Source organism: Meleagris gallopavo, chromosome 6, assembly GCF_905368555.1.
Source record: "Meleagris gallopavo chromosome 6, MGAL_WU_HG_1.1, whole genome shotgun sequence".
NCBI classification, from domain to species: domain Eukaryota; kingdom Metazoa; phylum Chordata; class Aves; order Galliformes; family Phasianidae; genus Meleagris; species Meleagris gallopavo.
This window is the reverse complement of record NC_139409.1, coordinates 17,385,116-17,529,294: the sequence shown is the minus strand read 5'-3', so window position 1 is coordinate 17,529,294 and position 144,179 is coordinate 17,385,116. Positions and strand designations below refer to the sequence as shown.

At 40.4% G+C, this 144,179-nt stretch overlaps 1 protein-coding gene and 1 long non-coding RNA gene across 2 annotated transcripts; one reads left to right on the top strand and one right to left on the bottom strand.

The window, feature by feature from the left end:
* Positions 1-23,831: 23,831 nt before the first annotated feature.
* LOC109368209 (uncharacterized) lies at positions 23,832-29,107 on the top strand. The gene is made up of 2 exons (XR_014884214.1): positions 23,832-25,745; positions 26,991-29,107. It is a non-coding gene; the product is annotated as an uncharacterized LOC109368209 (long non-coding RNA).
* On the bottom strand, positions 27,238-127,487 carry PIP4K2A (phosphatidylinositol-5-phosphate 4-kinase type 2 alpha). Its single transcript, XM_085227278.1, has 10 exons — positions 127,135-127,487; positions 77,049-77,146; positions 75,910-76,006; positions 59,809-59,961; positions 47,082-47,228; positions 44,308-44,346; positions 35,373-35,486; positions 32,016-32,259; positions 31,213-31,316; positions 27,238-29,511 (listed from the first exon to the last, which is right to left on the bottom strand). The coding sequence occupies exons 1-10, from the start codon at positions 127,273-127,275 to the stop codon at positions 29,431-29,433; spliced, it is 1,218 nt and encodes a 405-aa protein (XP_085083404.1). The 5' UTR covers positions 127,276-127,487; the 3' UTR covers positions 27,238-29,430.
* Positions 127,488-144,179: the final 16,692 nt, after the last annotated feature.

The window sequence follows — 144,179 nt, the reverse complement described above, 5'->3', positions numbered from 1 at the left end:
ATTCTGTCACTGATTAATTTGATCAAACATTGTGAACAAATAATTTGTATTAAAAATCATGCAAGTTCCACCCTTCGTGTAGTTCGCTCCGGGCAGGTATTTATTGGATAATATAGTCTCAGACTAGTGAATGTTGACATTTAATTAATACAGAAGCTTAGCACTGTGAATATGAAGAATAGAAAAGGGCCCAAGAAAATCCTGTGATAATGAAAGGAGATGACAACCAGGTTCTGCCAGTCAGATAGTTCTGTTGACATTGAAGGGTCAAATGTAGATATCTGGTGCAGGGCTGCAAATAACACACTGCAGGTTAGGGTTTGCATGTACAAATAGCTTCGCGTGATGCCTGACTTATACCTGCTTGAGCTGCTTGCACTTTCGCTGGCAGTGCTGTCCTGGATATTTTTGTTGTGCCTGCACAAGGAAGATGCTACTAAAACAGGGAGGTGGTCTAACGTACTGAGACAAGTGCTGTGGTTATGAATGTGCGCAGCACAGCCATGGAACTGCTTTCCAGAAACTATGGCAAAGAAAGGAAAATTAGGTGAGTAAAACAGCATCTGTTTGAGGGGATTAGCCATTGTGACCTACATACCCATGCCAGCAGAACTCTGTAGTAGATCATAAGCACTGTGTGCTGTCTAAAGTGTGACGGGTAACATCCACGCCCACAAAAAGCAAACAAACACAAAGAACTTGATTGCAATAAAAGGAAAGCATTTCATCATAGAAATCAGGAACTGCTTCTCTTGTCATTCATAAATCACAAGCACGAGGATGTCTGAATTTTCCATTCCATTAACCCTGCAGTTCTTGAGTTTAGATGAAAACAATTTTGGAGAAAGGAAACAGAATGAGCTATTCTGTGCTACATAGTGATGATGCAGTGAGACATGCTAAATTGCCTAGCCATGTTGATGGGTATAAACCTGCCACTAAGTTCTATTCATTCTGTAGCTTACCTTAAAACAGGAATTGTATTCAGGATGCAGTTTATGGTGTGTCCAGGAAGGATGCTATTCTTTCCTTAGATTACTGGGCTTTATACTGGGCTTTATTACTTTATACTGGGCTTTATAACTGCACCCCTGTACTTTCATCTGTTCCATGCTGAAATTTGGCACACACACACACACACAAAAAGAACAAAATAATAACAACAACAACAACAAAAATAAGTCTGTCTTCTCTGTCACACTGAGATTGGACAGAGAAGTTTCCACTGAGTGGAAACAGATATTCCATTAAAAGTCCACTGCTGCTGTGTAATTTAAATGCTTTTTCAGCACCGCAAACTACCTCAAGCCAAACAGCTGGTGTTGACTAAGAACAGTGTTTCAGACTGTTACATGCTGTGATTATTACTTCCCAAACAAGAGTTTATACTTCATTTTCAGTGAAGATTAAATTAATTAGGGTGGCAATGTGAGATGGGAATAAGGAGGTGAGTGAAATTAACAGTTTTCACCTACTCTGAGGTTTGTTTAATTAACTATTTCCAATTGGAAGTCCCAGTCTTCTGGGACTGTCTTTTAGCAGTCATACTTCTTTTTGAGCAAATATTAGACTTTGCAGGTCATACACAAAACCCAAAAGCTCAGCAGGAAGTTACTTCTGTTTTGACTATATGTGACATACTGAAAAAAAAAATCACGATCAGACAGCAACAATGTCTTTTCATGGCATGTATTGAAAAGCAGTAGTAATCTCCTGATAAATAAGAGGAATGGGAATTTGTGAAGAAAGTGTATTCTGCTTCTTTATTACATTTGAGGAAATTCTTTCCTCGTGCTGCGGGGAAATTGTCACACTGCAGAACTATTGATTCCTCTTTTCCTGATTAAAATATAGTGAACATTATCCTAAGCCATCAATATTGTTTAGAATGCTTCTCCTCGTGCAGACCAAGGATTGTTCCCCCACCACAGTAATAGAATGTAATGTTGAAAAGCTTAGCTCTGCATTCACAATGCACTGTTGAGATAAAAAAAACCTTCACTATTCCTACAGTTGCCTCAGTATTCCAGCAATCATTTAAAAATGATATAAAAATGAAAAACATCATCTTTAGAGACCAACCCCTCAGAATGTGAATGAACACAAGCGCTGGTTGCCCTCACATGCCCTTAATGACCACTTATTGGCAGTAACATAACTTAAGGTTTAAATGGAAGCTTAACTAGGCTTTTGACTACACAATAGCATGTGTAAAAAAATCTAATTATCACGATGCAGTAGAAATTAGAAAGCAATTTGTAAATCTTTAGATCAGTGTGATAAATACAGTAAAACCACAGCAGCCCAAACATGTATGTAGCTCTACAGATGGGAGCAGCCTGCATCTAAGGGAACTGCCTACAAATAATTGCAGGTTCAAGTCACAAAAGGTAAAGCAGCATTTGTTTGACCATGTTTTCATTGCCACAGAGATGTGGTACACAGCATAGCCAATGCTCCTCCAGCTCCATAAGAACAGTTTATATTCCACCCATTATGTGAACAATCTATTTTCTGATTTGAGTGTCAACTGTGAATACATGTTGAGATTTGAATGTATCTGTTATTTAAAATCATATGAATAGTACAGAACAAGTACATCTTAGTTTACAGTTTCTACACAAGAAATTCCAGATGAGCATTTAGCCACCAGGGCAGGATCCCAAGGAATGCTTCTTTCCCCCAAACACAGCCTGGAACCAGAGTTTCCACCATCCATGGCAGTAAAATCCAGATTCGTTTTTTTTTAAATAGATATATTTTTGGTTAAAAAATGACCATATTAGTAACAGTCTCACAGAGACTGGACAATATTTTGTCCCTCCGAAGTACATTTGAAAACAGTGGCTACAAAAGGAAATAAACAGAGTGAAAACAACTTAATTAAACAGCAGAAACAATTTGTCTCATCACTCTAACGTAGCGGCCCTCCATATTCCCAGTGCTCTGCTTCAATACTTACCATTTTAAAAAAGAGCAATTTAGATGACACATCTGCTATTCCAAACAAGTTACATACATACAGTTCCTTAACAAATTGCCCCTTAGCATTCGCTGACCAGGGGTATTGTTGCTCATCTGCCAAACTGCACTCTGCCTATGCAAAAGTCATCCATGAGCAATACTTGGCTGCATAGGATCAATGTTCAGAGCTGTGCTTTTTGACAGAAACCTTCTAAAAATGTGTTTCCTTTTGTAATTTGGATACAGCCGGAGCCACCCATATTTCATAGCGACAGAGAGGACAGAAGCATTTTGTTTCTGTGCAGTGCAGAGTACCTGTTTTGAGTTAGCTCTGGCTCGTCTGCCTCCCCTGAATGATTCTATTGATTTCGAGGGGTCTCCTCGCATGAGAACAGTGAGCACAGAGACTGGATGCTAGTTTTATTGTTTCATCCAACACAGATTCATTTTCTAGGATCAGTTATTCTGCGTGATGAATGGGAAGTGCAACTAAAAAATAGAACCTAGAAACCTAATGTTAGCGGAGAGCCTACGAAAGTCTGCCTGTGAAATATGATCCAGAGTGCATTTCCTAACAGACAAAACTTGAGAATCATTTCTCACACGGGCAAGACTGTTAAAGTCAGTAATACTTTGCTTTTCCACTGCAGCCAACAGGACTCCTGCTGCACAAAGGCTGAGTAAAGCACAGACAGACAGATCTGCTAATCGGAGCAGCATTACTTTCATTTACTGACACCTCGTGTGTATAGAAGATAGAATTAATTTAATTGCAAATAAAAGTCAAGAAATAAATTAATGGAACAGTACTAAATTTTGCAACAAAAATATGTTATGCATAAGACATTCTTTGGTATCTGTCATCTTATTGAGAGCGAGACAAAGGAAACAGGGCAGGGGAAAAAAGGCTGTGCTGAAAGCACATGCAGAAATCAAACACAGGAAAACTGTTGGGGACTTAATAGTGCTAGAGGTAAATTGGCCACTATTCTTTCTATCAGAAAGAGACCAGAGTATTTGATTAAGTTAAACAGGAGCCATTTCTTTGTTCCCGAGAAGAGAGAAAGGAGCATTTCAACCAGACAGCCAAGCCAGGGAACCCAGGAAAAAAAATCTATTAAAGAGATGACAAAAGAGAAAAACACTTAGACTAATTCTGTCAAAATTTATAAAGAATCCTGAGGGGTTTATAAAGGCAGTGTTTGTCTCAGACACATACAGACTACACCATAGCAGAGTATTCCAGATGGGTCCAAAGGACTGGAGATTTCTCAGCATTTTTAAAAGTTCAAGGCCCAGTTAAGCCTCTAAAATAAGCCAAACAACTAAATCCACGAGAACCAATCAAATAGCATAGCTGCGTGGGTCTGAAATTAAATGTAACAAAGACAAAAGCATTCCACCTCCAGAAACACTGAGTTTTTTCAAGGGGCACTGTAGATAGACAGGGCGGCAGATCTGATGAACATTTGATCTATTTCACCTAGAACAGCTGGCTCTCAAACTGCAACAAAGGGGCCAGCATTGGCAGAGCTGTAAATAAGAGGGTAAAAATCTGAGATCTCATCAGATCAGTCAGATCACATCAGTACCCTTTTGCCTCCACAACAATTTATAATATTTACCAATCAGATTGTAAAATAAGGGAAAACCCCTGCCTACACCAATATTCACCCTAATCGCTGTTCACCCTAAAGCAAAAACAATTCTAACCATCCACTCTCATTTATTCTTTACAACTTTATATATGATGAAATAATCAGCTATATTTTAAAAAACCCTAATTCTTCTATTTCTGATGAATTCATGTGGAAGATATTTTACAGCCATCTGTATACTGGACATGTTTTGTGCAAACACCTCGCTCTTACTGGGACAAAACCGGAGTAGGTAGTGATTTGAGAGCAAAATATAGCCCACTAGCTTCCATATTTAGGTTAAATGCAAAGATTTATTAGTCCTCTAGGTAAACATTGACCTTGGCTTCACCTTGGTCAATATTTACTTCTCAGGTTAATAAATCTTTATATTAACTGCAATTGAAGTCACTCTCTGCTTAAGAGATAAAGACCAAACAGGACCTCATATGAAGACAGCATTCATCAGATAAACTCTGCAGCTTGATTTATCTTCTTGCCCACTTGTCTTAAAAAATGCTAATCCACAGATACTGCAAGATGTTTCTCTCTGAACGGCTAGGGATTTTTAACCAGTCGTTCTGTGCACTTCACCTGCATTTTAAAGTCACGGCACATGTTTGCATCTCTTGTACTTAGGAATGGCGAATGTTTCCAGGGTATTACTTGAAAATTTATCTTCATGTAGTCTATTTATCAATGGGCAAAACAAGCAGACTGTTTTACCAGTGACCACCCCTCTCAATCACAGAGCTGGTCAGTACTCAGTTGTTTGGAACACACTGTTATTTTGGAAAAAAAGGTGCTCGATGGGGATGGTGAGAATGACCCTGCAATCAAACAGCAATAATAAATGAACCAACTAACAGGTGATGACCTCGAAAACCAGGAAGCATTGAACTTATCAGAAAAGAAGAGACATCAAAGACTTCACCCATCTACCAGAAATGGGGATCTCCATTCCTGCACAGGAAAGTGTCACGAGAAGCAGCTGGAGAAGTAAAAGATGAAGTTAGAGATTTCCTTGAAATTAACACTGAAAAGGAAAACCAGAAAAGAACAGCTCTGTACATCTCTTTATGCAATTTCAAACTTCACTGCACTGATTAAAATCCCACTGTGCTTTTTCCTCCACATTTAAGATGTATTTAAAAAACAGCCAACCAACACACGTTTTGTCCACGGGTCTATCTGGCTGAATCCAGACTAGATGGTACCTCATTTCACTTTCAAATGGATTCTGTGCAGTATGAAGGTTTTCTGCTTAACTGTTGTCCAAAAACAGAGGACTTGTAGAGAGATAATTGCTCAGATTACAGAGAAATTAAAAATGGAGCTTTCTGAGGAACAGAATCAAAGCAGCATTAACCTCAGAACCTAAATAGCCAAGCTGTTCCATAAAAAAACCCAAAAAACAAAAAACAAAAAACCAAACACGTTTAAGATCTCAAATAAACATCAACCGCTTTACTCATACGGGATTCCCTTTGAAGTCAATGGGATTAGCCATGGATAAAATTCAGCCTAAATTCTGTGCGGAAAGACAGGTACAAAGTCAGTGAATCATTTAAATCCCACAGATTCTCAGCATTAGGCTTAAAAGCTGCAGAAGTCTCTTGTTAGTCCTCAGCACCGCAGTGTTTCATCAGCTGCAGATCCGGGGGGCAGGATCCGTCCTGGGACACACGCAGGGACGCGTCCTGCGTTCCTCTCCTGCTCCGAGCTGTGCGTTCCGGATCCTATTGGCTTCTCCACGCGGTGCTGATGAGTTTACGATCAAGTCTCGACGCCTTTCTGCAGGCAGCGCAGTGAAATGTCACGCAAACTCTATTAATAAATCATTCTACAGGCATAAACTACTGGAACGGCACAGCCAGCTCTTCTCGCAAGGCGGTATATTTTCACGGTTATGCGTGCGAGAACGGGCGGGCAAAATCTATACAAATACAGAGAATCATCTTCCAAATCCCAAACCGACCGATCCGCATACCTTTTTTTTTTTTCTTTTTTCTTTTTTTTTTCCCCTTCACTGAAAGGAGCAGCTTACCCGGCGTGCGCACGGCTGCGCGCTGCACAGAGCCGCTGCTGGCTGCTGAGCGCTACCCCTGCCTCGCTGTGCGAGTGGCGGAGCTGCGAGCGCTCGCTGCCGCCTTCTCTTTGCGCTTCCTCATTGCTAGTTCATGGAAATAAAACACAGGTAGGGCTCCAACACGATTTAAAACACCAGCCAAGGTTTTAAGAGAATTCTTTAAAGGATACACGTATTTTTTTTTTTTTCTTTTAATTTAGTGGCACGTGAATCCCGGGGTGAGAATTAATTCTTCTCTGTTTGAAGCCCATATAGAGGGTAAACGGGAGTCTGAGACAGCGAACAGCGAACAAATCGCGGTGCTGACTGCCGATATTCTGCTGCAGTTGGCGGCGGTTGCCTGAGAGAGACGGGAGCAGCGGTGGCGGTGCGCAAACAGAGCGCTGCCGCACCTGCACTGTGCCCCGCTCAGCCGCCGTGCTACAAAGCGCAGCGCTACGGAGCGAGCGCTGAAGGGCGGCGCGGGGAGCGGTGCCGGCCCGGGAGGAGCTCCGCTGCCGCCCCAACGCGGAGCAGCGCGATGCGGGACGGGGGCAGCGGCGTCCGCGGGGTGCGGGCGAGTTTTTTCCTTCAGTAACGGCAGTACCGCCGCGCCGCGGCTCTCGCCTTTGTTTCGTGCGGCCCGGCGGCGAAGGCGTCGCTAAGTGGGAACACGGCGGCCCCGGGAGCGGTGGAGAGGCGCTGCCCCGCCCGCACCGTCCCCTCCCGGCCCCGGCCCACCCCGAGGGGACGCATCCGCCCCGGAGCCGGGCACGGGGCGCGCGGGTGTCAGTAATAAAGCGAATTAAAGGGATTTAAAAATTAATTCTCCTTATTTAGCCACCAATCTGTTAATGAGGCGCGGAAACCCCCGGGGATCAACAGTTACGGGTGAAAACGAAGCAGGTGAAGGAGGTGCCTGCTGAATGGTAGGTTTATAGAGGGATATCCGCATTTCGGACGATGTAAGCATACAGGAAGGACCCGTAAGAATCCTCCCCTGCTCCCGGGCTGTGTTTCCCATCAGCGGCCGCGGCGTTCCGCCCCGCGCAGCGCTGTGCAGTGCGGCATGGCCGCGCCATCCACCTGGACAGCGTTATCCTCCCTGAATTGCCAGCGCAACCCGAAATGGAGCCCGCCGCCGAGTGCCGTGCCACGCGGGCACCTCTGCGTTCCCGCCATTGCGTTTTTCTGTTTTTAATGCCGGGCGAATCCCTGGGCCGACTCCACGCACCCAGCGGCGCAGTACCGAGCCGCGCTGCCTCCGAACCCCAGCGCCGGCCGCAGCCCCCGCGGCGATCCGATCTCCCCACCGCGACATGGCGGGCACCGAGCGGCCGGGAAGCGGCGGCGAGGCGAAGCTCCGCCCGCTCCTCTCGGAGCTCCGCGGGAGGCCGCGCCCAGCGGCGAACAGAAGCGCGCAGCCCCTCGGGGGCGATCGGGCAGCACCGCGTGCGGCTGGAGCGCCGGCGGCGTGAGCGGGGCGCTGGGGCCGCATCCCGCCCTCGCGCCCTTTGTCTGGCGCGGCGGGGCGCCGCAGGGGCGGCCGCTGGCGGCGCGGGTTGTGCGGAGCCCAGGGGCCGCCTCGGGGATGAGGGGTGAGGTGTGAAAACGCGGTCCTGCTTCAGCGTGGGAGTGGGCGAGGCGGGACAGCTTGGAGAGGCGCCAGCTCGCGCCTTAGGTGTTGAATTGCGGCGGACGGTTCTAGCACCGAACCCGCTAGCGGTCTCCGTGCCGGGTGCCAAAGCCTGCCCAGCTGTCCCCGTGCTTGCTGAGGCCGCTGCCTGCGAGGTCTGAACTCCGGCTGGCAGCAGTGCCCAGTGTCGGAGCCCTGCGAGGGCGGTGCTGCTCACTGTGCAGCCCGCTGTGCTGGCGGCGGGCTGTGCAGGGCCCCGTGTCTCCCACCTACGCATTGCTGCCATCACACTGCCAGCTGTGCTGCTCTCGTAGCTCTGTGGCTGTGAGTGCTGCAGACTTGTTATGGCTATTTTCTTTTTTTTTTTTTTTTTTTTCCTAGAGGGCTTTTGGTACGTTCTGAGATTTTAGATCACTGTTGCTGGAAAACTCTTTAATGCAGGAGATAGACCATATGCTTCATGTAGAGGAGGCTATGCTTAGCTCAGCAGTCTCCTGGGCAGAGGCCTGCATGGACCTGGGCAGCCCCTCCACCTCCTTCAGGCGTTCTGCTGTGTTGTGGTGTTCTGTAGGTGGGACTTCAGTCCCAGCCGCCCTCCTGGCACAACTGGCCACAGTCTAACAGCTCAGCTGCAAATGGTGTGTTTTGAGATATGCTGCGGGGAAAGGTTGAGGGAACTGGGCTTGTTTACCTTGGAGAAGAGAAGGCTCTAAGGACACCTCATTGTGGCCTTCCAGTACTTGAAGGGAGCATATAAACAGGATGGGGAACGGCTGTTTATGAGGGTGCATAGTAATAAGACAAGGGGAAATGGTTTTAAACTGAGACGGGAGGCTTAGGCTGAATATTAGGAGGAAGTTTTTCACACAGAGGGTGGTGATGCACTGGAACAGGTTACCCAAGGAGATTGTGGATGCTCCATCCCTGGAGGCATTCAAGGCCAGGCTGGATGTGGCTCTGGGCAGCCTGGTCTGCTGGTTGGTGACCCTGCACATAGCAGGGGGTTGAAACTAGATGATCATTGTGGTCCTTTTCAGCCCAGGCCATTCTGTGATTCTGCGTACAACTATGAGAATAATGCCATCTTTCCTTGCCGTGGTGCAGTGCAAATAGTTCAGCATTTCTAACAAAATGAGCTGGTGAGGTGGGGAGGCCAGAGATAAACCACCAGAGCAGCGACTGTACAGCTGGCACTGGAGGGCCCCAACAGAACTCATTTCAGGGCAGCCATGTAGGAATGAAGAGCTGCATGTTTCACTGCTGTTGCTGTGACCAGATAAACTGTTCAGAAAGAGGTTCTTTAAAAGCCACTGTGACTGTTGGCTGTTCTGTAAATTGCTGTAGTAGATTAAATCTCAGCCTATGAGCAGCAAGTATATTCACAGTTACTGGCTCTTGGTCCTTCTGCAGTGATACCAGTTGCTTTGTATTTTACTTGCCTAGTATGTTATTCACAGTAGTGTTAATAGCATTGTTTGCAATATTAATAATTCAGGATTGCTATAAATGTGGGCTTAACTGTGTGTGGGGAAAATATATGGAATGGTCCTCACACAGCCAGTAGCATTCCACCTCTGAATGATCTTTACAGTGCAGCCCATTTACCGGCATGCAGAGTGTGATGAGGGAGCCCGGTCGGACGGGTCCTGCTGCCATGCCCACAAGAGGGGCACTGGCCCAGCAACAGTGCAGAGGAGGCATCCTGAGGTGCACGGCTGTCTGCAGTGCCTGGAGCTGCTCTAATGACATGTAAATGGCATGCAGGTGTCTCTGGCCTGGTAATGGAGGAGGGAGTGAGGGTGAGCTTTGAGAGAAATAAGGACCCTTTCCTGAAAATATATTTTTGTGCTGATAATGGCTTTCCCCCGAGTACCTCTGCAAGAGATGAAAAACAGTTAATGAGATGATGCTGAGATGCTTTTTGCCTAAGCTCTCGTGTTGTGCTGGTTGCCAGCTGATGAGCGTTGTCATGTCTCAACCCAGACTTCCTTTGGACTGGAAAAAAAGCTCTGAGCAGGAAGGTGAGAGGGAAGGTATCCCCTGGAAACTGCAGGGGACACAGTGTCATTGCCGGAGGTACACAGGGCCTGGATAATGAGATGCTAACTTAGCTTCCCTAACGAGAAACCGACTTGGAGTGCTGAATGCTGGAAAATGAAGTCCTGGATTTGATAACTCACACCAGTGCTGGGGTTGGAGGCTGGCTTGGTGCTTTTGCCCACTGCCAGTTGAAAAAGCGATACCTGCTGGAGTACCTTTTTCACTTTTGGGGGCAGTTGGTCATTGAAGGAGCTCTGCTGCCCAGGCATTCCTTTGGCCTCACCTTGTGTAGCACAGGGCAATGTGGCTGCAGGTGTATGAGCAGCTACAGCATCATAGCGGTGAAGCGTGGGTGGCTGGTGCAGACCGTCAGTGTTACTAAATCAGCATTGTGCATTTCCTTCAGCTGCTGAACCTGGTGCTGAGCCAAGAGGCAGCTCCATGGGTAACAGTGCGAGCTGACAGTGAGGCCTGTCAAGAAGCCCCATGTCACATCACAGAAAGGGCTGCTGTCACCCTGTAATACAGCATTTGTTCTGTGCTCATCAAAAGGAAAATGCGATGCAGGGGGATTTGCTGAATTCCAGCGTGAAGGATTTGAGGGGAGAGGCTCACTTCACCTTATCAAAATGCTCAAAAGCACTTCGCATGGACTACAAATTTTAAAAAAAAGTGTTTATTGGAATACGTACTGCTAATAAATAATATTTTGAAATATGTTATTTTGGAAGCTGAATATATTCCATGTCACTTTGGGTGTCTATTCTTACGTGCATCTGTGAGAAGCATTTCCTTCTCACCTGTTTTGGTGCAGCAGTATGAGGAATTCAAGCATGCTTTCAGTGCGCAAGTATAGGTACAGTCATTCCAATCGTATCCAGTTGTTATTTTTTTTCCCTGTAGAAATACCTCATACAGCTGACATCACCAGCTCAGCAATCTTACAGCGCTGAATAATCGTAAACATGTTTGTCCTACTTATTCCCCTGGAGGATTTTTCTGCTTACAATATTTAAAGGAATATGTCCTTGCTGTGACATGGGTGTATTTCAGAAATACTTGAAGACCATACTAATTACAAAGTTCATAGCCTCAACAATGTTTTTCCCACAGTTAAAACTGAAAATGTTTTGCTTGTCGATAAAGAACACCGTCAGTTGAAAATGTTAGAATTGTCCAAGCAAAAATATTTGTTTTATTTATGGAAGGCATCGTCTGATCTTCAATACGTAGGAGTTAAGGGAATGTTTTGTCTTCAAACTGATGAATTAACTCTAGAAACGCTGGTTTCTTGGCATCTCTGTGAAGTTATTCTGCCAGCAGAATAACAAGTTCGACACTGCTCAAGAGCTGCTTTGCTGTGCATCTGGGGTAGTGTTGGGTTATGTAAACCTTTCACCTTTAACTAATATCTGTCTGAAGGACTGAAAATGCAGATTTTTTAATAAAAATGATGTATATGAAAAGGGAAGTTAATGAGAGAAGGGTCACTCCAAATTGTTAGTGACACTACAAGGATCACTTACTGGTTGTGTGGGGTTAATGTTTCGCCTTGGTACTGGTGTTGTTTGCAGCTTACCAGTCAAACGAATGTCCCAGCGTGCCATGCTTTATTCAGACACCTTCCTACAAAGCTGGTTCATTGAGGAAGTTTATTAAATGATACCTGGAAGATACCAGTTGTGTCAGTACAGTCATTTTGATCACATATCCCCCTAGTACAATAAATGAGATTCTTCCATTTATCTTAGCCCTTCCAATAGAGAAGAATCCACCAAGTGCTTTCCAGAGGTGGAGTTAATTGAGCCTGGTTTTAAACTTGAAAGGCTCCCTTGTGACAAGGGAGTGGTTAGAAAAAATACGCAACACTGACTTGTGCAGGTGAGCTGTGGCTTAGGGCTTGGTGGCAGGTCAGCCCTCGCCAAGATCTGTGCCCTGTGACGTGAAGAAGTGCCTTACCTGCTCTGGCAGCAGCGTAGCCGTAAGAGTTGGAGCAGCTGCGCCAGGCAGAGACCTGAGGGGATTCTTTGTTCCACCTCCTCTCTGCTGTCAGCACCTTTCTGCAGCTGTGGCCAATCTCTGGTATTTCTGAGGAAAACCAAAGCAAATAATTCTGTTAATCTGGCTTCTCCAGCACTTTCTACAGATTTGTGTTTCAACATTGATTATGAGCTCAACGTGAAGCTCTTCTGTGATTACTGTATTCTCATTGTGTCTTCGTCAGTGCCTGTTACCTCAAAGGATGGTACAACCTTATTCTTTGCTGGGTTGCTTACGAAGTCCCCTTTTCTACCTGAACATCTGTTTCAAGGAAAATGTGTAGGAACTCTGTAACTGAAAGTAATCGGTGCTCCTCAGTCAAGTTTGGTTAAAGCTGGCAGGAAGGTCACTGGGCTGGACCTCTGCAGACACATGGTGACTGTGTATCTCTGCTTCCTTAGGAAGCAAAGTTGCAAATGACATCCGTATCTTCCTCTAAGATTAGAAGCCAAATTATTACATCTGCGTGCGGGGGGAAATCCTTCCTTTATGACTCCTGTACTTAGCAGGAGAAAGCTTAAAAACAGCACTTGGAAAAACAATTGCTGTATTAATGGAAGACTGCAAAACTGATGAGCCTGGCCAGTAACCATGGAGGAGCAGTGTTGGGAGCATGTTCCGGGTCGGCCAGGGCAGAGGCTCTGCAGCCCAGCCTGGCTTTGTGGTGGTTCCTTGGCTCAGACTTTTACAACTTGTTTCCCAAATCTTTATCGCTTTTGTAGAGCTGTCTGTAAGGAAGATGAGAGGTTTTTGAGAAGTGGACATCAAGACTGAACATAGTAGTGTTCTCAGGAATGCATTGTATTGCAGCAAAATGAATTCCTTTCACTCAACATTTCCATTCGCGTCCTGTGCCACAAGCTTGCTTTCTGGAGCTCATTTGAACTGACCCTTCTGTTCTGAAAGAATGATTTCCTGAGAAACTGATTTTCAAAGTAGTCTTCTCTCCTTCCAGCATTATCTGTATTTCTGATTACTGTGTGAGCGTTCCAAAACATCCTGTAGGACTGTGACCACTTAGCACAGCTTGTAGGAATAACCCCACCTTTATCACTTTCTGCAGCTCTTAATACCATGTGCAAGCTGTGCTGATCAAAATCCTTGTGCAGATCATTGCCAAGTGTGTTAAATGAGAAATAGTCCCAGAAGTTTCACCCAGGAGAGTCTCTTTCAGATCCTTGCTTGTACTACTACATCTTACATTTTGGTGTTTTTCAGTAAGGTGGGTTTGATCTGTTTAATGTATGCCTTGTTAACTGTGATAGATTTTTTTTTTTCTAATGTAAGAAACTTCAAGCATAAAGAATGTACGAAAAAAAAAAAAAGTATTACTAAAAATGCAAGGTTGAGCAATGAAAAAACTTGGTACCTCAGAAATGAGGATAACTGTTGCAGGACATTAACTGAGCACCTGTAGGTCATACCGTGTGCATGGATTTGATTCCATGTCCATACATGTTTTCCACGAGTGTTGTTGAGCAAGGTGCCTATGCTAGGGAATAAACAATGAGGCGTGGTGAAAGAGGAGAAGGACTGCATTCTGATTTCATCATTTGTTGTAGAAGTAGTGTAGTGCAAATGCTGAGTCATGGTTTGAACCAGTGACTGAGCAGCTGGTGGGAAGGCAGGGCCAACCCAAGGGAGCTCAGGTGCATGCAGCCTCATTTAAGGGTTGGCAGTGGAGGCAAGGCTGTCGTGCTGCAGATCCCCGCCTAAAAGCCTTCTACAGGTAAGCAGGTTTTCTTCCTTTGTTCTGTGTCTGTGGCTACTGAATTTGGGTTTGTTCTCATTTGCTGTAGTCTAGGATTGTGCTATTCCACTATTGCTGCTGTACTTCCCATAGCATTACAGGTGTTAAAAGCATTGTGTAATGTTTACAGTAGTTGAATGATGTTCTGTAGAACTGGAGTCTACCTGGGCATTGCTAGAGGTCTCTTCATTTTTCCGGTCAGATTATTTAATAAAAAAGATCTTCTGTAGGCTATCACTGTTTTCATATTTGTAAAATAAGTCTTGTGGGAATGCTAGGTGCTCAAAGGTGATGGTGACCTAATGGGAACTGTGCTTTGAATCTGTGAAGTCCTCTATACCACAGAATCCTTTGGAGAGCAGGCTGCTGGCATCTTTAAGTGTTACTTTTTCTCTAATCTGTCTGTGTTCAGTCTATGGTCTGTAAAATGGGAGTAATAATAATACCAGCTCCCATCTTCCATCCTGTGACAAATTAGTGAAGTGTTCTGATATAGCAATAAATGCTCAGAAAGAAAAGAGGGATTCCTTTTTTGATAGAAGAATTTAAACAGCACATAAAAGGAATGTCTTGGATTATACCTTGAGAACAGGAAGAAAACAAAGTGCTAAGCTGCTCATTAAATTAGCACTGTTTTCTCTGCACTGAATAATGTAGAGATCTTGTGGAAGAATGGTGTGTGACTGTGTAATGAGAGATCATATATGGAAATCTAATGAATATTTATGCTTCTAGAGGCAAATAAAAGTTGCACAGATACTTAGTTCTATTCTTTTCCCAAATTAAATGTTGTTAATCCACTAATGTGAAATATTTTGTTTCAGGAAATTGCATGAAGGATTGTTTATCAGGAAAACATTATAAAGAGTGTCATGTGCTGTTGTCTGTCCATTTCCACATACTGCCCTCCCTGCCTGTTGCCACATCCATATCGTAAATCCTCTACATTGTTGCTCTCTAAGGAACTGTGCAACTGGTTCATTGTTCGTATGTCAGTTTGCATATGCAAATGACATGATGCCATACATTTCAGCTGCAGAAAAAGCTGTTTCTATAATCAGGAAAACTAGCAATTAATGAGCTGGGAGTAGGAGCAGATACTGCTGTGGGCAGGAACAGCAGGCTTTTGTGCCCTCTATGACTTTCTCTGTATCCGCTTGGTTTTTAAAGCTGCCACGTTGCTGAGACAGCCCCTGGTTGTCTGCCTGGTTGATTCTGCCTTCCAAGGGCTCAGTGCTGTGTAAACGTGCAGTTGAAAGCTCATTGGCTTCAAAAATGAGCTTAAAGGTGGGGAGGCTTGATCTGAAAAAAATATGTATGAGACCAGCAAGCTTTTAGAGGTCTCGTTTCTTCAAGCAGTTGTATTGCTCTCCAGGTTGTCTTACAGCTGAAGGAGGGAAAATAGAGCAGCAACAACTGAGGCAAACTTTCATCAGAGGTAAGCATGTGTATGAGCTGGGAGATGCTGTGTAGAGGAACACGAAGAGGAGGTGTTGCCTGCTGAAGGCTTGCTTTGCCATTCTTTCTGCATGTGCTTCTGTGTAGCCCTTGCGTTCTGCCACCTTTATCTAATAGCAGCCTATTCTGGTACAAAGTAACACACTGTGCAAGTGCTTTTGGATTGTAGCATGGTATTTAAAAGGAAACACAGATGTTAGTGAACAATTCAGAGAGGAAATGAAAAGAGGAAGAGCATCTGGAGCCTTGAGTCTGGGCTGGAGCTTTGTTTGTGGTTGATTTAGTACTGCTGGGCCATTGCAATCAGGTCTGGACTCTGTGCTTTTGAGTAGGTGCCCCAAGTATTCCCCAGCATAGCTGAGTGTGCTCTGCTCTGGGCACAGTGCTGTGTAAATCCTGATTTTTTTTTTTTTTTTTTTTTTTTTTTTGAGGGTTTGGGGAAAGGACAGCTGGATTTCTTTGACACCAACACCAATTGCAGCAGCCACAGCCATGAGTTTTACATCCCTTTCAGTTCTTCCCAGCCTTTTGGCAATGTTGATGCCCAGAGCAGCTGTGTGCATTTACCCAAATTTAGCAAAGGGCTGTCACCCAGAGGGAGGGAGGCTAGGGACTCCTGCCTCCCCAAGGGTTTTGTGGCTCAATCACTTTTCTGAGCTCCGGTAAAGGTGGTAAATCTGCTCCTTTTATAGATTTAATGGAAAGGTTTGTGAGTGTCTGTAAAACAAACTGTTACACCACCTGTGGTGATAATAAATATTTTACGCTCTGCAGAAGTGAATTTGTCTTAACAAAGCTCTTGGTTACAGTAACCTGCGTGTTTCTGTTTAGCTGGTGCATGTTTGCTGTATCTGCACGTCTGAACAGACCTGCCAGAGCATTCCTGCCTTCATTCAGCTCCTCTCGCTATTTCCTGTGAGTGCGTTTGCTCAGCACCCCAGTACTGCTGTATGCGCTGCCCTCAGCATCTCGGTGTCCTTGGCGAAACAGATTCAATGAGCTCTGCAGCTTGCATATGTGCCAAGTCTCTCTTTGGATCTCTGTTTTACTATTTAAAGAAACAGTTTTTTATTTTGCAGCCTTCCATTGATTTAATGAATGAAATAAAAGTGAGTTGTCTTTTGCTGTCAGGGACGTAGTTCATGTCTCCTAATAAGTAATATAGGCGTTATCTGTGTTTAATGTAGAGACGCCCGCCCTTCCTTGAGCCTTGGTGCTGTATTGCCTGCTGTCTAGATCTAGGCAAACTTAAAAGCAGCCCAAAAGACATTTGATGGGATCAGCCTGAAGGTCAGTTCTTTGTTGTCTTTGGAGCTTGACATGAATAGTTCCATGGAAAGGGTAGAACCAGAGACATGGGAAGAGACATGGATTGTTTTCTTCAGTCTTTTTTTCCCAATATATATTCAAAATGATAAAATGCTTCAGGAATGTAAACTGTAAAGACAGAAGTCGTCTCCCCTTCCCCCTTTTTTCTTTTAATTATTTTTTATTTTTGGGATGTAGCAATTTCCTCTTTTTTTTTCTGCATTTAGAAGGACATTTTATTCTGCTCTGGGGTATTGACCATTCTAATCCTCAAAACATGCTGTTCAAACCTCCTGGAGGTTTCTGCCAATACAGCTCATTCAGGCTTCCAGGAGTGCAGGGAGAGGAAGGTATTAGAATACATGCAACACTTGTGGAGGGCAAAGGTATTGGAGGTTGAGGGAGGGAGGGGTAGGTCCACTGAGGGCCATTAAACATAATGGTCCAGATGCAATTGTGTTAGCGGAGATGTGGGCTCTAAATGCAGACTGCTTGGTGGAAGCAGGAGATTTTGAAGTGTTGCATATTTGTGTTTGAAGATGCTTTTATTTAGTGTATGGCTGGTTTCTAAATACAAGTCATATATAAATACTGCAAATGTATTGGTTGTTCTCCTTTCTCAACAGACAGAAAAGAAATCGTGCCCAGCTGTTCCTCCCCTATATGAAGCTTTGTCTGAATAATATGTAGTGGAGTATGAGAGCTTCACTTTTAGGCCTTCTAGACAATGCTCTTCATGAGTGACTGCTTCTGTTCCTTCTGGAAGTCCAGTACAGTTCTATAGTGATGAGTAGACCAAGCCTCTAATGCACAATACATGAAATTTAGATGGGCACAACTTCTGTACAGTAACATTGCTGAACTGAGTATTGCTGGCAGAACAAGTAAAGGAGTGTACATATGGGTTATGTGAGCTCCAGTGTTTAGAGGAAAAATGATGAAAAGAAAGAAGAAAAGCAAGCTGCTTATGGAAATCATTTTCCTGCTATCCTGGGACATAAATAATTTGTGCCAAAACATGAAGAACTGAAAGTATTTCTTCAATGCTTTTCCATTATTGGACCAGACTGCTAAGTTTGAACTGAGTGCACTGGTTATGTATATATGTATACATATGTATATATGTATACAATAATTAAAGCAGAAACAATATGTATATATATGTGTGTATATATATACACTTATTTATATATAACCTGTAACAATTAACTACACCATCCCCTGAGGTCTAATAGAATATCTGTCAACTCAGCTACAGACACAATCTGATCAGCCTTTAACATTTTACAAATGAATGAAGAAATTGCACTCATATGCAAAGATTTAATTCCTTTATAAAACCCAATGACACCACTGACTCTATGCGAACATGTGTTTTCTTATTTTAACCCATATTCATTGTCTTTTAAAAACGCTGCAGGTTTTGATGGTGCCTTTGTACCATCATTCTCTTCATAATGTGAAAAATGCTTTCATGTTTCTGATAGGGAAATGATAATTTGCAGTCTTGAAGAGATTGTCACATAAAGGAGACTGCGTGTGCTAAGCTGCATGTGCTGCACAGATGAGGTAATGTCTGTGGTGCACACCAGATTAACCTGGTTGGAGCACGGAATACCATTTTAATGATGAATTAAAAAAGGGGGGTGCGTGTGTGAGCATATCGCTTTGGGCAGAAGGGTGAACTCCTCCTCAGAGCAGGTTAAACGTGAGAGAAAGGGGCTGTGCTGCAGAAATGTACCGCAGAATTAATGCATTGTCAGAGGGAGTTCGGAGAAAAAGAGGATTGTCCCAAGTTGACGTATGGCTTAATGAGGGGCTGGAGAAATGGAGTGGAGGTGTAGAGGGGAAACAGATAAAAATAATTCTAGTTTCCTCTTCCCATCCGAAAGCCAGGTGTTACGTATTTTCTTTGCCTCTGGAGTCTAATAAAAGACCTGTGGGAGTCGATGAAAATATTTTTGTCTCTGTGTTCTATTTTTCCCCAATAATAAAAATTTTGAGGGAAAAAATGAAACACCGTGGTAGTCCTTAAGGTATTTCTTTAGATGATGTAGATTGGAAATCATTTCCTTACAGGACCAATGGTATAATCCCAGATCAGAGTTCAGCTTTTAAGCCAGTTTTGATCTATTTTCACAAAACTAAGACTTAAGAAATTTAATTGCCAGATGGTTTGAGAATCTACTTCCTATTACACGTGCTAAGCTGGGCTGGAACGTACCCTTTTGAGAATAACTGAGGTGCAGTCAGTGGATATTCTACCTGCAATGACGTGCTTTGTGTACGGAGCAGGGGAAGAGCACGTTTCGTAGATTACTGCTCTGAAGCTTCAGAAATGTGGCACAGTATTGAGTATCTATATCATTTTTAGCAAATGCTGAGACTTTGTAGCTTAATGATTGGAAGTATTTACATTTTCCAGATGGGAGGAATTTCGGTCTCTGTTGTGCAGCAAAACTTTCTGCTTTAATTATATGTATGTCTTTTAAACTGGAATCAGAAGCTGCTTCACCGACGTGCTCCATTTATCATAGGAGTCCACCTTCAGAAATAGATTTTTCATAACTGCAGAAATAGAAAGAGAAGTGGAGAGGTCAGTCCTTGTTAATTGAAGGCAGCCAGTAGCTGATGTGGACAATCATAGATCTGAGCAAAACCTCACTTGTCTGCTGATGTACCATTACTGTGATTAATGGTGCAGTACACTTATACTAACAGTCGAATGAGTATATTAACATTATAAAAGTCTTTAAATGAAGGTTTATATTTGACTATCATTTTTGATAGCCAAGTGGCTGTTAAAGAACTGTATTCACTGTCAGTAGTTTTATGCCAGTCGATGCCAATCCTTTCCTCTAGGGTGACAGCTTGTAGACTCCAACCCAAGGGTCGTTGTTGACATCAAGCTGCAAGTACCATTGAGAAGTGATTTGCATTAACGTCCCTTCCTGCACAACAACCACAGAAGGGAGTGCGAGGAAGTATGTATGACTCCTTGCTTTGCTTCATGTTACACTTCAGAATAGGAGCGATCCTCCTGTATCTCCCAGCCCGACGCTGTCAGCAAGGCAGCTGCCATCACATGTTTCATTTCAGCTGCTGACCTCAGGCTGCCACTGCGCCTTTTGTGTGCAGGGGTTTCCCAGGCACCAAGCTCTACAGCAGTGCTGTACAGGGTGTGTGTGATGGGCCTGAGGCTGCTGGGAAGTGCTGGTGTTACTGTAAATGTGCAGCCAATTCAGCTCAGGGAGGATTGGGTGTTTCCATTCAGTCTCTGCTTTACAGTCAAACATACTGATGGAGAAAGGAAGCTTGAAAAGAAATGTTGAAGTTCCCTTTATGGAGTTGAAGGTGTGTTCACTTCTCTGCAGGTGGTTTTTGTTTGTTTGTTTTTTCTTTTTTTTTTTTTTTCAATTTTGAACACTGCCCTACAAATTGTATGCAAAAGAAATGCTTTCATCTCACACTGTCCTCCACACCAGAGCGATTTCTCAACGGATTATATGGGGCTTCAGAATCTTATTATATGTGGAGAAATACACATCTTGCCTGAAGGACATCTCGGAGAAAACTCTTAGGAACAGCTGCCTGGCAGATGACAGTAGGGGTCTCAGGGTGGATTCCTAACAAATTGCTGAAGAAGGTTGGCATGAATTACAAGACTGAAGCACAAACCATAGCAGGAGAGCAGAAGGAATGTCCCAATGTTTGGAATCAGCCTGCGCCATGACCAGTAGCTGCAGCAGCACCACAAATGGGTGCTGCCAGGTGGGCAGTGGGACTGCCACCCTACAGCCACGTCTGCCTGCTGCCACCCTGCTCCTTTCCCGTTAGTGTTTCCCTGCAGAATGACTGTGACTTCCAGGGGCACCTTTAGGAATGTTTCTTTGGTACCAAAGGTACCGCTGATTTTTTTGTTTTCGTTTTGTTTTTTTTTCTTTCAAGATAAGTTGTTTGTTTGCAGCCCCTGCCCCAAAGCCACACTCACAGGCTGTCAGCTTCTGGAGCTGAGGATCTGACCCTTCACCACCATGGAAAGCAGCACCCCAGCCTAGGTGAACTTCGGCATATTTTCCTAATTGATGTGAATGAGATGAAAGGGAAAACTGACTCCTGTGACCTCTGTAGCATAATTGTGTACCATGTGTTGCATGAATAAAGGGGTGTGCCATAGCTGCATAAATGTGAACTGACGTCGTTCTACTCTTAACAGCTTTGCTCTGTGTTGTCCAGGTAAACTAACAGCTGTTACCCTTTGCTCCTCTTCTGTCGCCTCCCACATACCCGGTTTGTTTGCATGGTGCAGCTTGGTGCGTCTCACAGTTTGGTGCTCAGCATTGCTGGGATTTTCAGTCCATCCGTGCAATTGTCCAAGACAGAGCAGGCAGAGTGCTGGGGCAGGTCCTTACGTGCATTGCTGTGCTGTAATTTGCAGGAGGAACATGTGGATGTGGGTCTGCATTGCAGCTCAGACACTCATCAGAGGGATGGGTGAGGCAGTGTGTGTAACATGCAGAACAGGTGCAAACCACCACTGCTGTGGGACAGATTCATTCGAGCTGATTTTGTGGATTTCTTTTTCACTTAAAAATGAGTGATACTGCAAAGGCTTTGAGCATAATTGGTTTTATGTTATATGTTTGTGAAAGAACTAGACCCTGTATTTTGATTTAATTAAGGCTTTTGTGCCTGGCTCAAAACTGAGCTCCTGCCATATCTTGCCTTTCACTGAAGGGGCTGGAGCAATCCGCGCTGAAGTGCATCACTGTACTGCATTGCTTCAGCCAGTTCAAAGTTGAATGCTCATGCTTGTGTTTTAAGTTATGTACTTAAAGCTCTTTCTTCTAGAATTGGGAAGAGGTCAGCAGGAGCTGAGCCCCCTTTCCTTGCCCTCGGTTAGGATAAAGTTTCCCCACTGCATGGAGAAGCAGAATGGTACTAATTATGCTCTTGGAACACTGGCATGTATTGTATGTGTGTGCTGGAGCCCCATTTGTCCTACCCTCATCTGCTCTTTGGGGATGTATGTGACAGTCAAAGGGATGTTTGACCTGTGGGAGCATCAGACAAATGGGCTGGAGATACTGCTCAGGAGAAAGGCTGTCCGAAGGGCTGTCTTATCACTGATGGTACTTAATATAGTCAGGATATATTACTTCTCATCAAGTGAACCTTTGATGAGAGGTCTGATTCACTTCTTGTGGCTGCTGTTGTGCTGTAGAGCTTTTAGTACAGATGTACATACAGTGCGAATCAGGATATACTTCTGGAAGCATCCTAAATGCTGAAATATATAATAATGCATATATAAATGCACGTATTATGTATGTGAGTATATGTGTATTTATATAAGGACTTCCACCACAGTATGTCCAGATCCATAATCAGAGAAACTGGAAATATGAGTCTGTGCCTGCATTGTTAGAACAGCAGCACCTTGTAGTTTCAGCAGCATTACTGCCGATGTGAATGTTATGCTTGAAGAGTTGGGTTCAATACCTATTGTGTTCAGAGAGAGCCTTTCCTGTGCCTTGCGTCAAACTTTAATTTCTAACTGAAGGTAGCTGTAGCTAGAAGCCAGTTCAAGTGCCTTGGGACTTCTTTGATATGTGGAGTGTGTTATAAAATAAGTAATGGTGAGGAGGAAGGGCTCATGCTTGGCGGAATGGCCTTCCTGCTTTAGAAACAGTATCACCTATATCTTAGCACTGTAAATCCTAGCTATAGAAGAGTCACAGTTAAGGCAAGATCTGTCTGTGGCCAATGCGAGGTGGGAACTGCTGCAGAGATTGAAACACCAGAGCGGGGCGTTCCGGGCAGGGAATTGGCTTGGGAAGGTGAGGGCACGCGTTGTGCAAGGAGGGGCTGAAGCGCTCCCTGTGAGCAGCTGGCTCAGGCACATCAAGCTGCATGGGAGGTCTGTTTAAAACCACTTTGTTTAGCAGAAAAGCAACAATTAGGATTAAAAGCAGTTTGTCTGTTAACATCTAGGATTAATTTCCTGGCTCTGACTTCATGTTGGCATCTGCATTGTGAAAGAATTAAAGCCAAACTTTGGTCAAACATCTGCAGAGTATCTAGAAAGTACAGAAGTGTCTCTGTATGTGATCTCTGGCTGGGGTCTATGAGCTCACTGAACTTCTCCCGTTGTCAGGGTGGGCTGTGACATGTGCCTCTGGTTACGCCTGGCTATGGAACTACATTTCCTAATAGCTGGGAAGCCCTGTAATAGTGCAGCACTCTTCTTCAGTTGCTTCATGTATTGAGAGAATTCTAGAAGCAATTCTAGAAACATGGTGTTGGGTTATGTCCATTGGCTTCCCCTGCGGCCTCTCCCTTCTCCAGACAGCTCAGCTCAGGTGCTTTCTTCCAAAGCACAGCCCCTGGTGTTATTTGCACTGTGGCCCTGCAGAGCTGCACATGCCGTGGTGCTCTGCTGTCCTCTTCCATCTGCATTCCTTACATTGGCTGCCTACAAAGCATGGACTAGTTTAAATCGGTAGTTCTGATTTTTAAAGCACTTAATAGCAATAAAGATCAGCTATATTTGAAGATCATCTTCAACCTTCCCTTTCTGGGCATCCATGGTTGGTTCATTGCTTACTGTTTCTTGCTGGCCTGCTGTAAATTTGGAGGTGTGCAACTTTCCTGGGGTGCAGCTTGCTTTGTCCCTCACCCTGCTGAAACAGCTTGTTACTTTTAGTGTGTGATGGGATTTGATTATTAACAGCTTGATGGCTTTTTTCTCTCCTTTTTTCAAGCTGTCTGACAGGAATGGACCAAATGCTGTCAGTATTCTCGTTAATAAATTTGCAGCTGCTCAGTGATGGAGTGCTGCCCCTTTGGAGGGACTTTGGGCAATGAGCCCTGCTTACTGCACAGGAACATGAGGAAGAGCAGCTCCTCTCTGGAAGTCTGTAAGTACAGAAACTCTCATTTAGGAGTGCAGTTCGTGTTTAGTATGTTTGTGTTCTGATCTTCCAGTGTCTCCACATGCCCAAGGCCGTACCCTGCAGCTGGGTATGTGCTTGGCAGATGGGTGACTCAGGGCCGTCAGCCTCCCCCTGCTCTGCCATGGCACGGCCATTGTGTCCTGTGGAGGGGTGGGTAAGTGGGTCTGCTGCCCCTTCCCCATGAGGGCTATGAGTCCTAACTGGAGCTCCATCGCCTGGGGAAGATGGGGCCACATCACTGTGGGCATTAGGGGATTGACAGAGCTTTCATGTCTGTCTTCTAATCGCAAAACCTCGTTCCTTATGGATGGGCCAAGTGGATGCATCGTGTCGCAGTGAAATGGGAGCTGTGTGCCGAGGAGGGCGTGTGGGCTTTGGTGCTGTCAGCCAGTACCTGTGTGGAGTTCTGTATGCCAGGCAGGATGCGGGCAGAATGCATGGCTGAGATTTTCTTAAAATGAAAAGCTTTTTTATGGGGCAAAGAAAAGTACATAGAAAGGAAGTGAAGCACTCCAGTCTTGGGCTTCTGATGCAGTCAAGAAGAAATAGTGGAAATATTGGAAATGGAGAACGGCAACAAGTTAAATCACATTCTAGTCTTGTGTGGAAGTGTGAAACTGCTGCAAAACACCCAGCTCTCACAGCTCTGTTGATTCCAATGAGATGCACACAGCTAAGTGAGTTGGTATGAACTCATCAGGTGGACGGGGAGCAGAGCAGATCTTTATGAACGTAAGCACATTGGGCAATAACTGAAATGCCTGAAAATCATCACGACACTGATAGGTGTGAATTTATGCCAGCTTGCAAAGAAGTACATTTTCTATCTTAATTATTGAGGAGCAGATGATTATGTTATGTCCTATCACTTGGGGGGGGGAGGGGATGAGATTAGAAGCCTGGGGAATGAGAATGTTATTAGAAAAGTAAAGATGATGGTATTTGCTTTGGGAAAAAAATCCGTAAGAGGTTGGCATTGTACTGCAGTTACAGCAACAACTGCAGCCAGCAGCTGAGTGCCTGCTTCCACACCGCGCTCTGTTCAAACAATGATCATTGTGCATTTCTGGGATTAGGTGCTAAATGGATTACTGGGAAATTCTCAAAATAAGAATGGGTAATCCCTTTACAAAATGTAGCTGGCAATTGAGAAGCACCACTTTAATAGGTGATTTTTATGTATTTTTTTTAGATTTTGGCATTAAAAATAGAATATAGGTCATTCTGCCTGGCTCAACTATGTTGATTATTTTATTAGATAAAGAAAGGGGATATTCACATTATAATATGTGCCAAAGCTAATATTTACCTTGTATAGCACATAAAGGCAGAATTGCACTGAGTGAAACTGAGGGCGGAAGAGAACAAACTCTTCTCAGAGTCCACTGTAGACAGAACAAATATTAATGGATTTAAATCATTCTAATGCAGTCAGGAAAGATACCAGGAAAAAAAAATCTGTCAGTGATAGAGAAGTGAGGCATGGGAGGGGTAGCAGAGGGATCCCTCGGAACTGCTCTTGCTGGTAAGCATTAACCCACTTCTTGGCAGGGTTCACCTGCAGCAGAACTGCTCTGGGACAGATGTAACTCTCTCTTCAAGTCCTCTCCACTTCCATTTTCTAATGCCTTTTAATAAGGCTGTTGTTTGAGATTAAACTGTGAGTTTAATCTCCCACACATCATCTTTGCCACTTGAAGATGCTGCTCCCCAGTTCAGCCGCTCGCTTGTGCGTGTAGCTGTGCAGCAGCTCACGTTGCTGTAGAGTGAAGACAGCACTGCTGGCACTGCACAGCTGCTGCTCCCTGCTCTGCATGGTGAGGAGATGGAACACGCTGAGTTCCAGCACCAGCAGCTGCCGCAGAGGAATCAAGATGGTAAGGAAGAGGTGAGGCTGAATTCTCCTCTATGTTAGCCACTTTATTTCGTTTCCCATTACGTGAGAAATACGGAAGTTTGAAAGACACCAAGAAGCAGGGATAGCAAAGAGAGGACAGACACTGCACAACACTGGGGTGAGAAGATCAGAATGTAATAAGCCTGTGATGTGGGGACTTGCTGACCACTACCACAGTGGGAAAGGAGGGGTGAGCACAAGGGGTAAGCTGGAAATTCAGATTGGACATTTACAGTACACGGTATATGTAGAAAAATATGGTTCTCAAGAAGTTTTCACTTCTTTTTCTGCACTTCTAGCATTAATGAGCCCATTGGCTTGTATACCCTGATGACCATCACTGCTTTCTTTGGGTCAGAGGGAGAGAAAATGTCATCAGAAAAGATATTCTCTTCCTATGCTGGAGCATACACATGCACCTCCTCAAGCCAAGGCGCTTTGACTGCCGGTGGAGCCAGTGGTGTGTCACTCAGTGTGCCCAGCAGCAACCACAGGGAGAGATTCAGTATCCATCACCCCCACCTGTGTGGACAGGCAGGGGACAGCACCAGGATGGGCAGAGAGAAGCTGGAGTGGGGGCAGTGGGTATCAGCTGGGGGCTGCTGCCACACAGGGCTGCAGAAGCAGCGCAAATGGTGAACTGAAGAGGCAGCCCGCTACCCTGCAAGCAGCAGTCATGGAGCAGCATGGCCATGCTACAGCATGAGCAGCTGGAGCAGCCGTGTGACATGCAGGCTTGGGCTAACGCTGGAGATATCATGAAATGAGTAATTAAGAAGCGGGTTCTCTCCCCTTCCCCATCACTTCATCTGCTCTTAATAGAACAGCTTCTCAACAGCCTTCCCTGTGGGGAATGTCTATGTTATTGTTAAGGTCTGTCGGGTGTATTTTAGAGGTAAAAATATTTCTGAAAACATTGCCTTGCTATGTCTGTGTAGTAAAACAAAAGGAAGTGAAAAGTGACAAATGCATTAAGAAAATTAAGTCAGTCAGAATAAAGAACAAAACTTCCTTTTCTGCCACTTCGGGCTGTACAGGTTGCTTCATGTGCAGGGAGGCCTGATGAGCAAAGCTTTGGAATTCCAGGCCAGAAAGCCCCCTCTCCTCCTAGGAATTATCTCGGCTTATTCCCAAGTATTTTTATGTGACTCTTAGCTCAAGCCCTTACATGTGTTGACAAATTCTGCCAGTCTTTCCATCCTTTGATAACTGTAGGACATTTTCCTTTTTTTGTAGTAAGACCAGGACTTCACCCACTGAGCCGTCGCTACCAAACCTCTGTTCTGGAGCACAGCCCAAACACAGAACGCAAAGGTGAAACATTTCAAGCCATTTACATACATGTGGAAGAAGCAGGGTAAAATCAAATGAAAAGATTCCTGATTGTGCCTTATGGTATTGACTACACATTCATTTTAACATCCAAAATTAGTCTGTAAGTGAGCAGAAGCGGCTGAAACACGAGACCAAAGGAATTACCTAGTGAGTCATCAAAGTGCTTTATTTTATAAAGCCTTGCTCATGGTTGGAGTGTAGTCTAAGCACTAACATATACAATAATGCGACTTCCGTGCCCTGTCCAAATAAACAGTTTATCAACAATAATGAGTGACAAAACTGCTACACAGACAAAAAGGGTACATTTCTAAAATGGTCTAAAAATGTACAGTGATTGGCCGCAATGGAACATTTACTCCACGTATGTGTACCTCATTTTGACTTCAGGGTCTTGCTGCGGCCTCGCGCTTCAGGAAGCCACAGGAAATGAAACTCTGGTGATAAATGCAGACAACGGGAGAATAGGGGAAAGGACAACAAAATCAAGCCACAGTACCAACTTATTTAAATACATACAATACAAAAGTATACACATACATTACAGTGCTGCAGACATCACTAAGTCAAACGTAACAAAAAATCCTGTAGGGAAGGCAGGGGAAAGGAGAAAAGAATTAGTACACAGCAACAGGGATAGCATTGCCTTTGGCCACCAAAGAGTGTGATGGGCTGCTATCTATAGGCTCCTCAGAAGTAAAATGTACGTTATGCACAGGTGCAGGCTGAGTAGCACTGATGTTAGTAATGGAGAAGGCATGCTGGCACTCCTGATCTCTGTTAGAAATGATGATGGGGAGGGCTTGACTTCCTTTAGATTGCCTACAAAATCTAACAATTTCAATAAAGAAATTTCAAAGGCACAGCTTTAGCACAGTGTATAAGTAGATAAACTTTAAGCATATGTAAATTTGTCTTTCAAGCATGGAATCTTCCAGGGAAAAATACAAGAAGAGCAGAAATACAATGTCATTGTTTAAAAATTTTAAACAAGTTAAACATGATCAGCACAGTTTTAGGCAACGCACTGTACAATCAGATTTGAGTACACGGCAGGACAGGTCGTTTTGGTGATAAAAGACGTCCTTGGGAAAAATCCCTCTGCAATATCCTTCCTCATTTTATTGTAACAGTCTGCCAGGGACGTGAGTGAGACATTCACCGTAGTACATGGCTGCACGTTACGCTTGGAGGGTGACAAACATACTTCATCTGTACTGCAAAATAACTTTACATGTAAACTTAAAAGTCATATATTGTACACAGCTCTAAAATTCAGAAATATCCCTGCTTTCCTAATCATGTAAACAGTAAAATCTGGGGTTAATTTTTAGAGGGATAATCTATAATAAAATACTGCCGTTTAAGCAGTACAATGTAAGCATCCGAACTTCAAATTCCCATGAAATTACAAGAGAATGGAGTTTCTATCTGTGCGCACGTCTCGTGGGTGAGAGACTCTGCTACTATTGCCCAGAACTCTGCACTTCTTCAGATAAGCTTCTTTCCACTTGTAACGTTATTAGTTCCTATATGGCAAGAATATAAAACAAATAAAAACTTCGGGTAACAAAGTGAAATAAGCAAGGTTTTCCCTTAATGTAAGTTCACGGTAGCAAAAATGTACGCACAGCATGAGTTACACGTTAGCTCTTTGTAAGGTAGGAGACATCAGCTCCTGGTGCCTGAGAGCACGGACTGTCCGATGCGATGTGCGGAGGAAAAGGAAGAAATGGGAGAAAGGGGAAAAAAAACCAACAAAAAACCCCCCAACTGCAAAAACCTGATGGGAAGAGTTCCGGCACCACGGGTCCACTGCTGCAGTGCTGTTTGTAAGGAGTGCCAGTGTGCACGGTGTGAGTGTAACATTCGCAGTAAGGTTTTTATTATTATCATCACCGTCATGAATACTGTCACGTATCTTTTAGTTCAAAAAATAAACTGATCCACAGTTTACAATTTGCTATCAATATTGTAGATTTAACATGCATTTACTTTCCCCACCCCCACCCCACGCCTCTTTGCTCAGTTGCTCCGTTTCGGCTGGTAGCGTCAGAGTGGGACTGTCACAGTGCACTCTGAGTAAGCTGTTCTATTTATTTAATTTAATGTTTGTTTTTTTGCACACACAAAAGAGTCAGAAATAGCTAGAACTATGCTGGGAATATCAGGCAGCTGTTAAAGCGAGTATTCCACCCCACTTCAGTCATCTTTGCCAGCAGATGTAAACAAAGGGGTTGCTTTCTGCAAGATGAGCGCTTCTCTGAGTTCCTTTTTCCCTACCCTTGTAGTCTCTGCTGCTGTCCCCAGGTCTCGTGTCTGTCCGCTGTGACATGAGGGGTTACGTCAAGATGTTGGCAATAAAGTCCAAGAAGCGCTTTGAATACTGTTCAGGATTAACAGTTGAAATTTCTGCACCGGCCTAAATAGAGGATGGAGAGGGAAGAGGAAAGAAGGAAGAAGCAGTGTTCAGTGGATGCTCTGTCACCAGCAGCACCGTGATGGATTAATTTGTGGTCTCAAACCAGACACACACACAGTCATCAACCCTCTGGCAGAACACGAAGGGCACCTTTTTAGGCTTCACACCAGTATAGGTATGTTGGGCATCCACAGTATCTGCCTCCCGGTTCTGAATGGCATTCTTTACTTTCCTTATTCCTCTTTACTTTCGTTGTGTTTCATTCTCCTATACAATTTCCACTGCTCACACCTAAGCACACTACTCACAGATTCCTATCTCTTGAACAGCAGCATCTTCCTGTAGAGAAGACTGAACTACTGCATTTGGACCTGATGTGTCCCCACTTGGCTGATGCACACGGCTATCTGAATGCTAACTCATCTGCTTTGGAATACGTGGGAACAGTGAGACACATTTTTTCCAACATTTAAACCCAGACTCCCCAAATCAGCTGCACAACTACTATTTCAGAGAGGTCACAGTTTCATTCAGACTGTTACTGGACATTTTCAGAGCCTTAACCACAGTTACATCTTCCTCATTTCATGAAAGGAAAAGAATGCATGCCATTACAGAACCACCTTCAGTGTCAGGTGGCTGGGGATGCAAGCAGTGAAAGAAAACAAAATGGTCGCACGAATGTCATGTTCCCTAGTAAGGTTTAGTAATCATAGTTGTTATTCACAACATAGATTTGTCCATAATTTAAGCCAGAAGTATGTTTTTTTGGTGTTTTTTTTTTTTAAAGTTCATTAATAATTGCCAGCTAATGGCTGCATATGGCCTGCATCGACTTTCAAGTGCTTTTAGAATGGAGAAAGTAATGAGCACGTTGTACTGCAAGCCTGTCCAGGGCTCTCACTGCTAGGCATTCTAAGTCACCTTCTATTGGAAACTCAAAAAACCCAAACTCTTTGATTAAAACCATCCACAGTGCTCTGATTCTCAGAGGAGGGACCCCAGCTTCAGAAATCATTATGGTCTTTTTAATGAGCTTAGTAAATTCTGACCTCAAATCACCATACAGTGATAATGGAAAATACAAATCTTTATTTTGGAAGACTGGGCTGCTTTGCCATAACTCTTTGGTGTCTGCTGCTCAGCAGCAGTTTCAGTCAAAAATAAAGAAATTCATGGCAGTCAAATACAAGCCTTCACTGAATGGTATCCAAGTATCTAACATGTACATTTTATACTTAATCTTGCAAATTGAACTTTTTTTTTTTTTTTCCCAAGAAATCTTTTAAAGTGAGACACATTATATGCTGAGGAATTAACTTTCAGCAGGTTGTACCCAACAATGAAACCATCACCAGGGTCCCATATCAGAAGTAAGATTCACAGCAGCTTCCATTGAGCTGTAAGCTAATACAAGTGCCTGGTGAACAGCTTGTCTGCAAGTATAAAACACATCCCACTCATGTAGGACAAAGCCCTAAAGGGGCAGTGCCTCATTGATCTTCTTCATAGATAACAAAAATGTGTGTAGCTGAAGAGGAAGCTTTAGTATGCAAGGTATATAAGTTACTCTGTGCTGTCTTATCACATATGAAACTAGGAAAAAAACAATCTCTCTCCTTTGCACAGATTTCTTGAACTGTGTTCTATCAGTACACAAGAAAAATGCAGAAGTATAAATCAGAGGAAGAAAACACTTACCCCATGCTTTACTGTTTTTGCAGCATGGGCAGCTTTCTTTTTTGCATCATAATGAGTAAGAATGTCAATAATGGCCATAAAATATACTTCCTTCCTAGGTGCACCTGCAAAGGACAAGTACATGAAAGTGAGAATGACAGTTCAATCATGCCTTCTCCTTCCAGCAAAGGAACCTTCTTTAGGATCACTCAACAGCTCAGGGAGGGTAATGTCAGTCAGAGTTCTGTAGAGACCGCAGGCTCAAGATATTCCTAAGTGAAAGTTTAAATGCACTTATATGTAATGTGAAACCCCAGCATACAGAAATAGGAATTATTGCTCACTTAATGTGGAATTCAAGTTCCTTCATAGTTATACAAACAAACAAGGAAAAAGTAAATTTTATATGAGAGGCAGTGCTTCTGAGTCAGCAAAAGAGTATTTTATTTATGAATGAAGCTACATATTTATTAATGTAAATGCTGATGAAAAAAAACAACAACAAACACTCCTGTCTTGAACAGCCACTGAGAACTGTGATGTCTGAAGAGCTAATTCAGAACCTGAGCTGACTGTGCAGTAGGTATGCAAGCTGACTGCACCCATCCCCACACATCACTATATCTGAGAAATATGTTCAGTAACAAAGCTGTGCATCACAGATGCCTTTTGCTTTTTGCTTCACCAAAGAACAACTGATTTCCTCTTCCACACAGCAAATTTATATTGTGAATGTAACTTTCCCTTAATATTGTTGTGAAGATGTTTGGGTTCCAGTGTAAGAATCAAAACATCTTAGCATGCAAATGTTTATTACTACTTACTTTCATGAGATTTTATTCCATAAACATCAATAGCTGGATCAAATTCCCCAGGAGCCAAAGGCAGCGAGCTGTTCAGTGTATTGCCTGGACTGTCTGGAGGAGTTCCAACAGGGTGTGTCCCATCACTTTCACCTTCATCTTCTCCATCATTCTCTTCACACTCTACTTCTTCCTGTTCAGCTCTTTCAACATCATGAATTCCAACTAGCAAGCTGTAGTCCATGAGTTTTAGCTGAGCAAGGAACTAGAAAGTGATAATAAGCAATTTATCAGTATCACAGAAAAATGTAAGCTCCACTTTCAAATAAGAGAAGTTACAAAGATGCCATCAGTTGAGAAAAAACGGGCACTTCTAAGAAAGCGGAGGACTAAGTGATAAAGCTAGCAAAGAAAGACTTTTAATTATTAAGATGTAGTGATAGCTGCAGGTCACTTGCAACTTATACTAAAAAGCCCTAGGACACTGTAGCAGTGTTCCAGTTAGAGTTATTCTGGTAACTACACCAGCACATGGGAAGCCATGGTCTGCAGCCACGTCTGCCCCTTCACTTCCTTCTCAGCCTTATTACAGAATCATGCAAAAGTGCTTAAATATCCTTGCAAGGGAAATGCTGTGAAGTTTTACATCATGAAGAAATGAAACGATGCCACACTCTCTTCAGAATTCAAGTCACATAAGCAAAACATAAATGTGAATGAAAGGACATCTTTGAATCAAGGCTAAAGATGGGAGTTTGAAGAAAGCTGGGAAATGAATGTACTTGCTGTGTAGACAAACTGTTATTTCAATTGATAGGAACAGTGTAAGGAAGGGAGAAAAGAGGAAGATGAAAATAAGAAATGTTACAAAATCAAGAACAAGGGATTAACGGTTCAAGGAGTGAAGCTGCCATAGCAGGAACCTCTGGAACCTCTGCTTATGATACACACGGAGAGAACCTGAAAATACAAATCATTTAAGCTTTTAGAAAAACTAACGGGCTATAAAATGCAAATTAGAGCAGACCAGAGAAGGGATTTTGGTCAGACTTTGGAATAGTGGTAGGGAGTAATGAGATGAGTGTGAAAACATCAAGGAATAAGAAAACAAGTTTGTAAAATCCTGATTCTGAGAAGAGAGAGCAAATCATAGCTAACATGACTCTGAATTGAAGAGCTAGAAATATATTATGAAAAGTGAGATTGAGAAGACGCTTAAGAAGAAAGAAGAAGTTGGTTTCTAACCATTTCAGTATAATAAAGCAAAAGATCGTTCACAAGACTGGAAGAGAAGATATACAATAATATACAAGAAGAACAGATGAAATTGACCAAAGGAAATGGAGTGGAAAGTGGAGAAGTGGAAGCCATTAAGGTGTTTGATAAATATCAAGAGAGAGGAGAAAAATCTACCAATAATGGTAAAAAATTACAAGAAAGAGGACAGACCCTTGGGAAGAAGAGCGAACTGGTAATTAGAAGAACAAGGGTTTTGTGAAAGCACAAGTAAAGATCATCTGATTTAAAGCGGAAAAAATATCCTTATGTGATTGTTCTCAGGACAGTTTCAGTGGAATGAGGTGGCAGGAAAATGCGGCAGGAATGAACTGAGAAAAGTCATGGACAAGAGGCCATCAGAACAGCAGCAACAGATATTACTACAAGAGCAGTAGGTATTATAATGCGCTTGTTTGAATAAAGGAAAGGGATGTGAGACAATTATAAGAGAAACACAGTGCAACAACAACAAAAAACATTTAATGACAAAAAGAATGGATATAAAGTCATATTCTTCAGAATTCTGTTCCACAGTTTGACTATAAATACTTCTCATGAGACAATTTTATGCAAAGTGCCATGCATTTCTCTTCACTGCGTAAAATCTGCATCCAAGACCAGGTAAAAAATGTAGACTATTAGTTAGCTAGCAAGGGCAGAAGAACCAGTAAAAGCAAAACAGGCTGAAGAACAGCTTGATTTTATTAAAATGAGGTGTCAGACCACTTCACGCTAGTGGTCTTCGTATATTTAACAATACTCTGTATACATTTCAAAATCATAAAACATGGCCTCTCAAGATATTTTCTGGATTCTGCCCTTGTATTTACAATCCAGTAAATGATGTAAAAGATAGCACACAATCCACCTTCTGCAGCAATAAAGTATCTTCTATATTCATTGCACATGTTTAAGATCTTGTCTGCAACCTACTTAAAGTAAAAGCTTTAGTCAGCAACTGCACTACATTAAAGAGCACTAAAATTTAGTTCAAATAAACCTATCTCTAGAGCTGTGACATCAACAGAGCAATTTTTTAGCACAATGTTCCAAATATAAAAGAAGCATATACTGATATTTCACAAAGTACTGTTGTTTTCATAATTACCATCATCATAAATTTCTCATCATTATGACAATGGGAAATTACATTTCTTCAAAAGCAAATCATTGCAAGTTCTAAGTCTTCAGTATTTTGTACAACTACTGAGCTTCTGAACAACACTCAGATACAGATCTGAAAAACTAGTCAAGTCAGTTCACATAGCCATCCTGATAGAAGTAGCTGAAAGTCTCATTAAGTCCCAGGGGCAATCTGCTATCAGGTCTCCTCCAACAAGCAGAAACAGATTTTAGGTTTTAAGTACAGGGATTGCAAAATATTGCATTTATTGATAATATTCTGAATTATAGAAACTGAAGTCAAGTTATATGAATTAGCCCCAAATTTAGTTTTCTTTATTTGCTGACTGGCTAAGTCAATCATAGTAAGTATGACATTAAATTTGTATATTAATGTTTTTCTAGTAGGTATAGACTATACTCAGCCAATTACAACTTCGTAAGACCTATGCTAATGAGTCCACCTGGTACATAGAGATTTCTGTATGTATCACTATTGTGATACTAAGCATAATCTAAAACTGGATTACTAAAATGAAACAAATAGAGCATGCACAGCTGTGAGTAAGGGAAGTTTACATTATCTGTTACAGACTACAGTCCACACATGGCTCCAGCTAACATCAGGCAGTCCTAGTGTACCTCCACCTGTAAAACAACCAGCAATACTCACCTCTCTCTTGGAGGCATTTGGAAGGACTATGCTTGTAAAGCGCTTATGCACTAAGTAGTACCATCATTTTTACATCACATCATCAAGGCAGGGATAAAGCATGGCAACCAACTATGGCATCAAGCCATTTATCACATCAGCAAAAGCAGTGATCAACTCCTGAAAGTTTAAATTATGTTTCATTTAAAACAGACAGTGCTTACAGATCAAGAGTTTTCATCTATGAATTACACGTATGCTTTCCTGAGCTATTTCCAATTTGCCACACATTTTAACAACAAAGAACTGAACAGGTGCACTCTTACCTCAACGTCCTTTTTGAGTTTCTCAAGGAACATCTTTTTGTTATTTTCATCAATATGAATCTTTTGGCCATCGTTAATAAAATCGTTGTCTTTGAATGTTGGCAGCTCTTTGGCCTAAAATAAACAAAAATTGCTGTAAGAGTCAGAACACAAACAGAAGTGCAGTGCAGTTGATGGTTCAGAATGGGTCCAGAGCAAAAGCTTCTCCAGCCCCACCAGGAGCTGAACCCTCAAACCTCCCAAAATGTGGAAGGCTCTCGAAGGCCCAAAAGAGGGCATTAGTGAGCTGTCACAGCTGAAAGCCCCACCACTTCTCAGTGAGAGCAACTACGCTTCCGCTGCATGCAGCTGCTCACAACTGCAAGCAGAAATTCTCTTCCCTTGCTTACCCACGCTGTGAGTAGCCTAGAAGGTACACATTCTCTGGGAATGCAGTAAATTTAACTAAGACAAAATATCAAACTCAATACTTCATTTGCATCTAACCTTCAAGTCCATACTTCTTCCAAGATATCATTTGTCAAAGTGACAGTAAGTGAAGCTGAGACACAATCTATACCTCATAATGAAGTGCTATTGCATCAGAGCTTATAGATCAAGCCAAACTGGATTACGCTTTACATAGCTACTGTAAATGTTTCTAAGTGCCCAATACCAAATAATTGTTTATAAAATATCAAGTGAACATGAATTATGCAATGCTGCTTAGAAGTGGTGAATGCCAGAGAAGAATGCTGCCTTTTAAATACATAATTAAATATTCTTGATATTGGAGCATTAGTTGATTATCTTCACCTTTAACTCTCCTATGAAGTGATTTGCAACAGCACTAAGGAAAGCCAGAAACTCTCACATGAGCACTGCAGTAACCATTAGTTTTAGTACTAAGACCCTCAAATGGGCTGTTTTCAGAGGGCAATGACTGAAAACTTGCTTTAAAGAAACACCCAACCAAGAAAACAGATGACAAAATAGTTCCTCCAGGGTATTTGGTCAAGTGACCCAGAAGTAATCATAGCTTCTACAAACAGAGCCTTGAAAAATTCTGCCCATTCAGCCTTTCTCCCTGCCCTCATCTCTAATAAACATTAGGGAAGAAAAGGCTTTGTTTACAAAGAAATGTCGCAGAACACCTGAGTGTTAATCCTCATTTGCAAGTCCTCCCACTAGGAATGAAAAGCAGCTAACACCAGCCCACTGGAATATCCTCCACCAGCATAAGCAGTAAGCAGTAATTTTACCAAAGACAGTACTTTTTATAAGTTTATTTTCTTTCTACAACACAGTAAGGAGAAGATCTCTGAATCTTCTGTTTCTTCTCTGAAACACACATATTGGAAGGCACAACATTAAAATACAAGTGTCACAGCAGACCCTGCAGTGCCTTCATGCATCTTCCCAAGGGGCAGAAGCTTTTCCTGCTGTTGGGCTGTGCACAGAAGTGGCCAAAATGCCCAGCTCTCCAGTTCTTTAAATTTATTTTCTTGGACTTGGAAATTAGGAATTGCTCCGTTTGTTTAGAGAAGTAACTGTTATCACCTAGTTACTGCCCCCAACATTTCGTTATGAATCTGTTAAATTCATTGCATCCCAATACTTACGAACCTTGGAAAAAACTAAAGTCCAAGCCTTTTTGCTCTGAACCACTACCAACGTTGTACCTAGAACACTGTGATGTATTAAGATACCGTCTAGTGCTGCTCCAGAGGCTTTCTAATTTTAAGTTCACATGAAAGGAAAGCCCCTGCTTAGGGCACTGCTTCCTCGGGTGAGCAGTCCTGAAGTGCTTCCCTTACAGGTGCCACAGATGCTTCCTAAAGCCAGCAGTGATTTGGTTACTGCTGTATGACACCATCGATTTTCTTTCTGGCCTACTGAACAAGAAGTTTAGGACGAGAAGGAGCAGGGGGAATTTCAGATAAGCATTCCTGTCACACACAAACAACCCCACAAAGGAGGGCTGGTTCTGCAGGGGCGGGCTGGGATGTAGGGATGCTGCCAAGGCCAGCGATGGAATCTGATGTGTGGGAGGTTCAAGAATGGAAGGATTTGGATGAATTCAGTGAGGCTGAGATACTAATGAAAAGAATGCAGAAACCATGCTCCTCCACAGCTAGCACCAAAGTCACTAAAAAGTCCTCATCTTGAGTTAGGTTTGCGCCCAGATGTCCCAGTAGAAGATGACACCAGGCAGTGGTTAAAGCGAAACAAGCCCATCGACACTGAAAAAAACCCTATCAATGCTGGATGAGATTGGGGGAGGCAAGGCAGAAGGATGTGCCTATGGCTCAGACACAACATGTGGGTCCACGGCAGGCCCTGCTGCGCCAGGCAGGAGCTACTTTCAATAAAACTGAGCTAGCAATGCTGAGCACTCCCAGGCCTTAACACCCTGCAGGTTTTGTCTGAGGGCACGTTTCCTCACCCAGATCCCACAGCAGCGAAGGCTTGGCAAACACAAGCATGAACTAAAAGCCAGCACTGATGCATGGAAACAAAAAGAGCAAGAAATAAAAGTAGCAGTTGCAATATAAGAAACTGGAGCAAAAAAGCTACATGCTGGTGGTTGCTCTCACCATGTTATGTGAATGATGCCCCCAGCCTACATTCTTTCTTCTACCTCTTTCCAGACAAAGCTTTCTGTGTCTTTTTTTCTTACGTACTAGACAGTATCACACCCCATATTTACTTGAAGCCCTAGAACAGCCCTAGGATACTGTTTTAATCCCAAATATTATTAATGACAGCCAGCACTAGTAGCAATTCTAGAGGCAATTTTACTGAAATTAATGGCTTAGAATTTATTTGAGGATTTAGGAATTAAAACCTCTGACATATACAACCAGGAGTGGCTCTAGTAGTTACTTAACATTCATAATGTATGTGTTCACATTGAAAAATTCAAATACGAACATTTTATACTGATGCACTGAAATAAATACAAAGCAAACCACATTGTGGCAGTCTGAAACACTATCTGAATAAAAAAATTGAGACTTCGCTTTAATGAAATAATTGATATGATTAATTTTTAATGAAGTCTCAAATATTTCCAATGAAGCAAAATCCTTGTTGAAAAAAGATTCTCCCAGAATGTAATTCATTATAATGAACATATTACTATCATTAAAGAACTAAATATTTTAAGAGCTGCACAGGAGATGAACATCTAACTACTTCCACTAAATTAATAATAGATTTTCTTTCTGAACCACTTCCATCATTTTTAATCCCCTACTTAAAGATGCAAGAAAGGCACAGTAGTTTTACAAATATGGAGGATCTATTTATTACAAAAGCATGCTATTTACACACTTCAGGTTCACATTCTGAAGTCTGTCATGGTTATAGACAACTTTAATGATAAGAAGGTTTTACTGTCTTTGAGAGGTCTGAAAAGCAATGAAATCGGCTTTTTTATTTTTTGGACTATGATGACAGGATACACAAAACCAGATTCAAAAACTAAAATTACTGCGAAGAATCAGAGGTGAAATTTCATTTCTATATGGACATGGATATAGTTTTTGCAGATGTCTTATGAATCTCAATTCAGCATCCTATCCTAATTTGTTAAAATGAAAAACTAGTATATTTTTTTTTCCAAAAGGATTTTTTGCATTATGACCTAGTATAACAATCACAGCATGGTATTAATGCTGACATTTTGGAAGAAGCTTGATAAAACAGCTGTAGGACAGTTAAGTTAGAGAATAATTCTTGGACTGAAGAAGGGAAAAAACAAACAAACAAACAAACAAACAAGAAAACTAACTTCACAACCTGACAGCAATTTCTCACCTAGCAAAGGCAAAGAGTAGGCTGTGGGAGAAACGTTGCATGGAAATGTTTTCATTTGGAACTAGTCACCAGCCACCTTATTCCCACAGCTAAGTGCTGGCAGAACCAGGCTGACAGTTTATACATTTTGAAAATGGTGTACAATATCTGCCAAGAATTAAGTTCTGCACCCTAGGCTTCTTTTCTTAGTGATCGTCTTGCATTCACTTTTTACTTTTTTTTTTTTTTTTTAATTAAAAAAGTGATGTTAACTTTAAACTCATACATGGAAGGCAGCATTTTTAAAAGAAGGATATTATGAATTTATTTGCAGTAGTTTGGCACAGGTGGTTTTGAACTGAGTTCAAAAGTTTGAAGGCACCAGATCTACAAGAAGAAAGAATAACTAGAATCTCCTTTGGAAGTCTGGAGATGGGAGCTGCTCTCCTCCACTGGTTATGGAAGCAGAATCCAAACCTCTCCTGTACAATCTGCCTTGTCCTGGGCAGGCATTTCTGACCAAACAAGGTCCTACGTATTTGGCATAAGGGGATTGTAAATGGCAGTGAAGATAAAGGTGCAACCTCAAAACTGGGGTTTGAGAGAGAATGCTGAAAAGGTTTTAGAAGGTACAAGACAGATTTTTGTAGGACAAAAGATTGTGCAAGGAAGTGTAGATGGATTAAAAATTATTCAAGCACGTACAGAAGTAGTAGCTAAAAACTTGTGATCAGGAAAATGCATCCAGAATTATATCTATAGTGAATATTCTCCAGCTGCAAAATGAACATGAAACATAAAATGCAAGACCAAGATTCTCTTTAAGAAAAAAATAAAGTAATCACTTTAACACAGAGAATACAGGCTTTTAAACAGAACCAAACCAAAAACCCACCCATCAGTCAACAGGAAAATAGTGATTTGCTTAAAAAACAGTCATGGGTTAGTGTCATATGAAGGCTAAGTGTTGAAACAGGAATCTGAACTCTGAATATTTACTGTTATTTTGCAATGCATGGCAGTGTGATGATTTGAAAGTTATGATCTTTGCATATGTCAACTTGAGATTTATTTCACAAAGAAACAGAAGTCATGCTTCATATCTGTTGTGCGCGATTGGCAAACAAGCAAGTTGAAATCATTAAAAGAAATAAGTAAAAAATGCATTTTTAGAACAGCAGGAAAAAATTCTAAGCTTTGGGGATGATCTGCCTTGAATCAAATTTTACCTACTTAAAGACTACGTAAACTTGTTGCTAAGGTCTTGTATTTACTGTCTTTTTATGTGTTTATGCTTATTTGTCAAAAATCACATATCACAGAGACAGTAACAGAACCCATTTGGTATTAACTGAAAGACATCATTATCATTCTATGAAATTCTACAAGAAAGATGAAATATGATAGGTTTCACATCACCTAGGCTTTATTTGCCTCTTGAAATTTCTGAATTGTTCACTCGCTAGCAACATCCTAAAGTTCTTTATAACTACAAGTACTCCCAGCTGGAACCGCTAATTTGATGTCATACTGAAAGTACAGCATAATTATGAGCAGACAGACCACCACGGGAGTTCTGCATTATCCTTGTTTCACTTAAGAGGGCAAAATTGTCCAAGGAATGAATAGAAAATGCCCACTATTAAGGTTTCTTTTTTTTAAGATGGAACTAAAGACTAAAAAAAATAAAGGAGCAGCTGTCAGAACTTGACAACTGTTGAAACATACTGTTCTTTTTAAATTCAAGACATCTGTAAGTGCATGTTATGATATTTGTTGCCAAGAAAGTGATGACTTTATTATTAAAAATATCACTTACAATGCAAATGAGAAGAATTGTGTGCTAAGGTGAAATCTAAGGGATGGAGCTTGTCTCCACACTGATTACCATAAAACACTGAAATGACAGTTTCAGAGCTTATCATCAATATGTTAGGATATTAAACAGTTGAAAACAGTCAAATGGAAGATAAACTGAGAATAAGACAGAAAGTAACATTCAGGCATTTTAAGAGTCATCCAACAAGCTTTTCTTCCTAAAACCTTAACCTTGAATCTTCGTATCTCTTCCACACTACCAAAATAAAATAGAAAAATACCTTTTTTCCCCCGATTTCTTATTTTATGGTCCAATAAATCTTTTCTGCGTAATTGATTGGTTCTTAGTTATTAACTAAGTAACAAAGAGTATTTTAATAGGAAAACGTGTCAAGAAAGTCACCATTTTATCCAGATATGTCATTTCAGAGTAATTTATTTAAAATTTGCAACCTTCATTAGAAAGTGACTGAAAGATCCACTTTACTGTTTTCTGGATTCCACAGCTGTAAAGAAAGCCAACATATTATGTTTGACATTCTGAAAACCATTTGATTACTTTAAATACTGGCATTTGAAATTAAACATGAATTACTTAAAAGCTTATTAAAACCTACAGCATGACCAGACATTTTTAACCTTATATTTTAGCACCAAAAGATTACTGCCTTTTATTACTTTTCTGTTTTTCATATATGAATAGCAGTGGGTATCCTACAGTAAGTAATTAATTAACATTGCTGTTAATTGGGATTCTATTATTAATAGTGTCATTGCAGGGTGATATTAATAAATTGATGTTTTAATTTGCCCCTGGCTAAATGTTAGCTAATAAGTTACACCACCAGACAGGTATCTGAGATTTTTTTCTTTTGTTCAGTTACTCAGAACTGTTTTTTCGAACTTACTAGATTTCAATGCAATTCTCAAGGTCCCCAGTCCAGTGACACACATGCAGAAATACATCTCATTGTAGCAGATATTTAGTACTGCTTATATCGCTTCAGAAACCAAACCTTCTTTGTCTATTCATACACCAACACATTCAAGCTTAAAAACAGTTCTTTAAAGATAAGTTGAGTAGTTTACGTAAGGAAATTAATTCCTATTGCAGGACAGATTAAGATCACAATTAAGATCTGAACCTAGAGTTTCAAATTCCTACACTGAAGATACTTGTGTATTCTTCTGACCCTTTCCAGACCAAAAGACAGATTTCAAAATGCATACAGAAAGCACGTAATAAGAAAAATATTATTTTTTCCTTGCCAGATTCTCAAAGAGCTTATACAATGTTGTTCCCTCTATGAAGCTAGCAGTCTACCCAATTCATTTTCCTGCTTAGAAATGTTTGTTCTGAGCGGTAGCTTATCACCTCTTTGCTGAATTATGAGTAGTAGGAGTCTGTTCTAACAGACAGAGACTGTCTGCAATACAGCTCAATAGGCTTCATGTAGTTCTGTCTCCAAGAAATCAAATGCATTTGGAAAGAATATGATGTGTGAAACTTAGAAGATCAGAAGAAGAATCTGAGGGAGCAATTTTTATATAGCTTTCATATAAATATGCAAAATAAAGGAGGAGGCTCCAGACATTCAGAAGTTGATAGGAATTTTGTCACTGGTCTTGCTGAAGTTAAAATTTCATGTTTTATACGTGGAGAATAATTTTTTTATATAGTTAAACAGCTTTGTTGCAGATCAGCTATAATCAGTTTCAGTAACAATTTTGCCATGGACTTGCATGACAACAGAATTTAGTGATTCTTTCAAGTTCTTGCTAGTTATATAGTAATTAGTTATATAGTTACTAACTCTATATCATCAGTGTATCATGATTTATCTAATTATGATTTTGAGACATATTCCTAAAACTCCTCAAAAACATAAGCACCAAATATCTGCATAGCATCATCTCTCATAGAGCTAAATGTGTAATATTAGTAATATTTACATTATTCCAAGCATTAGTATTGTAATCTGAAGCAGTCACATCCGAGTAATTTGCCCTTCTCATTTCCATCACTTTCAGCACTACCAGCAGAGGCTTTCAATGACACTGGGTATCATTTGTAAGATACCTGAAGAGTTAGTATCTTTGTTATAAAAACATTATAGTTGTGCTACTAAACAAGACCAAAAACAGACCACAAGAAAAGAATGAAGACCACTCAAGAAATGATCTTAAGGGCCCAAAACAGAAAAAGAGAGCTAATGCAGATTACTGTAATGGCAACTGACATTTGTGACATCTTAGTTGCATACCGCTGGAAGAATTTTAAGTGTTCAGCCAACCTTAAGAGGAAGTGGAAAAACTTAGCACACAGAGTGTTTCTTGCAGGTAGAAATGCATCACTGACAGTTAGTGTATGCCCCTTACTCCTTACTGCAGTTGTGCGATTCACAGAAGAATTAGAGAGGCTGGTATGGTATGACTAATGCTTAGGATAAAAACAAGTGATTGGAATGGAATTTTGGGATAAAACAAAATGAAGTCTTTAAAGCAAATTGCTGAATGATCTTATGCAACAGCATAATTCAGAAGAATTATGGAAAACTTAGGAAAATTAGCGTCACAAGTTCCTAGACCACTCAAGTTTGGAAATCTAAGAAGTCTTACAGAATGGGGAGACTATGTTCCACTTTCAGTTATCTGCAGAATCTTCAGACAAACCTCAAGTGCCACTATATTTCACTGGAACCTCAAAGAACACTTTGAGAATGTTCAATTTTCCAAATGAACTCAAGTTGCAGATGGAGAAAAACAAAGTGACCAACTTTCTTTTAGAGCAAAGTTCCAGCTATAGAATTTGAAGGAGACTACTCACTCTTATTACACCTATGTATGTCCATGCCTGTCAGCTTGTTGGCTTGTTTGAACAAACTTTACGTAACCAATGGTTATCACAATTCGAGGTTTGGTTCATTTTTACATTTACAATAGGAGTAGTGCCCGTCACATAGTTCCATAAATCTGTGTCCATAAATCTTTATATTAAAGAGCAAGAAAAAGAAGATGAAGAAGCAGGAAGAGAATGAAGTTCCTGATGTTTTCCTACCACAGGGCAGGCCCTGAAGAAACTAAGAAGAGAAGAGAAAAAAGGAAAAGGAGGAGGCAGACGAGTGGCTCACTTACCTCTGGAATTTCAACACCATTGCAAACCAACAGTCAAAGGTCTGCAGTAAATACAGGAAAGATAAAGGACGGAATAAGGTAGAACTCAAGCGGGAGAATATGACAGAAAACAAAGAAAAGGGGCAGAACAGCACTGATTATGCTTGTCCTGACACTGGCTAGCAGTTTAGATAACTGAAAAGTAAACAGAAATGCACCATACCTTTTCTTTGTCACTGGCTTCTCGAGCCACAGTAGAGCCCTGAAACAGAAAAAATGGATCTAAAAATGTGCATATGTCAGAAACTAATTTGAAAACTTTACGATAACAGGTCAAAAGTGGATGAACCGCATCCTTTGAAATTAAGAAGGTGATACAGGAGGTGGAATGTCTTAAACTTCTGTCATCTCTTGAAGAAGATCTATCATGTGAGAAGAAGGATGGAGTAAATCCTCAAATGCTCTGTACCTATTGTCTCTGTGACTGATAGGGATTTCTTCCTCACGTCTCGTCCTAATTCTGAGACAACCTTGTAAGCTCAGTTGGCTTGGAGACTTCTGACTTTTCTGTACCAATTTAGATGCATAGTTGTGGGATAGCCTATTCTATATATCTTGGGCAAACATAATACACATTTAAAAAGGATGTCACACAATATAGGTACATACAAATATTTAAAAAAAAAGATCACAAAGTACAAACAAGAACAGTGTACCTCACAGCAACATGAAGTCAAAAGAAGAGATGAGATCAACAGTGGATTCAAAAGATTTACAGTGTTTACCAACAGCATAATGGGTATTTTGAGATACTTTTTTTTTTAATGACTGAGACTTTCTGAATAAGCTGGAGGTGACCAAAAAATGGCTGTATATATTTCTTTACAAATTTCATGAAGCAGGACCACACCTGTAGGTATTCAGAGTTTATCAGGTAACAGCACTGCAATAAATAGTAGCCATAATTATGCCTTCATTACAGTAACATGGTAAGCAATGGATATTGAAAGATTAGTACATCAACTCTGTCTTGTTGGAAGGATAAAGAAGTGCTTGAGTGGGTTTACACTACTTTAAAGAATGTAAGAATTCACAACTACACATTTTTATATCATGTTTTGTTGTCTGCAGAGAAAACTTAGAACAGAGAGAAAAGATAAATGGACAGCAGACCTTCAGTATTATGTACAGTCCAGAAAGCAGAGATTTCATTTCATTATATTGTTAGCTGATAAAGAACTCCAACAAAAGTCTATGATACTTTAGTTTACTGATTTACTTATAGCGTATTCTGTGCTCTACCTACCTCCAGAACTATTGGGTCTGGACAACGATCAGCAGAAAACCAAATAAGGAAAAAAAGGATTTGCAATAGTAAAAATTTTGGAGGTTGTGAAGTTTAACATTGAGGTAATCTTAAGAAAAAGTCTCAGTGGACAGGAAAATACCTTTGAAATCCTATGCTGATCTGTAGTGGAGACTTTTGTCTAAGCTGCTGTCAGAAATACCTACAAAAAATGGAGCCTGAACCTGTAACTGCAGATGTTGTATCAATGAAATTAAGAAAAAACTCTTTATAATCTTGGCAGTGTCATTAGGCATATGCTGGGGGGCAGTAATTTTCAAGAATAATATGACATTGATGCTGAATTTAAATTGCAAGGGAAGTTTATCTTTAAGGCAATTTTGCCTAGCTGGACAAACTGAACAGTGTACAGAAGCATTCACAGAGGTAAGCAGCAGCAAATGCAGTGCTGCTTAGACCAATGATAATAATATATTATATGCTATTTGGTTTTTGGTATTGTGCTTTTGTCCCATTTTTTAATGCATATTGTCATTATGATGCTCTAAAATATATGTAGTTCTCTCAAATTTTTGGAAGTTACTCATTACCCATTCAGGTATGAGATTGGTCACTCATTCTTAGTGGCACTTTTGGAGAAAATCCTCCAAAAAAAGGCAGCTTATGATTGAATAGTAGCTTTCTGCACTAGTCACATCATGCATCAACTAGGATATTTCAAATGAAAAACAGCTAAAATCTGAGAGGGTAAATTCAAAGAAGAGCAAAAACAAAATTAAAAACATCTTTCTTCTGTAAGCTCTGCCAAATACTAAAAACCATTAAGTCAACAGTCAGGAAATCAGTTCTCACAGATGAGGTTCAGTCAACTATATAAGCAGTTTCTAGGTGAATTCCTAGGAATGGTTGCTGCAATATATAGCATTACAAACCTCTTAATATAGAGCTGAATAAATATCTTAAAATAAGTATGCAGATGCACGTAGTGATTCAACACAGAAATTAAATGCATTAGAAAGAAGTAGGTTTCTAAGGGAGACCTTATGGAGGAAATAAAAATAATCCCTTATGTAGAAAGACTACGAATGTATTTCAGGCCTTTATTCTAAGTGCTGTATATTAAATATCAGCGAAATTACATTTTAGAACAAAACTAAAACACACCTTATGGTAACAACAGAAGAAATTCTGTATTTTAAGAGCAATTCTCTTTTTCTCAGAACTATTTTTAAAATGTAGAAGGAAATATGAAACTTCTGTAGAAGTGATATACTTTGTAGTAGCATTTTGTTGGTTTAAATAATGACGTCATGTAGTCATTTTATGTAAGTCCTCTACACAGTCAGCTGTGGCCTTCCATAATGCTGAGAAAAGCCTCAGTAAGCAGAATTCTTATTTTTCTTGTGTGAAGTGTTTCACCCTTAGCCATTAGTTATATGTAACAAATATTTCTGGTAAAATCACTCCATTTAAAATATGCACAACACAGAAAAATTTGTAGTTTCTATAAAATCATTTTTCAGCTTTTCTAAGCTTAATGCAGAAGTACACCAGCTCATCATGATTATTATATAACACAGGTTTAAATTCGTTAAAATTTTGAGCAATCTTCAATCAACAGCAGAATCTAGCATTTACATTGAAGATTTTCAGCTACTTTGTCAGTTATTTTATCTGCAGTTATTTCTCACCTTTAAATCATATTTTCTATAAACAGATAAACGATGGCTGAACACATTCCTTGTAACAATCATATATATTTCAACTCCATCGACAGTGAGCCGGTACATGCCCAAAAACTGGGGAAGAAGCGTGTTCCCATGACATTCCACAATAAACTGCAGAAGCAAAAGAAAAAACAAGAATGAGGATGGATATACAGGATATAAATTTGTATTAACAGATTTTAAAAGACGAAACAACCAGAAACAACACATCTACTTATCAAACATATATTTGGGTGGAGACAACCCTTTGAAAAATCACGCCAAAACAAAGCCCTGCATTTAAAAAATAAAACTGTGAACTGCTTAACTTGCAACTTTTACAGACCACGTCACTGGGAGAGCAGACTCTGTGTCACAGATCAGTCCCTTTTTGTGGTCCAAAAGTGCACCTCACGTGTACTTGGTACTGGCGTCAAACAAAACAGAAATAGTTTTTCAAACGACACAATACTGCATTTTAGTTATCCCTTATTTAATCTGTTCCTCCATTCTCAACGTGAGGACCATTTATGGTGCTGTCGCAAGCAACAGGCATTTATTACCACCAACTGTCTCCCAGCACTTTGCTGCTCAGAGCTGAGCAGTGACGTACAAGGACCTTTTTTTAAGAATACCTTCATTTCCTTAAGGATGCCACGTTACATTACGAACATGCTGTCAAGCTTGGAAAGTTTCACCATGTGCACCTGAAGCCTGACCTTGTATATTTTTTTAAATTTAAATCATCTGCCTTTTAGACAACAGTTCAAAGTACTATTGAGTGACCATCAGAGGAAACAGCAATCCAAGTACAGACTACCTTGAAGATGAGAAGTATTGAATGAATATTTATTCTTACAATAAAAATGTCCACACTGTATTACTTGAACATATTCACAGCAATTTTGTGGAATCAAGGAAAAGTTCAGCTTCACAATGAAGTAGAAAAGCCATCAACAGCTTTCCTTTTTCTGTTATTACCAAGTACCAAAAAATTTAAAAATTCAAGCCCTTAATGGAGAACAACTTTTAAATTATTTTGAATACTGTAACCTCTGTTTTTTTTTTTGTGTGTGCCAAAGTGATCTGTTATTAGCATACATCACATCAAAATACAAGAGATTATAGAACAAGATGAAAGAATAAGCCATTAGAACTGTTTGACAAAGGTAATTAGTATTTGATGACAAATAATACAACCAAAGTTCTTAGAACTCTGAAGATTTTGCAACTTTTGGCTCTGTTAGCTTTAAGGAATTTCTTTCAATAATGTTACATTGGAACCAGCACAGACCAATACAGACCTTCCTTTTTTAAATGGCAAAAATCTAAAACAGATTTTAAGGAAGATTTCAGCACCCTGCAAACAACTTTCTATGGCAAGAACCAAAGTGAGCGATCAACAAAGCTTAAAACTACTAGCTGTGAATAGAATAAAATTTAGACTAACCAGCCCTTCAGGCTTTAACAGATTAGGTTATAACAACATTTTCTGTCTGCCCTACAGCTTTATTGGAGGTTACAACCCATATACAAGCCACGGATGCTGCAGTCTAGCATTATGAGCTCAAATCCCCAAATGCAAAGCAGCCTGATCGCCACAAAGGCAATTTCAGTACTAAGAGTGCACAAAGATTATCATTCTGCATCTGACAAACACTCTTGTTCTTAACAGATACTGAAGTAGAGTTGTTGCGTTAAAGGATTTCTGGCCACAGGACTGTGTATCAGATACACAGCTCATTTTGACCACCAGTAATTTTTCCTAAAGATCTGATCATAAAGAGAAATTACAACCCTTAATGTGAAGGTTGCAGAAAACGTATTTAAAACAGTAATCCCTGTTATTCAGGCTGCACTGCTTACATGGTTATAAATATCAAGCATTTGGCATATATCCTAAAGGCTGATGTCTTCCTAATGCTTTAGAAGGTGTTAAGGGTTGTTCTCATAACAGCACTCCTTAAATGATTTCCTCTCTACAATGATTTGTTTCTACAATGATGATAAAACGAATCTACCTTCCAAGAAGAGTTTACTGTCACAGAATTTCATGCCACTCAATTATTTAAAAAATCCCATCCATTTCTAATGTTACAGCTCTTGCCTATGGAATTTGAATTCCTGTGCAGTACAAGGGAAACTGTTATTCAAGTTTTCCAGGTAAGGAACTGAGATGCAAAAGAGCTATGGAGTGTGTGCCACATGAAGGAACAGACCTGGGCATCTCAAGGACCAGGCTAATCCCTGCCCATCCAGTTACCTTTCCACCAGCTGCTAGGACACAGTCTTGACACTTAAATTGTCTCTTCAATGCTAGATATTGCTAACTCTTCTGATATTAACCTTGCTGGTGCTGAGCATCACCACCTGTAAAACAGCAAGGCCCTTAGCAAAGAATATGGACAACAGGCTCCTGTAACAGCATAAAACAAATCCCTTGGTTAGCAGCATACAGCCACCTCCCAAACTCTTCTTTAATATGAGCCACGGGGAAAGGCAACTAATGAGAGTAGCTTAAATCCTATTTGTAAATTGTCATTAGTCACCTGCCAACACTGTTGTTTCATTTTAATATTTTGCTAACAAGTCTTCTGAAAAGTCCATGTGACTAGACATGAAACACTCTGCTAGTATTTGCACCTTATCTGGCAAAAAAGGACTTGGCTATGTTACTGCAGATCACTAAGAGACCTTCCCAAAGAGGATCACATACTGCAGCCATTTACTCCAACTCAGTGACAACTGTGTAGACTCCGTGCCACTGCAAGTTAAAGAAAAGCCCCTAAAATGATTTTAGTGTTTTCCATGACAGCATTTCCTATTCTGGTGGAGTGGCAAAAGAAAGAGGGATGCATGCTGTTTGCTTTCAGAATCTACAAGGTTGGTCTAGAACTTCCTACCTTTCAAACTATCAATCCCCCATATCTGCATCATAGAGGAGGCAAAATGTGACATTTGTGTGGGTGGGAGCCCAGCAGGACTTGCACTAGTGACTGTGGTTGGCAGATTTTCAATTTGCCCATCTTGATATAAATGAAGTAGCAATTTAGTCACCTCAAGGTGCTTTCTAGGAATGATTTCCTGAAGTTTCCCGCTCACAGCTGGAATAAAAGCGAGCCGGTACATGCTTAACAGAACTGCTGAATTTCAATGGAAGAAAAGATTTCCAGACCTTTATGTTAATTCTTTCTAAAAAGAGCATTAAAATATTTCTATCAAGCAGCCTTGCTAAATAAATCCGTAACACTTAGCTGGTACATTTACAAGTCCTTATATGCAGTAACAAAATCCATTTCTAAAGAGTGCTAAAATAAACACCCTATCATATTTTCTTATTAATTCAGACAATTTTCATTTTTCGGCACAGCATGAGGACAATATTACCATTAACAAAATAAAGTATCGTCAGCATGTTGACACATTCTATCAGCTGTGCAGCATTATTTTCAAATAAGTAATTTTCTGAGCTCACCTGAATCCCATGCTTAAAGCTGAAAATAAGAAATTCTTTATGACCTTACATTCTCATTATTCTTTGTATAAATATGGCCTTAAAATTCCTTAATAAGAACAGAACTTACACTAGCTCATTTTACATGAAAAATATGACTCTTAGCTTCCTCTTCTTGGTAATGTTAGTAAGCCATCAGGATGACTAAAAGATAACAAAGTGCATACAACTGTATTGGTAAAGACTCTCTGCCATTTCTGGCTAGTTTTGAAAAAACACAGGGTAAAATTCTCGTTTTTGCATTTTTCTCTTCTGAAAGATAATCTGTGAAATGAGTTTAACATGAATAAAGACTAGTTCCTTCAAGTGCAATGTAATCTGAACATGATCACTGGATGTGATTATCTAGGCTGCTTATCTGCTACCAGGAACATTATTCTTGATAATGCCATGATGAGTCACTGGGCTTTCTGTGTCTTCTGGAAGTGCCCTGAACATCATCAGTGATGGAATTTTAAATATACTAAATAGGTAAGAAACAGGTGCTGGTGAATTCCCTGTAGCCGAGTTCATTCTGCCATTTTGTATAGCTAAATATCTACCTAATGAAACGTCTCATCATTCACTGAACTTTTTCAACATTTTTCTAGTAACAATTCCAGTTCATGGTGGTCTGTCCCACTTGCACAGGTTGAATTCCATCTAATGTCCGTATTAACCAATTTTTTATCTTGATTCACAGAAGGAGCCAGCAGAAGGGCTTTCCCCAGCTCTGCTTCTTAGCACATCTCCCATAAATCTTCTCTCTTACCACACTGGGACACCTAGAGAGTCAGGGTCACAGTTACATGCAATGTATCCTTTCCTGAGTTTTCATTTAAATAACAGAATATGATACTGCCTTGCTCTGCCTTTTCACCTATCCTTCCCCTTCTTTCTGTGGTACACACAGAGTGACTCAGGAAGAAACGGGGAGGAAAATGAAAAGCCTAGCCACAGATAACCCAAACAAAGACATGGATGGAGGATGACACAACCTTAAAGCTCTGCTTTAGGATGGCATTGGCTTAATACTAGCTTACTTCTGTGCAAATTCCTGGACTTAGGAACTTAGTCCCTACCTCCTTTTCTGGGACAGACTTCAGCCTATGTGGCTGTCATCATATTTAGGACAAAACTGCATTCAGCTTGCAGTAATGATTTTCCATCTATTTATGATTATCACATTTTCTCCTACCTCCCACTGAATAACCTTGTGCTATTCTTAAGCTTCTGAACCATGCTCTCTTGGTACTATTTCCACTTCTTACACTTAATTGTCTGTGATTTTTCCTTTCGCTTTTCTTCCTATTTCTTTCACATTTTTTTCCTCTGCAAAAGCTAAGGTCATACTTGCGCTGCTTTTGTTTTCTCCTTTATGATTCTCTTTTTCCTTTTTAGCTTGCTTCATCCTTTCTTCTCATCCAGTTCAGATCACTCCTCTGTTTCCTGCCTGCGGAAAATGGGCAGTTTCTCCCCTTAACCAGCATGCTGCATCTGCTATTCACCACTTCTGGCAGTTGCCATAGAGACAGGCAGGCACTGCAACGGTATCAGTTCTGCATTTATTACCTGTGTAAGGAAGAGGATGTGCAGTTGGCAGCCCCCTATAGAAACGTGCAGTATACCTACACTTGTGATAAGATTGATACTTGAAAGCTTGTATACTTACAGCTCCCTCTTGTTCATTTGCCTTGGGAGTCTTCCCAATTTCTTTTTCTTTAGAAAAGCACTTAAAATCACCTGGATGTCAGCACCAAGGAAAAAAATACTCCTTTTGAAGTCCATTTTAATGAAGAAAGGTGTGCAAAAGGTGTTGGGTTTTTTGTTTTTGTTTTTTTTGAACAAGAAACTCAAGTTACTTTCCTTTCATTTTTAAAAATATCCATCCTGTCTTTCATCTATTCTCAGAGGGCTCAGGATTGCGCTGTTACATTGATTTACACCTTTTTAATCTTTGAAGCAAGTTTAGCTCTCTGAGAAGGACAACATATCTTGTTCAGTTCAGAAACTAGAACATCTTCTGACAGAATTCTGTCCGACTGGCACCAATTTCTGTCCTTGGAAATATTTGTAATTTATAAAATATTTACGTTAGCATATTCTGTGTTTTATGCAAAGTACTCCACAGAACTTTTGCATGGGGCAATGTATCCAAAGGAAACATAAACACAACTTGAACGTATAGTGAAATTAAAATATTTAAGGCACATACAAGGTATACCTGCTCCTTATAAATAGAGTGAAATCCTGGCAATGCGCTTATCTCAAAAGACTTCACTACGCTCCCTTTAACAGTGTCAAGGGTCTTAACTCCAGTTTTCTGATCCACGCTTTTGGGGTCTGAGTACATATTTTAACCAAAACAGCAATAGGTTTGAGGCATTTCAAGTGAATATTCCTTTTTGCTTCCAAGTACTATTTAAGTGTTTAACATTAATATGCTTGATTAACTCACACAATTTTAAGCTGTTGTACTACTTCTGAAAGTAGGTAGGGACAATACAACAATGATTTTTCCAGTATGTCAGTGTTACCTTTTGAGCATATTACAATGCTTCTAGCATATTTGAGAAGTAAATTATGTTCAGCCGAGTGGTTCCTGAAGAACAGCTACAAGAGTCCTGCTAATAATTGCTAATATATCACTACCATAAGCATCTCAAATGAAATGTGACTGAAAGCAGTATTTCACACCATGTACCAAAAATACCGTAGTAGTAGAAACTGCCTAGTATAGAAACTTACAGCAGAACTCCATGTGTCACACATGCCTGCATTTACCACAGCACTTAGAAATGTAGATGGTTCTTGTCTAGGCTAATTAGTTTTTAAATGCAGATAGAAAGCTGGACCTGGACTTTATAGTCTTCATAAATGACAATAAGTTTTGCAACTGTAAGTGTGGAGGAAGGCTTTATTCCCCCTATTTGTTTAGGCCAGAAGTGGTATGCTCAGTTGTTTACTTTTCCCCTGGATTTTTTTTTTTTTCCAGATTTGCAAGAAAAAAATAACAACCTCTAGTATTCTTAGTCAATACTGCAAACGTCAGACCTGTGTGATGAGTTGACAGAAGGCGTCAATGTTGAGACTTGAGCGTTCACCATCTGTCTGAGTCTGTAGGCCTGAATGCCACTAACAAAAAACCAAGCATCACATTGGATGGGATAAACAGAGTGTAACTCACAGTTTCAGATAGTAACCACAATTTACAACTGTCAGAACTGCTACTTACAGGTCAACAGTTTGAAGCCTGAATTGCTATATATACTTGTACGCTGTTTCTATAGTAACTTCTCCTGGTATTCCTTCAAACTTGATTCAGTTTTAGTTATTTATACATCTCCAGTATGTAGTCATAGGCTTGGAACTTGATAATCTCATCACTGTCGATCATTTAAAAAAAAACCAAAAAACTACAAGTAGTAGCAACACAATAACCTAGGAGGCATGTAATTTGACTAATTTTGAAATATCTCACCCAACATTATGAGAGCAGCTCTATCTGGAAAACAGAAAGCTCAGTCAAACTGACTTGTTTTATTTTCCCTCTTAAGTTACCAGCCACCTGCTTTCTGAAAAAAAGCCCAGTTTCCCTAAGCTGTGCAGTCATGACTGTTATATGAGGGTTGCCCTGAAAGTAATGCCTCCTATTTTATGATGTTGACCCACAACATCACAGGCGGATGTTGGTTGCATTGGTAGTAGAGGTGGAACCTTCCCACCAATATCCCATTACATTTTGTTGCCATGTCAGATGGCAGCAGAGGGGCAGTCTGACAGAATAGTGTCTGACATGAAAGTGCAGATGAAGCAAAGGTGTGGAATTGAATTCCTCCATGTGGAAAAAATTGAACCCATTGACATTAATCAACACCTGCTGAAACCAAACAGTGGATGTGAGCACAGTGAGGCAACAGGTGGTGCTTTCAGCAGTGGTGACAGTGGGTCATCTCCACTGGTGCAGATTTTCATGAGCATGGCATGCAGGCTCTTGCTCACTGCAGAGAAAATGCATAGCTAATGGTGGTGACCATGATGAAAAATAGCATTTTGTAGTAGAGAATTTGCTTTATCGAATAGTATTATTGTAGTTTCCGTAGAAATAAATAGGAGACTTTACTTTCAAAGCGACCTACATAATTTTGGTTAATTAAAAACAAGGCATTCTACACTTGATATTTTTAGTCTTACAAGAGTTAACACGCTGTACACAATTCCTGCTCCTTTTAGAAGTACCTAAGTATATAGGTTGCATAACTATAACCTTAGTTCTTCACAGTTCCAAAGAACAGAGTATTACAACTTCAGACAAACAAAGAGAGAAAGGACAAAAAAAAAGACAGGTCTGTGGACAATAAATATCCAGTTTCTGATGAAAAAAAAAAAAAAACCACCACCAAATCTTATTTCTATTTTCTAGTGGCAGTCTACTTGTCTAATCTTTCGGTGACTCACAAAAAATCATCATTATTTGGAGTTGGATTTCAAAACTGTTCATGGGAAAACTGTTCTGCCACATTTCTCTGCCGAACCCACTATCTCCCAGACGCCTGGTCTTCTTTGCTTAAAGATAGCTACCTCTCTTGTATGTATTGCTGAGACTCTGGCAGAGCGGGAAAACATTTGATAAGGCATGTTTTGTCCTAAGCAAGGAGGAGGAGAGAGATACTTTCAAGGTCTAGAATGATTCCATCAGTTTGGAGCTTTAAGCATGAGTAAGAACACTGGTGAGTAAATATGGTTTAAATGAAACTCACTCAGAGTTTCAGACCTGTGGAATAAATGTGAGATGAGTCTGTAGAGAAGTAAGTTAAAAAAAAAAAAAAAAGCCTGAGAAAGAGAAAAAAGATCATCTGTCATAAATAGTACAAATTTTGCTCATCATCATGTCAAAAGTAACTGGAAAATAACTACTGCTTTACTGCCTTCCTGGACAGATGAAAGAGGGTGCAAAAGTCCAATTGTTCAAAAGTTACTGTTCAGAATGGATAGGGGACCCAAAGTTAGGTTCTATGGGGATACCAGATCTACGTCAAGGGAGACTTGGAAATAGGAGAAGCATTCTTTAAAAATTCACATGAACCACCTCCCTGGTCTTCATGTGCCTGAGAAAGGTTATTCCACCCAGGATCCCTGCACTACATAACTGTGTCTGAATATGTTTGTATGCTCCTGTCCTTGGAAAGCCGAGCCTTCCAAACATGGGTTTGCCTTAAGAGCAGTCTGACACAGGACATCGTACAAGGGTATGCCACTGAAGTCCCAAACTAGTCAGATGCACTCACATTTTGGCTGTGGAGCTGATTTAATTGGGTCACAAATTTTCTCATGTGAAGAATGCTGCTGGCAATCAGTGCACTGAAACTGGGGGAAAATTAATGAGCAGATCTTTTCCTAAAAATGTAGCACTTTTGTATGTGATTGCAAACAGCCTCATCAGCTGCAGTAACAATTACATTTCAGGAACATAGTGGGCAATAAGCTACGTATGTAAATCAGAATTTATGCATCTTTATTACTCAGAGAGAATATGCCAAACTAAAACTAAAACCAAGAGAACTTGTTTTGACAAAGATTTCCACAAGAGTATCCAGTCAATATCTGAAAAGTCTTGCCATCTGATAGAACCATGGAGGTACACCCATACCTGCGAGTTGGACTGTGTCTAACTGAAACAGAAGAACACACATCCAAATTACTAAACCCTTCTCTAAGTCAGGATGTCCATGTTCCAGCTGCAAAGTAGGAATAGAAACTGGCCTAGGTTAATGTCTAAATTAATTGCCCAGAATTATGTGGGAGGCTGCTAGTAGGCTCAAAGCAAAACCACAGTAGGGCACTTTAAACTGTTAAGATCAATTAAGTACCAATGGAGGATACTTGGCATTGACTGGTTTGTTAGTACAAGTAGCCTAAGGGCAACTTTGTATGATGACTTGGTAAGGAAAATTATTTAAAGACCTGCTCACCAGGACAGTGGGTTCTCTAGACTTTGTCTAGCATAATAAGATATGCTTTCCTTGTCCAAAAAATGTCTAGAGAAATGAGAGGACCAACTGCTGTACCTCATATACCAAGCATTCAATTACCAGCAGCAAAACACAGGGCATGTTATCAGCTGCATCACCACAGTTAGTAGGATTTAATTTAGATTTTCTATAACAATTTTATTCTTTTAACAGCATGTTACTGAAGACACTGGAATTAACTTATTTCATTAAAAGTCCAACTATAAGACTGCCTCTGTACTGGAGTTCTTGCCATTCTTAAAGTGCTCTCAAGTTCAGAGATGAAAAGAAATACAGTCTCATCTTTAAGAACCTTTTGGAGACACTACCAAAAGATATCAGACTCAAATCTATTTAAGTTACTAACATAATAATGTGTAAGATGTTTCTAACACTACCTGAACACATGCTTCTATTCTTACACAGATACCAGCACAAAGGCAAGTGAGATAACTGCCACACATATGTGCAAATCATTGTTACTAGTAAGCTACCTACCATGGACTCTGATGTTCTGAAAGCATGAACAATAACAGATTACAGTAATGGTTAAGTTCATTCATGCTAGCACTGTCTTCATGAACACTCTTGAAATGAGATGACTGATTCGGAAAGCAGTATGACTTCTCAGCTGGATTAACAGTCTCAAAGAAATCTGGATCATTATAATTTCTAATGCCAAATAAGAAATGGACCAGAGCATTAATTTTCCTGCACTGCTTCGCAAATGAAAACTGTTTTAGATCAAAGCTAAAACTGTAACTTTGAAAATTCTAATACCCCCAAATTACAATTAGATAATAGTTTAAATTTTCTCATTAACAAAATTGTAATTAAAAGATGGCCTTACAAAGATTTCTGATAGTGACAATATTTTGCTGTTAAAATAAGCACATGCTTGTCTCACATTTTATTTAAACAGACGTACAACTTGCAGAGAGGAAGGAGTTCACATCTATCTTGCTGAAGGCTTCACAACCACTTGGGGCTTGAATGGAACTCACAGATCTCAAATATACAGCAGGAGAGAGGAAAGGAGCTGGAAGAAGCACTGTGAGGATGGCTGGCAATATGTACAATTCCTAACATCCCAAAATCATGCCTCTGTCTCTCTTCACTTTTAAAAGTTCCAGAAGTAAAAAAAAAATACAATCAGGCCTTGTTACTTTATATTCATGTGATGTTGCTTTCAAAATGTGCAAGGGCTGCTCTGAAAGTAATGCCTCCTATTTTATTATGTTGGCCCTCAATGTCAGAGGCAGATGTTGGTGCCATGGCAGTAGTCCCACCAGTATTCCATTACATTTTGTTGTTGCATGACAGATGGCAGCAAAGGGGCAGTCTCATAAAATGGCATCTGATGTAGGAGTAAGCATGAAGCTTATCTGTGAGAATCAGTGGTTTACGACCTAGGAACTGTGTACAGAGCCAAATACCAGCTTTAATGCATTGGAAACAATGATGGCAATGCTGGAATTTGCAAAGTTTGTGCCAGGTGGGTCCCACAAATGTTGACACAGGAACAGAAAGAACATCATGTGCAAGTTTGTCAGGACCTACTGAACCAATACGAGGCTGAAGGTGGCAGCTTCCTGAATCTCATCTCCACCAGTGATGAGACGTGGTGTCAATGCTACAAGTCATAGTCAGAACAGCAGACCACAAAGTGGGAGCATGTGAAGAAGAAAAAGTTCAAGACACAGCCTTCAGCAGGTAAAGTGATATGCAGTTTCTTTTGAGATAAGAAAGGAGTGATCCTACTGGATTTCCTCAAACCCAGACAAGCCACCAACTCTGACAGACACATCAGGCCGCTGACTAAGCTAAGGCTTGAACTTTCAGTCAGGCAAGAGGACAACCTTTCTCTTGCAACACAATAACACAAGACCCCATCCCAGTACGAAGACCGTGGAGCACACTGCCAATCTTGGCTGCACTGTTCTACCACACTGTGCAGTCTCAACTTGGAGCCTTCTGAATTCCAACCATTAGGGCTGATAAAAGATGAACTGTGTGGGCAACATTTTCCTAGTGGCAATGTCATTGTAACAACTGTGAAACAGTGGGTCACCTCCACTAGTGCAGATTCTTAATGAGCACAGCATGCAAGTCCTTGTTCATTACTTGCAAAAATGCATAACTAATGGTGATGACTGTGTTGAAAAATAGTGCTTTGTAGCTGAGAATTTGTTCTATTGAACAGTGTTATTGTGCTCTTTCTATCTGTTGTAGTTTCCAAGGAAACAAAGAAGAGGCATTACTTTTGGAGCAACCCACATAGTTCGTGATTTCTAGTGAAGTGGCATATAGTATCAGAACATTATGAAACATCACAAGGCAAAACAACAGAAACAAAAAAAACCAAACATCTGAACATTCTGAAGTCTTTACCTGGAATTCCAATCCACAGAGGTGAGCAGGAAGATGGAAAGAAGGAAAAAACCCACCTCCCTTTGGGCACCATATTTTAGATTATTTTTAAAAGCTTCCCTGGTTTATGCAGCTTTAGAGCTTATTCAAACAGATCTGGAACTAAGAAAGCTAGCACTGATTTTTATTAAGGTTTCTTGTATTTCCCAAGTTCTGCTTCCCTCTGTACCATTCATACAAATCATACACTGACACAGCATGAAAACTGTTAAGGTTGATTTCAGGGATTTCCCCTGTTCCCTTCTGACTTCAAAGCAATTTATATAAAGCACGTTGGCAAAATCTTTTTTTTTTCAATAGCTGGAATTTTATATCAATTATACCAAATCTTTAAGTTCTCATACAATTCAACATTTATTATTTTAAACGTCTAAGTAGTGAAACACATTCCATGCTTAGACTGAGAAGAAAAAGATCATCTGCAGCATTCATACACTTGTACACAGTGATCCCCAAACTAGCCTAGAATAAAGTAGCTTCAAGCCTGGAGCTGAAAGAATGAGAATCTTTGTAGTAAGGAATAGGACCCTATGGACTCCAAGTTATCACCTGTACCATGCAGACATACCATTTTACTTAAAAGCTAGCTTGGATATTCAGAAGAGTGTACCCTTATTATTTTAAGTATACCATAAAGCAGACATGAAAAAAGAAAAAAAAAAAAAATCAGTTATTCTTTTCCCATGATTGTTCCTTTAAACTTTTAACACTTTAAAAAAGATTGGCACTGCAATATATGAGAAGATACTCCACATTCTGATAAGAAATAGCATATTACCTGATGGTATTTCTTCAGTATGTTGTGCATTTCTGCTACATCTTCACTTGTTATCGTTTTGATGATATATCTTTTGTCATAAGATGTATGAAACCGGGCACCACTGCGTGCTTGGGAATCATTGGCAAGAGGTGCACTTCTTGTCAATGAGTTCTGTCAATTGATTAAAAAAAAAAAAAGTGTTGTCAGACAAAAATATACATATTTCCTAACATATAAAACATTTGCATTTATTTTAAAGTATTTTTGAATAGTCACTGAGTGGAACTCTGCCAAGCATGTAATCACTTTAAATTCTTTGAGAACCAAAGAGTGTTTGGTTGAATGTACTGACCATCAATGATTTAAAAGTCAGTGAAGATTTACTGTGCTTTGTTACATACATGTTATCAGCTTTGAGGAAAAAAATACAGTCATTAAAACCCCAAAGAACCACTGTTCTACACCATAATAACCGGAGGATTCAACCCTACTAACAAGTATCATTTTACAATGCAGCAGGAGTTGTTCTTAAGCCAGTGGGACTGGCTGAGTAACATAACCAAGAGTTAGATTTCCAAGCTGTGGTACCAGAGCAATTCCAACGATTTCATATCTAGTGTTAAGCAAGTGATATTATTGTACAGTTCCTTCTTTGGCAAAACAGACACCTCTGCCTTTCCACAAGCTCAGGAGGGGAACAACAGTTAATAACTGTATTATAATAACCCTATTATAATAACTGTCAGAAGAAAAAGCTGCTAGAGATGAGTGACCATTTCTAGACTGGGGCTTGATACTACTTGTGCTCCTATGTTAGCAAAGGGAACTTTTTTTCCCTAGAAAGTTAAGCAGTATTCAGATCAGAATACTGCTTACCTTATTTGAAGATGTGCTTATGCTTTCACTCTAGCAACGAAGGGATCTGGGATCACAAGCTCTGTGCAGGACTGCACACACTAACTTGAGGCAAGTGTTCAAATGCAGTGCCAAGAAGTCAGTGCTGCTGTCAATTATTATTAAGTAATAACTGCAACCTAGAGATGAGGGCAACTATAGCCTCCATTTAAGAAGGCGCTTGAACACATACACACACCTTCGTATTTCTGATTGCATAAAGGAATCCCACTGACCTCAACAAGTATTCAGAATGTTTAAATCCTGACCCAAATGTGGGATGCTTTCTTAAATCAATTTAGTATGAGGTAAGAACGTTTCCCCACAAGCTTACTTTGTTCAGCTGAAGTACTCAGGAGTAGCAGGAATAACAGTAAATTACCTAAAAGCACACAGCCCTATAAGGTCTTATTACAATGAAAAGCTTTGTCATGTCATATAGAAGAAATAAATCTTTGCAGACTTCTCCCTGTACACTTCTAGACTCACTCAGTGAATTACAGTCATTACCAATGTCTATGACAAAATGCGATTCTCTGCTATCTCTCAGTTCACTAAAGAAACAAAGGATGCGGATGCCTCCCTAATGTTTATAAATGAATAGTTTTCCTAGATTAATCAGAACAGAGATTTTAGGACAACCACTGAAGACTCAGTTCCTGATCTGCACTGGCTTTTGTCAGTCAACTTTATCAGATGCAAGTACTGTGTAGACTGAACTATTTATGGGAATTTAAGTTTTCCGTGCCTGTTTCCAGATGTTCCCTATTCTAATTTCCCACCACTCCGTCACTGAAGTATTTTTTATGTACTGACAATGTCGGCCCAAGAGAACACGTACTATAAATGAACTGAATTTTCTTAATACTACACTTCACATCCGAACTCCATTAATTTTAAAACTGAATCATATATTGAGTTACTCTTAGAAATCATCCTCCATTGAAACCTTCTATGTTCTAGAGTCAGAACTTGACTTTATTTCCAGGGCTCATATTTAATGGTTTTAAATGACAAACTGATCACAGAAAGTTTTCAAATGCAATGCAAATTCAGTTACCATCACCACTAACTCTAGAAAATATGATGAAACATAGTAATTATTCATAGCTTTGAGAAAAGCTGAAGCATGGGTAATCATCAGTGTATCCAGTGAATTGAACTACTGCTAAATTATTAGGCTATAATTCAGTCAGCAATAATAAAGGCTACTGGGTAATTATTTGTTATTGTTCCCAGCAGAAAAAGGTGCATTATTCTGAGGTTAACTGTTCCAATAAAGCTAAACTGTTCATCAGTAACCACACATTTCTGAATGTATTGCTCCCAGAGAACCCTAGCCTTTAAACTGTAATCCATGTGGTATAAATCTTGAAAGCAATTAACCTGAGGGGAACCTTAAGTTGTTGTGATATAAAAAATTGCTCAAAAGTACACTTGTCAGTCTGCCAAGGAACCTCAGATGGAGGACGGAAAGAGAGAAGATAATGAGGAGGACCTGGACTAGCGTTATTGTCCAAAACGTCAAGGGCTTCTGAGGCACATTTTAACTCTTCACCAAAAGATGTGTCAGATTTGAGTGAAATTCCTATCTGCGAGCGCTCACTTAGAATGAAAAACCTGAGTGGTTTTGATACAAGTAGAAGCAGCTGACTTCCCTAAGTGTCTCTGACACTCAGTACTGATAGCAACGTCATGACCGAGATGCAGCACGCAGGAAATGATGCTGCTCTGGACTTCCCATATGCTGAAGCTCAGTCAACAATTCTGTGCCCAATAATGCATTTTTACTTCAGACATCATCACTGCTATTCTTACAGTCCTCTCATTTAGAATGTGTCCTCTTTGGTCTTCACAAGCACTACTTGCAGTCATTCAAGTGTTAGGGCTTAAAATAAAGATCTTCCTGCTTTTCAGGTACAGTATTCCTGAAAACATAACCTCCATTCAACCCATTCTTAACCAGGAATTTCTAGAGTATACTAATGGAGCAACCCCTCAAAACCGACGTACTTATTCTGATTCTTCTTTTTATTTTTTTAAATATTTCCTGTTGGAATGTGGTACTTGATGCATTTAAAAACACAGAACCCATAAGCAGTAAGAAGTTTTGCCTTAAAAGAAATGACAGCTGAAAGAATAAGAGAATGAATTAACCAGTATTCCTTATCATGCTTCTTTTATTACAATCCATCTACACAGAGAAAAACAGAAGCTAGTCCAATTCAAACAGAAATTAATAAATTTAGTCATATTTTAAATTAACTGGATGAAACCTCATTAAGTCACTTAGTTTTAACTGATCCTTGTCTTTTCCTGCAATAGTTGTTTTTCTAATGGAAATGAAATCTGCTTGATTGCCAATTATAATGATAAGTTAATTTGCAAATACAGCTATCATACTGAGTGTTGCTAACAAGAAAATATAACATATACGTAGATAATTATTTAGTACACAACCTACAGCTTCTCAATGCTTTGATACATCAGAAATGGTATGCATGTATTTTTGAGTAGATGGCTATTTTCTTTCTAGTTATCTATATCAAGTTTAATTAAGAATGCATGTAACTATCATTTTACCATGTACATAATTAATTTGTTAGAACCAAACAACACTGTACTAAGCAGCACAATTCTATACATGCCCAGGTAACTCAGATGTCTTCCCTATAATACTCCAAGTCTATTAATGAATTAAAGATCAGATGTTTAAACATTGAACATGTTTAAGATAAGAAAACCCATTTAATTAAAATCATTGACACTTTGTTTTTACTAGCTCCATTCCTGTAGAAACTCTCAATACAATGCTTTCTTTAGATACAGAATATGGTTCATCTGAACACTGAAAGAAGGTGGAACATGAACAATGTTTAAGATTAATGATAATTGCTGTGCATTCTTTTGATACGTGCATAAATTTAATTAATAAGTACATTTTTAAAAGCTGAAAAATTAAAACCAATGCCATAATATTGGGCTGAATAATAGTAACTGTATTATTACTTTCTTGTGCTGATAATATATGGCTCAGTTTTGTCCGTGGACAACTTTGTTTGTCATGTTTCACAACTCACTTCTGTGAATAGAGGAAAGTTCAAATTCCTTCAAAAGCAAAGCTTCCATGTATCATACAAAACATCCTACCTTTCAACTATACTAATTCTACTCCTTTATAATGAGAAATCAGTCTTCAATAAAATACACAATACAGTTGCATGATCATCACAACAAAGAATCTTTAAAAAGATGACAGCAATTGGTCTGCACCTGATAAATTATTAGTAAGTAAATTAATGAATAAAAGATAAAACCAGAAGAGTTCATGGGATTCAAAGCAGAAACAATATGGCTACTTAAAAATACTTTTAAAACACTATCATTCACCCATTTTATGTAGGTGAATCTAACTTACCTGGCTGACTCAACACTGTTCTGTATATATCAAACCATTCTGAATCCCATTCAACCCTGCCAAATGCTAACAAATGAATAGCACATCTATTAGAAGCGGAAGAAACTCTTTGCTGGAAACTGCATCTCTTATAAGTTAGCACAGAAGCTGGCCAACAAGATCCCGCGTAAGCCCCTCTGATGCACAGCCACTAGTTAAACTCACAACTGGTAAGAAATCTCATACAGAACTATCAGTAGCACCACATGTGACCTCTGGTATGCACTGTCTACCACAAAGTGTGGAAAAATTGTGGAATTTTCTCTTTTGGAATTATATGTTAGCCCTGTAATATATATCTAGATAAGGACAAGAGTTAAGCTTATTTTGGGTTTGTCTAAGCTCGGTTTTTAAGAGAATCACCTTTATCTTAATGCAGACAATAATAAGAAAGATGTTGTAGTGGTGATTAGACTGAAAATATGCATTTATTTGAATTATACTGCTCTGTAGTTGAGACTATTATCAGATGCACTACATAGATTTCTCCTGTCAAATGCAGTACAGTCTTGAAAGGCAACATTGGACACAACACCACTGATAAACTTCAGTGATGTTATGTGCAAAAAGTGAGCAGAACAGGATAATAAATTGCACTGTTGACATCCATGGACAAACAGGTCGGAAGAAAAGCTGAATCAATGTGCCTAGAAAAAAAGCAGCACAGGGCGCTTCCTCTGTTTTCCCGTTAAGCAGTGAACTCATTAGGCAGGACCAGCATGGTGCCCAGCTGGAAAAACTCCTTCTTAGGTAAGACTGGTGGGATCAGGAAGGAAACAAAGAATGAAAATCAAGTATCTCCCTTTTCCAAAAGGAAAATACAAGATGGGCTGAGGGAGGGGGAAGGAGATGCAGGAAGAGATAGATGATGGCTAACACCTGATTGGGTTCCCTTGGGCTCTCTTTCTTAATTAGGGGAAAATCAAGTGGAATATGAGCAGATGGCAAGGAGCCACTCCTCACTGAGAGCAGAACTATGAGCCACAAAGACAGAACAGGGAGTATATCCCTCAGATATAGGAAAATACCCTTTGAAAGACACAGGTCCACCATCCTAACAACCTTTTTACCATCACTCACTGCTGCTCACTTGCGCTTTGTGCGAACAGACAGTGGGGAATTTATCTAGCTATACCATGCACTATCTTTAGTGAGCACAAAACTCTAAGAAAACAGGGTCACAGTACCTTGTCCACATTTTCTCAGCTGTTCCAGCCTTTCCTCAGTCTTCGCCTTTACAACCAACAAACACATGTGCCAGCCACACGCACTCTGTTCCACTTAACAACTTCACTTAGCAGCTCTTCTGAAGCCTCCTACTCTGAGCGTCTGCGTTCTGCCAATTCCCTGTTCACCTCTAATTTGTGAAGTTTTAATCTTGTGCCTGCTGGTTTTGGTCTCAGGAGAATGAAGGTTTTGTACTTTTGAAACGTGAATACTTTTATGAGGTCATTTAAAGACTATGCTAAATTACTTCTGTAATTACTTATACAACTCAAAGACACGCTTAGCGTGCCAAGTTCAGAGATACCACTAATAGATAAATTTCCCTTTTGTGCACCTCCCTCTCTCTCCCAAATGTTTTCCCTATGAGAAATCACTGGCTGAAAGTCTCACAGCCCTAACATAAATCAATATTAAAAGTATCACCTACACTGCACTGCAGGCAAATCTGCGGGCAACCAGAAATACTCATCTGGTCCTCTGTACAAATCACAAAGAACTTGTCCCACATCAAAGAATTAATTTCTGATGAAATAATCTAGATACAGCTTTACATATAAATGGGTAAAAGCTACACCACTTGCTAGAACTTAATTTCCTGAAGAGTTCTTGATACAAAATGTTAATCAGCCCACCTAAATTAGATCGTAATTTCACCTAGGAACAGCATATTCTTTAGCAAGTTAATTGAAAGCTCATTCAGTTTTACTGTAGACCCCCTCTCTTTATCAGCATATTTTTCTGTGCAGAGTTTTATCAAAATTCCTACGGTAAAAACACAGTAGGTAAGGAGAATGTTCTTACCAGAGGTCCTGATCCAAAATTCTGTGAAGATCCTAGAAACAAAACAGCTCCCACCAAATCACACGAGCTCTCCTGGAGCCTTCAAGAGAATTTCATAAACTAGAAGCCAACACAACCGCCACATATCACACGCCATTCCATTTCACCCAGCTTCTCCAAAACTGAATTCCAATCTTTGCTTTTGGTCTAGGAACAGCTTCCAGTAAGACAGTCTGGATTTTCCACTTTCACAAGCCAAAGACTCATCACTGCAGTTATTCTGGCAGTTAATCACTTGTACTGCTGAAAGTCCCATCACATAGCATTCTCTATGTTCTTAAATTGCTTTGATGCCAGTTTCCCGTATCTCTCCTGTATCCAAAGTGCCATCCATTTTTTTAAGATGACCAGAAGCAATACTAAATACAATATTAGTTTTAAGTATAAAATAAACAGACGTTCAAAAAAGTTACATTCTTCCTGGCATTGTTTCACACCGTCCAATTTATCCACTCAAAAAAGCAGTTATTCCTCACTGAAGGCTCATACTAGTGCTACATTCTCATCCTCTTTGGCCATTTGCTCCTTTTCAGAGCTGCTATCTCCTCAAGGGCAGACTTTTGCTCCCTAAGAATGCAATCCCTTTTTTCCACATAATTATTTATCTGACGACATTAAAAGGCATCCTGTTTGGATAGGCTCAGAATGCCAGGTGGTGGTCCAAGTGGTACTCCATAAAATTGTCTTTATCACATTTTGCTATTTGGACAGATTTTGCCTCTTCTGCAGGTTTCCACTACGTGAAATGTCAATTACTCATTGACAATTAAATTTTAATTCTTGTCATTTAATACTCTCTTATACACATGGTTTTAATTTTTGATTATAAAGTCTCCTAAAACTTAATGTTTTAGAAAATGACAAAGTCACAAAATATCAAGTCAAACACTGTCAGAGGAGTCACTAGGTACCAGCTAAAGCACCACTTAGCACATTATCTTTTTGAAGCATACTTTATTTTGTGCATTGGTCAATAAAAATAGCAGCCTACTGTAACAAAGAAATTATTGTATAATTGATAACTCTAGTTCTACCAACACAAGACAGCAAAAAAAGGGAGACCAATTTTGAGATCCATTTCCAGAGAGATGCTGGCTGCTTCTAAGAGCAACAAGTTAGGCTATTTGGAGCTATATCTTCTGAATGAAACACTTTTTTTCTTTATAAGAAGACACATGGAGCAGAACCTTTGGCCCTGCCTGAAGTACAGGAAAGGTTTGCCCCTCTTCCTCAATTGCAAGCTGCATTCGTAACTGGCAAAGCAGTGCCCTCATCTTCAAAGACAAACTGCTGGCAAGCCTCTTCTTCCTCTGCCCACTTTGCCTGAAATGCTCACAGCAAGGATATTTATCTCCTCAGTGGGAGGCCAAGGATTAGCCACAGCCTCCGAGAGGGTGGAGAGATTTAAAGGTCAATTTAATTAGCTCATTCTAATCTTCTACACAACTAATGTAAATGTCATTGTTTTCTAACTGCTGCTTTAACAGATGAGATTATATTTTAGAAACCGTAAATGTGTGAACTATGTTGGATGTAATACAAATTCTTCGTGTAACTAATCTTAAAAGGGAGCCCAATAAAAATCATCATTGAGACACAGCACTTCTTAAGAAAAAAAGGGCAGCAGGAAAATTCTGGTGATAAAGCACAGAGAGATGTACAAGAACAGTAATCTTTCAAATTGACTGGCTTAACAGCTTCTCATTGATTTAAATCTTTTCCATTCTGCAACGCAAGGACAAAAAGAAAACAACAGTTTCTGGTACTGTGATCTCATTCAAAAGTCGTGAGATGCTAAAATGAGTGTCACAAGACATTCCCCTACTGTTCGAACCACATACCCCAAAGACTAATCAGATCAAATCCCAAGCTATTTATGAGTGCCTCTGGGCAAGCTTTGCATGAGCGAACAGGCAAAAAACAAGTGCACAGATGATGCTCTGTGATGACTGAAATAATAGGTCAGAGGGAGAGCCTGGCAGTAGTTCATTGCTGTTAGGGAAATTACGTACACAGGATCTGGCTATTCTTCTGTGACACTGCCTGGCCCATGCACAGGTTCTTACGAAGACAAGCTTGCAGCTTTCACAATTTTAATTTTATTTTTTAAAGACCTTGGGAATTATACATATGGATTAACTGATTACTGATAAAGAAACATATTAGATAGAAATGGTGTCATACTACTGGACATGGAGCCTCCAAGGCTTTCTCCTGCTTTTTAAACAAGCAGCCCACTTCTTGGAATGTGTTCAGGATGATGCTTTACCTGCTGTTCTACAGAAGAAAGGCAAAACACCAGTGTTATATTATAAACAGCAGAAGCATCAAACCCAAAAGTATCTGGTTTTGTCATACAACAATGGGTAGGGAAAACTTTTGAGTTTGATTTGAACACTGGCAATGTGCATTCTACCACTGTTGTTGAGCAGGATGGTATAATGGAAAATGCTTCATATTAAATAGTTCTTAATATTTTTCTTTAGAAGAACAGACTTACAGGAAGACATTTCTCCCATAACATACAAGTTGTCATATTTAGAGGTGGGAAACTTCAGTGGGAAAACTGCTTTTCCTAAAGCTTGCACTGAAAAATTTTCTGGAAAGCACGCTCTGTTACATCTGCAAGCAGAATCAATCAGTCTATCAACAAACTCTACTGAAACATCAACTTATATTTAAGAAATCTAACATGTAGCAATGTGTAACTGACCACCAACACCATACAAACGCACTCAGTGGCATGTCCCCTCCTTGCCTTTGGCAACTGTATGGTCAACACTGTGTTCTGCTTTCAGTCAGCTCAAAAGCAGGTCTCAAAAGAGCCATGTTGAATGTCACAAGGGCTCCAGGAGAGAAAAACAAATCACTCTGGTTCTGTGATACTATGATATGATGTCAGATGCCAGAAATATCAACTGTTTTCTATGGTCTTGTTCAGATGTAGATGTACAAATTCTAAACATTTATGAGCTCTGCTTTTGTGATCAAGACTGTGGGTTCCTTGACTTGGTCTAATGATAGTACAGTCAATAAAATACAAGATTCTTCCCTAAATCAAGTCACCCTATTCAGACAGTCTGGATTTGGAGCTGTCAGTTTAAGGCATGCAATTGCATTGGAAAACACTAGGGATCTTTATCTGGGAGCCTTTTCCCTTCAGCCCTGGAAAGCTTGGCTTGCTGCCTCATTTTCAAGGATGGCCCTATGGTAGCTCAGAGAACTCCTATCAGCTCGTTTTTTGATATTGCCAACACATGCTAAATCACTCTTTTCTAGTTTGACTACCCAGCTGTGAATGATATTTAGTTTAGACAAGACGCTGCTGAAAGCAAGGTAAAACATTTGTTTTCTCTAGTGAAGACTAGGAGAAACTGGAGTTAAAATTGCTGTTAGTGTTGCCATACCTACTAAGGTTCAGTCCCACAGTCTGTAAATTCCTATTTTGGCTCACATTTATGGCATCAAATCCTAGAACATAATATTCAGATTGTATACCATGTTTTTAATGTACTGGAAGCAGCATAAATGCCACAGTTGTTACTATAGCTCATTCCACACCTTACTACCACAACCACATATGCCCACGTCAAATGAGATGTCAGCAGTTCTGAGGATCCTAGTGCCAACGTTCATTTGGGATTTGGAGACTATACGCTACAGGTCTCTCATTTGACAGATTTGCCATGCTAAAATGACCAGCACAGGATTTTTCTTTCAGGTAGTTCTTGCTTCCAGGAGTATTTATGCATTTTATTAAATACTGGTATGGAATATCCCTTTAGCCAGTTTAGGTTAGCTGTCCCAGCTGGGTTCCCTCTCAGCTTCTTGCCCATTTCCAGCTTACTCACAGAGTGACAAAAACAGAAGGTCCTGACACTCTGTGAGTACTGCTCAGTGCTAGCTGAAATATTAGTTTGTTATCAGCACTATCCCAAACAAATCCAAAACACAGTAGCATACAGACCACTATGAAACAAGTTAACTTCATCCCAGCCAGTTTCAGTACACCAAATCACAAGCCCATTTCAGAAAGATGCATCACTACCAATCGATGTTTTTTGTTTAAACAAGCATCTTAGGTTGTAAAATTGCTTGCAAATTCCAAATGTGATTTCTTGGAATTGGAAAAGTCACATAAAAAGAGTAAAAATATTCATTACAAGAAAGCTGGTAGTAGGAAATTTAGATACTTTTAGACGATTATACTAAAGGCTAACTTCTGAAGAATTAATCCAAAATTTGCAGTATTTATCTGCAGCTACACTAGAATCTGGACTACAGGCTAGTTTAAGAAATTCTTCTACACAGAAATCTGCAAGAGATATTGAAACTTAAGGAGACTCACACATCAGAAGTGAAAGATACTGAGTTCGTATGATTTGCTATAAAGGAAATTGATTAAAAACAGAAAATCTCAATTTTCATTTCAAGATGTCAAACTTTTATATGGAAAAAATGCACACAGAAATAACAGGGAGCTCTAAATTAAAATAAACTTATAGGCTATCTGCTACAAAGCCCTTTAAGAATTGTTTATGTTACACAGACAACTGCTACAAATTGCTCCTACAGACAGGCAAAGTCAGAAGCAAGCATGTCTCCTATTACACCATGCACTAAAACTTTAAGGAAAATCCATCACTCTCTCCCCAGTTTCCTGCAGAAGAATCATTAGGTACAGTGGGACACTGGTGCCCTCTGGAATGAGCAATTCTATTTATAGGGCAAGAACCCAGTCTTCCTCTTTTGCCTAGTAGAATCCAGATGAAGGATTCAGCAAGAACTTTAAGCAAGAACAGATGTGTGGGAGGACAGAAAATTAAGTTTATTTTCCAGAGCAACAGGAGAAGAAGCGTTTGTAACAGCAGTAGATCCTATTTTTCTGGAGTTGGTTGGGGGGGGGCATCAGTTAGCTGCTATCTTGCCAACCTCTCCTGATTTTACATTTGCCAGAAGCCAGTCCTATAATTCTTCTGCCAAAATTATACTCACATATTTTATTAGGTAAGAAATGGTGTCAACTAAACTAAAAAAAAACCTCTGAAGTTACCCCACTGAGTAAATATATTTTGGGAAATAAGAGGCATTTCTGTAAAGCAATTTCTGCAAAATCAATGTCTGAAGCTGAGGGGGTGCGGAAATTAAAAATTAATTTAGGATTGTAGTGAGTTAGGATTGTAGAGATTTCCTTCGCTGCATCCATTTTCTCTTTTCTTTTTCTTTTTTTTATTTTTTCCTGGTAGGAACAGATAATGCTCTCAACTATTTTCCTGTCAAAGTTAAGACAGTCTTTAGAGCTACAAACAGTTTCTCAATAAAAAGAAGACTCTAACAAAAACACTAGTTCAGGATAACATACCCTATCAAGGCAAAATTTGGCATTATTTAGTGCTTTTAGAAATTGGAGAATTTCTTTGACACTTTTAGAAATTACCATCAGTATGAGATCCGTATGTACCTACTTGTAACATATGACAGCATATAATAAAACAAAAATCTCCTTTGTTTTGATAATTCATAGTCTGTTTAAGTGGTTAAAATGATTTTAAAGGTTTTACAGTATTCAAATGCAATTTTGATTCACACTAACATCACCTGAGTTTCCTTTTGCAAGAAAAACATACTATTTTTATCTGATGTCATAAATACCTTAGTAATAGGTGATCAAGAAGGAAGCTCAGAGTCTAATAAAGGAATTTTTGACACAGAAACAAAGTTCTTTAACATAGGTTGAAGATGCAATTTATAACGACAAGTTTATATAGGCAAACTAAAGATAAAACTCAAGGTTTAACTAAATCCATACTATATTCTCCCCACTGCCATCCATAATAAAGGGTGAAACACCAAAAAAAGCCAATCGGTCCTAGCAATGCATGTACCTCTAGGAAGATAATCTTAGATCAGTACTAATTCAGACACCTTTCAGAGATGCCCAACTAGCTGTGAAAGGCAGACAGATGCATGGTAGGTTAACAAAGACATTTTTGGTTTTCCTCATGTGAAAGGTGGGAGCCCATTACAAGAACAGCAGCAGCCATTGCTAGATATAGCTTCTTGCAGGGCAGCAGTGACATAATTTGAGTTCTCCTGGTTCTGAAGCTGCACTGAATGTAGGGAAATTTTTTGTATTTGTTTTTTAATACTGAATCTTTCTTCATAGATAAGAGAAGCTCTCTATGAGGAGATCTCTATGTTAATCATTCTAATGATTAATAATGATTCTAATGATCCTCCCCCTCTACTCTGCCCTGGTAAGGCAGAGTACTCATCTGGAGTACTGTGTCCAGTTCTGGGCTCAAAAAAGACAGGGATCTCTTGGAAAGAGTCCAGCGGAGGGCCACAAAGATGGTGAAGGGCCTGGAGCATCTCCCCTATGAAGAAAGGCTAAGTGAACTGGGTCTCACCATAGCGGTGAGGCCAGTCTCTTTTCAGTGGTACGTGGAGACAGGACGAGGGGAAACGGACATAAGCTGCAGCATAGGAAGTTTCGCACGAATGTGCGTAAGAACTTCTTCACGGTGAGGGTGACGGAGCACTGGAACAGGCTGCCCAGGGAGGTTGTGGAGTCTCCTTCTCTGGAGATATTCAAGTCTCGCCTGGACGCCTACCTGTGCGACCTGATGTAGGGAGCCTGCTTTGGCAGGGGGGTTGGTCTCGATGATCTCTAGAGGTCCCTTCCAACCCCTACAATTCTCTGATTCTGTGATTCTGTAAAGACGAACTGAATATTTCTGTTTTAGAAGCCCACAAAACTTAATGGCCTCAGGCTGCGCCAGGGGAAGTTTAGGTTGGATATCAGGAAAAACTTCTTTACAGAAAGGGTTGTTAAGCACTGCAATAGGTTCCCCAGGGAGGTGGCTGAGTCACCATCCTTGGATGATTTAGCAGAGGGTTCTTAGGGTAGTATGGTTAGCTTGAGGTTGGACTTGATGATCTTGAAGGTCTCTTCAAACCTGAGCTATTCTATGATTGTACGAAGTAAATAACATAATGTCAAGAATTAAAATGAGTATAGCTCAGAAGCCAGAGCATACACTAACAAATTATTTTCATGATGCAGGTTTTTGTTTGTTTGTTAATCTTTCCGTATGAGTAAGCACTATCTGCCTTCTGGAAAAGTTTTTCTGGAAACACTCATCAAGAATATCTGCTGAACACTCTGAAAACAAAACCATTTAAAAAAAAATGTATACTGCACAATTTATACTGATATATCTGACTAATGAAGAGGGTAACTTGGTTTATTTATCTACATCAGTTCTGTCTTGCTCACTAGTGGGAATGACATTGTTCACAATTGATTGGGACTCCTTTCCTGAAAATCATTTTGTAAGAAACACTGCTGTCTGTTCCATAAGCTTCCCCTCCATTTAATACAGTACATATTTTTTCCAAGTCATGGTTAGTTCAGAGTATAAGACAACCACTTTTCAATGTTCACTGAAATAACTCCTTGAATACAAAGATTATCTGGAATCTTTGTCTTTTTTTTTTTTTTTTTTAAAAGCACCTCTGTCAAATTCCCTTTTAAACCAAAGGGGATATTGAATCAAAATGAAAGAAACTTCTAATTTTAAAGGGGGTAATCCTTATTTTATACATAAGATCACAACAAATTCTGGTGATGTGACTGAGGCTGTCCCTGGAGCTTTTCTGTGATCCTATGACTGGAATTTTCATTTATGTATATTTTTGTAAAAATAATTTGAGTTTAAAAATGTGTTCAAATATATTACTACTCAGAGTATTTTTATTTTATTACAACATCCTGTAGAATAAGAATTCAGGGTGATAAACTACTTGGATTGAGAAAAAAAAGAACAGAAAATTCAGATACTGCCTTCCCTTGGTCAAAATTATATTAATCAATCTTCTTTTTATGTTAGATATACCTGAAGTACTAAACAGCACTGAAGATTTTTTTTCTGTAAATAACATATAAGTGTTGAAGTAAAAACAAGGATGTGGTTGCATTTTCCTCTTCTAAATTGCTGTTTGGTTACACTATCAAAAGCTGTTAAAACAGATAGCTACAAGAAAGTAATTTTTTTCTTTTTAATCTGGAAATCTGGAAACTTTATTTAGTGACATTCAGTTAATCTAACAAGTATTAATTACAACAAAGGGATTCCTGATTTGGTTCGAACAGCACTGGAGATGAAAACAGCCCATGACGCTGTGGAATGCAGCATTTTAGATTATCCCAATTTTCCCAGCTTTAACTGATGACAGCATTTAATACATATTTACTGAAAAGTAACTTTGTTATCACCCTATCTTCCTAAAGAGACCAAGCATGAACTGACATTATAATTTTGAAGTCAGGAGCAATCACATCTTTCTCTCTTACACACTGAAAAAGGAAACCTTCATATAAAGGGATTAAGTATGTTAGGGATTAAGTATCTTTCCTAACATTTCTCATTGGTCTTTCAAGAAAATTGAACCAGGAATGTAACTCGATATTTTAGCCCCAGATGTTATAACTGTGGAGAGGGGAGGGGAAAGAAAGGGAGGGGAAAGGGGAGAAGGGAGAAAACCCCCTTCTCCATTTCCTAGCAAAATACCTTCCTAAAGTTACAGTGGCCATAACTTAATCTCAGTCATGCAAGCACATTTTAACCAATATATGCATTTTTAACATGCTGCTTCATATTGAGAAAAGGGAAAATTAGTATAGAGAACAGCTGAAAGAATTTAGATTTGGGCTACAGTATTCAGGTTTGTCTGTATTGCATCACAGATGTATTCTGTATAATTTTTTAGCTACTTGAAATCTTTAATAAAAATTGTATTATTATTTATTAAATATCTCCTGATATATCTTAGTGACAGGCTACAACAGGAATTGCAAACCATACTGAAACAGCTTAAAAAAGTAAAAGAACACGCCAGGAAGCAGACACTCATTACGTAGCAAGTGCTATGTAGGACAGTCTGTTTACCAGGGTGACTGCAGAAGGAATTATCCCTGTGATGGAGATGATGTGCATTAGGAACAGCTAATGGAAAAGGGAATGTCAGTGAGTACTGGCAAATCAGACTGAAGAGAAGTTCAAGAACTTTCTTTTGCAAAGACTGAAAGAGGCTTTGAATGCAAGAAACAATACTGCCAAATGTAGAGCACTTTCTTGTTTTGCTGTATCTGTTCTTCGCAAGCCACTTATTTCCAGATCCTTTTAAAAAAGGGAAAAGAAAAGGTAACAATGGAGTATGGAATTGTTTACCACAGACTACCCTTTTCTGAACAAAAAAATACATGAAGGAAACATACGGCTGCGATGGTTTCAGAAACCACATCTAACATGGACACGTCCCTAAAGCAACCTTTATCAGAGTGACTCAGCTGAATACAGCATCTCTTGTTAGCAGTGCACAGAGATGGTTCTTACCTCCTTCTGCAAGTTTTAACATAACCTCTATTTAATATCTCAGCTTATGACCAGGAGGTACTGTGGTGGGACACAAGGAGGACCAAAGATTAGGAAAGGCCGCCATGAGACAGGTAACACAGGCAAACCAGAAATCTGATGGCTCAGGTAGGGGAAACAGTGGGAAGAACGGCTAATTTTTCCTCTTAGTTTTTTTCCGACTAATACCTAAATAAAGAAATACTGTTTCAATAGGTTGGCCTGTTCACAACTGTAGCATAACCTGTAGATATACCGGTCAAGACGTTTTGAAAGTGAACTTACCTGGAAGTCCTGATCATCAATTCCAAACCTCTCTCTTAGATTACGGAAAACCATTGGACAATATTCCTTAAATTTGAAATGACTCGGCATGTTTTCTCTGAAAGAATATAAAACCAAATCAAGTCCATTTATCTGCATATGCAATTAAAAACTCTAGGGTATTGTTTCAATTCTGTTCATACAAAGCGGAGAATAAGGAGATTTACAACCTCTCCTCTAAAGCCCTACTTTTTTGAAAGAGATTTGGGCTCACCATGTTTTACTCTTTATTACGTTCAATAAGTTTATACATGCTTGTCTCTAACAAGCTGAACCTGCACTGAAAAGCAGGAAGGAGTGTTTTGCCACTGCCCTTAAATTATTCCAAAGGTGAAATCTCAGATTGCATTATACAAGAATTACCATACCATCTGTGACACCAGAAAGCACGGACAGTGCCAAAGCTTCAAGAAAATTGGCCTTACTGAGCACAGGACTAGCTTTAATATCCCGCTGTTAATTTCAGATCTGAGAAAAGTAACTTTGAACTTTTTCATAGAGAAGAAGACTCCAAGTAACAGAATTCTTCATTTTCCTAATGTATTATTAAACAACTTATACACATAGTAGCACTAATAGTTTTACATGTGTGCACATACCAATCACGGGAGATAACTTTAAGAGATGTGGATATTACATTTAACTATCTTAATACTTTTGGAACTCTTATATGATTGCTATAATTTCGTATTATGAATTAGTAAAATTTACACATCATTCACTTTTGATATACACTTTACATTTTCATTCTTGTCCAAATATTTCATTTAAAATATTAACAAGTACATGCACCTGAAGTTATGTTTTAAAAAATATCCAAATAAATGTTTGGAACAGCCACAAATAAACACACCACGAGAGGATCACCTTCAATATATAAGATATTCACAAGGCAATAATAAACCATATGGAAGAAGAATACTGTCCAGCAGACCCTGCTGTTGCTTTTCAGAACAGCACAGATGGTTATGTTTATCACAGGATTAACTTAATCATCAAAACTTCAGTCCCATCAGCTGAAAAATAACAGACTTCATAGTACTTCATAAAAATATCACTGCCACTATCCCCATCTACAAAGAATTGTTACTTGTACTTACTTGTTGAAAAGGTGATTGTCCACCTTTATCTTTGAGTATGCTTTGAAATCATCTGGCATCAACATAACAGGGATTTGAACATGGCTCAGTTCATTGATCTAAAGGAAAAAGAATACATTAAGTTGATAATAATTTTGCAAAGATTCTGCATGTGTTCTAATTAAAATTAAAAAAAAAAAAAAAAAAAGTTATTTGGCCTGCAGTTGCTTGTGTATGTGTCCTGGGAGTGAATGTAATTGAAAGAAAAATGCAAAGAGATTTATTCTTTCCAGATTAAATGTACTAACAAGGTAGACTCTTTGGAAAGAAGAAAGAGCACTCTGTATTTATACTAGTTTCTGGAAAAAAGTGTTTCAAAGCACACCTGGAGCACGTGCTTTAAGGAAAGTCAGTGAGGACACCAGCAATATGTTCTTAAATGCTAACACACTGTTCTTACTGTCCTTGTTTAGCCAACTGAGCTACATTTTCTACAGACAATTTAAATCCTGTATTTAAAATGACTATTTACCTTTGCAGCTTACAAACTACCTGTTTGCGCCTTAAACTGCTTACAGAAAATAAAATGTTGCTTCCATACGAAGGCACAAGCTTTGGAATCAGGAAGAAGAGCCTTGTTTTGTACAGTAGTACAGACCTCAGCCAAGGTTTTGCAAGTAGCGGCATTCAGGCATTTTTTTTTGATTACTCAGGCTCACCAAGCTACTTAAGTATCCAAATTTGTACCTAGAAATAAATGCAGAAGTTCGAAGGTTTCTCTTATTTTGTTATATTTATGGGTACCATTTGCTCTTTCTAGTTTTGAAATAAATATTGTCTGCATCCTCAGTATTAAAATTTTCATACATACTTGGAATTTCAGAACTATCCACTTCTGGCCACATCTTTATGACAGAATGTAAACAACTTCACAGTTACTTAGTTTGCGTATTTTTGGTAATTGTGTGCATTAACCAACTCTTATTTTAGGAAATTTTGAGTAAAGCACAAAAAACTTATCAGAATATTACTAGCTTGTAGCAGTTCTTTCAAATCATTAAGGAGATAAAAAGCACAGTCATCAAAGACCCCTCACACATATTCTGCCTATGCTCTTATGGTGCTGCAAACCCACACAGCACACGTTGCTTCAGCAGCCATCTGCGGGCTGCAGGGGGAGAACTCTACATGAGACGACCAGTGTGCAACAGAGGCAGATGTAACAAAATAAGTGAGACCTGTAGTTTTGGTTGTTCTTATCCAAAAGAGTCTCCCAATTGGGAATCTGTTCCTGTCCTTCGATGCTATCCTGCTTAAGAGAGGCTCTCTGAGACGCCTTTGCTGAAGCAGTTGTAGGTTATAAATATTAGAGGAAAAAATGCATGACCTTCTGCAGAACTGAAGTTAAACAAAACCCGAAAGCAGTGAGGAACCTTTTTCCTTTTAAAAAGAGAGAAGAAACTGATGCAAGCAGGCAGGTCAGAAAGCCTCATCACTCTTCAGTCTTTTTAAGTCTCAGTAATGCATCTTGCCATCTCTCATTTTTATTATTCAGACCTCTGCGGCCCACATGAAACTGATAAATATCAGTTGAATTTTCTTTACAGAATGCTTCTTTGGAAAGCCCTGAGAAGTTACAGATTGAGGCATCGCAGCTGTACAGCAGAGCAACAAACTAGAGAGATGCCTGGATGGGCTGAACGTGCACTGCTCCCTGAAGTGCCAGGGAGAACGCTCCTTCCTCCTTCCAGAGCAGGACAATGAAGGAACTCCAGAAAATTTTTGGAAACACAGCTGTACAAACCTAATAAATCATGCTGACACCTCATTAACTATGACATGAAATAACAGCACATAGATCGAACATCACAACATCTAACATACATGCTCTTTACTGCATTTGATATCACTGCACATCAATCTCACCCTGGAACCACAGAGCAGTTCCATGAGCGCGCAGAACCAGCCTAGCTCTTGTACAAATAAAACTAAGGAGAAGCAGATAGATTACGCAGAGATATGGAACTTTGTTTGCTTATGAAGAATTAGCTACTTTCCTACATTACCAGATTTTGCAACAAAAAAGGGATCATGGAGACCCACACCTTCCATTCCAGTCAAAAATGATACTAAGACAATTTTCAGTCAAATACAATTAATTATGCTGAATTCACATATCTCCAAATGACCTACTGAAAATAAAAGCAACTTCACTGCCAAATTAGGGGGCTTAGACTATCAAATTTGCATCAATCAAATTTTTTGCACGCATTCACTTTCTTAATTTACTAATGTAAAGCGTCTCTGAATACATTTGTAGGTTTGCTTTTACACTGCAAAGATTTACCTTTGTGCTATAGCGGCACAGTTTTAATTGCACATGTAGGCAGTACAGATATTACTTATATAGAAGAGTAACATACCCACATATACTCCTATTTGAATACTTTAAAGCTTGTTATATTGTAAATAGAAATTTCAAAACACTCATCCCAGGAGGCTCCCTGCAAGATGTAAATGTACATACAGACCTACACTCAAAAACAACAAAAAAAGCACTCTAACAGAAAAAAATTGCAGAATTTTTTTTTTTTTTTTAATGGAGATTCACTACCTCTGAGGTCTGGAAATATAATTTCTCTAATATTTTAAGGAATTCCCCTCTAGCAGGAGAGAAGAAAAAGCAAGTGATGAACATATAGTAGAAGTGACCTTTGGTATAGCTCACCAGCTGAGTAATGGCATGTCCCAGCGGCACAGGCCATTAATTAATTTAAACCCTTCAAGTATAAGGTCTGTTTCTTTGTGCAGTAATGCATTTTTAGGATGGCTTTGACGAGGCTAAATTTGAAAGTGCACACAACACAGAAGGGAATAGTTGTGACATTGCACTGTGGTGCAAACTGGAACCATATTGGGAAAAGAAACAATATCCTGAACTCCCCCACAAATGGGCACTAGAAAGCTGAAAGGTGAAGGTCACTGGGATCAATTCTCTACTCTGCTATCACTATGGGAAGGAACAGCCATGCCTGAAAGTGACCAAATATGAAACAGTGAGAGAGTACTTTCAGCCTTCCAAAGTGTCTCAGACAAAAAAAATAATAAAAAAAAATAAATAAAAAAAATCAGTTCTAGTTCCACCACCGACAACCTTTAATTGCTCTGTGATTCATTTATTTTTCACCAATACAAAATTTTGCTGTTTTTCTTTTTTTCTTTCTTTCTTTTTTTTTTTTTCCCAGCAGACAATGCTTACCACATCTTTAAAGAACTTACATCCACCCAATAGCCTTGGGGAATGGATTATTTTTAAAGACAATTGATTAGGATTTTAGTTACACAGTATCCATGCACATTATATGGAAATATCTCATGCCTTTTAATAGTATTTTCAAATTCATATACACAAAATATTAAAAAATCACCTGAAAACCTCTCCTTAAGAAATTTATTCAAATATCTTCATGATATTGGCACAAAACAAACTGCTTATGTGAGACAGAGATATCCTCCATGAATTAAAAGCTTTAAAGATGATGCTTTGAAAGCTTTAGATGGCATTGCTCCTTTAAATATACGGTAGAAAAAAACCTGTCTGTAGGGATCTGCTCAGACCTATGGTTCAGGGATGGTAGGTGGGAGGGGGAGAAGGGGAAGGAGGGTTTCAGGCAAAAACCTACTGATTGCAACTCATTTTGCTCCTGCAGGTTCAGGATTGAATTCACACTGTCAGGAAAACAGAGGCTGTAATTAAACTGCAAATAAGGGAATAATAAAAGCCTACTGGACACTGAATGAATAGTAAGACTCAGCTGGTAATGATTCTGAAATTAGCACACAGAGAGGTGTTCCCACAAAGCCATCTTATACTGGTGACATTTCAAATAAGCTTCTCTAATTTATATGATTTGAAATCAAGCAATGAATATATCATAAATTGTTAGGCGTTATTAATGGCCTTTATTTAATTCAGATACATTCACCCTAAACACCACATTACTAGGGCAATGCATAATTAAACATTAGTTTTCATTCTGTCAGAACATAAGCAGCAATAAATTGCTTGTATGCAAAGCAGACAATGAGATATTTAAGCAGAATAGAATAAAGGCAATTTACACTTATATTGCACGTTTAGCTGGAACAGTGAGAACAACAATCCCATTCTCCAACAGATACAGTCTCTTGCCTATCATTACAAGAATGCACTGCAGTGAGAAACCTGCAGTGAGAAACCTGCAGAATGCACTACAGCTGGTATTACTGATTAAAAAAATATATACTGGAAGGAGCCAGGTAGACCAATGAGCAAAATTTCATTCCAAACATACCATGAATCTCATGCAGACCAGTTAGCACTATTTACTGGATGCTTCTGAAACTCTATGTAAAGCCTTTATTCCATATGTAGTTACTTGTGTTTAATAGCTTTAACATGCAGCACAGATTCCGCTATCTTTTAATTCAGTTTATCAGCCAATCAGACTCTAGCCGAATGTATGGAGGGATTGGTATTTTCACAGCCAACAGTTTGATAAAAGACTTTAATCACAGTTCTGGCCCTCGGCAGTTACGCATACAGGAAAACCCCTGCTCTTTCTGATGATGTGTGTGGATGAAGTTGGAGAAGTGCTCCTTTCTTTTCAGCTCTGTTCATTCCCCAACGCCCTGTCTGAACTGAAAACCAATCACTGCAATCAGATCTGCTGACACTAACGAGCTACATTTGGTTTCTCAGTCTGAGAGAAAGTCAAGAGCATTTTTCTCTAATTTCTGTATTTTTAAATACAGAGAAGTAGGAAGAAGTAGGAGTGGAAGAGTTTGGAAGAAAGAAATTATTGAGTTCTAAAAAAAGAACTGAACTTTTAACACCAGCAACAGTTCTGGTATTTTTATGTTCATAGTTTGTTTTCTGAGTCTCAGTTTCTTCCTTGGCAAGGAAATTCACAAATTGCTCTGAAGCAAAAAAACATTAGGCAGCACTTTTTGTTAAGCTAGAGAGCCGCCATTTTGATGCAGCAATCCAGGCACAGTGCTTGAGTCAGTTCATCTGCCTATAGGTCGAAGCCTACAAGAGCAAGCCCTCTGGACTTGCCCTTACCAAGCAATGCTACAGAGCTGACAAGTAAGAATGCACTGGAGGAAGCTTCTGAGGGCCTAAAATGTCATACTTAGGAGATGTATCCTTCTTTCTTCTGGCACTTCCCTGATAACTGAACAACTTACAGGCCTTAGGAAATGGCACTTTCCTGCTTACTGGAGTGCATTCATCCAGAAGATAAAAGTTTTGTACCGTAACTCATTCCAGTATCCAGCAAAAAGCCATTCTGACACTGACACTGCTCCTGAGCTGCAGGGAGCTCAGCGTGAGGCCCTATTAGGTGCGTGGCAGGGCAGGGCCTGAAGGCTCCCAGCACCCTGCTGCCATATGAGAGCACACTGCAGCACCGCTACCGGGGCACTAACCGCCTCCTGCTGAAGTATAAACTGAAAATGAAGTGATTATTTTACAGCACTTTGAAATCTACCTTGCAGGGTCTGGAAAGGGTGGAGGAGGTCAGCAGCTAATCAATTTTGTGGAAGACATTTGCCTGTTACGGGGCAAAACCATCATTTGATAAATGTCATTTGACAGTTTAAATTACACTCAAAGCCATTCTTGCAAGAGAAATAAAAGGTTAAGCTAAGTTCTGCTGGAGAGAAATAAATCAGTTCAGCAAAATACTCCTTAATTTGTTTTAAATGAGGTTTTCATCATTTCAATCACACAAATTCATCTCTCTCTTTTTTTCCCCTAAAAGTACAAGGTAAAAAAAATCTACTCAGACATTTTTTTATTAACTATACAATGTGCAAGGAGTTTAAATGCCATAGGAGACTTCTCCAATATAAGTAATTTCTAGTTACTGATTCAGAAACAACTCCTGAAATTAAACCGATTATATGACTGAGAGAAAAAACAGGGTAAAGTATTTCATTTTTTCTGAATCTTTACGATCATTTTTATTTAAGGTATATGAAGGAAAAAATCCAAATCAATATAAAAGCCCACCCAGCTGCCAGAGCTGGGTTGTGTGTTGACATGTTACACATCTCAAAACGTCTATCAGTAATTACCATAGAGCAGTTTCATGTTTTTACAGTTGAGGTGATACTTGTCATTAGATTGTTGGCTTTCAATGAAACTGAATAATATAGCGCTGGAAAAGCAGCCTTAGTTGAGACAAATATTTTTATTTTGCCTTAATGCATACTTTTTGCTAAGTACTAAAACACAGAATATTTGAATTTCTTGGCAAAAATATTTATTACATTTTATGGATTGAGAAATTCTGAGAAATGAATGCATCAATTAGAGATTATTTCTTTTTTATATATCAAAAAGAAAGACTTTCTGAATCTTATGGTCTGTCTTTGAATTAAAACAAACAAAAAAAGTTTCACAATAAAAAACTGATGCTTCAACGGGACTTTTTTTTTTTTGCAGTTCTCAATAGTATGATGCTCTTTTTGGGCAGGGATGTACATAGTCATGCATCCCCTGCAAAGCAAGATATCATGACATACCTAAGAAAGACCCAACGAGTTATGGTAATACCAAAGTAAGTCTCAAAGCAGAGGGAAAAAACAGTTTTGAAAAGCATTCATTTCTTGGCATTTAAGTTTAAATTTAGAATACCGAGGCTCAAAATTCAAACAGAGGACTTCATAGCTTGATTATCACCCACGTCAGAGAGTGTTTAAAGAACATATAACAAAAGCACCCAAATCACACTCTTTTTACAAATATTTGATGCAAGATTTTTAAGTCTTTCAAGTCTCTTGGATATCTCCATAGCATATAGAATCCACAACTACTGCTGTACACTGTTCAACTAGCATAAAGCCATGTTTCTACAGATCTGGCTAAACTTCCTGTGCATCTGCTTACACCTTTCAATGGGTGCAAAAATTAACACTTTATAATGTGCCAAATAATCAAAGAACTAAAATGAATTAAGCAGTTCAGACATAATGACTGTCATGATAATTCCCCACTAAAAAGCTGGGAAAAATGCAATTGTGTGCAAGGATGCTAGTGTGCCTTGATGAAAATAAAGGTAGAGTAATAGGAATGTGAATTAGAGTGAGTATTTTTGTAAAGAAGAATTGTTTTGAATAGCAAATGGCATACCAAAATAAAATGTAGTCTTGGTCCAAAAGGAAATCATAATGCAATAAAAGTCCACCAGATCTGGATGAATTGTGATGCACACAATACAGATGAGCTCATCCCTGTTTGCTAATAACATAGTTAAAAAGAAAATAAGACAAGGCACACAGCTCAACCATTTGCATGCTACCTGTCAGTGGGCTTGCAAAAAAAAAAAACCAACAAAAAAAACCCCAGTAGTATACATACATATGTATTTTTTGCCAGAAACATCTCAAGTAATCTTTTTCAAACCTCAACTTGTGTGCTGTGAAGTTGTACTTTAATATGATCTTTGATTGCAGCTCGTATCTTCAGATATTGTTTGAAATCCTCACTTAAAATAGACATGTCAGAAGGACTGATAGCAATCTGGTCTCTATTTTTCTAATTAAAGAACAAAACTCCTTTGGCAAGGGATAAAATTTAGTTCACTTGGCTGTGTTCTCAAAGCTTCACAAGAGACTATCTAAAAATAGGAGGATGCTAGGAGACAGTAAGCATTTATTTATGACACAGGAAAAGATTTAATAAAAATACGTTGAATTCTCTAATGAAGTAATACAAAAGTCAGATAAATGTTCCGCTGATTTCCTGAATGAATGGATTTTAGTAGAAGAGTTCAACAAGAAGGAAGAAAATGAAATAAAACTGCACTTATAATCTATGAATCACGATACTCACTTGGAAAACAAACAATTAAAGGAGTCTATTAAATAATGATCACTTCTCATAACAGCCTTTAAGACTGCATTTGCGAAGGATAACTTTTCTGAACAGGAAAAATGTGTTCACACAATTAAACATAATACTCTACTAGACAGCTGAACAAATACGTAGATGCACTATTCTTACCTAAATGCTATAACATCTTTTCCACAAAGAAAGGCTAAGTATAAAACCCAAGGAACCATTTCACAATATAACACCTGCAACTCAGCTGCTTAGTCAAGAGGAAGGCTTCAAGAGCATTCTCTTGCAAAATGACAGCCTGGGCTGGCTGGACCATTAAGCAACAATCTGATGCATTAGACAGGCATTGTTATTGTCCAGAAGCAATAACAAACAGAGAAAAGAGAAACATTTTGGTAATTTTTACGGTGGCATAATACAGCTAATGCACTGCACATTATTATATTTTCCTTCTTTTAAGGAGGAGGATGACTGGCTTGTGAATAGGCTCTTTGGTCACACATTCCACTCTCACAAATATGCTGCTACTAAGGAAATTGTTGACTTGCAAAAAGCTGACATTTAAAACATAATTCTTTTTGTACATTTCTGACTATTGATCAGGCAAAGGCTAAAGCAAATTTACAGAAAACCAGAAACAATCATTTGCATTACAGAAATGTAACTTATGACGTGAAAGGAGTTGCATCAGAAGTAACTGAGGCAATAAGTGTTCCTCTACAGGTATTTAAATGTTCTGCAAAGCTTTACCAGATGCTGTTGGTCATAACATAGGCCTTGCAGAATCATCAGGCTCCATGCCATTCGCCAGCCTACGGCTATAATTTTTCCTTAATTACTGACCTACATCCTCCAATTGAAGCAACAATTTTCTGTACAGCACCAGACAAAATACCACACTAGAAATCCAACTGGATGAGAAGAACTGCGTTCCCCCTGTTAAGAGAAATCCCTTAGTTTATCTCCTGAGGCATGTTGGTTGCACCGTATTCTTCTTGCGTTTACACTGCTCTTACTTCCAAATACTGTAACGTCTTGCCGGCAGCTGAGATCAGGCTAGCGGGGACGTAAAGATACACAGGCGCTCATATTCATACTCTGCAGCTTCTTGCTACTGAAACCATGATTTTATCTGCCAGTTGTTAAGGATTTGGGAAAGAGCAGTCTTGCTGTGTTTATTTGAACACAGTGAACTGGGTTTTGCTTCTGCCCTGGATATAGTTTTTCCATGCTGAATTCCAGTTTAATTTGGCAATGCTGCTATACACAAAATCTCAAGGAACGATTATCATTGCTTATTGGAAACTAACTGCCCAGACATAACCACTGCAGTGTTCATTTGCAGCAGGCTGAATATGTAGATCGTGATGCAGTGCTTGATAACCCCAGAGCCTGCTCAGCCTCAGGGCAGAGGACCTTCAGGGCAGTCTGGAGGAGTTGAGAGGCCACAGGGAGGGCACTGAAGTGCAGTGTGGGATTTACAATCCCAAGTCCCATCATGTTCAATTCTGATTGAGTTGGAAGTTGAAATGCTTAAACAATTCAAGACAAACATATTTCTACCCCTTGATATGAAACAAGGCACAATTTGTTGAAATATAATTGCATGACCTTCTTCCTCAGTTTACAGGTCAGACTTTGTTATCAAAGGATTTCATAAGCTTACGAGGACAACAGGACACGTTCAATAGGCAAGTAGACACAAATCCTCTTTCTATTTATATTTGTCACGGTCCACAAATAAAAAGCAACTTCAGTTGTTTTAGTGTTGTTAATCTTAAGACACACTGGTGTTGTGGTACTTCTTTGAAAGGAGATCAGACAGAAATAACCAAATTTTACCACTCAGCAAGCACGGCAACCACAAAACATTAGCCATAATGATCAAGACAAAAATACACCGTAAGGTAATACGTTTTATGAATAGCACTTCATATGCAAAAGTCTCAAACATATCCTTGTTCTGCCAGTGGCTGAGGCAGGACGTATGCTGCTGCTGGGGCAGGCTGGGGGCCGCAGCTGAACCCCATAGCATGCTCAAAGCTCTGGCCCATGGGCGTACACAAGGCACAGCTCTAGTGACAAAAGCAGTACAATGTTTTCTACTGTGCTATCTGTGTTTGTGATGGATGCATCAAACTTAGCCAAAAACACTTTCCCCTGAGTACGTGGTTGGTGCCACAATTTGTTCAACCTCCACTTGTTTCCTCTTTTGAACTCTAGGATCATATTTCCAAGACCTGGATGACAGGACTAGTCTACAAAACCACTCTCATATCACTGATGTTAATCTCAGGCTATGTATTGCTGAAGAACCACTTGAGAAAAGAAACTGGCTTTTTGATTATTTTCATACTTGAAAATCCAAACTAAAATGTTAAAAAATTTAAATTATCCCTTAAGAAAAAATGTCACATACAGATATATGCATTTTACACACGAAAATATACATATATAATTATTTTTTTTAAAGCCCTGAGCTACCAACACACATTTTCAACCGTAAACGTAATCTATGTGTTAACATAGAATTCTCCAACACAACTTAAAAAAATAAATGAAAGAAACACATCCACTCTGAGTTCTGAACACTGCACCAAAAAGCGGGCACTGCTCTTCTGAAAGCTCAAAGCCAGGCAGCCAACCTGAGCTCTGTTCAGGCATGGAGGCCCCAGCGCAGCCAGAGGACCCTGGCAGGGAACACAGCTCCCAGCTGCTCTGCATCCCTGCGCCAGCAGCAGCCCTCTGGAATGTGCACTCCTGTGCCCTCCGCATTCCTCACTGCACACATACGCATTTTTCCATTTTTAGACTTAGATAAAAAGTTGGGTTTTTTTCTAATGTTAAAGAGGAAACAATAGTTTTAGATTTAATTTGAACATAAACCAAAAGAACTGATTTTTCTTTCCAAAGAGAAAGACATTGCCATCATACACTTCATTTCAGGGAGCCTGAGACCAAAAGATGCCCTTGTTTAAGACAAACATTAATCTCTACCATTCCAAGTAAAAGGAAAGTGGTTGAAGGGTAAGTGGTGGCCCCCCAGGCCACAGGAACCTGATGGATATATGCAAAAAGCACTGTTTGTTGTTGATTGTTCCACCACCATGAAACTTTGAAAATTAGGATGGATTGAGCATATTTACTTCAAGCTTGTAAGCTCAGGTCTTTTTTCTTGTAAACATATCTTCCCAAATACTTATGTAACCATTAACAGACCATAAGATTATGACTGAAAATGCACCAGACCATTTTTTAGGAAGGCTAGGAGAGGCCTCTGCCTACTAGCAGGAAAGAACTCGAGAGGAAAGTAGGTTCAGTGAGCCACAGGTGCTTTCAGAAAAACAGGAAGGTCAATGCTTCAACCAGCAGCACCTGAAGCAGCACTTCCAATCTTCTCCATTTTCTCCTGCTTTTCCACCAATTCTCTTTCTCTTCTGACAGATGAGGGTGCGTGGTTGTCATGCTGAACCAAAGTCAAAAACCAACACAGCTTTAAATGAACCTGCTAGCAAGAATTTTTGTTCATTTGGGTCAGTTTGTCAGTTCCACCCACTCTCAGCTCACACAAAAGTAAAGACAGAAAAAAAAAAAATTGCCTTTCTGCAATTTGTTGCCTTAAAATGTTCGGATACGAGCTAAAAAAACTCAAGTGCTGTGTGTAGTCTTAAATTTAATTATTACAAGGTGAATAAAGATTCATCGGGAAAGGTGTTTTTGAAATTTAAATTAAGTTTTAACTTTAGTATATCTTGTAAATGTATCATAAAATCAGAAATAACATTAACCTGCACTAATTACTGGGCTTACTGCTCACAAAACACCTTTGATGATTACTTTTGCTGCCAGCATTTAGGTACTTAATTCAGAGTTTGCTGAGCTGTAAAACCAGTTTTGGGTAACTAACTTCTTTTTCAGGTGCAGGCAGAATATTTTCTTCACTTCTATTCATTCAACTACCAGAGATGAATGAAAAGGTCATTTGGAGTTGAGGAATCAGTTGGGAGCCAAGAAGGCAAGACAACCTCCTTTCCTTTTCTGGTTCACTAATAAAAAAAAATGATATGAAAGATGAGATCTAATTTTGACTTTGTTTATCCATGATATTTAAGGTTGTTTTATTTAACCTAGGAAAAAGAAAGCCTGTTTAGAGCACTGCTTCTCAATTTACTGGACATAGCTTCACAGGAGTGATTTAAAAGATGATTCTTCTGTTAAAAAACAGTTACCTGCTAACCTTTGTCAAGACTCTTCAGAGTGATGAGAATACATTGTCCTTTCTACAGTCAATAATCACTACGTTAATTACAAATGCAGAACATATTTAAAAGCAGTCCTGTCAACAAAAACAGTACCTTGACAATCCATTTAAATAATATTTTTATATCATAACATCCAAAATTATACGTTTGAATTGCAGAAGCAGAATTCGGAGGAGGACATAAGTGGATCTTCTGCTTTTGGAGACTACCAAAAATTGAGATTCAGGTTCAATCAACTAGTAGAAAACAAAATAAATCAGATAACCAACCAACCATCAAAAAGAAAAAGCCCACAGCAACCCAATGCTCATGAAACACATCACGCACTTAAGTACTTCAGGTTAGAATGCTTTTATTTTAAAAGAAAAAAAAAAAACTCTAGCCCAAAGGTCTGCCTTAAAATTTACTAGAGACTTAGATCTCATCTCTGAAGGTTCAATTAAAGAGAGCCTTGTTTGACATATTTTTGTCTTATAATGTCTTAAGGATGTCTTAAAGGATAAGGTTTCTTTAATTCTCAAGTGGACAGAATGTTATTCATTCATAGCAAGAATACACACAACTGCTAAGCAATATTAAAAAAAACCCTAAATAATCCTGAATACTTTTCTACAAATTGCCATAAAGTTCTTTTCCAACCTGAGCAATTCTATGATACTATGACTAAGCCTCAGCAAGACTGAAAAAAGTATACATTCTATAAAAGAAGAGCAATTAGATTTCTTTTTATGCCCTAGAACACTGTCATTCTCTAATTCAAATCTGAACCGCAAGCTTTTCAATATTTACATATTCTTCTCAGGTACTCTTCTTACTCTCTCAACAGGAAAGAATGCATTTTGCATTAGCTAACATAAAAGGGTCTGGGTTGGAAAGGACCTTAAAGATCATCTAGGTCCAATTCCACTGCCACAGGCGGGACACAACCCAGGTCAGGCAGCTCAGGCTGCCCAGGGCCCCATCCAGCATGGCCTTGAATGTCTCTAGGGATGGGATATCCATAGCTTCTCTGGGTAATTTCTTTTATCAAATGCAACATAAGTATCCTGTCTTGGACACACAGATAGAAGAAGAAAAAAAAAAAAAATCCCCAAATCTCTGAATATATAAAGAACCAAACCACTTAATATTAAGTTTGTAGAATTACAAAGTTCTGAGCAATTAATAAATTTTCAAATACCCTCTTGTCTCTGCTTGTGCTTACATTCTCAGTTAAGTCTGATCTTCAGATCACCACTAAGCTCCTTATCGGCCAGCCCCTCATACTGCGAACTCCCAAACCTCAATTCAAGCAGCAGTAAAACTAAAAGCTCTGCTGAAGTTTTGGTTAGGAGGATTATCTTTCCAACGCTCATCTCTGTTTTTCTTCTTTCAACTGAAGACTTCCTTGAAGATTTCAAACACAGGAAGCCTGCCAACAGTGCAGTAATTTCTTCTTGTCTCCAGGCCTTCTGTATTGTTTCCCTCCCACTACTATTGCATAACAGCAGATAACCCCAGAAGGCAAGACAGGCCAATTTTCAGGAGAGCTGCACTTGGCACATGAGGAATATGTTGTTTTTCTAGGGTCATATTCTAGAAAAAAAAAAAAGTAAAAAGAAATGCTTTAGACCACAATGTAAACTCAGTGGGATAAAGATGACTCATATAGCCCTGTCTGGTTCAAGTGACCTTAAATACTCACACTAATACTAAACTAAATAAATACACATTCCAGAATCACATACCATCTATCTGCCAGTTCTAAAAATGGCCTTGTATTAATCTCCGATAAAGTACTGAATGATGGATAAACAGATGCTGTTGTACTCTGATCACTGTAACGTCAGCAGTGAACATGCCTACTCACACCCAGGACACAAAGACCTAGAAGCAAGAGCTAATATTTTGTTCTATGTTTGTACACTACCAAGGAGAGGAAAGGTCCTCCTCCGCTTTCAAGACTAGGACCCCTGAGCATCACCTGCCAGGCAAATAGGCAGTCAAGACATAAGCTAAAGATACACCAATTTGTAGGTACACAAAGAACAGGGAGAATTAATCCCTCTCTGCAGAAGCAGAAGGTTTGGTTTCTCAGTGACTAATTAAGGAAGCAAAATATGTCCAAGAGAACTGAATATGAGTAGCTTGCATGAATACCACATGGAGAACAGACAAGGATCCCCAACACTGAAAATAAGACAGGTATCACCCAAGAAAGACACGTGAGAGATTTCTTTTAAGGTTTTAGTCTTCGTGAACATTCTATACACAGAATGCTGTATTTCTGCATTTCATTTTGCCTCTCTATCTGGAGATTATTAGTTTTATTTAGGTCATAAAGAAGTTAAAGCTAGCTTTACATTTGAAAATATCACCACTAAACCACAATGTAGGACTATTATAGCCCAGCAAAAGTGTGCACTTTTGCTTTTGTAGCTTAGTTTGTCTCCCATTGGCACAAGCCATTTTGGAAGGAGCATGATTTTGTAAGCAAACAGACAGAAGCACCTATCAAATCTGCTTATCAGGAATCTGTTTCCTTTAGAAGCACAGCTTCACACCTGCAAGTTCAGTACTCAGCCTTCCACTGATTTTGGAGTGCTCACTTCAGAGCATCTCTGATCTGATTTTTGTAAATGCCCAACAGAAACAACTCCCATTTACTTTTATTCAGTTTGGGAAAGTCTGTACACCAAGGACCGACTGGAGCTGGAATGTGAAGGTAAACCTCACGAGGCCCAGCACGGGAGATTTACTTAGGTCAAAGTCTGAAAAGTGAAGAGGCATTAATTGCTGTTGAGATGTTTCCTATGAAAACTCTGCCAGTTACAGTATAAATAAAAACCCACAAACGACTTATTAGCCAAATATTTATGGAAATAAGTTAGCATTAAGTGATTAATTTATTGTTGACTATTCATATGCTATAATAAATAAGGCAGTGACAGATAACTGGAAAGGCTTCAACTTTAGAAAGCATGACTGTTGACACTTAAGGAATCTTCTGATAGAAAAAATGCTGATGACAGCACAGTAATAACATTAAAAATATTGTTACCCAATTTTCCTTTCAGAACACCTAATCCACAAACTGTCAGAAGCTGTAAATTTCTCTTTTTTTCTTTTTCCCCCCCCCAATCTTCCCCCCCCTCCCCCCCCCAAAGGAAAAAAAAAAAAAAATCACTAAAATGTCACATCACTGCAGTAATCTTTCTTTCGGTTCAAGAGAGCATCTCAACAAACCAGACATTTGAACTCTGGCTTAATGAGTACTCCAAAGGAAAAGTCCAAACCATGAAAAGGTTTCACTCAGAATGAGCAGAAATGTATTTTCAGTGAAATTATTGAAATACTTATGTGGCTTTTTCACAACATCTATGCTGTCTTCATATAAAATGGTTGTTACTTTTTATTTTTAATATGTTCTTTGAAAGGGGAGTACTTAAAGAAAAAAATGCTTCAGAGTTCATAAATTACAGCACTGATTGTTTTATAAAAGATAGAGACAATTATAAGGGTAATTTATTCTTAAAACATCCACTTCATTGTTAACACCTTAAAAAAGGATGTGGTACAATAAGAAAAAAATATCTGAAACATTAAGTAAGTAAATTGTTTCATCAAACAGATGAATGTAACTTGTAACATTTTTACCTTACTACTAATTACAGCTTGCCTTCTTTCCCTGTGCTCATTTAGCAGTCTGAACTTGGCAACTAAGTGCATAAGCATCCAACTAACATGACTATCTCCTGGCAAGCACAGAACCCAAAGCAAACATGACATTCACAAGCTGTGATTAGGGGTGGAGAGTGAGGGACTTCCAAACAGTTTACCTGTGTGTTTCTACTAATAAGCAAACAAACTCCACACCCCAAAATACCCAGGAGACACGTAGTTGAAAGGTAGGTAGGTGTCAGCTAAGTTGATAGCAACTTAATGCTAGCAACGAGCTCCCAGTCACAGGCAGACTGGTAAATAACATGCCAGATCCCAAACTGCTGCAGGCTGTTACCAGCTCAGTTGACCAAGAATAATGTGAGGTTTTCATACTGAGCCCATAACCAGCCTCTTAACCTTGACTCTTCTTTGACCACTTCTACCAAAATCAGCCTTCAGCACATGCCACTTTACAAGATAGAGGCAAAAATCTAAATGCTTGCTCACTCCACTCTCCTCCTTCCTTGAGTAAATTTGGTCTCCTGCTAGTAAACAGAAATTAAATGGATTAAAGAATTCAGCTGCCCTAAGATTTAATGCAATTAAAGTTGTAAACAGTTTCTGAAACTACTGGTAAAGCACCAGAGCAGCAAAACACAGAGCAGGACTCAACTGACTATAAAAATGCTGGGCATAAGGCTCATCTTCATGGAAGAGTCCATATCAATCGTGTTACAGTTTAAAACAGGCTGTAAGATAATGCACCTTTTTCAGTCATAGAACAAAGGGCAATGGGCACAAACTGGACCACAGGAAGTTCTATATGAACATGAGAAAGAATTTCCTTAATTTGGAGGTGACAGAGTACTGAAACAGGCTGCCCGAAGTAGTTCTGGAGTCTTCTTCTCAGGAGGTATTCAAAACCCACCCGAACACTTTCCTGAGTGACCGTGCTGTAGGGAACCTGCTTTAGCAAGGAGTTGGTATGGATAGCCTCCAGAGGTCCTCCAACCCCTGTGGCTCTGTGATTCCTCATAAATGCTTTCTGGCACTAAAAAGTGGGGACCACTCCTGATGGTGTCTTTCTCAAATGTGTATCAGTGTCTCTTCTGAAATCCCCTCCTGGTTTTCTGCTGAACTACCAACAGTCAAGAAAAGCTGAACAGATTAAAAAGGTGTCACAAGCTTGGGTTCTTTCTGTGGGCAACCTTCCCCTCTTTCTTAAATGCCACATTAAGACATTGGATTTAAGATAAAAAAAGAAGCCAAATGCTTTAAAACAGAAAGAATAACATAATTTACTTTATCCATCCGAAAACGTGACTGCTTTTTTGCACTACGGAACTGCTGCTGACTTCAACATCCAGTTACAAGATAAACCAGTACCATACAAGGTGTACGTGGTATAATAACATGACTTTTTGAATGAAGGTGCCTTTGGATGGAATCTGACTTGCAGTACTGAGGCACAGAACAGTGATGAAGACACCTGTGATGTTTCTGAATGTGAAGTAACTACAGCCAGGAAGTTTCAATCAAAATGTAGCAGACTGTTGTGTCCTTTGAACATAATAGGAAGTATTTTAAAAATCAGCTATGCTATCACAATAATACACTTTTGTAAACAAATCTCAAAGTTGATCCTCAAGTGATTGGCAAAACCTTTGCTCTTGTTTTACCTAATGTTTGTCATGGAAATGTGAAAAACAAAACATACTCAGAAAATGACTTTAAATTCCTGTAAAAGGCAACCTCTTGTAACAAAAGGGAATATGATATGAACAGTTTTGGAGAAGGCAGAAACACAGCAATTGTCTCATCTACTTGGTATGCAGCCAACATCCTATACCCACAGAGAAAAAGGCTACATGAGATAAGAAGGTGGACTACAAGAAGTGAAGGACGTGGGAAGGTTTCCTGTGTCTCCTGATAGCATGCACGGCGCGCAGTCACTGTGCTACAAGCAGAACCTGACTGTCCTCTCACTTGAAAGGCTATGAATCAAAAATATCTGCACTGATATCTCTGGAGCTCCTTTATAAAACCACTGAAATAAAAAAGGTGAATCTTCCCTGTGTCCAACAGAAGTAGGGCTGGGGCTGCAGCATTCTAAATACTGTAACTTAATGGAAATTCCCACTGACTTTGGCGGGTTAAACAAAAGAAAAGCCAAGAACTGCAGAAAGAAGCTAAAAGAACAGGAGAGGAACTCAGGAAGCTAGCCAAAATACAATCCAGGCAAAAAAAAAAAAAAAACAACCCCACCAAGGTATCAGCATGACACTCGATCTGAAACATCTATTCTTGGAGTTACAAGTTGTTCTGGGCACAACATCTGCCCAAGTATCTTTGCAGTTGTGCATGTTTCTAAATAAATCAATAGAAAAAGCTTACCTGGCCTTTAACACAGTGTTTGGAAAGGAAACAAGAGGAGACTGACCGACAATATGGGCATAATGACAATTCTAGACTGTAAATAAAGCACTGCAAATTCAACAGAAAAGAGCGTTATTCTTGTTCCAATCTTTTCTGACCTAAATCTTGTTATTGCAAGGAACAGCTAAGTAAGCTGCTTTCCGAATTAAATGTAACTGCTTTTCTATAAGCTGAACAACAAAAATCCTGGAGCCTGGGTATGAAGAAATGGCAAACAGCCCTTAGCAGGGGCGTTTTTTATTTTCCTGACAACCACTCTACGTGTAAGTGGCTTTCCATACTCAGTACTGCTGTGACATTTGGGCCCTGTGTTGGCCGCAATGGGTGCCCCAGGCAGCCTGAGCAGACCCTGCATCCCCGCCCTGGCCTCTCTCTTTGCCCTGCCTTTACCCCCCCAGTCAGTGCCCAGCACATGCTTGCTCTTGTTGAGCCACAGGGAACATCACCGCGGTCTGCAGCTCTCCTTACAGTGAGGTAGCACAGAAATGGCTCAGCCTCAGGCCAGCACGGTGCCAGAGCTGGCAGGAGGCAGCAGGACAAGGGATGTAGGGCAGGACAGTGAGCAGTGACTTAGAAGAATATTGCACAGTATTTCATCCTGAGCAGCCCATGCCATAGCTGTGTGGTAATCCTTCTTCCCACATCAAGAATTTTCATTTATTTATTTCTGACGTCATCAGCTGATGGCATAAAGCCATCAACTGCATCTAAACAAGCAACGTCTTGCCTCAAATTTAGGACTTCCTCAGGAGATCAATGGGACAGAACTGGAATAATCTGACTTGTAGGACCACAATTAGAAATAAAAGAAATAACAAAGCATACTTCACATCATTTTTGGAAACTCCATTATCTTGCTCTGATCCGCTGCTAGGTTTCAAATACAGAATTCATAAAGCTGTAATTGTTCTCATACAACTCTGGCAATGTCAGTTGGAAAAGAACACTAGCAATAGGTTCTAGAGACTGATTTATTCTGGGAATCTTTGCTTAATCAGGAAACAAAGGGATGCTTTCCCACTAAATGAATACATAAATTAAAAAACAAAAAAAGATAGCACCAAATCATTCTAAAACCTGCTTAAAGAGGGGTATTTCGTGCTTTGTGGAATGCATTTGACTTCTTGTTTTACTTCTTTGTGTAAGTTTTGTTCATTTGAAAAAAAAAAAAAAAAAGTCTTTATGAACTACCTCCTTTGCTGGCTGACACTAAGTGTGTGTGCTGACTGCCACTATGCTGCCTGCAAGGCAGCTATCATACGTGATTAGTAACAGAAAACCACCTTTTGTTAAACAGTTGTGTCTTGGTCCTGTGTTTTATGACAGCAAAACACCAAGCAGTGAGGCACCACAAAGCCTTTAGGTGCAAGCTGCCCCTAGTTCCCTGGAACGTACAATTAACTCAGGGAGTATACATAATGATCCATTCAATTACAGTGCTAATCGTCCTGAAAACTTACAAATGCACTTAAAAAGAACACTCTCCAAAACCTGGAAACACGGAATATGTAAAAAAACAAAACAAAACAAAAACAAACAAACAAAAAACCCAACAGTTTGGTCAGATGCCATAAAGCAACCAAAGCATGAGAACACACGGCAAGTTTTTCAGGTTTCCTCTGGTACTTGGGAAGCAAGTCACACAGCTAGGAACAGACACAGCAATTTTGGCACTGTCAGCCCCGATGCCGTACCTGTGTCTAGACAGATCCAACAGGAGCTCACCCAGGCACACGAGCAGGGAAATGCTGCCCGCTGAGAGCCTTGCACAGTGGACTTTTCTAACACACTCATTTTAGTTTCAAATCAATCTTGAATTCTGTCTTCTGATAGGAGTTTCCCTTGTATACAAAGACTATACATATTTTTTGAAAAACTAGCCTGAATTCAAGAGCAACACTTGTGCAGAACTGTATGGGAAGATAACAATCTCCTTTGCTGTTGGGCAAGACTACAGAGCACTGTGCCACATTCTGACTACCACCATCCCTGCCGTGGGCTTACAAAACCACGGGGGCTACAGCAAAACATCTGCAAACATCGAATTAAAGACTTAAAGACTTTTTCTTAAAAAAGAACAAATGCTGAGCTTTGGTTATTATTCTGAAGGTTTCAGAGTAACTAAGATAAATCTAAAAATATGAACTTAAAATCTCATCAGAAAATACTCTTCCTGTGTCCTTGCCCATAGATGGAGACATGAGGAGGATGGGGATGCTGACTGCATATCACACACTATACTCTTGCAAACCAGTGCCTGAGAAATAGGAAACAGATAATCTAGAAAACCTGCATCTTACAGATTTTAATACGTTCACAGTGAAGTGCAGTTTATGAAACTCAGAGAAGGCAAAATAACAAACTATCGCAGACCTTTTCTGTCCTGTCCTATCAACTATCCATTAAATAAATTAACGTAGCTTACAAAACTCTGCCATATCATCTCTGTCTGATACAGAAAACCGGACGCATCAAAAGCTAAAGAACTGTGTTAAGAAACTGAAAGGGGCCCTAAAACTATAGAAGTACATAAGTAATGCAGGGAAGGAAAAAAACAGGAAGTGTGATCAGCAAAATTCTCTACAATTCACTGCATCCCATGTTTTGCTGCCTAGCAGGTAAGATATGGTGAGTAAGGAGGAAATGAAGAAAAAAATATTTACAGAACAAGACCCATCAGTTATGTCTCTCCTGGTACAAGCTATTATGTTAGCATAGCAGCCAAGCTGAGTCAAACAGATAAATGAACTGAATATTTTTTTCTGATATCACTCAAAAAGGAACTTTTAAACTTCTCATTGATAAAGCTAAATAAGAAGAAAAAAAGCAGCACCAATAGCACTGTTATTGTTATATACAGTTTGGTTCATTAGCACATTTAACCCCTAACAAAACAGTAAAAATGTGAAGGATTTGTTGCTTCAAGCACAGAGATTATGCAGTATTTTTTTCTTAGGTGTTTGCTGCTAAGTGATCTCCAACTCCTAGGTAGAGAAGTTCAAAAAAAGCATAAAAAAACTCATAATGCAGGCAATCAAAAGCTAAAAGACAGCTACCACCAGGTATCACATCTAGATGTCTATTAGAATGAACCTGGTGCAGAACACCAGGTTACAGCCTGCATTTTCATGCTGCACTCTTCTAGATGTCTATTCTAATATTCTGCATGAAAATGCAGGCTGTAACCTGGTGTTCTGCACCATTTCCACTAGGTTCCACATTTCTGCCAGCTACTTAACTTTAAAGTTATTATTCCCTCTGTCTTTGGGTTTAAGATTTCAAAGAAACTTGTGAACAAATCATTATATTTGACCAAACAATTAACTAATTGAGTAGAGACTACGCTACAGCTGGCCTCCTATTGTTCCCTCTGTGGCTTCAATATTTAGGGTTTAAAACGAGATTTCAAAGGAAATTATTGTCGGTTTCAGTTCTTTCATGAAAAGCTCCAGTTGCCTCCTTACACAGGGATGTTTTCTCATTGTAACTGGATCTGTACTAGCCATTGCTGTCTCGGGAGGAACGCCGTGCCATCAGCTGTCACACACAGCCCTCCGCGGCTGCAGAAACACTGCCAGACTTGTCCAGTGCCTATTCTTTTTTCCATCATTACAGAAGCAAAGCTGGGATCTGGGCAAATTTACATGCTAAAATATTTAAGTGCTGCTCTGTAAACCAGATTCTCCTATTACAAAAGGGTATCTTTCAAAATATTCATCATTAGCAAAAAGCAATTAAAAATGCGATGCAAGAAATCTGATACAGCTGTTATTTACACTCTGCTTAAAAACTCTTGCAATATTATTTTAATACAAATTGTCCACTGTAAGAAAAATGACTCAAAAATATGCACCATAAGCGATCGGTAACAAAATTAGATCGGAACACTTTAAGGGCACACACAGAGAACTGCAATTCTCCAATGGCAAATTCCAATGCAAAGTGATGATAATTGTAAACAGAACTGCGGTACAGCCTGACCCTTTTCTGCTTTCAAAAAAAAAAAAAAGTCAACGCAAACTGTGAGTCAGATGCTGTCATAGGAACTGCCCTGCCTGGACAGTTAATTCTGCAGTAGGACTTGGCTGAGAAAACAGAACAGAACACAATGATGGTGTTATAGTACACAGTTTCTACTTAGATACCTTGTCAATGAGCACTGCCAAAACAACTTACCCCTTTTCAGGTTCTAATGCGCATGTATTAAAATGTACAGCTTAGGGGAAGATCCCAAACTCCATCACCAATACATGTTCTGAACCGAAGGAGAGGTTCCTTGCTCAGTACAAAGGGCTGAGCCCAGCTGCACCTTCAGATCACATGCAGGCTCTGGAGAAATGCCATGTGAGAGCAAGTTCTCTTCCAATAGAGGCAGCAGGTCTTAAACCCGTTGCAGGCCTTTTGATAAAGCTGCTCTCTGATCTCTCAGATTTGATATAATGATGCTCTATTAATATGAAGAAATGGAAGGTAAAAACTCTTCTCATCTACCACCCCAGGGCTTTACAGAACAAAGCTCAATTATCTGTTAAAAAATTTTGAATCTTTCTCATTCTTTCTCAGTCATAGAGATGACAAACAGATAAAGAATTAGCAATGTCCCTCAATATTTCTGAGTTACTGCAAAAATGTAGCACTTGGAGAAGATGAAAATGTACACATACACTTTGACACAAACTGATCCTTAGAGTTCAGAAATCAGTTTAAGATGCTTCCTTATCCTGCTGCAGTAAACTGAGTATTTTGGTTCCATGTGAGTATTTTGGTAAACTTGACTTCATGTCAATTTCCTTCTTTAGCAAGGAGAGAAGGTTATTTCCTAGGAAGAAACACACCTTTCCTTTCTGCTTGCCTTTAGGTATATTCCAATGTCCTTATGGTAGAAATGCAGGCCCACAGCTAGTGCTGGTTTGCTGGCCCATCAAGACCTCCACTCCTCCCACAGATCAGTTTATCTTATTTTGGAGGCTGAAGGTTTTTAAAGTTCTGTGTTGGCTTTAACTATCTGACAGCTTAATGTGTCGGTGTCACACCCCAATACACCCAGTACATATGCTGGTCACACCACCTGGTGCAGCCCATTGCTTTTAGTGGGCTCCTGTGACACTGCTGCCGCAAGTGACAAAGCCCCACTTAGAGAAGATATGATAAACCTGAAATGCTTTACTGCAAATTGTCCTCCAGAACTGAAAGTTAAGGCAACAACCGAGATGCTCTTAGCTTCAGCTTATCATCGCAAGTGTTGCTAGGACAAACCTGGAAAGCTCAGCAAGATTCTCCAGGAACACGAGAGAGGCCTATCTCAGGATGAGGAAGGTAGAGATGTGACATGAAGGATGAGGGTCATGAATGACTGCAATGTGTTATCAGTAGGAACATCTTTACAAGTCCTAGAGGAAATGTCTCTTACAGGACACGCACTTCCCTGCAGTTAAGTACCATCAGCATGACAGAGAACCCAAAAATGTAAGATAACTTACTTATCTGTGTAATAAAGCCCACACTTCTTACAAACCCTGCAGTAAAACCATCTTGCTGCTAGCACAAAGTTGGTTTCACAAGTAAAAATACCCAATACCATTGGGTGGGAGCTTCAACCTATTTTTAACAAACCAATGTTAGCTGTAAACAATAATAAAATGGAAGCAAGTTATGTGCTCACTGCCTTCAAGAAAGCTTCTGTAGGAAAATAAATGTCACATAAAACATATATACATAAAAGCAAGTTGACTTTATGCCTTCCCAGTCTGATTTCCCTCTATCCCTTGCCCATGCTCTCTTAGCACCCAGATGCTGCGAACACCACAAAATTTTGCCACAGGGAGAAACGTGCTTGTCTTGGCCTCCTGAAATTTCTGGGTTTTTTGATTGGTGGTAAAGACTTCATTTTCACCAGACCATGTATATCCTTCAGGAATCACTAATTGATTCTGGGTAGTCTTTTGTCTCAAAATCCCTTTGATTTCAGTTTCCGTAGCTGCTAGGTCAGGTTGTGCGCCCATCGTCTTTTTCCTCATCTGCAATATTCATTTGTTTTCCTCCACAGTCAACAGGAAATGGAACGGCATACGGGATATGCAGTAACTTCATCACAATTCCTCGGGATGCAGTTCTGGCAACTACCCACCAGAGCCTTCCTTTTGGCCTGACATAAACAACACATTCCTCAGCTTTTACAGCTAGGAATGGTGCCCTTGGTTAACAACACAGCCCAGCTTTTAACCCTTCATTCTGCTGTTTTCTATGGTCCTTACCATCTACATTTCTATTCAGACTACATCTGTATCAATCACAGTACTTCTGTTACAAATCTCCACAACTCCACAGCTTTTTCAAGTGATTACAGAGGTCACACCTAGATGAGCTTAAAGGCTTAAGACTCTAGATATTTCCAAGCTTTTCTCTAGTCTTGTTTTGCTACAGAAAGGAGATACAAAACATAGAACACCTTGGGTTTTATCCTCTTGCCTCTGCCTCTAAATCCCCCATAGAACATATACACTGGTTCAATCTGAAAAACTTGCTAGGGACGCAGTGAGCAGCAAACTGAAGCCTTGAAGCTCAATACTGTTGAAAGAGCAACGTATCAGTAAAAGAGACTGTCTCAGAACAGAGACTTTTGTTGAACAACACAAAAAGGCCAGGGGTGTAACATGGAATATTAGAGAACAAAAAAGCAGAGAAAGTCTTTAATTTCCCAATGTCTATAAGAATTTGTATTTTTGAAGCAAAATCTGGCATTTTCTTCTTCAGCCATACACCTGCTGTACCACAAGAAATCCCCATGCTTGAGTAGGAAAACCTGGCAAGCATCAGGTCTGCAGGGGCAGGGGGGGAGTACAGGTGCAGGTAGCACCACAGAAGATGCACACATCAGGAACACGCTTCCACATCTCTGCAATGCACACAGCAGTTGTACATCCAGATGCTTCGCTCTGAGCATCTTGTCCAGCCTTCCTCCTTGAAGACCTTCTGAAGCCACCTGAACACCCTGTTCTGTGTAGCCCTGCTTCAGCACACATTGGCCCAGGTGAATCCAGAAGGCCCTGCCACCTCTCCTGCTCTGTGATTGTGCAGTTCAAAGTGTAGGCCCCATCAAAGCTGCTGTGTTTTTGGTAGCGTAGTCAGATCTGGGACAAGAAGGCAGGGGCAGAAGTCACATGTGCATTGAGATGGGAGGAAACCAAGGCCTTTGTCTCCATACCCATCAGCAAATAGGCAGTGAGGATCAAAAGTTCCATTAGGACATCAGCCCTATTGATTAGACTGGAAGTTGGATCAAGCCTTTAGCATCCATTTCTACAACAGTGCTTCCTACAACTTCAGTTCAGTCATAGCTTGTTTCATGCAGAAGCTCTCATATGCATCTTTGCAGGCATCACTTTTTTTCTGTCAATTCAGTTCTCCCTGTGTTTTTATTCAGTAACAGTCAACACGTGTTAAACAGGAATATAAATCTTTTGGAAAAAAAAAAACAAAACAGGACATACTTATGCTCCTAGCATGCTCTTCACATTCCTGCTCCAAAATGAAGTTACATGACCATTTACACACTCAAGAACATTTCATCTGTGCTATCACACCTTTATTGCTACAGACTTGGGATTTTGTGCTGCATTTTGAAACAAACAGTAACTTGCTAGAAAAACAGCACCAGCAACTGGGCTAATGCACACATGCTTCTAGCCAGCTTTAGCACCTACTGAAGGCAGACAGCCATGGCTTGTTGCATTTCATTTCTGCACTGCTTTACAGCAAGCACTTTCCCCACCTTTTAATTTGTATAATTGTCTCTCAACACACAAGTCTCTAAAATGCTATAGTTGCAAAAAGTTTAAAAGATTTCCATCTTCCAAAGTAAGATTCCCCCTCCCCACGACAACAAAATAAACTGTTTCCACTGTAGAGAAATCTACAGAAAGATCACACAGTTGCACACATAATACATAAAACCCTGTTATTACTGAAATTTAAAGCAGCAGCACCAGTTGAAAGTTAACTCCTGTCATTTTGTGGAAAATCTTACTGTATAGGAACGCCCCATTTTCCAGAATCGATGTTAGCATCTGTTTTTACGTAAAAATAAAGTCAAAACACCCAGCCCACACATTTGCAGACAAATCAAAGCACGTAATCCACAGAGCCCTGAAGCTCAAAAAAAAAAAAAATCTTTGAATGGGGCTTTAATATTTTCCCAAGCCTTGTTTCCATGCGTCTGAGAACAACTGACCACCATATTGATGTTTAGCTCTCAGATTTTTCAGGCAGAACCTGTGAGCTGAAGTTGCTTCGTATGTAATAAGAACCTGAAGTGAATGTGACGATGATTTTTCCCTGTGTTTTAAAGAAGCACTTGTTTAAAAGGCCCATGTAATTTTTCAAACAGCCTTTTATCTTTGCAATCTAACCCTTGTCTGTATTCTAAAGTTTCAAGCCACATTTGCCTCATGCATTCAACAATTTTCTGGATATAACATGATTAATTTGGAGCCTTAAAACAAACTACAAGTTGGTATGACTAGATTTACTTTTTTTTTTTTTGTTTATTTCAGGGAAAGAGATGCCTGCAAAAGGAACCCCATCCTCACGCAGCTTCACATGTGAAATCATTGTGCTTTCTTCATATCAATCCTCAGAAATACAGACTTGTTTTCTTCAGGAGGTGGGGAAGGAGAAAGCAAAAGGCAGGAGGAAAGGAAGACAGCTGGTTTGCTGTGTGTTAGCTTTTATATCAGCACTTTAAACCAACAGCTCTGCTGGGCAGCTATAGTAGGCCTTTAATGTATCTTCTCATTCCATGTAATTAGAAGCTCTATGCTATGGGCAGTGTGACTACAGAAGCATTTCCTAAATGTAATGCATCTGACCTTCAAAGTCATACAGCCTCCAAAACTGAAACAAATCCTTGGAATGCCCAATCCATCCAGAGAATTGCACTGGCACACTCTGCTCAGTGAGTACAAAACCAGTGAAGGTTGCCTCAGAACAACCTCCTCAGCTTCCTTCAAGGCATGTATAGCAGCAGCCACCTGGCTCTTACATCTGCCTCTCAGATGCAGAAATAGCGTCAGCCAGCTTTGCATGGCAGAAATGAAAAAGCCTCACAGTACACATACAGCAGACAACTACAAAAGGGCAAAAAAGAGGGCAAAGGGAGCTGAACTACAGCTTTATTGTGAAAGCACTGCATATTCTAAATCTGTAAATATAATCTAAACTTCTTGACTTAATCCAGTTACCCATGTATCTACCAACTGACCAAATGCAATTGATGAACCTAATTAAAGAATAAAATCTCAATTCTTTTTACTGGCAGTGCAATTTGTCATTAAAACTGTGGTAAGCAATCTGTTTCAGACAGGTAGGCTGTTCCACCAGTAACAAATTACAGATATTACATGTTGCTGACATTCTCTTCACACTTCAGTTTGCTAGCTGCATTAGAATTTGTAAGACACAAATACTGCAATAAAGAAAGGAGAAGCATTTTAGTGGCATATTTAGTAACTGCCATTTGTTACAGATATTTCAGTGAATAATTACAGACAACCACAAATTGCAGACAACCACAGTGAGAGTTTTGTCTGCCCCAGACACAAACTGGAACCTGTGCTTCCTACAGCACCAAGAGAAGGGGATATGGCAGCTGTTCCCTGCTGCACCTCCCAACAGCCTGCTTGCATTAGCTTATGGGTCTGTGCTGAAATTAGACAGCGTTTGCCATTTATTAGAATGAGCACAGTGCTCTTGCAAGCTTGTAGTAGCTCACATTCAAGCACATGGGCTGTGGAAGGACCCACTGCTGCCATTTCATCACTCCATCACTCAAATCAAAACACTGCCCAGTGCACTGCTTTGATACTTAAGCTCCCCTTAAAGTAATTCCCCATCTCTGCCACAACACTTAAGAGTCCTAGCAGGCTGAAAGCAAAAGTTTTTAAATAGATCATTTATCGAAAATTTAATTACAAAATTTAATTTCTAAAGTACTACCACACACTTCATTATTTTCTCTCCCTCTCTTCCTGCTGTGTTTGGGCTACATAACATGTTTGGTTTTGAGTTTTAGCGGCAGTTTGAGTTCAGACTTCAGAAGGTCCTAAATTCCTTAAAATCCAGATGGATTTGCAGAGCATGGCTCAGGGCACTTTATGGGGCCAATATAACAGCTCAGAATGCCCCGAGGGGCCAATGCTGCTCCCTCCTGCCTGCTTCCAGCCACAGGCCCCCCCATCCTCCTCCCTGTGAGTGGCTTCAGCTCACAAAAGGAGAGGAAGAGCACGAAGGTTTCTCCTATCATAACGAGTTGAATGAGTTCACAGGTCTGTTTTCCAGCACAATCCAGCCTGAAATCACTTGTGCACTCCCATGCAGCACATGTTGCAGCATTGAGGAATTCAACCCAACAGCTGGCGGAGTACTTGTACCATACCTTGCACCTGAAGTGAATATACTTCTGAACATGGGAAGTTCCTTCAGACTCATGCTGGTTCTTGAGAAGCCTAAGAAAAGCTTTAAAACATTTTACTACAATTCTATTCTACATGATTCTTTTAAAATTTGTTAGAATGTACTATGAAGTACTTGTGAAAAGTAGATTCAGTACAGTACAGAACAAAGCTTTATACATTCATAGTTCTGGCATCACCAGAGGAATGGGCATATAGACAAGGAACAAAGCTCACTGCTATGGAAGGATACCGGACCCAAAGACTTACAAATACAAGTGGGAAGAAGGATTGGGTACCAGTACACATTGGTTTCAGCCAAAGTTAACTTCGGAAGAAAAAGACACTTTTTCATCTTCTCTGAACATAGCTACTGTGACAGACAGACATGAGAGAATACATGGAAAGCTATTTATGAGTGATAGCACATATAGAAATATTAGTGAGGACCAAGAGGTTTTATACTGAGAAGTACATCATTAACATCTTTCGAGTTATCTTTTCCCATAAGTCCAATTCAATTGAGCACCTTTAATGATAAAGCACATCTTAGGTACTCCAGAACACTTCATAGGAGTTTATACTGTCAAAAGAAATTATATTTTGTTATTGAAATAAAATATTTCTCAACAATAAAAAGCTTCCGTCTAAATATTAAGAGTACACTAACCAGGAAGCCTTTGGCTGTACACACCACACATTACATATAGAAGTAACCATTTTCCTATAATACGTTGGTATTTAATGCCACCCACGTCAGATTAGAAACTCTGTTCAGATCTTATTAAAGCCCATGCAAAGCTTCAAAGCACTTTACTGTTTGTTAGATACAGCGTCCATCTCAAGCATCCAATTTTTATTTTACTTTGGCCTTCTTTCCAATTAAGTCCCAAATGGAACAAATGGCAGCTTTGGTCTTCTCGTAACTTGGTACTTTATTCATCTCCTCAGCTAAAAGCTTTAGGGTAAGAAAATAAAATTGCAGCTCATTCTTAGCCACCTCTTAACACAAAGCAAATAGGGTGATATTCATGCGAGATCAGATTTTAGTTGCTATTTCAGAAAGAAAAATGCAACAGCTCTAACGTAACAAGAGAAATACCAACACACCAAAGGAAGGCAGCAGTCCCTAAAAACAAGCAGCCGCTCACTGCTGGGTGACGCCACAATTGTGCTTTACGCAAAGGCCTGAAGCTTGACTGTAAAAATCCCATGTATGAAAAAGCTATTAACCTAGCTACTGCTGGTATTGCTCAAATCAAGGAAGCAATCTTTAATTTCAACTGAGGTGGCAAGCCAAGGACAAAGGCAGGATTTACTTCTTACAATAAACTCTTCAGCAAAGCTTTCCCTCCGCCCATCCTATTACAAGGAAAAGCAAGGTTCAGCATTTCGATTATCTGTGTGGACAACTGAAAGCACAAAGATTAGATGGTAAAGCAAGAACTCAACACAGCTCTTGATTATCAGTAGCCTCCCTTGCCCAGTTACAAACCCTTTGTACAGTATCTAACACAACCGACTGCAGTCTCACAGGTTAAACTGAGGAAGGGAACATTAAGTTACATCAGAACAGCATCCTCTGTGTGAGCTCATACAAGCACGTACACACTGGAATGTATGTTGGTAAGAGGCATTTGTATTCAGACTATTTTAGAAACAAATACGGAATACTTAACCAAACTGCAAAGATCTGGCCAGAAAAACCTTTACAGCAAGTAAAAACAGAGCTAGCACTATATTCAGATTGCTTTCAAATTCACTGCCGCAAGATCATTAGAATTCAATCAGGTTTCTACTGTGTTGTAATAAGTTAGAAATATAGAAAATACACATTATGAACTGATGCAGCAATAACTTGTCACCGATAAAGCAGATGTTCATCACATTGACAACTTAAAAATCAGTGCTCTTCTTACAACATAGGCAAAGTCTAGTATATCAACAATTTATGATCAAATATTAAAGATGCTTTTATTATCCAAGAATTCAAATTTGAGACTCCAAGATCATAATAACAGCATCATATCTAATACATTTTAAACAAGCTTGAATTATATAGTGCAAAGACACAGAATCCCATTAATTCTTCTGCACTCACCTTTTAAAGTGAAGCAGAAACATCAGAATAATCTTAAGCTACTGCAAAGATGTACCTCCAGGCCACCCTAGCAGTCCTGGCTGAGATACTGTCACTTACCAACAAGAGCAGAACACAAAAGCAAGTGCTGTGGCTCAGCCCTCTGTATGGCAGCGACTGTAAATAAGTATCTCAGGGAACACTACAAGAAGTGAACACCACATTTCTCCCTACCCTCCAATGCAGCACAGAATGTAGTTGCTATGCATTTAGTAACACTCAATTGGTCAGGCTTATCAACACTCAGCCACTATAACTAACCTTGAATTTATGTCAATTCTCAGCATCCACAAAACCCTTTACCAATGAGCTTGACTCCTCCCGGCAAGAACCACTGCTTGTTCAGTTTGAACCTGACTCCTGCATCTTGCATGAAAAAAAGGTGGAAGTTACTCATCCAATCCTCACTTTTGCCTTTGACTTACCACATCTCTTTAAGCACCAAGAGTCTTCACTTAGTAGACAACTCTTTGCATCAAAACTGTTCCATGTTTTTGATCACCCCTGTTGCCCTCATCTCAAAGCAGAGTGAGCTTTACTATATTTCTTGACAGGAGATAAGGACTTCAGCCTTTAAGATGTGGATACAAGCTGGACTTACAGTGGCAGTGGCAACCTTGTCTGGTTTACCCTTTACTCCTATTAGTACTTCACAGCAATTGCTTATTGGGCTCCACTGCATATTGGTATACCACTAATTTCTCACTCCTGAACAGTTATGGTCAGCCTCAATACATCTTCATGTCATATACATCTGTCTCCATGTCACCTTGAGAGATGCAAGCCTTGAAGAGCTGTCTGCTTATTTTCTTCATTAGGTCTTTGGTGTGTTTAGTTGCTTTTTTTCTCCACCTGTACTTTTAAATAGCATCTTTTTGAATGAGACCTTGACACAGTGTGTGATGATGTATGCATCAGAGATGCTTACACATTTCTTTAAAAAAAAAATAAAAGTCTGCTCTCATCATTTGAGTCATTCTATGTGATGACAACTGTGTAATAAGTGCAACGGGTACACAGTACTGGTGTTACAAAGACACTTCTATTTATTCTTAAAATCTGTGCCTCTGCCCCTTAATAAAACAGGTCTGAAAATACAAAGACAGAAACATGAATTTGATAAAGTTACTTTTATGGCTCTCAAAAACAATTTGGACAGTGATTTAAGTGGTAGCTGAACTTTATTTGTCAGCCAACTCCCTACAATAGGTCTAGTTTCCACATCAGTCGTTTATATTTGAATTAGAACAGAACACCAACCCCAAACTCCATAGTCTAGGTTCCAGACAGTGGAGTACTTTGCTGAAAGTTAATACATTCACACAGACTGACATCTCCATGTAGACAGGGCCCATGTGGATTTTTTTGACCAACTGCACAAACCCACAACTTTGTTTACAAACCCAACCTGCTACCAGGAAACAACCACAGGACAGCAGTCTGCAGCAGAGAAATCAGCAGAAAGCAAACAGAGCTCTTCTTCACCCTTCTGAAATGGAGACATGAAAATCTTTTGTTAACTGCTACATCTGAGCACTAGTTAAAAAAAAAAAAAAAAAACAACCAAAAAACATCACCACCACAGGAAACAAAAAGCAGTCCCACAGACAGCAATCCAGCACACAGATACCAGAGCTGGTGCCCAACCAACAGCTTGCACTAGGAGCTGGCGGCACACAGTAGCTCAAGCTCAGGTGAACAGCTCACATTAATTACTGGCTGATAATCAAGTGCAGCTGTGAAACCATTTGTGTCCAGTATACTGCAGTATCTGGGAGCAAGAAACTCATTTTTCTTCCATGGTAAGTCTATCTTTTCATGGCATTCCTGACACTGATCAGCACCATGCATCCAAGAAGAGCAGGGCCGTCCTTCATCTTGCAGCCATACATCCATTAGCCAAGCCTCAAGCAAAGAAGACTCAGCATTGTACAACAGCAGGCAACTGGCCTTTAAAAAAAACAAGTGAGTCAAGATCCTGGCTTAAACATATGAGAAGTCCAGGAGGGAGCAGACTATTAACATTTTCAGCAGACATTTGCCATATTTAACTCTGAAGATTAGATTTATACAGATTTTGAACTGAAGCATTTCCTAAAGGAATTAGTAGCTGCTTATCTTTAACCTGATCCTTTAATATGTACTGCTCCATATGCACAATTTTGCAGTTGAGGCTCTCTGTACCTGAGGAGGTTTTTTTTTTTTTTTTTGGCTAAGAACACTTAAAATGGATTACTTAACAGATTTGAAAGTTACATAAATCAGTAATTTAAGTAAATAAGATGAGACTGTTTTACAACTAAAGCTGATGAGATGCAAGTTACTTAACATTTTTATTTTGGTCAGATACTCTGAGTAACTGGATGTGAGCAGCAGAAACAAGAGGTAGGGGATGTAGGTCACGCCAATGCGCAACATCTGGAACAATTCATATACAGCTGTACAGGACAGAAAGGCATAGCTCAGTATTTTCCCAGTGTAATCACTGCAAAAAAAGTCTTATAAAAGTCTCACTGAAAGTGCCTTAAAAAGCAAACATTTTTAATGACGTGCTGTATACACTGCAAGAAAAAAAATCCTTTTTGCTAAGTCTTTTGGGAACACAGCTACTTCAACTCAAAAACCAGCACTGAACAATAGTTAAGAGCTAGACAGGCCTGAACAGCGCCCATGCCTCCACCATGCACCACTTTACACAGAAGAGATCTATCACTATGTTTAACTTACTCCGTAACATTACATTTGTAATAGCTATAGAACTAGTTCCATCAGTTTCTGGAATAAAAGTGCTCACAAAAAGGTTAATATATTTCAGAACAGTTTCTTACATACCCAGAGTTAGAAGGGCACTGCTTCACCCACTAGGCACAGAGGAGACTCACAGACACTAAAACCAAGCAGTTTTTATTAAAGTCACCCCTCCCCTCCAAAAAAATCCAAAACCAACCCAGTGTTTGAAATAAGATTCATAACATTTGGCACATTTAGCATACAAGCAACATTCATGCTTGGCTTCCAAGTGTTAAGTATTTCTTCAGACAAGCAGTAGGACATTGATTTTAAGCCACACTGAAATAAACGTCTACACTGTGTTCACATCACAACAGCAAAGTCACTCAGCTGCATGTTTTTTCAGTGACTGACAGAATGAAGCTTCCTTGTTTTCACCTCCCTTAACCTCAGCTTTAATTGCCTTAGTCTCAATAAAACGTAATTTTCCTAACCCCTCTGCACAACATGCATTCCCACATCCCTACCATGCAGGATACTGCTTTGCACGCCATCGCCTCCCTTCGCTCTACAACCTTGACTCACCTCATCAAAATAAAAAATGCTGAGCAAAGAGTCTTGTTCAGGGATGTACTATGTATTGCTGTAGTCTCAACAGAGGTGCAGTGGAGTTGAGCAGAGCTGAGCAGCCTGATCACACAAATAAAAGCCTATCTACTCACCTCCAGTGCTAATTTGCAAGGCAACTCGGAAATTAATTTTACTAATCAGCACAAGGATCAGAAGTCAGACCAGAAAGAAATGCAGTAATGAACCAGACAGATCTTTTTCATGAATAAAAACCCAGTTATTTAAAGGCCAGACCTCCACAATAAGATAGTGCAGCCTATGTAACTATGCACTAAAACATGGCAACTTTATTGCAGATTTTAACAAGTCTGGTAGAATGACAAGAGTAGTTCAACGATGCTGGAAACTTCTTTGTACAGTACAATGACAGAACTGAGGTAATGATGCAATTACATACAAGTAATTGGGAACAAAAACTGAGGAAGAGCCATAAACCTAAACAAGTTTTCACATTATTCAGACATGCAAATTTTATTTCTTTTAAAGAGAGCTTTATCTGAAGGCTCCTCAGACACTTGTCCTTACACACGGCTGATGCATGCCCATTCACTTCACAGACACCTACAACATTTCTGCATCAGCTGTCTGAAATGTTTTCCAGAGACAGCATTACCTCACCTTTCATTGCTCCTGCATTCAATTAGATTGACTCCTTGACCTGACAATCCCTTCATGCGAGGAACTTCTAATACACTTCTACACAGAGAGCTGAACTAATCCCACATCCATTCAGCAATCATGGGAGCACTCCTGCAGATACTACAGTAATCTACTTCCCCCTCTCCCAAACTAGTTATGATATCAGAATAAGAACCATTTGCAAATATTTTAACAGGAAGGCACTTGTACTTCTTGTGTACTTGTACACTACCTTCATCTTTGGCAGCAGACTGACAAATCTTGTGTTTATTCTTTGGAGTCTGAAATTTTAAGTTTTGGGTTTGAAGTTCTCCATTTCTTGCAGATGAAACAAAGAATAACATCGTTCTGCTGCCTTGCTTTAATACGTTCTTCTCTTTATGGACACGTCCTGAAATGAGGGCTGACCCCACCATTCCGTTTTGTCACTGCCACTGCATCAGCAGTAGAACAGCTGGAACAGTAACAGATGCAGCAGGCTCACAGCCAACCTGCACGACCAACATCCTACCAAAGGCCAAGGACACACCACAATCCCACAACACTGGAATTTTTGTTTGCTTAAACAGTTCATTACACCAGCAATAAAACAGACTTCATAACTAATGCAGCAGTGTTTGCTGGGAGGGTTTCAAGCCGCTGACAAATATTTTAAAGCCTCTGAAATAGCCATGTTGTTTTGAGTGTGTGTGGCACCCAAAGAAACGTAATGCAATGGGCTACATCCTCTCACTCAAACAGCACTGATGTTTCAGCCCTTACTGTTCCTAACAGAGATAAGATCCGCATCATAAAGACACTGCACGCCTCACCCTTTGAGTATTAGAACAGATTTTTAAATAAAATCTTAATTTTTAGAGCAAACACATTTTAACACACAGAAACATGCAGACTAAGAGTCAGTGGCCATAGTCAAATTTGATCAAAATGCACTCTATTAGCACCTGGAAGTTTTCCAGTAGCCTCCTGTGTCCTTGGCCATCTGCCAAGACAGCTGACTGTGTTTCAAGCCTGCTGAAATTACCAGGCTGCATATGAATATGCCACTCTCCAGTTTCAGTAGGGAATTTACAGTTTTGTTGCACATACAAGAAGTAGCTACCTCAGCACTGCTATTACATTTGCATTTCACAGACACAGCCAGACATACTTTGTGTCACCTAGATTTCAAATGTTGAGAACATTCTGCAAAGCAGCACCTATCCATCATACTTCCAGGTTTCTTCAGACATAGGAAAGCAAGGCACCAGTGACACCTAACACGAATAAACCATAGCTAGAACCAAGATCTGAATTCACGTAATCAGTATGACCTAAGAAGATAAAACTCAAGTCCTTTCTACAAGTATACTATAGCCAAGCATCAAAATTCTTGTTTAACAACTTCATTCAAGTTCACTGCTTAGCAGAGCCATAACATGTGACAAGAGACAGTTCTCAGGGTAGCACTGCATGGAAAATGCTGAAAGGAGGAGGAAGCCTGCAAAACAATCACAATAACTGTATTATGATGCATCAAAATGACATATCTTGTCTGTATTCTGAGAACATCAGGAGTGTTACACCTCCCAAGAACACCTATACATGTATGCAGTTGCAATTCTCTCTGGAGACCTTCATATAAAAATATATTACTGATTAAAGATATCAGAGAATAACCAGGATACAAAGAAAAGCCTACAGGTAGGCTCAAACAACTCTTGCAAGAACTATGGTAGAAAGATTAGCAACAAAACAAGCAAAAGGCCACAGACAAAACAACTGAAAGACCAAGACTCTAGTCCTGAATACTACTCTGTATTATACTCTGTATTATACTCTGTATTATACTCTGTATTATACTCTGTATTATACTCTGTATTATACTCTGTATTATACTCTGTATTATACTCTGTATTATACTCTGTATTATACTCTGTATTATACTCTGTATTATACTCTGTATTATTATTTGATGCACAAATCCTACGCAGAGCGTTTTCAGCTCTAAAGATTCCTCAGGCCCAAACGAGGGTTTGCTGCCACTAAAACAGGAAGAGCTAGAACATTTGCACAGAGCAGATGCACCACAACTCATGCACAGCCTGAAATCTGCTGGTGAAAGCATGCTAGCACCTAAGTACTGCCAAGTATCAGGCTTGATGTATGGAAGCCTAACGGAGTAAGAAGTGAAAATGCTCACTGTCAGACCAATTCATTGTCAGAAGAATTCTAAACTCAGACTTTGCCATATAACACAGTACTACAGAGTTCACTCTGCTCATGCTCCACTCTGGCTGCAGTTCCAGGGCTGCTCAAGTCTGTGCAAGCACCATCCTGCACTCCTAGCCCATCATTCAAAGGCCCTTTTTGAGCCTGCTTGGTGGAACCAACCTGAGCAGCAGCTTGCATAGCCCCAGCTGGTGTTTTGCAGCCTTTTGCTGTATGGCTGAGCTACACAGCTTATCACTTAGCAAGTGGAGCAGCCTCCATCCCCTGCTTTTCTCCAACACCTCTGCTTTACCAGAAAATAAACTGGTCCCATCTATGATCCCAGGAAAGGCAAGAACAAAAAACTAAAGGTCAAACCAGCATTTTTACCAGATTAGTTTCTGGTCTTTTGGCAAGCTGAATTGATTTACTGGATGATCAGACAAACACTAGAGCCAGCATGAACTAAGCAGGAGGCACCAGGCCTCCTGTTATTAGAAACAGATGCAGCTGGGAAAGGCTCAACTGGAGGCATTTATCCCTTTACTTTCCATCACAGGTAGTGCTGTGACTGGTACTGACTGGACATGGATTGGTTGAAAGCCCACCTAAGAAAAGACCAGCTGCAAAAGCAGCTCACTAGCAGAGCAGTCACTTGAATTTGAAGTACATCTTCTGTTGGAGTGGCAGAGATAAGAGTCTTATGCCAGCCTCAACAAACATAACTTAGTGCACTGGACAGCAGTAGGTGCAAAAGCAAAGTTTTCAATACGCTGATAAACTATTAAATGTACCACAAAGCACATGGCAACATGTGGTCACTGTACAGAAAAATGTATGTCATTTCAAGAAGAGATTTTTGCTCATGTAAATATTACACCTGCTTGCTTGAGATGACTATAGAATAATAATACTGCTGTGAGAGTTTGCAAGCATAGTGAGTATGAGTGAGGTTAAAATTGGGAAGAATGAGGCTGAAGGGATACCATCCGAATCAAGCATCTGCTAACCTGGTGAGGGGACCAGACTCACTTCCAACTCTTTATCACGCCCCACAGGCTTGCCCTGCTATGCCTTCTGCACCACCAGATTCCATCAGAAAACAACTACTTGCTTTCCTAGCAGCATCTCCTCCTCCCCAACGAGCTTTCCCTGCTGAACTGGTAAATTAAACAGCTTGATCGGGGGTATGATACTGAGGACAATGAAAAAAATGAAAGAAGAAAACCTGAGCTACTGCTGCTGGAAGGGGACAGAAGTGAAGCAACACATCACAGCTGTATTAAAAAGTTATCCTCTCCAGAACTCCTATTCCCACAGTGCATGGAGATGCAAAAAAGCTACCAGTGTGTCTGGCAAATTGTTACTTAGCATAAGCATCACTCATCACTTGCAGAAAGATTTCCTCCAGTAGTCACAGACCCAACAGAGCCACAGCCACAGAAGTAGAAAGAAATGCACATTCAAAACTAGAAGCAAGAGCTGCTATAAGCATGGAGAGAAGGATACTGTATCATTTCTGTAAGGAAGACCTTCCACAGCTCAATACAATGCCAGGAAAGATGCTCATACCAGCGGAATAAATGAAAAAAGTGGCATCTTCTAACTTGTGGACAAAGATTCAGGAAAGCAGACTGAGGTTTCTGTACTACTGCTGCAAAAGCCACAGCACTAAATGCTGCAATCTAAGATGGATTAAGTTTAACGCATTGATTGTTAGGTTCAGCAACAACCCTGGTGTCAGTCTCTATCACTGGTACAAGCAGAAGCGTTTCCAAGACACAGAACAGTTACTATGGATTTGGACCATCTGCAGTCCGGTTTAAAAATAACAGACTGCACACAACCATTTCCTCTCCATTTCTGTTTGGTTAACATTTGCAGTTAGGAAAAACCCTCAGCAGAAAGGAGTAACACAGCCGGACTCACAGCATGTTCTCCTGCCCACTAATTACTACCACCAGTGCTTAAAAAGGCCACGAGGAGAATTAAGTCATTTTGGAAGTTATTTTAAACAAAACCAACTTGCATCACGTCTCATATCTCTGCTCCCTCCCTACTCCACACAATGTTAATTTCCAGGGACTGAGCCATGCCTCTTAGTCCCCATCTTAGGCAGACATCACAAAGCACAACTCCTCCCCAAAGCACATAGCACTGCAGCTTTACTGGTTTCACATTCACTACTGTGCTTCCTGAACTTGAGTACTCCGTGGAGGGAGAAAAAAAACAACAAGATAATAGACATTTGAAATAGTTCATTAATAAATGATTTTATTCTACAATTCTAAATCATCACACAAAGTTATCAACATTAATTAAATGCCTTCTGTTTAACGGCACAGGAATTAAATGACAAGAAAAATGCCACTTGTTTATATTAACACAAAATATTTTATATTTCCAATAAAGCAATGCAACTACTCCCTGGAGGCATTCAAGACCAGGCTGGATGTGGCTCTGGGCAGCCTGATCTAGTGTTGGTGACCCTGCTGTGGGTTGGAACTAGACAATCTCTGAGGTCCTTTTCAACCCAGGCTATTCAATGATTCTATGATATTCTGGAGCCACTGTCTGGATAATTATAGATGATTAAAGAGATTAAAGTGAATTGTCATTAGTTGTTAGCTTAACTCAGAATTGAAGCAAGTCTTGCACTATTTTTTTTGTTGCTCCCAAACTTCTGATGGGAATTACCCAAGAACTTCAAAATTTGAGATATCCACATGATAAGCATCGCTATCCGATTAGTCACCTTGTAAACATTTAAGAGTGGATTTCACTACCCATATATTGAGCCAGCGTGACACCAGCCCAGACACAGACAACTACCTTGAACTGTTTGACCAGGTACCAACTGTTGGCCATGCAACATGCCCAGAGGCAGCTGGCTACATGGCAGATCTCACTTTCCCACTAGCACTACTCCAGCAAATATATGCAATTGCGCAGGATTAAGGCTTCAGGAAGCACTTGACAAAGCAGTAGATTAATCAGATAGAAAATGAGCTACTCTGTCCTGGAGGGTACAGTAAAATTCAACAATGCCAATCTTTTGACTAGCCTGTTTCTAAAAAGGAAAATAGAAAATTGCAAGCTGCCCTCAGTTATGCAGCAGTGGTGCTGTGACTCACAGCACACTATGTATTTTACAGTCAAAGAGTCTAATAGCTGAGCATTTTCATTCCTGGTTTGTCAGACTTGTTGGAAAAAAAAAATAATCTCCAAAGCCTCAGTGGAAAAGCCATTGCAATGGCAAAACCCTCCAAGCCACAGCCAATGTGGCTGCACGCTTCTGTCTGCCCCACCTCGAGCTCCAGGCTGATACAGCTGAAAGCTTTGCCATTACTGGCAGATCTCTAAGGGACATGTTTTTAAAAGAAGAAGGTGGTTGGCACAAGTTGTAGCTATATACTGTATAACACAACTGCATCAGTAGCAGCACTATGGCAGGTTTAGACTTCCAGACTGAACACTTCCATTTCTAAACATTTACCCTCTCATCACTGTGTAAGATAAGTGTCTCAGTATTATTTCTTACACAATCTGCAGATTAACTGTTCTCGGGATGCTAAGGTTCTTGAGGAATCTTTACAACAGCACGTGCAAAATGCTTATTTGAACAGCTAAGTTCTTGAGCTGCCAAGACTAAAACATACTTTCAGAGAAATGGAAGGGAAAATGGAAGGTAATATGCAACTTAAATGAAAAGCGTATTTCAGGGTTTACTTCCATAGTCTATCAAATGCAGGGAGAAGATGCAAAACATAACTGGCAGGAACACCACAAACCAATTCTCAGACAAACTTGTCTGCTAGGAAGGTAATGGTAAATAATGTAAAGCATGAAGCTACATGCTCTCTCTCACTTCTCTTATTTCTTCCACCTACCTGAAAATGTAGATATTAAATCTCTTCCAAGTGACACATGCCAGCTAGCATCAGTACTTGAATCAAGCAGAAGAAAAGCAGGGCAATCTTTGCACTTTAAAATCCTGTCTAGACATGTGGCTACATAATTTCCATCTTGAGAACTATGCAATCAAATCTATATTCTTCCTTTAAAGAGCCCAGGCTTTTTAAAAAATTATTTAGACAGTGCTTGCCATGTAAACGTTAATTAGAAATGAATTAGCTTAGTCCCCAAAGTTAACTCTTCCCAGAGACCATGACCTGCAAGTTCAGGATGTATCAAGTAAACACAGAAGATCCATGTTCCTTTTTATACTAAAAACATCCCAACAGCTTCCAAGGAGAAACATGCAATATACCTTCTCTGAAAGAATGAGCAAGTAGAAAGAATATTCTAAGAAGTAATTGGTTTGCTTTTCAAGAGAAGATGACCACTGCTAGCCACGGGTAATACAGTACTTGGGGAAAAAATCCCTGACAAGTGGTACTGGGAGATGTGGTAAAGGAAATCTCACCATGAAAATGGTGCAGAACACAGACAATTCAAGATGCCCTAGGTTCGAATGCTGTTTTGCCTTGCCACAGGCAGGGAAGCCTTCAGTGGGAAGAGGGCAGGAATGTGAGCCAAAAGACATCTGAACCTTATTACATCCCTGCACCAGCACAGCCCTGGGGCACAGCATGCCCTAGTGAAAGAATCAGCCACAACCGCCTGCTGCCATAGGTAGGAAAGAGAAAGCAGCATTGTTGAATCAGCTGAATACCAAAATAACAGCTGGGGAAACTGCTGCATCAGGAGCTTGCAGCATCTACAGGAATGGGCAAAGGCTGCTGAGAACAGGGGTTACAAGACTTTGTCTGTGAGCTGCTAAGCATTAACAAGCACCAAGATTCTGTTTCTGGAAATTATTTTTCCCCTAGCCTGTAAAAGACAAGTGGTAAACTCCAGAAAGAGTTGTATGTGTTTGGTTGTGCTTGCTGTGCACGAGCAGAAGGCTGCCTGGCTCACCGCAGGCCGCAAGTACAGCATGAGTCAGACTGAAATCTCACTGTGCTGATGATTTCGCTCGGGCCCAGGAAGAACAACCATGCCAGAAAATCTCTTCTGCCTTCCTCCACCAACTCGATCTTTGCAACAGGGGAAAGAGTACTGGGTGTGAGAAGGAGCCAGCCCCCGGCCCACACGAGGCACCAGCTGGGCCTGGCAGGGTTCAGCTGCACCTCAGCCCTGAGTCACTCCCCAGGCTTCCATAGCTGTGCTGCGGGACTGGACATGGGTTTTCCCAGTGAAGTCAGTGTGTTTTAGGCCGCTATCTTTCCCAGAAACACAACCACATACTTCAAATAGCCAACAGAGAACAGGGTTAATAAGTACTTCCTCTTGGAGGCCTTACAGTAAAAACCCTTACTTCAAGCGTGAGCTTTTAAATGCTACCACTACTTCTACCAGGCAGCCTCTAATATTTATTTAACAAATGGAGAACTGATTTGCATACCATCCTAAAAAACTGAAGTTGTGTATTCATAGGCTTTATAAGCAAAGTCTGGAACAGACCATGTGATTTTTTTCACAATTGGAAAAGGCACAGGAAACCCCCGGAAACAGAACAGCACGTGACAAGTACAAACAGCAGAGAAGAAATTATGAACAGGATTTGAGTGATAGCTTTTATCATCTGCTAAGAAAATAATGCTTTCTGAAATAAGGATGATTTATTAAAGAAACGTAAGTTTTAGGACTGATCATCTGAATCTAAGTGTTCGTTCTGCTGCTCTCAAAATTACACAGAAGCAAAAAAGTAACCTCATTCACCACCTGCTGTTTACAATAAAGAATTCTTAGGATTGCAACCTCACAGTCTTTTAAAAAAAAAAAAATCCCCCTCTTCATTCAAACACCCTCTCAATTTTTGGTAATTTGCCATTTGATCACCTAGATGTGGCTCTAGATTTAAATCAAAATACAGAAATTTAAAAAGACATGACTAGCAACCTTGCTTTTGTTATACAGATTTACTGGTTTTTCAGACACGCCAACCATGTCTGATTCACACAACATGGCAATTGCACCCACGAACTCCTGTAGGAAGATTTCATCCAGAACCCAGCCCATGCTTAGGGCCACAATACAGCAGAATACCATAAAATCTTCTCTAGTTCGCAGCACTGAGAAAGAAAACTAGTACACAGAACAAACTCAGCCTGCAACTACTGCAACATTTCTGGTACCCAAATGATCTTGGAAGGGGTCTACAATACAGTGGGCAATACGATCAAGCAGAATCAATCACAGCAAAACAGCTGTAAGTGTACCTTGCACCATGATGCACTCCTCTAGATGAAGAGCACTGTAGCAGTGCTATTAGTTTTGGTAACAGAGTTACAGAGGCTTAGCACCAAGCTAATCAGATATTGCTCAGTTTCAGCTCAGTATAATAAAACCCTTATTAAGCTGCCTTCTTCAGGCTAGTCACAGACTAACCAAAATTGTTCTCTCCTCCACCCAAAAAGAGGGACTGCTATAACCACAGGCTTGATATTGCTCAAGAGAATCTTTAAGATACGACTCTCATGAATTATTGCTGAGAAAGTCTTCTGGACATTATCATTTACATCTAAGAGCAACTTCAAAAACTGCAGCCACTAGGAAGCCAACTGCAGCTTTTCTAAAGACATTTGCCATCTATCCAGAAAGAAAGAAATTGAAAGCTTAGATGCCTCAGTGTCTTCCATAAGACCAAAGAAACTGACAGGTATAACAAATTGCTGTGTCTCTTACAAAACACATGCCCACATGCATGCTTAAAAAGGTTAAAATAATTGGAAAGAACCCAGTGAGGGTTCTCAAGTATTTTGCCTAGGTGCAACGGTTCACCTGCAGATGCGAAACTGAACTGCTGATAGGGAAACTAAGGAGTACAAACTAGAGCTAAGAGTCCTTCTAACTGTCCTAAGCAACCAAGCCAGTCTTCACCCTCCACTATTACACAGCATTTGCAGGTGCTCTTTTAAGCTGGGACTGACACTTAGGGATATGGCTTATTCAGTTAAAAAAAAAGCCACCCTAACATAGAAGAGTGAATAATGTAGTTTCCCCACTAGTGCATTGTCCTAGATGAACTCACTACAGGATCAGCTCAGTACCAAAGAGTAGAAACAAGTCCAGCAGCAATTACAGAGGTTGTGGTTTGACTAACCTTATTCTAGTGTAAACTGGCGCTTCCTTACACAGCAACAGCTTTGCTCCACCTTTTCTGCTTCACCACAGTGTGTGAACGCACGGCTGTTTGAATGCCTACACAATGAATTCTGAGCATGATGGTACATCTAAGAATTGAAAGTGTATTTTTACTGGGCTATTAGTTTGTAGCTGAATAATTACTGATCAGGAAAAGCAGATATGGCTCAGCCTGTCAACCAGGAAGGCTGGAATAGTAAAGACATGATTGATAAGATGCACAAACAGGAACCAGCAGGATTGTGAGAGGTGAGTTAGCACATAGCAGGGACACCAAGAGGGGAGCCTAGGAAAAATGGGATTCAGTGAGTTAGTTTAGATAGTAACAGGGTTGTTTTGCAAATCCCAGCCCCACTTGGGAGCTCCACAGGCTTTCCAGTAAGGCAACAAATGGAATTTTTTGTTTGTTTGTTTTAAGTTTTCTCTTAGAATCTAAAAGGATCATGTATATACTCACAGCCATGTTATTAAGGTTGCCTTGGGAACTTAAAATGCTCCCCAAAGAGCCGGATTAGATTAATTACCTTGTCTCAGTACACAAGGTGGTAGTTCACTAAGCGAGATGAAAAATAAGTATTCCAAAAGGTGCATGGCCAGAAGTATTTCCACTGCAAACAATTCAACTCTGCTCTATGATGACAGATCCAATGTTTCCTTTTCAGTTTGTGACATCCATCATTACAGCATTCAGCTGCTTCCAACAATTTTCACAACACCATTATTAAGCACTCTCTCTTAGACAAAACTAATTAACTTATGATCTTCCTACAGAGCCTGGATTCTACAGTAAGCGAGATGTTCACATAGCAAACCACATTCAAGAAGTTACCATCCCAACAATTCAAAACTAGTCCATTTCACCATGGTTCCGGGATGCAAACCTTGAAAGCTAACAAGATTTCTTATTACCATCCCAGAGCAGCAACATTTTTTTTAAACACTGTTGCAGCTCCTTTGCAAAAGAAGATGCACCTCACCAACAGTAAAAAGGAAGGAAGAAAAAGCAGGGCTTTTGTTAGCCATCTAAATAGCAAGCATCAAATATAAAAAACAGAACAACATGGAAACAAGACATAGCAGTAAGTATACATCAATGAACTCTTACTGGAATTCAGTTATCCACAAAAGAACTCAAGCACTTAAAAAACAGGAGAAAGTGAAGACGAATGCACACTTGTCTCAAGTCTTTAAAATGGTGTTGTTCAACAACAACACCGACCTTTCAACAAATCAAGATATCTTTAAGCCAACATGACTACAAGTCTGAGAGGCCAGGCAAAAGTAAACACAGGGTCAGTAAACAACAGGTAGTTCCATCTTATTCCTGAGGTCTGAGGTAGCTCCATACTGCACAGATAGCCTATGGAGCTCTGCATCACAAAGAGCACAGAATGAGCGTGTGCAGCAGGCACTGCACAACAGGTGAGAGAGTAAACAAAGCTCATCACCCTAAAGTATAGGAGGTAAATAAGTGTTTACTAGCCTGTAGCCAACAGGCATAACACACTGCTTCAATGAACAAGAAGTTCTGAAACAATCCACCACAGAATTTCTTTCAAGCCATCATGATACTCAAATAAGATGACTCAGCTGAGTCAGCAAAACCAATCTGCATTGCCCGTTTGCTTTACTGAACATTGTCCAGCCCTCCTCGTCACGGTTAATGAAACTCAGTTTCAAAACCGTGTAGGCAGAAGAACCTCCTCGCCTCTGCAGCATCTTATTTTGTAGAGGGAAAGAAACTACAGAGCACCGTTTTGAAACTGCTACGAGATTTCTTTCCATCTCTCTTCCTGTCTCACCCCTAACAGCAGCTACTGCACGTTTCCCTTTCAGTAGTTCAGAGGACACTCACGTGAAGTATCATTCCACCTTTATTTCATGTAAGACCATTTACTACGTTTAATCCAATCACAACAAATACTTGCAATTTGTATTTTTAGTAGTTTGTCCACACAGATGCAAAAAAATATTAAGTGAACTTCTACAACAACACAGAGCTTAACACCCAAAAGAGAACCAAGTTCTCAGTAAATAGCTTTTCCTGTTCTACTTCCTTCTATATACAAACATCTGGGCACTCAGCCCAGATGACTTTTCAAAAATAGTTTTAATTGCTTCGTTATCTGCTCGGCTGTAATCAATGCTTTTTAATACGTAGTTTCTCACTGCTTCTTAGAAAGTGTCTTCTCCCACATAATCTACCACCACCTCCATTAAACAATTAATAAGGAGGGCTTTTTCCAGCTCGCTGTTAAAAAATGTGGAGTTGACTCTAAGATCAATAACTCGAGTTTTATTACTTTGCCTCACTCACTTTGAAAACCCACTATCAGAGCACATTTGCAGCAGTGATGCTCTGCGTTAATGTAAACACTAGCCACAGAGCTGACAACATTACCCATGGGCAGCCCTGCCCTTCTGCAGCTCCCAGTCAGTCTGCTGCGCTCACAGCCGATGCCATGAATCAGCCCCACAGTTCCATATCCTCAGGGTTTAACTACTCTATCATGTAAAAGCATACAAAAAATCTGGAGCCAGAAGTTGCAGTAAGTTCTGCAGATGCATAACCAGTAGTAAACGCTGTGTGGTTTCTTAGCTATGATAAACATAAGCCAATAGTTTTTACTCTAGAGGGCATAACCTATCCTGTAATTATTTTGTATCTTTGCAGAACTACAGATTTCCTGATGTGATGGCACAGATACTAAGACACGGGAGGTGGAAAGCCACACTTCCATGTTACACTGGTTTTATTATTCTCCCCTTGTCCAGCTCTAACAGTAGAGATGTCACACTGGCAGATATCAGAGCTCCATAGCTTTCGCTCCTTTTGTTATGCTGTCCTCATGTTGTTCCACTTTTCTTAAAAAGATCAAGCCAGATTACAGCTGAGAGTGCAACAGTAGCATCAGGCTTTAGGGTGTCTCATGTAAGCAGTTGAAGGCAATTTTGGAGTTGATTATCTGCTGAATTCTTCGCCCACAGAAAGTATACTTTCTGATGTACTCTTCAAATATGCTGGGAGAGAAAAAAGGCATTTGATCCATGCATTCTTGTTTCACTTGCTCATTAGGCAGCAAGTGCCACTGCAAAGTCAAGCGCTGGCAAATTTTTAGATCAGCTTGTAATCATCCCGAAACAGATGGCGACTACAGATTCTAGGGGCTGAGTTTTAGGGCCTTTTTTTTTTTTTTTTTTTTTTTTAACTTGCACATTCATTATTCTCAAGAATTTCATTAGGTGCTCGTTCTCTTCTGCGTTAATCACTAAATACAGTCTGAAGGTGAGGCCACCAATGTCTCATTCTTTACCTCAAAACTAGTTAGCCAAAATCCATTTCTATTATTTTATTTTTCCCATATTTGTGGGTGGTATGTTTTGAAGGAGCTCAGCATAGCTTTCTACAGATTCCCAGCCTTCCTAACCAGCTCCTAACAGAAGCAGACAGCCAACATGAGAGAGCAGACCCACCAATGCTGGGAACAGGACAACCACAACAGGTTGCAGAAAGCAAAGCCTGTCTTTCATTTCTGGCATTTCACTTTGCGAAAGTTTCGTAACAGCATCTTTCAGTATACCAAAAAAGTGAATGCCTTGCTCTCCGTGTGAGCACATTTTCATGCTCCTTAGGATCTCAGTAATGTTTACACGTTGCTTTCCCTCAGGTGCCCTCTGAAATTATTCCTGAACCTGACTGCAATCCCAAGAAGGATTCTGCCATCTCTCCTACTCAAAGGCTACCAAAACAATTTCCTCACAGTCTGATGGGGAGGAGGTGCTGCGTTTAGGAGCCCTGGGTAGCACACCTCCCTGCAGACCTTTTTCTCATTAGGAATTCACACACTTGCTGTATGCCTTATCACTTTGCGATGCTGATGCGCGACACTTCCCTTTCTAGTCATACTTCCTTCTAGGAGGGATAGATTAACAATTCTTGTCACAGTTTCTTTGTATGGCTCTTCTTCACACTTGGATGATCTTTGGATTTTAAATTGAAAACTTGGCCATCAAGTGTATCAGCATTCCAGCCCTACACTCAAAAAGCCTACAGAAAAAACTGCTTTTCCCATTTTATCATCACCAAGTGCTTTATTCCAGTGTATGCCATATTCTGCTGAGATGTAGGAGCCACATATCAGACCCACCCCATCTGCATATCCTTAGTGTCAAGCCTTTAGGGCTCAGAAACTCTCTCATTAGTCACTGCATGCAGTTCTGGAAGCAGTCTTGAAGTTTTTCAGATGAATACTATGTTCTAAGTTTATTTAATTACTATCATCATTAACTATAATTTATGCTCATTTCCTAGTCTAACCTTTTCTTCTGGGTTTCTGTTTATTTTGTTAACAAACATAAGCGTGCCTAATTCCTGACCTCAATGAATGCACTGAGGTGCTCTGTGCTTCTCCCGCACGAAGTTCTGACTGGAGCTGCTCCCATCACACCACGCACTCATTTCCATCTGTCAGCCACTGCTGCACCCAGTGTTACACACACCGAGGTGAGTGCCTAACCTGGGATCCAGCAGCACTTCAATGCAGTGTTCCTAGCCAAAGAAATACCTGGATTTGGACACATCAAGTTATTTTTGCATGCTCCCTGACTTGGGGGGGAGGGGAGAGACAGCTTCCACAGGGCTCAAAGCATCACTCACAGTTACACCTTGCTGTAAGGTAAGGACATCAGAGAGCAGCAACAGCACATGCTCAATTCTACCATCTTCCTTCATACAAAAGCAAACTTGCATCTCTCCAAGCCTGCCATACTCCTCAGCTTGCCCTACCCTTCCAACCCCCCTCACCAACTCCAGGCCTTCTATTTGCCATTTTAAGCATTACACACACAAAGTAGCGTGCCTTTACGATATCTTCTAACTGGACGAGCCGTGCACTCCATAGCAGCATAGGATGGTAGAAATCACACGGCAATGTGCTGGTCCCTATTTGCTTTGTTATTTGGTACAACCCTTGAGAGGGCACAGGACTTCCTCGGTGAGCACTGCTGTGCCCAGAGCAGACACACAGCAACAGCTGGGGCTGACGCACACAGCACTGCGGGCTCTGCTCCAACAGCAGCTCTGCCCCATTCCAGCAGCATCTCAACTCGGTGTCACCAGCCTGCTGCCCTCCAGGAGCTCTGCCTAGGAGGTTCCCTATAAAATAATCACGTGCATTCAGAAGGGACAAGAGGATCCTGTAGGCCTAATTCCGGCAAGCAGCACCCCGTACACTTCCACAACCAGAGGCTTTAAGCAGCTCGCTCCTTCCCGGCCCGTGCCGCAGGATGCCGCCGCTCGCACCGACCCACCGGCAGCGCTGCGCCACCGCCTCCGTGGGGTCACCCGACCGCAGCGACACCCGCGCCCGCACCGCCGAACCGCGCACAAAGAGAGGCGGCGGGTTTGGACGGGTAGGAAACAAAGGCAACACCGAGGCGACGCATCGCCTCTACAAAACCAGCCTCATTTAAAGCGCACGCTGACAACTACGCGTAGAGCTCCGGCACGGAGCGTTGCGAGGACGCATCTGGAGACGGCGGCTCCGCAGCGGGGCGGGCGCCGCGCACAAGTTGGGCTCAGCAGCTGCCGGCGGCAGAAGGGCTGCGGGAACCGCCGGACCCCGCCGCGCCGATCCGCACCGCCGCAGCGCCGCGCGCCCGTACCGCCGCCTGCGGCCATGTGACGCTCCGCCGGGCGCGGGCGGGCAGGGAGCGAAGAGCAAAGCCGCGCACCGCCCCGCCGGAGCCCGCCGCGGGAGGACGGGGAACTTCGCCGCGCTACGTACTTCTTCCATCATCATCGCTTTACAATTTTTGGTGGAGGGGTGAGGTGGGGGGGAGGGAACCGCAGTGCATTTCCGCACCGCCGCCCGGGAGGGGCCGGGGCAGCTCCCGCCGCCCGCGGGCACCGCGGCACCGCCGCCCCCGGGTCCCGCCCGGCCCCGCCGCTTACCGAGTGGTTCACCCCCCACATGAGGACGCTGAGCAGCGGGTCGCTGGCCCGGAACAACTTCACTTTTTGCGCCACGAAGTGTTTCTTCTTGGTCTTGGTCTTACTCGCCATGACGGAGGCGACGGTGCCGGGGGCCGCCATGGCGCGGGAGGCTGGACGGGAGACGCGGCGGACGCGAGCTCAGCACGGCAGCCCCGAGGGCGGCTCGGCGCGGCGGACAGACTGACTGCCGCGGGGCGCCGCGCGCATCCCGGCCTCTGCCGCGCCGAAATGGCCCCGCTCGCGCGCCGCGGCCCCGCCCGCCGCGGGGGAGCCGCCCCCGCCACGCACGGCGGCGCCCCGCCCCTCCGGGCCGGCGGGAACGAGCGCCGAGTTTCGGTTCTCGGCGTCCCGTTGCGCACGCGCTGCGGGCTCGGGCCTGCGCGGTGCCTTCAGCGCTGGGAGGGGGGCGTGTGCGGGACGCCTCTGCTCAAGCTTACTGCGGTGCCCTGGTTGGAAATGGATCCCAGAGCGTCCCCACCGCGCTAATCTCTCACATCTCCTCCATAAATGGACGCCTCAGGAAACGGCCTGAGACAGGACGCCGCACACCGTCTCCTGACATAGCCCCAGCCTGCAAGCTGAGCTGTCCTAGCTGACAGAAAGCAAATTCTCCCTGAAAATACCACTCTCCGGCAGACTCTGTGCAGCAGTTTAACTGTTTAGTGAAGTTCATAGACCCCACAGGCTACATTTGCCCAGCTGTACCCAAAGCAAAAATTTTGAAGTGTTTCTGATGCAGCTCAGTGACCACACAGGATGTGGTCAGTGCCACAGGGTACCCTGCAGAGGCTACGTTCGCAGCTTAGAAACATTGCACACAAAATACACTTCTCCTGGCACACAGGGCTTTATGGGTAGCCCCAGCTGCACTAGAGCCAACTTAGAGACAGCAGAGAATCACAGAATCATTATGGTTGGAAAAGACCACTGAGATCATCTAGTCCAGCCCCTATCCATCCCCACTATGCCACTAATCCCATCCCTCAGCATCACATCTGCACAGTTCCTCAACACCTCCAGAGATAGTGACTTCACTACCTCCCAGGGCAGCCTGTGCCAATGCACCACCGCTCTATGTGAGAAGGAACTTCTACCATCCAACCTGAACCTCCCCTAGCACAACTTGAGGCCATTCCCTCTCATCCTATTGCTGTTATCTGGGAAAAGAGACCAACCCCCTCCTCACCACAGCCTCCTTTCAAGAGGTTGTAGAGAGCTATAAGGTCTCCCCAAGCCTCCTCCAGACTACACAATCCCAGTTCCCTCAGCCACTCACCATTAAACTTGTGCTCTAGGCCCTTCACCAGCCCAGTTACCCTTCCTTGGGCACACACAGCATTTACAGCAGGTCCCCCACTGACTTCTTAACTAGTCAGGTGTACCTGCCTGCTGTAGTCCTGGCTGCACGTGCAGGCTGATCCTGAAGCAAGATAACCTTCAGGGAGCAGCAGCAGGGCTGCTTTACAAGGACAGACAAATGAGAGCTGACGGCTGTCCCAGTCTAGGCAGCGCCCTCACCAGTAGGACCTGATGCCATAAAGGCTAGGTACAGGGGCCAGCATACATCAGCAATCCCACAGAGGCACTGAACCAGATCCACCCAAAAAACATAAGCACAAGGTCCATCTAGGAAACAAGCTACCTTTGAAGAAGGGCTAAGATGACCTAAAAGGCAAGTTTACAAATACACCTAAAACACAGCTCAAGCAAAGAGCAAGCCTAACTCCATCTCTGAACTTAAATAGAGGTCCTGGCCAGAGGCTGGGGGTGGTCCTTCCAGGTGAGGCTGCTCATTAGAGTCTGCAGGTGCACTCAGGGCCTCCTAGCCCATACCTACGCAGGTGCTCACAGGTTGAGAACCTTGTGTACCGAGCTCAGTGGTTGTTTTATTTTCTCTGTTCTTTGGCTGTTGTGGTTGCAGTAGTAAAGTCATCTAAACTGGTAGTGCTTTATATTTTTTTCTTGCATTTGCTTCTTAGTCTTTTTTTCTTCAGCTTACTGAGAACAAAGAAGCTATATTTCATTTTTAGTTATTTTTATTTTTAGAGTATAAATTTATTTAGGAGTTACAGAAGAATTCTAAATTCTTGGAAAAAAAAAAAATTACAACAAAAATTCCTGTCTGTTCTGCAGTCAATGGAAGCCGCTGAATAGTCAGCACCTCTGACTAAAAGCAGGTCACTTAGATGTCTAAATATAGATTTGAAGTCAGATTTTTAGAAGAGATCAGAACCCATTTATTCCTTACATTATGCTTAGAGCATGACATCTGATCACGGTGCAACACTGCACGCATCGGTGTGAGACATCTGTCACATATTTGTCTTTCATCTTCTTTCCAGAATAAATCTGTATAGTGAAGCATTTTGCTTTTTAAGTGTGTAACATGCAACAAATATTTTGGTAGCTTTATGATAGGGAAGGGGAGTCTTGGGCAAGAAGTTGTTCTTTTCTTTCTTCCAGGAGACTTTGCTGTCTTCTTGGCCTAGATTCTGAAGAGCTCTTTCCTGCAAACGTGAAACCTTTCCAAGGAAGACCATGTTTTATCAGAGGATAAAAGTGGTAAAAGTTTCTCCTGCAGATTTGTCATGTTCTCGACTTTCATTTTAAAACCCTTTGAGTTGGAACTTTGGGCTCTCCCTTTCCTCCACCCCAACAGTAATCCTGAGAATAAGCCTGAGAATAATAAGTCTTATGCTAAACCTCCACCCAGGGTCCCAAACAGTGCCTGCATCAAAACCTTCTCAAAGCCACATTCTTTTCAAAGTCCACCTTTTCCTTTGGCACACGCCCTGCACCCAGCTGTGGTTCTAGGCTGTCCCTGCCTGAATACTAGGTTTAATACAGATCTAAGGACCAGGACTCCCGCCAGCGCTCATAGTAACGTGTTCCTTTTGCTGTGTTTTCTCTACACTGTGCCTTTTCTCTTCAAGTTTCCTTTCTAGCTCCAGCTCAGCTGCAACTCCAGGCTCCCTCTTTCAGCCCTAACCTTAACCCTCACACAAACCCTTACACTTGGTCATGCTCCCCTGCCAGTGCCTGCACCAGGAAGTTCTTGTGGCCACGTTCTCCTTGCAGCCTACACTTCCCTGAGACAGCCACTTTATACCCCCAAGCCAGTTGCAGCTCTTGGCTTTCTCCTTCTCTTAACCACAGACTCAGTCCTCACCCTACCCCTGACAGTATGCCGAGCCTTAAACTAAGGCCCTCAGCCTGTGCAAACTCATATGTGTTCTTGCAGCCCATTTATCTTTGTCGCTCAGCCTTTCTTCCAGCAAAAGCTTTCAAGCTCCCTTCCAGCTGGAGCTCTGGGCTCCCTCTTTTTCCCAGCACTGACTCTACCACTCACATCAGCTTCATGTCAAAACCAGGACCGCCAAGCAGAATAGTTTTATTTCAGTCCATTGACAAAATTGGTGTTTTTTGTTATAATATGACACTGTCAGTACATGTTGCTGATTAGAGTTCATGGTGCATATACAGTAGTGGAAGATGAAAGATATTCTGGGATGGTACTGAAAAGCTTCAGAGCTAAAGCCAAACCTAGTGCATGCTGCGTGTGATGCCTCTGGAGAGGTCTCTCTTGGTCAGTGCAGCTTCACAACTGCATTCATGTTCTATTGTAAGTCAGGATCTGTAGGTTCCAATCTGGTAAGAAGTTTCTGAGAACAGGAGATTAATTCTCTGAGTTACTGCATATGTCAAGTCCCGAGCAGCACTTCCCACTTGACTTTAAAGAAATCCACCCCCCACAGATTTATAGCGTTTGAGACTCCTTCAGTGTGTCCAGAACTTTTTGATGGCTGAATATAAAGCTTTAGAACTGCATAAGGACTGAATAGGAGGGCATGGTCAGGGTCAATTCACAGTGTTTGGGAACTTTGTTAAATGTATGCCGGTGGACTAAACTGAATGTACTCAGCTTCTGGTGAAGCAGTTTACTATCGCCAGCAGCACTGAACAGTTTTTAGAAGCTCCAGTGGAGATGAAACTATTTTGTTTCGTCATGTCTGTATAAATTGTTTTCTGCCACTGGTAAAATTCCTTCTTCCTACATCTGCTACAAGATGCTCAGCTGGAGCTGGTGGACAAGGGAAAGCGAAGGAGAAAATGAGCTACCAGGCCCATGCTAATGAAGGCTTGTCTTTAACTGACTTCATCAACAGAATATATTGAAACATGAGTGCTAGCCCTCTCATTAGCACTTAAGAAAAGCCTGGGATGAGCAAGCTCGCTGTTAAAGACTATTTACTCTTACTGGTACCTCCAGCAAAGTTTTGTTTAGCCTTATTGTTTAAACATAACGTTTTCTAATTTGACACTTTATTTCAGCGTGTATAGGAATGACTTGGTTTTTATTTCACTGGTCATTAAGAGCAATTCCAATGGTGAGTTAGGCTCACTGCTTTTAGGAGAAGGGATATCACAGTTTGTAATTGAGGCTTTGCCTAGCTACTGGAAGGTAGTATTCCCCTTTACAATTATTTTCTGCAGCTGCAAAGAACAGAAGGCCCACAGAGTTTCCCTGGGCCAACTGCCACAGAAACTAATTTCAGCTAAGGCAGACTCATAAATTGTTCCATTACTCTATAAATTGGTCTGAGCACATGTCACTTCAAGCCGAGCTGGGCTACTTTAAATCTAGCCCCTAGTTGTGAAATACTGCTGCTTTTTTAAAGAATGCATCTTAAAGACACGATGGAAATAATAAGAGCAGTCCACACATTTTGAAGACAAAACATTCCATTTCTTTACAAAACAGAAAAGGAGAAATAGAAAAGTAGTAACTATCAACTACTTAACATGCAGATTCTTTAATTGCTCTGATTTTAGAAGAAGACATACATTTTGTATGTGGAAATGATTACTAGTTCTATGCGCTTACAGGCAGAAAGTGATGCCTGCCAGCCTTCAGACGTGCCATCAAGAGTTAAAGTTCACAGAATGTCACATCATTGCAGAGGATTTCAAACAATCTCTGGAACATAACTAAAAATGCAAAACTAAAATTAATTTACAGAGATCAGTGCAATAATTCCTTAAGCAGAAAAGATTCTGACATTTCATTTTAAGCATTACCAATTTTCTTTTGTTTCTCAACAGGAAGCATAACATGTAACCAGAGGTCTACAAAGAGGCCATCAGCCCTAATTAGGGATCCGGCATCTGTCCTAAGTGATGCTTTGGGGGTTTTTTTTTTCGGCTGGGCGGGGAAGGAGGGAGAGCAGGATGGGCTGAAAAAAAGTAGACAGCTCACTCCAGTATAGGCTTAGGGAATTATTACAGCCAGAGGTAGCTTCTTTAGTCACCGCCCTAAATGAGATGGAGGCCAGGACAGCTTCTTCTCACCTTGTTTGACTCTCCGTAAACAAGCCAACTAAAAGTCTTACTGTGATCAGCATCTAGCAGTAGCCATGCCCATTTTAGTTCAAACAAAGTAAATTCCCCCTAGTGAGAGAAACACTAAAACTCAGCTATCCCACTCCCTCTGGGGCCCTCTGCTTCCCTTTTATGACTTCCCCACTTAGGCTGCACAGCCGTCAGTTCCACCTCCCAGCAGTTTAACAAGCCACAACTGCCAGGTTTTGCAGCTTATATAGTCTTTAAGGGCTAACCTCTTCCTTCTTATTTAGCAAAGGCTTTTAACCCTTTCTAGGTTCATAGTGACTACTTGAGCTGTTTATGTGCAGTTTCCTGAAGAAGATGGGATTTTCTGAAGTCTCTAAGTTGATCCAAGCTTCTATTTTATTGGGTGTAGTCAGCTGCAAAGTTTCAGAACTGCTCTTGTGTGCTGTTGCTCCAGCTTAGGGGTAGAGAATCTGGACCAGCAAAAAGATAAAGATTGATAGATTCCATTACCAAAATGATGGTATCTTATGAAGATTGAAAATGTATAATAAGGACAGTCTGTATATACATCTTCTTGTTTGTTCTTCATCCTGAACCGTATTTTGATCAACATTAAGTATAATGTTCTGATAAATCCATTAATCATGTCTGTCTGCCTAAAAGCTGGTGTTTTTCAAAATACTCTTTTTTCTTATTGAAAAGATTTTGTGCTTCCTGTATCTAGTTTTAATAACCTTTAAACATAAAGTCACATTTTAAACATATTTAAGAAACAAAATGTAGTGTTTACTTTCTTTAACTGCATATCTTTTAGTGGATCCTGCTTGGTGCAGAGCTCATCTTATTTGATAACACAATTAAATTCCATTTTGCAACAGCTCTGTTTTTAATATTTGTAAAATTTCAGGGACATTTTTCTTCCTGCTACAGCACTTCAGCAGCATTATCAATTTCCAGCTGAGAAACACAGCTTCCTTAGTATGTGCCATTTTAGAATTTCTTGCTTGCTGTGGTTACTCACAGGAACTACCATAGGTGATGAACTGTTGAAGAACTGTGGTGGTTCCCATATGTTCTAATTTAGACAGCTGCCACTATTACTAAGGGTTTTGTTTTAAAAGAAGGGTATCTTTATGCTCTGTTTCAGTGTTGCTAAATAGCTTTCTGATATTTTTCTGCTGAAGATATTAAAAAGTACCACTAATGCCAATAGTGAGACATAGTTCCTAGAAAAGTATTGTGAAAGTACAGAAAATAAGGTACAGTGTTTTCAGAGCTTAAGTTACAAAAACATCCTTAATATTGGATGCCTCTGTTTTGGGTGAAAAGCACCGGGCATGAAGACCCTGATTAATGATAAACCCAAGTGAATCCTGAACCTGTAGTGGCACAGTATTTGTGGAAAACAGATCTCCCATGAATGGCATCTAAATAAAACAATCACCACACTTCGGCTTGCTCCGTATCTTGTCAACTGGTGTTCTGAAATCTCCAAGGAAGGAAATCTTGCAGCTTTACCAGTATTTGGCCACCCCTTTGTTTTTTCTATATCTCTGATAGGAATTCTCCATGCTCCATCTTGTTTGTGACTGCTTGTCCCATCTCTGGAATAAATCCCTATGAACAGCTGCCCTGTCCTCCTAGCGTAGCAGCTGCTACCTCCAATGGCATCTACAAACTTGCTGAGAATGCACTCCATCCCATCATTCAGGTCATGAATAAAGATATCATGCAGTTTTATCTTCACCATGAATCCTTGAGGGATGCCACTTGTATGACCAGTCACCAGTTCTGCTTCGCATGGTTGATTACCACCCTTTGAGCTCAGTGGCTCAGCTGATTTTCGACCCATATTATCATCCACTTATACAATCCATATCTCACTAATTTGGCTTTAAGGAGATAATGGGAGACTGTATCAAAGAATACAGTCCTACTAGAATCAAAGCATACAGCGCTCCTCCCTCCACCACTGAACAAGTCATCTCATCACAGAAGGCAATCAGGTTGCTCAGGCATAATTTGCCCTTGATCATTCTGTGCTGGCTGTTCCCAATCACCTTCTTATTTCTCCCATGTTTAAAAATGGCTTGTAGGAGAATTCCGCCCATAACTCTTGCAGAAAGTGCAGTTGAGCTTCTTGACCTTATTTCTTCAGATTCTTCTTCTTGCCTTCTTCAGGATGGATGTGAGTTTGCATTCTTTCCTCCTTATAGCTCAATGGTAATATGTTTTTATTTTGATCAATACAAAATTGGCAATGGGACCTTAATGGAGTCTATCACATTCCTCCTTTAAAGGATATTTTATATCTACAGTGTAAAAAAAAGCAATATTTAGGGTTCAGTAAAATACGATATGCTTCTGCTAAATAAATTTTTACGATATGTAAAACCAATTTTGCCTCAAGTTCTTCCAATTTACATATCAAATACACATTTTCTAAGAAATTTGCTGTAAGAAAATGGAAATCAGAAAAGTCACTTCCCTAAAGCTGTTTTTTTTCCACTAAATCTCTTTCCTGCTTCTCACAAGAGCAGAAGTGAGAATGCTTTAGGAGTTGGTTAGACATGAAATTGCAACAAATCTCCAAGAAATTGCATAAAATACGGTAGACAAGAATCAAGAGAAAGGCTTCTCGTTGTGTGGCACTGTGCTGCATGCCCATGACTGTACTACCTCATGGGTTCAGGAGCTGCAGGCTGCAGCAGCACCGCCATTTTGTATGTGGTGGGGGTTGGGCTGGGTTCCGTTTAGGGAAGCTCTTCCCTCTTTACGGGTTTGTTTGAAAATAATAATAATGTGTAAGAGGCCTGATCTAACAGGTCTTTACTGTAAGTATGTGAGCAGTGTCATTTTAACATGAACAGTTACTCAAGTGCAGGCATTACTGCAGTTGTTTATGCTCAACAGCTGTACTAGTGGGGGTAGCCTGTTTCCTGCTCTTAGTAGAAACTATGCCATGAGAGCACCTTTGCACATGTATGACATCCTCCAGCTGTAAGAGATTGTAGTGCATTGCCTGTTCTGGTGTTAAAAAGTAGGTTAAAAGAAGCAGCCCCATCTATTCCGGGCCTGAAGAGGAGCCTCTGCCCCAGCCTTTCTCTCATGCGTGTAGCAGTGGGGGTGGCATTTCCTGATGATCTGGAGGTGATAAGGCACTGCTACTTCTTCATGTGTGGTTTGATGTTGTAACCAGAGTCCTGGCATGATGGGAGCTACTGAGGATTATCAGAGTTGTTAAGAGTGCAACCTGTGTGCAGACAGGGCTTTGGTTGTTAGACGCTGTCACTGAAAACTTCTTAGCAGTGCTCAGAAACACATCTTTCAGGTCCGTTGCACATGAAGCAGGCTTGGAGATTAATTAATTAATGGGAAGGAAAAAAAGATGGAAGTGACAGACAAGAAACTGATGTTTATGCCCAAAGCTCTCTCTAAACTATGCAGTTATTTATGTGTGAGCTGTGCAGGATAAGAGTGGCAGAAAACTGAAGCAGAAGACATTCTACAAACCCACAGCTTTCTTCTGCTGTCACTGTTTCTGCATTTGCAAATGAGGTCACTACCACATTTCCTCTCAAGGTAAGCAGAAAGGGCAGCTTAGAAGCTTGCAAACTGCAGAGTAAGTGCAGCACAGCAAGAGTTTTCCTATTTAGATAAATGTCAGTTCTGTGATGTTAGGCACGGCACAGTCCTTGCAGAAATGCAGAGTTTCCTTCCTACATGGAAGAGTACAACGAGGAAGCCGAGTGGTTTTGCTTAGCTTTGAGGTGAAGATGTATAAAGATTGCCTAGGAATGAAATATTCATGTGTTCCAGTGTGTTTTTCAGTTTCTTGAACATCCAGGTTGAGCTTGATCTTCAGAAATGTCTTCAACTACTACCGCACAGCAAGCCAGGCCTTCTAGACCTCTATGCTATGTTGAATATAAAGTCAAAGTATTGGTGACACTGAACCAATGCCAAACTGATTGATACAGACCCCCCTTTTCTGTTTAGAATCAGTATTTACTCACAGAATAGTGTCAACAAAAAAAGATAAAACCCAGGCATGCTGACAGGTCTGCTGTGGGGAAGGAGGCCATCTCCATGCTGCTCCCAGTGTGCTCAGCACACGGTTTCAGTTTGAGTTCCTGCGGGAAGCAGGGGGGAAGAAAGAGAAACAGTGGCTCCCCTGTTTCCAAGGCTGAGGAAACTCAGGAGACGTAACCAAGATACCTGGTATTTGTGCGTTTGTTTCCCATTATTTTGGCTGCTGAATATTGCAAAGGAAGGGTCTTAGGTCTTCTCATACACAGTAAATGGGTGAGTTCTTCCCACTAACTGGCAGGCAGAACCTATTTTTCAGGGTTGCTATCTGACTACCTACCAATAGCGTGAAGACACCATTTAAAAAATATATGAGAAAGCATTATTCCTTGTCACTTCTTGATTGTGACAATATGCAGACATACACACACACATGCACCAGCCAGAAAGAAGGACTGGCACAGAAAATAGCTGACAAAAAGGGAAATGGAGGAGAGTGTAAGAAACAAGGAAATAATAGAATGAAAAGGGAGGGAGGAAGCAGCGGGGGTTTGCTTTCGTCTTCTGCACTCTCTTTGTGACAAGAAAATTACTCAGAGGTGCAGGCATTAGATGGATGTTTAAAAAGGAATAGCAGAGAAAGCTTGAATGAGACTGATCTTTTGAAACAAACAGTGCCTTATAGATGAAATCAAATAGCTTTTACTAGGACAGTAGGTCTCAGGAAGACTGCCATCAAAGTGACCTGCTCTGTCAGATACTGTCATGTTTCTCCTTTCACTCAGAGCAAAGAAACAATTTGTATGACTTATCACTTCATTATTTTATTCATTTGCTTCTTCATCCATTGCTGGGATATTTTCTGTCAGTTATCAGGTTTCTCTTGGCTCTGTCTTCAGTCATGTTCACTGGCAGAAAGTGCTATTAGCTTGGAACAAATCTCTCTAGGAGGAAGATGTATTACCCTAGGCATCCCGGTAAGTCTGAAGTATTGTTGCTTCTAACAATCCCTAAGGAAAAGTAGGAAAAAAAGCCAACTCTAAGCAACTTTTGCATGAGGAACTACTTAAAAATGCATGTAATCTTCTGTGTATTAATCTGGTTTTTAGGACAAAAATAATATTTGAATCTCAGCATAGAAAATAGTAAAGTCCATGCTGTGGTCAGCAATAATAAACTGGGCAGGGAAATGCAATCCTCCCTCTTCCATTCATGGAAAACTACATGATAATTTCTTCATTACATTTTAAAGTACCACAGGCTTTGTCCCCAGGGCACCATTCCCTGTCAGTACCTGCTGTCTATAGACTATCCCAGCTAGTACACAAGGAAATGACCTTCCTTTAAATTCATAGCATTCTTCCAACTCGCTTACCACTTCTTAATTGATACTAGTAGTAATACTTCAATAATAATTACTAATATAGTAAGATAAAAATTCAGAATATTTAGTAATTTAAAAATTACTAAAGCAGTTAGCAATCTATGGGAGAAAGTAAGTATTTTTTTCTGTTCTGCAACTCAAATTATTCTTACATGTAATTATTTTAAGAACTATGCCTTAACAATTTAACCAACAGGCTAACAAAATGGATAGATAAATAAAATATGAGTATAGGATGTGGGTGACAATTTTCAACCATGTACTATGTCCTAACACATGAAGATAAGAGGATTAGGGTTGATGGCTGAACCAATTAAAATCTCAGTTTTCTAAAATGTCCGCCACTGACCCAGAGTGTTTCAGAACTGATTTTTACAGCTGCACAGTGCTTATATTTGGGGTTTTAAAATCCCACCCTGAAAATTGTCCATAAATTCATCATCGTTTTTTCCACGCTTTCTAGATGAAATCTGTCAAGTTTGCATGATCAATCTAAAAGTGAGTCTTGAATTTGAGAGTTTTTCATAGAATCATAGAATCCTTAGAGTTAGAAGGGACCTCTGAGGGCCATCTAGTCCAACTCCCCTGCAATGAACAGGGACACCACAGCTACATCAGGTTGCCCAGGACCTTATCCAGCGTCGCCTTGAATGCCTCCAGGGATGGGGCATCAACCACCTCTCTGGCAACCTGCTCCAGGGCCTCATCTCCCTCACTGTAGAAGATTTTTTCCTCACATCTAACCTAAATCTGCCCTCTCTGAATTTGAAACCATTTCACTTTATTCCATCACCATAGACCCTGCTAAAGAGTCTGTCCCCTTCTTTCCTCTTGTTCCCCTTTAGATACTGAAAGGTATCTATAGATATTATCAGGTATATATCAGGTATATATCAGGTATACTATCAAGTCACCTTATAGCCTTTTCTTCTCCAGGCTGAACAGCACCAGCTCACTCAGTAGAGAGAGTCCCCTACTGTCCTTGTAGAGGAGGTGTTCCATTCCATGGATCAATTCTGTGTCCCTTCTCTGGACATACTCCAACATGTCCATGTCTCTCCTATACTGAGGACTCCACATCTGGATGCAGTACCTCAGGTGAGGTCTCACTAGCTCAGAGTAGAGGGGCAGAATCACCTCCCTCACCCTGCTGGCCATGCTTCTTTTGCTGCAGCCCAGGATACAGTTGGCTTTCTGTGCAGTGAGGGCACATTGCTGGCTCACGTCCAGCTTCCCATTCACCACCAGTACCCCCAGGTCTTTTTTGGCAGGGCTGCTCTCAATCCTTTCATCCCACAGTTTGTACTGATAATGGGGTTTGCCTTGATCCAAGTGTGAGACCTTGCACTTGGATTTGTTGAACCTCATGAGGTTCACCTGGGCCCAGTGCTCAAGCCTGTCTAGGTCACTCTGGATGGCATCCTGTGCCGCTGGTGTGTTGACCACACCCCACAGACTCTTTATTTATTTTTATTTTTTATCTATCCTTTCTGATGCTGAAAGTTCAGTAGCATAAATGATAGCCTCATTAATTTCACTTGGTCAGCTGACAGGGTTGGACCTTACCATGAGTCCCTGTGCCAAACGTGTGCACAAAACAGGGAACTGAGAAGTAGGAAAGCAGCACCTACAATATTTTTATCAACAGATTAGAATTACTCTCAATAAAACTTCAGATGAAAAGAACTACCTGAAAAATAGCTGTCTTGTGGTAAAACTGCTTCAGGCTGCTATCTTGAGTGAAGAAAATGGGAATAATGAGATCTAACTATTCTTTGGGATTTCACTCAGGAGCATTCTGCTTAAAAAAGCATGAGACCACTTCGGTGACTTGGCGTCTGCCTTGGTAAAAACATTTTTGCCTTGGAAATGAAAATGAATGGCCTAAAGAAAAAGCCTGAGAGGAGTGGAGACCAGGAACCAGTATGGGACCAGGCAGAGGCAGAGCTAGGGACACAGCAGGGGGTCACATCATTGGAAACCTATGGAGGGGGAAGAGGAGAAGGGAGCAAGGACCAGGCAGCTTTTATGTCTGAAATGACGTGAATGCGCACACCTCTGCTGCTAAGCCTAGAAACTACTATTTTGGACATTAGCTCCCTGATAGGAAGAAATTTCCAACAGCTTGGCCTTTTCAAAGCAGATATTTTGGCTCCATGGCCATGTTACACTAAGAGAAAACTGAAGTTTTAGCTAAGAGACACATACTTCCTTCCCTTGGCAGAACCTGCTATTCTGGGAGAAGTTTTATGGGGTATCTGAAAGGAAGTTCCCAGTATTATTCAACATTTCTGTATCAGATCAGGATTTTAAAGTACAGAACAAATCACAGTTCACTTGTTAATTAACTGAATTTCAGCAGATGGGAAAAACAGACATCGAGAGGTTAGAATAAATTGGCCGTGCAAGTTAATGGCAGTCAGGAACATGAATCAGTATCTCCTGGCAAACAGGGCGCAAATCTTTGCCAACTGTGCCACTGTGACAATATGGGTTTATCTACTATCATGTGCTTTCTCTCCCCACGTGTGTCCCTTGCCAGAGGCACTGTGTAACTCCACATGCCAGAACATCCCTCAGCCTGGCATGTGGCATGGCCCAGCCACAGCCACTATCCTGGCCCAGCCCTCTTCCCTCAGTGAAGAACTCTATTTTTCACGAAGAGAACATTTTTAACAGTCAACTTTTCACAGCTTCAAGCATCTTTCTTCACATCATTGTCAAAAGCCTTGCAGACATGGTCCACAGCAATTAGGTTTACTAATTGGACGCTTTCTAAAAAGTCATCCAGCTTATGAAATTATACATGATTCGAATTATTTACTTTTTTGCAGTCTTTGAATTTCAGCCAAGACATTTCAGGTACGATGGACAAATGTTCAATACAAACTTCTTAATTAGTTTATAATCTATGACTTAGTCTGCCATCCATTTGTTAAACTTCCTCTTTCAGCCCAGAATGAGACAATTCGTTTTGCACGTCTCTGTGAATGATGCACAACTTTTAAAAAAGGTTTAAAAACCCCTTTCTGATGCACTCCCCTACTCTGTAGCAGAGGCTCTCCTCATCCATGCCTGTGGATGCCAGCAAAGAGCCATCCTGTCTGCCAGGAGGGCTGTTGTTTTGCCAGGTCAGCCTATTGAGCTCAGCCAGCAACTGGTCATAAATGCACCTACAGGGGCAACTGCTGGTGATACAGAACTTCATTTAGGGTTCCTGAGCATTCGCGTCTGGATTAAAATCTAGGTCCTTGGAAACAGCTATAAGTCTCCAAGTATCTTTTCCATTTCCTAGCTTCTGCAAGTCCCAGATCTGTACTTTCTGCAGGTACTCAAAGCATTTCTCTTATAACCACTTGGCCCATCCTCATTCTTGTCAATGAATTAACTTGCCATGTATCTGTTGCTTCACATGAGTTTACCACTAGGGAGCTTAAAATGAAAACAACTGTTTATTTATTATTTGTTTATAATTACAAAATAAAGGCAATTGCAAATATAAAATATACCACTACCAATCCTTTGCCTTAACTTTACCTTAACTACGCTGCTGCAGTTCTGTCACATTACTTACTCTTCACCCTTCAGGCCTGCCTGTTTCCTGTTCCCTCCCGTGTGCAGTTACTGGTGTGTGTCTCAACCCAGAGTGATCCAATTCAGAAAAATAGCAATTTTTCTGCATAAGTCTGCAGACTGATATGCTGTGCTCAGATGAGTAGCAGCACCAGCATGAGAGAGGCAGGCCTGACTCAGAGCAGGATTAGTTTTAACCTATCTGGGAATCATATCCTTAGGGATGCTTTGAAGTACCTTTCGGCCGTGGTAGTCAGGAGATAACTCAGCAGCATTTGCCTCTTAATTACAGCCTTTAGGAGTGAGTTCCCTTGAAGGATACCTGTATCTCACTTAGAGGTTTTCTGTATACCCTGAACATAGAGAGGGCCAACCTGTGAAACTTTGCTCTCCAAATATTGCTATTAAATTCAAAACACCTAAGTAAGATACTACTCAATATTAATAAATGAGTGAGAAGCTAGTCCCTGGCTCTTTGAACAGAGAAACTTGCTGTGGTTCTGGCTACAAAGATGTCAAAAGGCACTGAGAAAACCTGAGAACCATATTGCTACAGACCTAGCCAGAGTCCCTTTAACCACATAAAAACAAAGTAGCTTTTCCATGTGTTATTTCAAATGGTACAGAGAAAGACAAATATTCCTTTCTTCACTCCACCTAATAATATTAAATGTTTTACTTCTTCTGAAGGTCTTGAAAAAAAAACCAAACCAACAACAACCGTGAACGATTGGGTATTAGCTGCCATACCACAGTGTTGTATTTACTGCTGCTGACCTGGCAGCTTACAGAGTAGATACTCAGACAAGCAATGGCACTGAGGAGTTACTCATAGGCCAACTGTGTTTTTTGCTTTGTTTTATCCTGTGCACCAGTCTGAAGCACTTAAGTCATACTTCATCCTTTTGCTCTGTTCAAGGCTGACCTTGCTTTTTAAATGGAAAAGTATATTAAGAGAGTCATAATCATAATGCTCCCTCTGGTTCCATTAGCTTCAGAAGAACTGCATTTCATACATAATATGTGACCAAATTAAAAGGCCCAAGTTTTTTGTGTGCAGTTCCTGACTTACAGAGGTTGGATATAATTACTTCTTTTAGAGTATTGCTATTATACTGTAATTTGCTCAAGGGTCCAAAAGCCTTCCTATGTGCCAGCTGAGTCAAAAACTCCACCACTTTACAGTCAAGAGCAGCACTGCTGCTTTGCTCATTTCAGCACAGGTGGACAATTAGGTAATTAGGGCAAAATTAACCCCCTCGCCCCCAAATTATTGGACTGCATTGTATTGAAGTATAAAAAGAAACGCTGAGTTTGGAATATATATATTGATCCCATTTCATCACAAGTGAGGAACATATATTAAACTACGTATGCAATAAGTATTTTTAAGTGTGCAGCTTGAAATGCTGAAGAGGATCTTCATACTGAGATTCATAAAACCATTTCCTCTGCAACCTTAAAGAAAAAGTCATTCTTCCTGTTCTGTACTAAAATGATGCACCATTGAGAAGCAGCCATCTCAGTGAACAGAAACAATTGTTATTACAACCAAAATACCCTCATATAAAGCATTTTAGTAATGTCATGATTTCAAGTATCAGCTTAACCTTCAGCTTGACAGAACAGAGACACTCACAAGGTACTTTCAGTCACATTTCTGCAATTCGACCAACTAATGAATAGTCAAATGATATAGCTGAGATCAAACCCAAACATTTGCAGGACATCTCCAACTTACATTTATGTTACGGATTGCTATGAAAGTTTGAAGACTGAGTCGTTTCTTTTTTTTGGCCTGTTTAAATCTTGACTGAAAACTGAATGTCACAAAAGCAAAAATTACAAAAGAAAACTCACATCAAATCACTGCAGAGTTGGTATACACGGGCTCACCGTTCATTTATTACAAAATGGAGATACCTTGTTTTTCGCCCCACCAGCATTTTGAATAGTTTATTATAAAGTTATCTTGTTCCACTGCTTGCATATAAAGTAGCACTTTCCTAAGACTGGATGAATTCAATGAGTTGCCATTTTCAAGAGATTGGTTGAAATGGAAAAGATTTTGACAGATACATATTATGAAATATTAACGGAGAAAAATAATAAAAGAAATTTAATTTTTTTGCTTTGAATTCTCAAACCAATTATTTAGTCTCTCATTTCAATATTCTTTAGTGCACTTTACCAAGATACTCAGAAAGTTATGCCAATTATTCTGCATTTGTACCTTTTGTTCGATATGGAAAGTAAATGCTCTGTGAAGCTTATCCTACTTCATATTTCATACCTTTAAATACATTATTTCACTGGTATTTTCTGTTAATGTTATGATTTCAAATAGAATTTACTCTGCTAGTATCACTTTCGGGCTGTCCTGACATGCAAACTTAAAACGCATCACTGCAAGGAGTAGCTGTCATTCATTCTTTCTCTTGTTATGGCACTGCTAACATTGGTATTACAAGTTGTTACATCTGTACTCTTAAGTACGTTTTCTCAGATAATACCTGTTTTTTTTTCCTTTAGAAGTGTTGAAAGCTAAATATATCGCTTACTCTTCTAATCTTTTAAAGAAATGCAATCACTTTTGACAATTCAAAGAAACTTGATACCTCTTTAGTACTTGCCTCTGGCTTTCTTTTTCTTCTTTTTTTAATTTGTA

What these genes read in the sequence shown, in the direction of transcription:
- PIP4K2A (XM_085227278.1), bottom strand. Translation starts at nt 127,275, where the DNA reads ATGGCGGCCCCCGGCACCGTCGCCTCCGTCATGGCGAGTAAGACCAAG. An exon ending in TGGAATAAAATCTCATGAAA is followed by an intron (nt 31,317 to 32,015) that starts GTAAGTAGTAAT and finishes TGTCCTTTGCAG; the next exon opens with GTGCACCTAGGAAGGAAGTA. An exon ending in CAAAAACAGTAAAGCATGGG is followed by an intron (nt 29,512 to 31,212) that starts GTAAGTGTTTTC and finishes TCCTCTATTTAG; the next exon opens with GCCGGTGCAGAAATTTCAAC.